Below are 144179 nucleotides of genomic sequence, written 5' to 3' on the forward strand. Positions count from 1 at the left end.
ACCCATGAATTAAGTGCACAATAAAAAAAGCTTAAGAAAAGACGCTTCTAGAAACTTTTCTACTTGAAACCTTTTCTTTGTTTGGGCGTAATATCTATGGATCACCTATTTCTCTTATATTAGCCAAGAGGCAGTGAATGGCAGTTCCTATTTCTTGGTAGTTTTACTTCAAAGCCCTCACAATTTCTGTTAAGAAGACTAAGTAGCCAGAACTTTATCCCATATCACAGTTATGTAACTTATTAAGAAAGAGAAAACAGAGGAGGAAGGTTTTCAGTGTGAAAGCAGGTTGATGGGCTAGCACATAGATCTATGGACTGCTGTTATTGAATTATTTTATTAATAACCTTCTGGATGAGAGAGTGAACAATGCAGTACAGCAAAACTGGTGGATGACAGTTATTTTAGGTTAGTCAAAAAAACTAGAGATGATTATGACAAAGTTCATGTGGTCCTAACAAAGCTAGCCAGTTGAGTCTTACAGTAACTCATTAAATGCAGGGTAAATGTTTGGAAAGAATAATCTCAGTTAAAAAGATCTGTACCAATTAAGGTGACCATCCAGAGGTCACTGTGTTCAATGTATGTAAAAGATTAAAAGCAAACAGTATTTTAGGATGGGATAGAGAGTGCTATTAAAAACATTATGATGCCATAATGTTAAACCAATAGTGAATACTGAGTTGTGTTTAGAGTACTGTGTTCACTTTGAGTTACTCCATTTCCAAAAGGCTATAGCAGAAATACCAACATATTCCAGAAAAGAAAAGTACATTGGAAACCATTTAATCTGTGGAGGCACCATGGGTGGGCAGAATTAACTATTGTCGCTAGGAGCTCTGGAGTTCTGAATTCTGTTTCTGACTCTGCCACTGAATGACTGTAACTTTGAGCTAGTCACATCATCTCTCTGTGCCTGTTTCACTTCCTATCATCTCTTTGTCTTTTCTATTCAGTTCAGTGGGGCATAATCTCTTACTAGTTGGAAGTTGAAACTAGACCGGTTTAGACAAGAAATAGGGCATATATGTGACATTGAATTAACTAGCTAAGGTCTGTGAAGGTTTCTCACCAAGAGAATTTATGGATGTTTTTCTAAATGATAGAAACTAGCTCAAGAAAGAAGTAATTCAAACAAAGCTTATGGCTTGTTATGTAGGAGGTCGGACTAGAAGATCACAAATCATCCTTTCTGGCCTTAAAATCTATGAACTAGGAAGGAATTCAAAGGGGGGAAAAGTTCAAGGGTGTTCATGGTTTCTAAAATAGACAATTATTAAACGTCTAGTAGCAAAGTATCCTGATGGAAAAGGAAGTTAAGAAGTATAGCAAGAGCCCACTCCACTATGTCTACAGTGACAGCTCCTTAATGACCTGAAAACCAAAAAGAAATTTTACAGGAAGTGGAAAAAAAAGACACGTTGTTTAGGATCAATATAAAAGAATAGCAAAAGCACAGAGGGACACAATCAGAAAGAATGAGGTACAAAATGGGTTAAAACTAGCAAATAATGCAAATACATATGAGTACAAGTAAACATAGGAAAGTATGGGGCTATTCCTTAACAGGGAAGACAAGCAAATAATAGGTGACAACAGAGGAGACCTAACTGTTCATATTTCTTTTGCTTCAGTCTTCACAAAAAAGGTTAATTGTGACAAAGTACTTAATACAGTTATTTTAATAAAGGGCATGGGACATAGGTCAGAATACAAAAGGAACAGATTAAAGACTATTTTGACGTTATATGTATTCAACTCAGTTGAGTCTGAAGGAACTTTACCTTAAAGTACAAAGAAATTTGTGGATGGCACGAAGCTGGGAGGAGGATCCATTGTTTTGGAGAAAAAAGGATTAGAGTTAAAAATAAAATGAATTTGAGAAACGGTCTGAAATCAATAAAATGAAATTAAAATAAGACAAGTGCAAAGCAGTACACTTAGGAAGGAAAAATCTAAAGCATAGGAAGAAAACAGAGAATAAATAGCTAAGCAGGAGAACTGCAAAAGAAATTTAGAGGGTCTAATGCTGCACAAATTCATGAGTTAATAATTAACTGCTGCTGTAGAAAAGGCATATGTCATCCTTGGATATATGTGAGACAGGATTTCTGTGCTTCGCTCAGCACTGGTTAGGTTTCCCCTGGAGACTTCTGTGTCTGGGTTTCAGCACCAGACTTTTAGAAAAATGTGGATGAATTGGAGAGATCCTAGAGGAGAGCAGCAAGAATGTTAAAAGGTTTAGAAAACATGGCCTGTGGGGAAAACTTGAAGGAACTGGGTTTATTTATGTCTAGAAAAGATATGATTCAATGGAGATATGGCAACAGCCTTCAAATAATGTAGGTCATCATAATGTAAAGGTCATCATAAATAGGACATTGGTCTTGTTCTTCATGTCTACCATGGGTGGGACAAGAAGTCATTGGTTTCATCTGTAGCAAAGAAGATCCTATTTATAAGAGTAGTGTATGCACTACAATGCAAGCACTAGCTAGGGAGGTCATAGAATGTTTTTTTTGGGGATTTTTAAGATTAGAAAAACATCTGGTTGGGATGATCTTTTATTCACCCCAAGAACTCTTGCTGGATTAGATGGGCTCCTGAGGCCCCTTCCAGCCCTTTATTCCTGTTTTTATGGATTTCTGTGTGTTTGCACAGTGCCTAGCCCAATGTAACCCTGATCTCAGTTGGAATCTGTAGGTACTACTGTAATATTAACCACCTTCCAAAAGCCTTTATTGTACTTTTCTGTATTGGAATGGGAACTATCAGCCTCTCCAATACACATTTGAGAAGATTTTCAAATGAATATTTTTCCAGAGAGACTAAAAATATTTGGACTATTTTTAGTTGGGAGGTGATTAATGAAAGGTGATAGGGTAAAGGAATATGAAACATTGAAAGGCACACAGAACATCAGTCACCTTTATTTACCCTTTCCTACAATGCAAGTTGAAGGGTTTAAGAAACCATACAATTAAGTGATGTTAGGATGAGGTTATTTTTACGCATCACGTAATTAGCCAGCAGAGTTCACTGCTGTAAGATACTGATGCAAAGAACTTAATAGGAAAAGGACTAAAAATCCTTTTCTCAGTATAATACAATTAAACCATTACATTCTATATTGTTTAGGAACTTTGTAATCTAAATACCAGTTGTCTGAGGCCAAGGACAAGTGGCACATATTATTGCACAGTTCTCCATTGCAGAAGTTTCATCTAAAGCATTTCATGGTAGATATAAACTGTGAAAGATGGGATAGTGAATTAATGTGATCTGGAATAATTTATACATTTATAGCCAAAATGGACCAGTATGACCATATAATCTGACCTCTAGGAAAACAGACCCAAGAAGTTCATAAAATAATTCCCATGTTGTGCTTAATAACTTGTGGCTGCCTAGAGTCTACCTTTAAATAAGACAAGCTGGCTTGGTCTAAAAACTTGTAAAAATGGCGGTTCTATTACATCCATTGTTGGGCTACTTCAATATTGGAATTTTAGATTCTCTTCCAACGTGTTCCATGCTAATTATTTGTTTTCTTTTCAAGCCATGCATCCTTCATTGCAGTTCAAACTGGGATCCAGCATTGAACACTCTTGCTGAATAATGACCCTTTTGTTGTGGAGTAGCTTTTCTGTTTTATACATTGTTTGGATTACACTCTGTCCTTGGATGCCCACACACAGCTCCTTCTGAAGTCAATGAGGCCCTGTACACACAGCCAGAGGGGCTGTATGTGTCAGTTCCTCAAGGATTATATCCAAAACAAATTCAGTGCCCTTTTGAAAGAGCTCTTTATAAGATAATGCAGCTTTACTGCCAAAGGGATTTTAATTTTATAGGAAGACAGTTCTCTTGTTTCACTGTAGAGCTTACTAATGGCATGTTCAGTATTGAGGAAAAACTGGAAATCTAAGTTTTACAAAGATGTGGCACACTGGATATCAGCACATTGAAGGCTGGTCTTTTGACAGAATGGCTGTCTCAGCTTCCTGGCAAACATCAGTTATGGCTAATATACAACTTATTATTTTCAGGCTGTTTGGGCTATGCCCTAACCACCAAAGGAAACCCTGAAGATGAAATTGCTTTCCCACACGTGCACAATTGTAACCCACTGGGGAGAATGTGTTAGAAGTCTCTATCTGTTTTTGTCCATAGAGGCTGTAAACTATTCTTGTCCCTGTTTACAGAGCTTTGGCTCAAGCTGTTGTAGTTCATGTTTCTTGCTCGGGAGGTTCTTGGTTCAGTCCCTGGTGTATCAGCAAAGAGGGTGAATTCTAACTTGTCATGCCAATGAGACAGCATAGGAATTATTACCTCCTTGCATGGTGGATCTAGGATTTTTGAAAAGGGAGGTTTGAATACTGTGGTGCATCATCACATATTACACAACACACATTTTCCTCCAGTTAAAGAGAAACTAGAATATTTAATAATATGGTAGGGGCTCAGTGCTATCTTTGGCTATGCCTCAACATGAGGATGATGTCTGCCCTGGAGGGTGGAGGGAGGAATATTGGTGACTTTTAAGATGGCTGAAAAGTCCAATCTATGCTCTGAAAGTTTTTCCACAGATATGACTGGTGGTACCACGGTGCGGGGAGGCACAGCTGTTGGCCAGGATGTTGTGCGGTTTGTTTCCTCCTCTGCCATTTCTCAGATTCCTGAGCAATAAGGTTCTATTCAAAACGGACTGTAGTTTGATGTGCGGTGCAGCGCCATTGAGACCTGTTACCAGTCAGCACTTCCCAGTTTGTAAGGTTGATGAGACCCATCTTAAGGTATACTTTCAGGGTGTCCTTGTAGTGCTTCCTCAGTCCTCCATGGGTCCTCTTACCATGACAGAGTTGAGAGAAGAGGACTTGCTTTGGGAGACGAGTGTCAGCCATCCACACACAGTGGCCTGCCCAGCGCAGTTGATGTTTCATGATCTTGGCCTCAATGCTGGCTACATTAGCTGCAGAGAGGATGTTGGCATTGGTGCAGTGGTCTTCCCATCTAATGCAAAGGATCTTTCTGAGACAATGCTAGTGGAACCATTCCAGCTGCTTAAGATGGCTTTCATATGTCACCCATGTCTCACACCTGTAGAAGAGTGTATGGATAATCATTGCATTGTAGACCAGGGTCTTAGTTTCCATCTGCAGATCTCAGTTGGCAGAGACATGGCAAAGCAGCTTTCCAAAGGATACGCTGACACAGTGAGTCCTATGTTTGATTTCTATATCAAGATTTTACTGACTGAGAGAGGTGACTGCCAAGGTATGGGAAATGCTTGGCATTTTCCAAGGATTCTCCACCAATGGTAATTTGTGGGAGGAGTGGGGTAGCTTGTGCTCGGGCAGGCTGATGGAACACCTTGGTCTTCCTAAAATGGTGGGCTTGCTGGCAGCAGCCCAGTTGGCCAGCTCGAAAGGGGCTCCGGATGATTGGTGGGGCATTCCCACCAATTAGGTAATAGCTGGGAAGAGGCTTGCCCTGCCCCTACCTGGGGGGAGGTGAAGAACACGGACCTGGGTGAGGACTACACCCCCCTCTCCATGATTGGTCCACTTGCAATCCAGGGGTGAAACCTTCAGAGGGGATAAAAGAGAAGGGTGCCCAGCACATGGGCAGCTGCATCCAGGGACAGTGAAGAGGGCAGGTTGGCCAGCAGGGCGGAGCTGTTGTCTTGAAGAGCCTGAAGAACCCCCTTTGCCGGACAGGAAGCAGCAGGTGGCTGTGTTCCCCAGCCCTGCTGTGAGGCAGTGCGGTGAACGGTAGACACTGGGTCTGGGAGTGGACCGAGACCCTGGGAGCTGCTCAAGGTGACTCAGTTCTCCAACCCCTGGCATGAGGCAAAGCAGTTGGTACATGGCTGGTGCATGGAGGGTCCAAGAGCAGACCAAGACCCTGGGAGCTGCATGAGGCAGCTTGGGTCTCCAATATCTGGCATGCAGCCAGCACTTGGTACATGAGGGGTCCAGGAATGGACTGAGAGCCTGGTGCTGCACAAGGTGGCTCGAGTCTCCAACCCCTGGCATAAAGTAGAACCACTGGTGCACAGAATGGTGCACAGGGCCCCAAGGGGGCCGGTGTCCAGGAGAGCCCAAGACAGCAGAGCCCCCCTCCCCCCCCCATCAAGGGAGGAGATGCTTTGCCTGAAGAGATGAGGACAGCCTCACTGGGCCTTGGAGTTCTGAGTTGCCAGGGAAGAGGGTTCCCACAGGAGAAGAGGGATCTCCTACAGTTAGTTGAGGGTTATCTAGCCTGGGATTGCAGAGGGCCTGAAGGACGCTAGGGATCTTTTCCCTCTTTTTATCTTTAGGCTCCTATTGCTGTAGGGTAACCTGGGTTATTCTTCTGGTGTCTGTTTGTGTACCCAATCCCCTGCTCTCATATTTTGTGAACCTGTGCCTTATATTTTGTTAATTTGTGCCTCATGCTGTGTAGATTAGTATTTTATTAGAGCATAAGATTGCATGATCTTTTAAGGAGGCTCCTGCCTTGACCTTCCTGATCCTAACCCATGTATATAGTATTTGCAGTAACTTGTATATGAACTGTCTATGACTCATGTTTTATTTGTAAATATGTTTATATGATAACTTTTATGTACATAGTTAAGTTTTATTGAGTGTCCTGGCCTGGCTCTATAGGGAAAGGAAGGAACTACATGCAATAGGCAGTTCAGCTCACCTTTCCTGATAACATTCCTTTCAACTGGAGAAGGAAGTACATAATTGGGTACTACCTGGGCTACACCAATATTAAGGGAGAGTCCCAGACTGTAGTTAGCACCTGAAAAAAGGTTAAGGGTAGACTGCAGATCGGTCTCAGTGTGCATGAGGATAACATAGTTGTCAGCGTACTGAAGGTTAGTGATGCCAGTCTTGGTAACTTTTGTTTTGCTTTGAAGGTACTGCACATTGAAAAGCTGACCATCCATTCAAAACTCAATCCCAATTCTGGAAGGAAGCTGGTCACGGATAAGAATTAAAATCACAACAAGCTACATGGAGAAAAGGGTTGGGGTGATGATGCAGCCCTGCTTGAAACCAGTACGGATGGTAAATGGGTCTGTCTCTGATTCACTGCAAAAGACTGTTGCAGTCATCCCTTCACGGAGTAGCTGATGCTGATGAACTTCAATGGACAACCAAACCTAGCCAGCACCTTCCATAAGGTTTCACGATTTGAGTTGAAGGCCTTGGTTAGGTCAATGAATGCCATAAACAGCTACTGTTTTTTTTCTCTACAGTTCTCCTAGATCCGTTGGGTAACAAAAATCATGTTGGTGGTACCCACGATGATCTAAAGCCACACTAGGATTCTGGAAGGACAGGCAAGGAGGAGGAGGCAATTCAGAAGGATGCGGGTAAGAATCTTCCGGCAATGGAGAGGAGGTCAATGCCTTGGTAGTTCCTGTACATTGACTTGTCCCCTTTCTTGAAGGTGATCACAATGTTGGCATTCTTTAAGTCAGGTGGAACTTCTTCATTAATCCATATTTTGATGAGACGTTGGTGAAATTTTTGTACTAGCACTGTTCCACTAGCTTTGAGGATCTCTGAGGGAATGCCCTCTGGTCCTGGCACCTTATTGTACTTGGTCTGAGTGATGGCACACCAGACTTCCTTGAAGGATGGGGGATGAGCAAGAGAGTCTGTTACTGGGTGTTGAGAGATGGACTCCATGGTGGCAGCTGAGACCTCAGAATCACAGTTGAACAGAATCTTGAAGTGCTCCTTCCAGTGTTGTTTGATGGATGCATTATCTGTGAGAAGGGTGGAGCTGTCCTGGGATCGCAGGAACATTGGCCTATTGGAACATGGCCCATGGATGACTTTTATTGTTTGAAAGAAGCTTGTCATGTCATGTTGATGAGTGAAACTCTGGATCTCTGTGTCCTTTGCTTGCCACCACTGGTTCTTGATGTCCTGTAGTTTCCTCTGAACTACAGCTTTAAGCTGGTGGTAAGGCTCTCATTTCGGCTGGTTGGAGGGCTTATTTTGCCAACTGCAGAATGTGTTTTTCTTCTGATGGATAAAAATGCTAGGATTTCCTCATTATTTTCATCAAACCAATCGTAATGATGGTAAGTGGAGTATCCAATTGGTTCAGCACATGCCTTGTGAATAGCATTCTTAAGTTCCTCCCAATGTGCCTGGATGTCCTTGATGGTGTCAGGTAGGTCAGAGAGCCTCTCAGTAAGGCATTCCTGAAGAGCCTCATATCTAGCTTGGTCTTGGAGTGCCTTGGTGTTAAATCTCTTCCGCATTCCTTTTGGTTGTTTATGGTGTTGTGGTGCAAGTTGCATGTCCACGACTGATCTGACTAAACAGTGGTCCATCCAACAGTTATCTGCACCTCTTAGCAGTGGCAATGCATAGGGGGTGCATGTGCACCCCCATGCACCCCCAGAGAGTGCCAATGTACACCTTGACTGGCTGTGCTCACTGCTTAGGTGATGGGCGGGGGGGCAGTGGCCCCCTGTCAGTGAGATCGACCGGGGTAGACCCCCCCCCCCCTCCGGCTGGCAGGATCAGCTATGGGGAGGATCTTCCCCCCCGATTGCTGATTGGTCACTGGGGGAGTACGTGCCCCCCTGGCTAAGGTGGCACCAGTTGCCCATGCATCTCAGGACTTGGGTGATATGGATTTTGGTGCAATCAGGGGGTGGGAAAAGTCAATTACAATGGTAACCTCCTCCTCAGCAAATGTGCAGAACATGACTTGCTCATCACGAATACTGTCTTCAGACAGAGTGACAGATATAAAATCACTTGGAAACATCCACGCTCCAGTCTTTTCCAGTTGTACTACTCCAGAGTTCTGAGTGCCATCCAGCTTTTGTGTTGAAGTCACCCATGAGGATGAGCTTGTCTTCCTTGGCAGTGGCAGTCAGGACTGTGTCAAGAGCGCAGTAGAACTGTTCCATGTTGACTTCTTTATTGTCAAGTGTGGTGGTGTACGGACCGGTGACTGTAGCATGCTGGTTGTTACTGAGCTTGAGGCAGAGAGTCATAAGGTGTTCATTAATGCCCACAGGGAGTTCTGAAAGCTGACTGACAATCTTGTTCTTCAGGGCAAAGCCAATCCTCTGAATGTGCCTCTCTTCAGGTGACTTTCCTTTCCAAAAAAAGGTGTAGGAATCTCTTTCTTCTTTCAGCTGCCCTTTATCTACCTAGTGGGTCTTGCTTAGGGCAGCAATATCGATGTCATATCTTGCAAGTACTCTAGCTACTATGGCAGTCCTTCTTTCAGGGCACTCACTGTTTAGGGAGTCCATGAAAGTGAGGTCATTCCATGTGGAATGAACTTCAATACTTTATTTTGTTGGTTTTGGCTGCTGGTAGAGTGATCCCACTGGATGTGGCAATCCAGCTAGGGGCGTTTGAAGCAGCATATGTTTAGGGCACCTTTTCTAGCCCCTTCCCTGATCAGAGTGAGCAGAGGGGATACTAAAGAGGACTGCTCAATTACGGCTGCAGCTGCTGAATTGTACTTGGTAAGTGCAAAACAATGATCACATGACCATTGCCTATGTGCAAATTTGTGGCTAGGGACTCTCAGAGATCACTGTTCCTGTCCCCACAGCCACACACCCATTGCTGCAGGACTTGGTTTGTAGGAGATGTTAACATCCCAAGCAAAGGCCTGCCTGTGACATCTTTTAATGTAGGGAAGCTGGTGCACAAGTGACAACCACATGAACTTGACATGGAGCTCTGACCCCAATGGCAAGGACACCCAAGACAACCAGAGATCTTTATCTTGCTGCAGCCTTCATCTGCCTTCACATCCTCATAGAACCAGAAGGTCCTCAGGTATGCCTTCTGCCATTGGGTTCTTCAGGAGATCGGACCATACTTAGTCTGGGACCTCACCTCAAACCTGTTTTCCAGGGCAGACCCTACCAGAAGTACAAGACTCCAGATGACATATCTCTGAGGGTCACTGAAACACACAAGCCTCTCCACCACCACAAGGTTATGGTCCAAGGAGAGGTAAGGGTACTATATTATTCAGTTTAAGATCAAAGCAAAAACTAATATAACTTTAATGGAATGTACACTGATATTCTAGTTAATATATAAAGTTTAAAAAACACAATAAACTAGGCAAAAAAATCAAAATATATTGTTTTATTAATACTGTCATCATTATTGTTAAATGCATCTCTTTCATTCAGATTTGTAAAATAAAACCTAGCTTTCTTAAGCATCTTGACAGTGAACTCTGATTCACTGCCAATCATGTCCACACCTGAGGTTACATTTACCTGAGTTTAGTATTACCTTTAGCTAGCACTAAAAATAGTTTGCAGGGCTGTGAAATAAATGAGAGATAACCAGGAATGGCTAATAGACAGCAAAATTGCAGAAGAAAGGATGACTTAATTAATGGAACCTCAAGACCATTCAAGAAGAGAAAAGGTCCTCAACACCCATGGAGTAAAGAGAGATTAGTAGGAATTGATTACATTATTACGTGCCATAAAGTCAGTTGACCTCCTCAATACTGCCTGAATAGAAATGCAGCTACCGACCCACATGGTTGGTTTTAAAGTTTTGGTGGAGCAGGAATCAAAGGAGGGTTGCGGATTGCAGCTGCACCACTGCATTCCCCTGCCTACTTTCCTCCAGAATTATAAGGGTGAGAGGTGCCAGGAGTTATAGAAGTGAGAGGATGGTGACATGCTGGCATTGACTAGCTAGGTAGACTGCTTTGAGAACATAACATGGCTCTTTGTACTCCTGGTGATATCCTTATCTCTTGGGTGAAGTGGGTGGGAATGCTGTAGCACCCTGAGGCCCCTTTCGTTTGGAGTATTTCCCTGGGCCTTTTCTGCAAGTTGGCCATCTCCTTTATAATGCTCAAGCAACATATAGGGGATGAAGCATAATAGATAAAGTGAGATCAAGACAGGCCAGCAAGCCAGGGAGAGGTGGAAATATCTTGGATTTACAACATCTGGGACCATGAATGGCACATGCCCCCGGAGGCTGGGAGGAAATGGCTGCTCTGGCAGCGGTGGAAGCACGGTGGCAGCAGCCTAGCAGCAGGGAACAGGAGCAGTTGCGGAGGGAGGGTGGTGAGTGCTGACCATGGATTGTCAACCACCCTCAGGTGCTGCTGGCAGCGTCAGCATTGGCCAGGGGTGATCATGGACTGCCCACAGACGCCGCCACCACCACTGCTGACATTTTGCAGGAGGTGCATTGCCATGAGCAGGGGGTGCACATGCACATGCACCCCATACACGTCACCCCTGGGAGGCTAACCAGTCTATGTCTTCTGAGCCAGACAGAATGCTATGTTAGCAATGTGGACTAGTCTCCTTCCAAGCATTTGGTGAGAACTATCTGGCAAATACAATGCAAGTGACAGTATTTGCAGTGATCACCGGGTTCAATAAACACAGGCATACATAAATAAGAACTGAACAAAAAATGTTAATTGTGGACTGGTAAACTATCCACTGCAGACCCTTTGTCCCTCTCTAACGTACTACAGTACTTCCTTACTGAGGAACCATCTCCCAATTTCCAAATTTTCTAAATTAGAGAGTATCTCTAAACTAAAACTTTTATCACTACAGTGGTTACCAGTGAGAACTAACATTCCCTGCACTACCAACCAGCATTGCCTTCCCAGTGTTAAATTTAATACTGTATGTCTCACAGTTAAAGCAGGAATAACTGCAACACCTATTACAGATATTACAGGATTATTAGTACTGCTTGCTGTATGAGTGTTGCCTCATCCTGACAGGCTACTTATGTGTGAGGGGTTCAGTGTGCAGCAACAGGGTCTACAGATATCAGGACTTGGATACAAGAGTATTTAAAGTTGTTTTTTTCCCCTCATATGTTTATACTTATAAACCTTTAGATGCCACTGAAATATAAACAGTAATAATGATCAGCTAGTCAACAGCAAGGAGAATGGCTCTCCTGTATTAATGGCTGAAAATGGTAGTTTCAGTAGACACAACTATGACTAATCTGTTCTGCTTCCTTAGGAATAGGGTCTCTTTATGGATGGTGGACCGGAGACCTAGAATCTTGCATCCTCACTGTTCTAGCATGCAAAACAACACATCATAAGCCTCAGAAGGTAATGCTGTATTCTCATATCTGATTATTTCCTTAATGGGCTTAATTTTGAACCTAATTTTGAACAAGTGGTCTCATATGTATGCATATAAGACCACTTGTGTGAAATGATGGCATAAAAGAACGAGTCTTCCCAAATTGAAGAGCCAGAGTTTAGGCCTGGATTGTGAGTTTGTTCTGAGTAATAGGCAGACAAGGTTCTTTGGGTAACTTTGCTTTTCCCTAAATCCCCCAACCCTTCATATCAGTCCAGAGTTATTCTGCAGTTATTTCTGTACCTTTAAAATAAAATCTGAAACTTTTCAATATAGTATTCAGAACAGCTGCTACATTTCACTCCAAGGTAGCTGCATTTCAGTGAGAATGAATGGTGTTACAGGTCATTCCACTCTTAAGCAACCTGGGATATTTTAAAATGAAAGGCCCTTAAATGTATGGTATATTTGCAGATGCTGAGTCAGGCAATCTGGTATGCCTCTGTGGTCCCAAACCATGCAGGGAGCTGAGGAGTTAAAACTGCTCCATCATATTGACTACTGCTCCTCTGCTTGATTGTGAAGAGCCTCATCATAGGTCAGAAGAGAGTGGATCAGGGTCAGGAGAGACAAATGTAGGAATAAGCCTCCAACATGGTGTCATGGCCTCCAGGCTGTGGAAATGATTCTGTATAATAAATCCCTGTTATCATCTTCCACTGACAGTCATCTCTTCATACACTGGAAACCCCTCTAACTATAAAGAGGTTGTCTGCCAGCAGGGACCGCCTGGAAAAGAGAGCCTGTTTGGGATATTTGACCTTTGTGCAATTTGCCTTGGATGTAACCTAGAAAGATGCCTACAGATCTCAGGTCTTTCATGGGCTTGGGTAGAATCACTCTTCCTACTACAGGAGCGAAAACTCTCTTCTCAACAGGGTCATTAGGAGGTAGCTGAATTACAGCCCTCAAAAAATTCCATACTTTCCTCTAGTTTTGTCTGTGGAGTGGATGTTGTATCTCTTTGATGGTAACTTTGGAGAAATTGAGTGGAGTCATTTATTCAACTGTAATTCCAAAAAATTTGATTTCCTTAAAGCCACATGGAATAAATAATATAAAAATAGCTTGAGAAAATGTACCTCAGACTTTGACCAAATACATTAAAGCCAACAAATATGCAGAAGGATGCATTCTAAACATCTTGCATGTCTAGACAAATGGAAAAGAACAAGAATGTATAGGACATAGGACAGATAAATAATGAGTGTAGTCAATATTGATGCATTAACTATAAATTGGGAAAAATAAAGCATGAGTTATATAGGAGCTCTCAAATGTTATAACAGCTGGTAAAAAAAAAAGAACAAAAACCCCAACACCTACCTCTCATCCCTTTATTACAGTGATTCTCAACCAGGATGATGAGGGAAGGGTGAGGAAATAAATGAGGTATGGGAAGATAAGCAGCAGATAAACCCGGGCTCAGGCCCCTCTGCAAATAGCTAAGTGCTATAATATATGCATTGGTTTTTGAAATTAGGAGCCACTCAATTCACAAAAGTTATGGAGAGGTGTCTTGGGTCTGTTGAGGGGTGCCTTGAGTCCAAAGAAGTAGAGAACCATTGCTCTAGCAAAAACAGTTCAAGTTAACATTTTATAGAGATTTCAAGAATATCAGGGATGTACTTGATAGCCATGTTGTTCTGAGACAAAGAAATACAAAAATCTAGAACTCTTGGTTCTGAAATGGTACCTTTTATTAGATCAACTAATAAATAAATAATTAGTTGGTGTAATAAAAGGTATCATTTCAGAACCAAGAGTTCTAGATTTTTGTATTTCATTTAAGAATATTAGAGCATTCCAGTAGAGGGCAATATTGCTTCATTAGATTTGGCTTCAAACAGTTTCATCAGCAGGAGGCAAATATACAAAGCAATGATCAAAGCTGCAAGAAAACAAATAAGGCCCCAACCCTGCAGACACACTTGTGCTGAAACTCATGCACAGCAGTAAGTGCATGCATCAGTGCTCACAGGATCTAGGCCCAAATAACTTAATGCAAAGTAAAGCCCAAACACATTTGCCTGAATAAAAGTACTTCAATGGAACTCAAAAGTTTAAATTAAAAATTTATGTGTGCCCTTTAAGTGCTTTTCTGGATGACAATCGATTTCCTGGGCTTTCATTTCTTGATTGTTGCTAAATGTATTCTGTTTGTTCAAACTTCCTGTTATTGATGAAAGGCCATTCTAGTTGCTTCACACTGCAGTGTGACTACAAACCAGTAGACATAACCAAGTTAATTTTCAAATGAGCAGTGCACTCTAAGAGTGTGGAGCTAAGTGCAGGCTGCAAGGGCTACCTGGGCACCTGGGTAAATATTTTGGTGGCTGGCTGGCTGAGCCTGAGTTAGCTTTGTTATGAGCTGCAGTCACACCCTTCAATGTCATGTAGACAGACCCTTCAGTTCACATAAGGCCTTACTTGAATTTTCTTCTTGGTGGACAAGAAGGTCATACAGGACTGTTTCATTTTTCAACAATGAATATATGTAGAATGGTTGATAAAACTAGTTTTGTGTCCAACTATGGAGCACATGACGATTTCTGGTTTCCTTTAGCAATTCAAGGGACTTCAATTTTCTCAATGAAGGCAACTCAGGATTTTTATTAAACTGGATATGATTAGTCCATGCTTTGCTCTCTTGCTTGCCATTCATCAGAACAGCAACTGAAAATAAGGAAACACCAGATTTCATTCTTTGGGACAATAGAGGCTAGCACAGCTCTGTATTTGTGGCCATTCATCTGTAAAGCCTGGTTTATAAGGCAGATGGTTTTTCCTTGTATATAATCCAATAAATGTTGTTTATGACAAAGGGATGCTTCCTCCTCCTCCTCTATGGATATTCAAGTTAGATTCTCAGCTCATCCACCTAGCCACCCATGGCTCATGGTGATCTTAAAATTTTCTGCAAATTGTAAGAAATTAAGAGAGTTGCACTGGTTTAAGGAGAGCACATGAGGACTCCTTTGAGTCTTAATTAAAACCTGACTTTTTATTTTAGCTTTCACTCAGGGAAAATTATATTTTTGGTGTCAATGTTGGAGGCTTCTTGTTCCATACTTTATTCCCATTAAATACTTATACCAGAATACTCCATCACTGCAGGCAGAGTCATTAGTCAAATCTGTTGTTGTTATCTTCTATTCTGTTCTAACGTTGCTAGCTGTATATATATAGCAATGTTATATATATATACGGTTATATATATAACCTGGGTGGTATGCAGAAAGGTACCTCCTCGCCAATCAAAAGGGTGTCATCCAGTACCTGTATGCTGTGGGGAGTGTGGCTGCCTAGCTGCAGGCCAGCTCACCTCCTTCCCCTATAGAGCCGAGCAGAGCAGAGACACGGGACATCCAGTGATATTTAATTATGTACAGGTTTAATGATACAAAATAATATAATACTTATAACCATAAACTTACATACATATATCTATAGGCATATGTACATACACATGTACATAGGTTATTTACAAATATAGGTTTACATAGGCAATAGCTCTTTTCAACCCTGAACTCAAGCATAGGCCTAATTTCCTATGGCTTTCAGGTTAGCCTGCAGCCCCTGCCCCTCATCAGGGCCCTCTAGGCTGCAGGGGACGGAGGTTAACCAAAAGACCAATGACAAGAAAAACAGGCAGCGATGGGTCAATAATTAAACATATGCAATAAGGTTACATCAAATAAAACATACATACCTATACATAATCAATACAACCCAATGGCAGGAATATCTGACAGTGATAGGACAATATATAACATACACAATAAGGTTATATCAAATAGCAGACATATACATAAAATAACTAATACAATAAATACAAATACAGGACAGCTGATAATCCTCTTCTAATGCAACAATAAAGATGCAGGGTAATAACAGAATCCCAGCAGCATTGAAAAAGAAACAGAACCGAACAGTGGCATAGCAGCTGTGCCCAAAGAAGAAGTAACAACCCAAGCAGGGACCCTGTCACCTAATAGAACACCATTACCCTCTCAAAGTTCCTCAGCTAGGCAGGGCCCTAAACCAGGGAACCCCCATAACAAATGGGAGCCCTGGATTCCTCTTTATGTCCCAGGGTGAATTGCCCCCTCCTGTCAGGGGCTTCCCCTCTGCCACCTGCAGTGGGGAGGGCCCCCTCTTCCCCTGTGGGAATCTCTTTCCCCGGTGACTCACAACTCCCATAGCTTTTGAAGGTTTGGGTTCATCTCCAGCAGTGTGTTGGGGGCAAGGCATTCCCTCCCCACTTCTGCGGGGTGGTTGACCCGTGCCACTCCCAGTGAGAAGGTCTGAGCTGCAGCTCTTCCAGCCTGTCCGCCCACTCTCCGCCCCATGCACTGCCCCGTGCACTGAAGGGGCACCTGCCTTGGGCAGGGGGGAAAAAGGCCGCACTGCCTCATACAGCCCCGGCGTTCCATCAGCTCTAGGGCCCTGTGCACCGCTCCATACACTGGTGGCCCAGCTTCTGCCTCATGCAGGATTGGGGACCTGCGCTGCCTTGTGCAGTCACCGGGTCCTGTTCAGCTCTATCAGCCCTGTGCACCACTTCATGCACCGAATGGGGACTTGGCTCCCACCTCATGCATGGTTGGGGACCCGCACTGCCTCATGCAGCTGCTACAGTCCCATCCACTCCCAGACTCTCTGTACACTGTTCTGTGCTTTGGCAGTCCAGCCCTGTGCACTGTTATGTGCATTGAGGGCTTCTGCCCCTGCCTCATGCAGGGTTGGGGACCTGCGCTGCCTCGTGCAGCTGCCGCTGGTCCAGTACATCCTGGACTCTCCATGAACCATTCTATGAACTGGTTCTCCAGCCCTGTCCATGCACCAAGGGCTTCTGCCCCTGTCTCATGCAGGGTTGGGGGCCCGCGCTACCTTGCTTAGCTGCCATGGTGTTGTCTGCTCCCAGACTTTCCATACACCATTCTGTGCACCAGCTCTTCAGTCCTGTGCACCTGTCTGTGCACTGAGGGCTTCTGCCCCTGACTCACGTGGGGTTGGGAACTCGCGCTGCCTCGTGCAGCTGCCGCTGGTCCTGTCTGCTCCTGGACCCTCCATGCACTGACCTGTGCACCATCATTGCAGATTTCTCTGAGGTGGGGCTGGGATGCAGGTGCTTGCTGCTTCTTATCCAGCAAAGACATTTCCTGGGAGCTTCTGGGGCAACTGCTCTGCTCCCTGGTCAGTTACACCAGCTCTTCGTCAGCCCTCTTTGTTGTTCCATGTCAAAGCTGCCCATGTGCTGGGCACATGGACTTTTATCCCTTCCAGAGGCTCTGCCCCCAGGTTCAAAACAGACCAATGGGACAGCCTGAGGGGTTAGTTCTCTTTCAGGTCCTCTTCTTTACCTCACCTCTGGGTCAGGGTGGGGCAAGCTTGCCTCCTGCCTTCTCCTGATTGGTGGAAATGCCCCACCAATTAGCCTGAGCCATTTCAAGCTCAAGTCAACAAGCTGGGCTACTGGTGAGCTCACTGGCCAGCCTGCCACATGTATGTGGTATGTATAAATCAACATCCATTGCAGTTTGGGAGGATAGGAGGATCCAGGAGTTGATGGATGCTACAGATGTTTCATGAAGGGCTTTGCCAAGGGCTGAACTTTGAAAAACAGTGAGATAGGCTAAAATACAGACTGTCAGGAGGTTTTCTGGTTCTTGTGGTAAGGCTTTGGTGTGAAGTTACCCAGATAACACCTTGTGGTTCGAGTGGTAAGGGAATGCTGTCAGCTAGGGCTTGGTTGCCCCTCCCAGGATGAGGGTGACTGTGCACACCAGCCAGGAAAGGAAGTGCCAGAATACTACAGATCCTTTAACCTAGAACACCTTGTCTTGCTCTAGGCCATTACAAAGAAATGTGGGAGCTTCCCTTTTCACTATGTATCTAGTCAACAAAGTACTTTGTTGTGGGGCGGGCAGGGACAGAGGCCTGCATCCCTTCCTCCCCTGGCTTGGGCCAGGGCTGCTCCCTGCCTCCCCCCGCCACTTTGGGCTGGGGCCTGGGCTGTTCCCCCTTCTCTCCCCTGTCACTTCAGGCCGGGGCTTGGGCCTGGACTGCTCCCTGTTTCCCCCCTGCTGCTTTGGGCTGGGGCCTGGGCCATGCCCCCCTCCTCCCACACTGCTTTGGGCCAGGGCCAGGGCCATTCTCCCCCTCCCCTCCAGTCCCTCAGTCCCCACTGCCATGGCAGCACTCCGCTGTCCATCCCTGTCTGTGTAGGGGCTGAGACAGCCAATCAGAGCGCAAATAAAGTGTTTTGGCCAGACAGAAAGACAGGCAGACAGACTTAGGCTTTTATAATATTAGAATGGCATGCATTTTTATATCCAGTTTTATTCAAGAAGCTCAAGTTGAACATGACACTTGAAGAAACAAGAGTAGATATGATGAATCACAAAAGAAATTCCTTCTTATCTGCTTTGTACTAGTTATAAGGGTTAATGAGTTGTGCCCTCCAGGCGCTCAAAGGGCACTTGTACACGTGACAAAAATTGGCCGCTTTTGCTGTTTAATCATGTTATGCTGTAAGTGTGTGTGGGGTTTTTATGATTGAAATGAGTTTGCTACATTGCAAACTAAACCACATCCTCAAGTAGTTTAGTTTGCAACGCAGCTATTCGTAACACTGCAGTCTTTGACAGCTCGCCTCCCTGCCACGGGAGAGGTGGGCTGAAGGCAGAAGTGGCAAGGGGCCTGATTCTTTCTTTCTTTTTTTTTTTTTTATGGAGCCTGCCTACGTCTCCTAAAGCTGAATTGGGGGGGGGGGGAGGGGCGTGGCTAGCTGCTGGCAGGCCAAGAGGCTTTTGAGCTGTGCAGGGCCCCAGTCCTTCCTTCTGCGGTGGCGGCACCCTTGGGTGGGCTGCTAGTGGGCAGGTGCTGTCCCAGCCCCTGAGTTGTGGGGGCCCTGGTCCTTCCCTCTGTGGTAGCAGTGCTCCCTGGGGCTGCCTGGGTGTAGTGCTAGCTGCACGGGTGCTGCCTCAGCTCAGAGGCAGTAGCTGCCAGATTCAACTCTTCCCTGAGCCCAGGCGGGGAGCAGCACCCAGTGGGCTTCCAGCACGTGGGTTTGGGGAAGAGTTGGATCAGGCAGGTGCTGCCTGTGAGCTGGGGCAGCACCCGTGCAGCACCCTGTCCGGGTGGCCCCAGGGTGGGACTGCTGCCATGGAAAGAAGAACTGGGCCCCCCTGCAGCTCTGGGGCTGCACAGTCCAGCGGCAGCTTGTGCAGGTAGGCTCTCAGGGGCCACTTGGCCTGCCGGCAGCTTGCCCCACCACTGTGGGAGATGAGGGTAGGCTTTGTGGAAAAAAATAAAGAAGGATTGGGACCCTGCTGTATCAGTGATGGAAGCCCCTAAATTAAAACAGTGGATTTTTAATCATCCTAATTAAAAACCCATTGTTTCAATTTAGAGGACTAAACCCCCATCACATGTACAAGTTGCCAAAGACTTATTGCAGTCTTTAAATACAGGCATCTTTGATTGGAATAGCAACAAAATGGGGATTACTCAAAAGTATTAATTTCTTTTAGGAAAAATGTGTAATATGCATCATTGGGCATTTGTACAGATGGTTGGGCTGCAGCGCCGGGCGCTTTTAAAAGCTCCTGGCACTGTGGCACATGCAGACAACTGGTGAAATGCGCATCAGCACTGAGAAAATGGCGGTGGCGCACTTTGAACTAAAACACATCAAAGGTGTTTTAGTTCAAAAGTGCACTGCCACCATTTTCTGCACACTGATGTGCATTTTGCCACTTATACAACTGTATGTGACACAGCGCAGTGTGCCATCAGCTTGCGTGCAGAACAGACTCAATTAATCAAGTCTGCTCCAATGCGTCGGATCTCCGGTGCGTCACAGTGCAAAAAGGTATGTGTACAAATGCCCATTGAGTCTGGCCTGTCAGAAAAATGCAGACATTTTCCTGGTTCATCAAAAGGAGCACACTTATTGTTTGTTTCAGTGGGAGCTTAGCTCAGAGATTGGATAGTCAGTAAAATAATTTTAATACATTAGGGCTTTGCCTGCAGGGAAAGCCTCATACAAATGATGGAAAATCAACCAAAAGTATGAGTTCAACACATGTACCATGAACTTTGTTCTAAGATCAGAGCCCTGGGATGAAAATAGGTTATGAACTTACTTTTTGAACTCAACATGAACTCTTATTAACAACAAGAATGGGGTGGGCTAAGCTTCTTCATACCTTGTGTTTGTCATGCCCAAACATATGCATGACGTGACAGGAGATTGACAGGATCTAGTTAGTTCAGGGCTAATTTAGAAGTTTCAGAAGTCTTGGCTTCTAGTATGTTTCATCAGTTATGCAATATAGAACAGAGCACTATTACATTATAAAGTTGAGAGTGGGTGCAAAGTCTTCCTTTATACTTAAACTCTTTATGAACTTAACTGATACGCAAATAACAAATAGCTGGTATAATATGAGCAGCAGGCAGAAAAGTAGAGCTGGCATAATATTATATAGTTAAGTAAATTATGTACTTATCCAATATGCACATACGTGGAAAACATTGTAAGATAAACTTGTGTGGATACTGCCATTTAGGACTACAGTGGCCTTAAACCTTAGTAGCTTAATCCATGTTACTTCTGAATGGGGGTCCTTCAGGCAGAAGGGTTACATCTGTGATCTTTAGTAGATATGTCTTAGCTTTCAAGACTGTCCCCACATAGATGTAACCTAGATGCAGACATTGTACTGGTTTGGTTGGTTACACAGTATGTTCTGCCTGGAGAGAGACACTGGATGTATCTACACGTGCAATTAAGGTGAAGAAATAAACTACAGAGCACTTTGGGTTGAAGTGAACTGCTCCCAGGCACAGTGTCTACACGTGCGCCCAGAACAACAGCAATTTGAGCCGAGACAGAGCAGGTCTGGGTTGGCTACATGCTCAGGGGATCAGCCCTAGGCTCTGGGTGGTGGCATCGAGCTGCAGAGGGGCTGGTTGGGGCATGAGGGTACATGAGGGTGCAGAACCTGCAGAGCTGTGTGGCTAGGTGGCAGCCCGGAGTCTGCCCCCCCCCTCGGTCACTGTCTATGCATTTCAGCACAGTTAAATACTCTGCTATGAGACAGTACTGTCCCCAACAGCACTATCCTACAGTGGAGTTAATTTGTTTATTGTACCCTAATACCGGTGTGTGTGTAGAGTGTGATGCTCTACTGCAGAGCCAATTAGTCAACTCCACAGTAAAGCACATGTGTATATGTGGTACATATGGTCAAATGTTTCAGATTTCACTGCCATGATTTTTCATGATTCTAAGAGACGTTTGTGGGGAAATATTGCCAGCTAATAATCCTCAATATGAAAGAACCTGTAACACAAAAGGACCTAATTATTGCCTAACCAACAGAGACTGCTTTTTATCTGAACAATTACATCTTCCACGTAAGGAAAAGTTTGCTAAGCCTTTGAACCACTTTTTTATAGATGCATCTATAGATGATTAATTTAGCTATTCTGGCCATGCCATTGTTTTAAAAGGCTCATTAGATGAGAAACCTAAGTGTTCCTAAGTGAGGGGCACTACAAGTCTCTCACTGGGGTTGCAGAGAGGCAGCAGCAAGGCGCCAAACTTCCATACGTAGATCCTGAGGTGGTGCAGAGTCATTTGGAAGAACTTTAAATCGCCAGGCCCGGATGGGCTCCATCCGAGGGTGCTGAAGGCACTGGCCGACATCATTGCAGAGCCACTGGCAGGAATATTCGAACGCTCGTGGCGTACGGGCCAAGTCCCGGAGGACTGGAAAAGGGCTAATGTGGTCCCCATTTTCAAAAAGGGGAGGAAGGAGGACCCAGGCAACTATAGGCCAGTCAGTCTCACCTCCATCCTTGGTAAAGTCTTTGAAAAAATTATCAAGGCTCACATTTGTGAGAGCCCGGCAGGGCAAATTATGCTGAGGGGAAACCAGCACGGGTTTGTGGCGGGCAGATTGTGCCTGACCAACCTAGTCTCTTTCTATGACCAGGTTACGAAACGCCTGGACACAGGAGGAGGGGTGGATGTCGTATACTTAGACTTCAGGAAGGCCTTCGATACGGTATCCCACCCCATACTGGTGAACAAGTTAAGAGGCTGTGATGTGGATGACTGCATAGTCCGGTGGGTGGCGAATTGGCTAGAGGGTCGCACCCAAAGAGTCGTGGTAGATGGGTCGGCCTCGACCTGGAAGGGTGTGGGCAGTGGGGTCCCGCAGGGCTCGGTCCTTGGACTGATACTCTTTAATGTCTTCATCAGCGACTTGGACGAGGGAGTCAAATGTACTCTGTCCAAGTTTGCAGATGACACAAAGCTATGGGGAGAAGTGGACACGCCGGAGGGCAGGGAACAGCTGCAAGCAGACCTGGATAGGTTGGACAAGTGGGCAGAAAACAACAGGATGCAGTTCAACAAGGAGAAATGCAAAGTGCTGCACCTAGGGAGGAAAAATGTCCAGCACACCTACAGCCTAGGGAATGACCTGCTTGGTGGCACAGAGGTGAAAAGGGATCTTGGAGTCCTAGTGGACTCCAAGATGAACATGAGCTGGCAGTGTGACAAAGCCATCAGAAAAGCCAATGGCACTTTATCGTGCATCAGCAGATGCATGACGAATAGGTCCAAGGAGGTGATACTTCCCCTCTATCGGGCGCTGGTCAGACCGCAGTTGGAGTACTGCGTGCAATTCTGGGCGCCACACTTCAAGAAGGATGCGGATAACCTGGAGAGGGTCCAGAGAAGGGCAACTCGTATGGTCAAGGGCCTGCAGACCAAGCCCTACGAGGAGAGACTAGAGAAACTGGACCTTTTCAGCCTCCGCAAGAGAAGGTTGAGAGGCGACCTTGTGGCTGCCTATAAGTTCATCACGGGGGCACAGAAGGGAATTGGTGAGGTTTTATTCACCAAGGCGCCCCCGGGGGTTACAAGAAACAATGGCCACAAGCTAGCAGAGAGCAGATTTAGACTGGACATTAGGAAGAACTTCTTCACAGTTCGAGTGGCCAAGGTCTGGAACGGGCTCCCAAGGGAGGTGGTGCTCTCCCCTACCCTGGGGGTCTTCAAGAGGAGGTTAGATGAGTATCTAGCTGGGGTCATCTAGACCCAGCACTCTTTCCTGCTTATGCAGGGGGTCGGACTCGATGATCTATTGAGGTCCCTTCCGACCCTAACATCTATGAATCTATGAACCCTCTGAAGAACATGTTTGTTTTACTATGTGGACTTTAAAAATAGTTTCTTGATAATCTGTTCTCTGGTACACCTGTCTAACCTCTCTAACTTTAAGGATGAAATCCATGGGTATAGGTGATGGCTGCCATGGGTGGGTCCAAGGAGTGGTGGTCTGGTGCACTTGCACCCGACTTTGATTCCTGGTCAACCCAAAATTTAAAACCAGCTGCCTGGTGGTAGCAGCAGCATTCTAGGTAGGTAGTGCTGAGGGATTCAATTGCCCAGGGATCTTCAGGAGCTCAGAGCTATTCCCCACTGGGGCAGCTCATCCCCAGCTTTTCTCGTTCCAGTCTTCCTTCTTCAGCTCCCCTGTCACATCTCTCTGCATGCCGGGCACGCTGCTCCTTTTATACACTTCAGGGGCTCTACCCCTGAAGTTTCTCCAGACTTGGTGGGCTGCAGTCTTGAACCAGATCTGGACTGCTCCTTGTCCCCTCTCTTCTGGGAAAGGGCGTGGCCTTGCTTACATTGGCTTGCTTCTGATTGGTGGATGGGCTCCACCAATTGGAATTGCAGAATCTCAAGCCCAGGACTCATCCAGAGCTCAAAAGGTAAGTCTGCTACACTAAACCTGAAAAATATAGTCCTAGGTCCCTATCAGTAAAGCTTCTAGTGTATTTTTAACTGGCCAAAAATATGTGTTGTTTTATATGTGATTCCTCACCTCAACATCTGCACCCCCTTTTCAAAATTGTAGATGGGCCCATACCTACTGCATGTGATTCCTGGTAAGTGGATGAAATTTCACATTATAGAACCGTGACAGGCTAGCTGGCAGTGACCTAGCCCAGGGGTTTTGAAAGGGTAAAAGATGATTGGAGGACTTGGGATTCCCTTTCCTCACCAATCTGGTAATGATTTGGCTCAGGGGTCTTGAAGGGGTAAAAGACGATTGGAGGATTTGGGATTCCCTTTCCTCACCAATCAGGCCCAGAGATTCACCCCTCATGTCCCCTGATTGACCCCTTGGGTCACCTGGAGGGGGATAAAAGGGGCAGCATGGCTGACTCAAGAAGAGACGAGCGAGGGACTATGAGGAAGGAGCTTTGAAGACCTGGCAAGAGCTGAGCCAGCGGGGCGGAAGCAGTTGCCCCAGAAGAGCCTGAAGGAGTAGGACCTGCAGGCAGCAGTGGGACCCTCAGTAGCACAGTGTGTGGCCGTCAAGAGAGGGCTGGGCTCCAAGATCCCCTACGAGAGGCTGTGGCCAGCAGGAGGATCTGAGCAGCGACTTGAGGGGTTCCCAGCTTGGCTTCCAGCTCCTCCAATCAGAGGCCAGGCAGCTTGATGTGAGGCCAGGGCTCCAGGAAGGTCAAGATCCCTAGCAGCTTGGAGCAGTACCAGTAGTGGTGGCTGTGTGGCAGTGTTCTTGCCTACCATGTGGGTGATCTGAGTAAGTCCCAGCTTTGGTGACTTGGGGTGAGTGAGCTAGCAAGGAGAAATTTCTCTTGCAGTAGACAGGAGCCATTGTGTTTTCCCCCCTTTCTCCCCCTCCAGTGACCCAGGCCTTATATTTCTTTGTCCACTGACATTTTGTATTTTGTGCCTTTTTATATTTCCCCAACCAGTATTGTTTGCTCTGTTGTTTGTGTTTTATATTTTGTTAACCCTGTCTTTTGCCAATGATTGTAAGTGTCTAACCTTTGTTGAATCCTGCCCCTTGGGGCACTGTGGTGTCTACTATACCCCCTGATTATGCCTGTTCTGTTCCCTCATTAAAAGGTATATGGTTAAGTCCCCAGTGCTGGTCTGGCTCTGCTCTGTAGGGGGAGGAGAATCCCTACACCTCCCGCAGCACTTGTGCACCTGCTCTGATCCCTTCAATTGGAGAGGAGGTACCTTTTGGAGTACAGCCCGGGTTACAGAACAGTATTTCATTTCGCCTGTTTTCTTTGTGGTTGGAATTCCATCTCTCTGAGTTTAGATTATAGATGAGTGTTTGCTACATCTGAATTGTGTGCTTATATGAGGCTCACTAATAGCATTTTATACAACTAGGTGAGTAAAAGCTGAACCCCAAACTACTAGCTCAAATTCACCTCACTTCACCATATTTAGGATAAAATAATTAGTATACAGTGATCATATTTAGGGTGTTTGAAATATTTTCTGTTTTGCTGGCATATCTTATCTCAGTATTATAGTTATTTTGAAGTACTGATATTTTTTTTGCCCCAGAAAATATCCAGGGAACCATGTTATACCAAGAGTTTTTAACACAAGAATGAGAGCCTTGCTCACGAAGGCCCTGTAGCACATGCTTAAGGTTAAGCAGAATTAGTGTCTAGATGATTTCATCCCATTAAAGGGAAATGGTTTTAATATATGGGGCATCATGAACGTGGAACAATGGAAAATATTTAATTGAAATATCCTTTAACATGTTTCTCCTGATAAGACTCCCAGTTGTCATTCCGTGTGTTTGACATTGTGCATTTGCTTTTTCTGGGAATATGTTTGTGTCAGATTTGCACTGGCGCTGTGCCACATCAAGTTATCAGTCCTCAGCAGAGATGGGCTAGCTCTTTGAGGCAAGCAATGTATTCCATAAATTTAGCCCTGTTTTTTGTCTATGAATTGTCCATGAACAGATTGATTTTTATTAATGTTTTTGTTTGTTGACTGAAGTTTTGGGCAGATTCATTTCACATGGTAGAGTGCTCACAAACTGTTTCCTGTGATTTGCTTCAGGTGTTGCCTGTTAGTAATTCACTCAGCATACTGTGTAATTGTCCATCTACCTCATGTAGTATTACTTCTGCCTTGCTTGGGGGAACAAACATTTTATAAACGGTATTAATATTTTTCTTATGGCTTGATAATAGAATCATATCAAAATAGGGCAGGGAGAGATCTAGTTTAACCCCTTGCTCAAAGCAGGCCCCACTCTACCCTTGCCCTGCCCTGCCCTGCCCCCTATCCTGCCATACTATCTGGCCTGTAGGGCACCCCATGGGTCCAGAAATTTGGCAGCAAGGGAGTGGAGCCATTACTCCCTTGCCACCAACTTTTCAGAGCTATGGGGAGCACCTGAATTGTGTGCAGTTCAGGGCTTCACATTTTAAAAAGAATATGGAGAAGTTAAAAGAGTATGGAGACAGGGTCAAGAGGCAGGCAACAAAGATGAGCATGGGCTTGGAAGGCGAGTCACATGAGGAGAGGCTGAAGGAGCTAGGCATGTTCAGCTAATGGAAAAGGCACTTAAGATGGGACATGATACCTGTCTTCAAATACTTGAAGGTTGCCATTAAGAAGAGGGAAACCACCTTTTCTCTCTTGCTGCAGAGATGAGGACACAGACCAATGGCTTGAAGTTGCAGCAATGTAAATTTAGATTGAATATCCAGAAAAACTTCTTTACTGTGAAAATAGTGAGGCAGTGGAATAGACTGCCTAGGGAAGTTGTAGACTCTCCACATCACTGGAGGTGTTCAAGAAGAGGTTGGACAGCCACTGTTGGAGATGATATAGACATAGCTATGCCTGTTTTCTACCATGAGTATTTCCCATGCTTCTGGGCTTTGCTGGTTGCTCCTGCCCCCAACTCCCTGCCTTTTTTCCTGCTATGCGTCAGCATGTTTTGAAGCATCTGTAGAGGAATTGGGTGCTGGTTACAGCTAAGGCTGGGGACTTCAAGTGGGGTGTGCTAATTCTTCTGCTAGGAGCAAAGCCAGTGTTTCTTGACTAGAAGGCCTTATCCCTTCACTCAGGATCAGACCAATCACCATATTTGGGGTCAGGAAGGAATTTTATCCCACAGTCAGATTGCTGTGGACTGTGGGGATTTTTGCCTTCCTCTGTTTTAGGAGCATATACTGACAACATTTTATAGAAGCAGGAAGCTATGATTCCCCTGCTTTACCTGTGGCAGGTTAGGGTGTTAGGTCTATGTTGTGTCAGGGTTGAGAATAGTCTTATATAGAGTTTAGATTAGAGTTATATGGGATGGTTTGGGTAGGAATAATCCTGCATCAGGCAGCAGGGATGGACTAGATGACTTCTGGAAGTCCCTTCCAGCCCTACTTTTCTATGATTCCTTGACTCTTCTCCTCCTCCTCCTCCTTGAAAAGAAAGATCCTTTATTTGCCATTTTCCAATCGGACTTCACCTGGCCTCCATTTGTTCTCAGAGATAAAAGCCAATGGCTTGCAGTTATCTCAGCCAATTCCTCAAGGCCTCTAGGATGAAGTTTTGCTGGTCCTGTAGACTAAAAAATATCCAGCTTCTTTAAGTAATTTCTAACCCATTCTTTTTCTGTTCTTGGCTGATTATTAATCCCTATATATACTGCCAGTTGCACTCAACATTTGGTAGCTGATTTTATTTGTGAAGACTGAAGTAAAACAGGCATTAAATATGTCAGCCTTTTTACATTATTTGTTATCAGATTGCCCTCCTTGTTCTGGAAGGCACTTGCACTTCCCTTCATCTTCCTCTTAACATTTAACACACTTGTAGAATGCTTTTATTGCCTTTTAACTCCCATGCTGGTTGCATCTCAGTTTGTGCCTTGGTGTTCCTAATTTTCTCCCTGAAGGACCGTGTACTAGTTCTATTCTCCTCCCTAGTAGTATGACCATTTTTCCACTTTTTGTAACATTCTGTTTCTGAATTTCAACTCATGAAAACATTTGATGTTCAGCCAGGCAGGTCTCCAGCTGAACTTCCTGTCCTTTGCATTCATATTACCTGTTCTTGTCCCCTAAATATAATCTCTTTAAGGCACAACCAGCTCTTCAAGGTTCTTTTTCTCCTTAGATTTTCCTCCCCTGGGATCCTGCCCATCAGTTCTCTGAATTTGTTAGTGCCCTTTTCTGAAATCCAGTGTGTTTATTGTGCTGCTGCTGAGGAAAAATTGTGCCTTTTTAAACCAAATCTTGAAGCTGGCCTAAACAACCACTTTTCCTCAGATTTCTCCCCGAAAGGTAAGGTGGATCTTGGCCTTGTCCATATCTGTCACTGGTTTAATTAAAAATCACTAAGAGGAAGTCCTGTGGTACATGAATGAAACAGTTCTTTAATAAACACAAAACAGTCACTACTTTGTTACTTTATATATATATATATATATATATATATATATATGAGGACACCAGTAATAATCAACGCTAAGTATAAATTCTATAAATTTTATAACCAGAACAAAGGGACAGCAATCACGAGAGATATTTATTGGATCATCGCTGTCATCGGCTCTGTCTGCCTCTTCAGGTCCAGTGCCAGGGCTTACCTTACCCTATTACCGGTCACTGGTCTTCTACAAGGGTATATGACAGAAAGATAGCCCATGAAAGTATCCCTTCCCAAGGTATGGGGGAATACTCACCAACTACTCAGTGAGGCTGCTACCAAAGCCTTTGTGCACCCAATGGGAAAAATGTCAGGGAGCCAACCTCTGACTGAGTATAGCAATGTGCTGAGGCGTGGTCTCCGACTGCTCCAGGGATCCTTGCTCCTCTCAGAGGACCCAGATTCTGCAGAAGATCTCACACAAACCCACTCACACAAACTATCACTCTCTCTCTATCTCCTTAATCACTGTCTCTCTATCAATCAGTGCTTACAGGCCCTCGGGCATTCCTATACAATCTCTCTCACAAGTGTACCCTCACCAACACACAGAACACCAGCCACACACACACACCAAGCCCCGCTCATGTGCCCAGTTTCAGTCAATCAAAGCCCTTTATAGGGGTAGTGCACCCGGCACACCAGGGCTCTGCACACGGCATGTGGGTGTGTGCACAGCACTCTATTCATCATATCTATGGGTGTCGTACGGAAAATTACCAAACTGAGGACCAGCATGACATCATTTGCCCTACTTACAGTTTCACCTGTGAATGACCTTACCAACTTGGACTGTCCTGGTCCCATAACCTAGCATAAGCCAGCCACAAGCATCATAATTGCTTTCAACACTGCTCTCCTTCCTTCTCCTCCCCGCCCTTAGGATCATGAACTCTGTCATTTCATGGTCACTGTCACCCAAGCTGCCTTCCTCCATCAGATCCTCAGCTTCATAAGCAGCAAATCATGAAGAGCTTCTCCACCAAAAAACAATCCCTGACACTCTTTAAAATCTTGCTGGATTGCATGTGCACTCCCAATATAAATCATGGTAATTAAAGTTCTTCATACCCCATCCTCCCTGGGCACCAGGTACCTTTGAATATACTCCAAGATACTTTGGTGGTTGCTTGGAAAAAACCTTGTCCACCACCTCCTACTGGTTTGATGGTCTACAGAAGACTCATCATGATATGGCCCTTGCTATTCTCCCCTCTGATGTTGACCCAGAAACTTTCTATCAGGTCTGTATTCCACTTTGAACCTCACTTCAGTACATGTGTATTACAAGTGTGTGTAGAAAATATTCACCCATGCTAATCAGTTGGTATAAATGTACGAGTAGAATGCTTGTTCAAGGAGGACATGCAGAGAAAAAAAGATATATAAAAAGACACATACACACACACACACATATATATTTTATATATATATATATATACACACATATATATACACACATATATATTTTATATATATATTTTTCTCTGCTTGTCGTCCTTGAACAAATTATATCCATCCATGGGAGCATTCTATTCCTGTACATTTATACCAAGGAAACTTCCCTTTGCACCTCCCCTCCAATGTTGACCCAGAAACTTTCTGTCACGTCTGTCTTCTACTTTGACCCTCACTTCAGTACAAGTGTATTACAAGTGTGTGTATGTATATGTGTCTATGTATATGTGTATTCCTACTCCACAGAAGTAAAATATTCACCCATGCTAATCAGTTGGTATAAATGTACATGAGTAAAATGCTTTCCTTTTAAGGAGGACTGGATCTCTCAGGGCCTCCTGGGAGTTTGTCTTCTCTGTGCTGGGGTACAACATGAAAAGTTTAACTGTTTCATCACTGGCCCAGTGTTCCTCTGGAGCCAGGTTTTCATGGCAGGCTCGTCCAGAGGAGTGAGTGTAGCAGGGCTAGGAGTAGAACCCCTGCTACAATGATGAACAGCCCGCAGATAAAAAATAATGGTAAACTCCCCAAATACCACCACAGAACTTGAAAACTCTACCTCTCTAACTTCTCTTTTGCCTTCCCCACTGCAGAGGGAGTGGGTGGTAGTTAGCTATACTCTTCCACATGGTTGAGTTGGTGGATAGTGTTTCTTTAAGTGGCTTCATTTTGGAGATCCTTATTGTATTTGTAGCAAGACATTTGTACATTGATGATTAAACATCATGGATCTCCAATTAGAATGCTAGATAATATCAATGGGCTCTGTGAGGACATGGCAACAGAACTGGAGAAAATGACCAAGCAATTTTCATTTCCATTACATAAGTGAAAACATAGCATGTAGAACTGAACAGGAAAATAACCAAATATCTTGATTCCCGTGTGTTTGTTTCCAAACTTCAGGCACCTGGCTAAATGTAAAACTAGCCCCACAACTGGATTAACAAAATCATATTTTTAAAAACTTCCTCCCTGTTTCACAATTCTACTCTTCCTCATGAAGCTGGATTGTAAGAAAGTAATTCAAAACTTTGGGGGTTAGAAGCTCAGTTAAACCCAGCAATTACTGGTCTCCACTCACAGAAAGAGGAAGGCATTTCTTCCAGATGAAAATTGCAATTAAGTGTAGTGTAACTCACAGTAATACAGAAAGCCTTGTGGTAAAAAAAGAGAGGGAAAATATTCAAGAATGTAGGAGCAGGAGTTGGGAATTTACAGATATGCTAGAAATGGGTTGTGCTTTCAAGCTCTACTTGTGGGATTGGTGCTGGCATGCTGTAATAAAGGAGGGGGACAGGAAACACATTAAGTTATAGAATGACATTCTGCAGTCATTATGATCATTTTGTTGGAGTGATATAGCACCTTTGTAGCATTCTTGTGGGGTGAGATATATTTGCCCAACATTTTAGGGATTGACTTGTAGGACAGTGAATGCCACATTAAAGGAGGTCTTCTTTATGCTGAGCTAATTAACCAGGCTGTAATGAAACCTGGAACCAGGGAAGATGTCATTAGAAATTTGAAACTTGGGTCAGTTCTTCCAAATTGTTCACTGGAAGACAAGCTTTATAATGAACCAAAGCACAGGTTATAGTGAACCTCTGCTGATTGAAAAGAGCCAATTATTTAGTAAAATAATTGCATCTCCTTCAATCTTGAAGTAAACCAGAAATTACAGTTTGAATATATAGGAAACATTACCCTAAAGATTGCTTATAAAAAAATGAGAAGACAAATGTGGACCCACCTTACTATCAGGCCTAGCTGGACTGCAGCCCCTGAGCCATACACTGTGTTACATGCCTCTTGTCCATCATTGTTCAGAGGGGAGACAGACTTCAGGTTCCATACACCTTTTTTCATTATGCGGCACCAAATAAATTAGATTTGCAGAGCTTTTAGTGCCATGGACCTGTAACAATGTGAGATCACATCCTAGCACTTCTCAGTACAGAGGGTGCATTCTACAAGCATATACTTTCTGATTCTCATCAGTGGTATTTCTCAAGTCAATGTGGACCTCTTTTGATGACCTATGGGTCAGTTAACATTACTTGTTTTCTCTTCCTCCTCAGAGATTAGAAATTGTCTCAGATCAACACCTGAACCCCAAAACTTACATCTTACCTTTGCATTTACTGTTAAATCTCTTTCTGTGCACGTGCCAGAAGTATAGAACATAGTATGCTGAACTTTGATTTACCTTATACAGTAGTTGTAACCCCATGAATATACTCCGTCCATTTCTTTCTGAATTTCCATTTCAAAATATGCCATTGATAATACAAATTCCAAGCTATTCTTTAAGGGTATTGATAAGCATGTGGACAAGGTGGATCCAATTGACAAAATATATTTGGATCTTCATAAAGCTTTAGACAAGGTCCCTCACCGAAGGCTCTTAAAGTGAGTTGCCATGAGATTAGAAGGAAGGTTCTTTTATGGACTGACAATTGGATAAAAGATAAGAAACAAAAAGATTGGGTTAAATGGTCACTTTCCAGGATGGAGGAAGGTCAATCATGGGGCCCATAGGGATCTGTGCTGGGACTGATTTTGCTTTCATCAATGAGCCGGAAAAGGGATATCTTCAGGTTTGCAAATTATACTAAATTATCTGGGTAGTCATATCCCAAACTGATGAAGAGCAGTAAAAAGATCTCATCAAGATGAGTGAGTAGGTAAAAATGTAGCTGATGAACTTCAATATTGACAGTGCACCTTGGGAAAAATAACCTCAATTACATGTATACAATGCAGGGTTCTCAATAGCTGTTACAACTCAGGAAAGAGACCTTGGAGTCATTGTGATTCTCTAAAAGCTTCAGCTCAATGTGCAGTGGCAGACAAAAAACCCAATGGGCATCATTTTGGGGATCATTAAGAAGGGAATTGAAAACAAAACAGAAAACATCATCATGCTGCTATACAGATCTATGGTGCACCCATAATTTGAAGACTGTTTGCAGTTCTGGTCTCTACATCTCAGTAAGGATGTAGGTGAATTAGACAAAGTTCAGAGAAGGGCTGCTTAGATAATCAGGGTTATAGAACAGCTGACACAAAGAGAGACTAAAAGGGCTGGGGCTCTTTAGTTTGGAAAAGATAAGGCCAATGGGGGATATAGAAGAATGGAGAATGTGAACAAAATGTATAGGGAACTGCTATTCACCAAATTGCAGAATACCAGAACTCTTCCATATGATGATTATCCCCCATTGATGAGTACTTTTAACCTGTCATAGAGCTGGTTTTTACTCTATTTCATGTATGCTTTATTGATACTACATGGTATTAATTCTTTAATTGCAATGTTGTGTGGTACCAACTTAAATGCCATACGAGAGAATAAATATATTTCATCCACATAGTTTCTTTTATCAAGCAAGCTTGTGATTTTTTCAAAGAATGAAATAAATTTTCATAAAACCTTGTTGACTGTTATTCATTACATTATTTCTTAAATTCTTTATTGAGCCCTATGTCAGCTTTTCTATTTCTTGTGGGGATCAATGTCATAACTTTCTTGACATCAACTTATAGAGACACAATGATCCTCTAAGCAAATTAATAATATTCTCTGTGGAAGATAGATAGGAAGGAAAGGAATGAAGCAAACAACAGTAGAGACCATGGTGTAAAATAAAAACAATATGACAATAGTATGTGGTATTTAAATATCATTTGATATTTTCATAGATTTCATAGACATTAGGGCTGGAAGGGACCTCGGAAGATCATCGAGTCCAGCCCCCCGCCCAAAGGGCAGGACGTCAGCTGGGGTCATAGGATCCCAGCAAGATAAGCATCCAGTTTCATCTTGAAGGTGTTCAATGAAGGCGCTTGAACAACCTCCGGCGGCAGGCTGTTCCAGACCTTGGGGGCTCAGACAGTAAAGAAATTCTTCCTTATGTCCAGCCTGAAACGATCTTGTAGTAGTTTGTGACCATTCGTCCTCGTCATCCCTTGGGGCGCTCTGGTGAACAAACGTTCCCCCAGATACTGGTGGTCACCCCTGATAAACTTGTAGGTGGCCATCAGATCACCCCTGAGCCTGCGCTTTTCCAGGCTCAAGAGCCCCAGGGCTCTCAGCCTGTCATCGTAGGGTCTGCTTCCCTGACCTCTGATCATGTGCGTGGCTCTTCTCTGGACTCTCTCAAGCTTCTCCACATCCTTTTTGAATTGTGGAGCCAAAAACTGGACGCAGTACTCCAGCTGCGGCCTCACTGAGGCCGAGTACAAGGGGAGAATGACGTCCTGGGATTTGCTTGAGAAGCATCTATGGATGCAAGCCAGCGTTTTGGTCGCTTTACTAGCCGCAGCATCGCATTGCAGGCTCATGTTCATCTTGTGGTCAATGATGACCCCCAAGTCTCTTTCTTCCATAGTGCTAACCAACATAGCACTGCCGAGCCTATAAGGATGCTGCGGGTTTTTTTCCCCAAGGTGGAGAACCTTGCATTTATCGGCGTTGAACACCATCAGATTTTCATCCGCCCACTTGCTGAGCCTGTCCAGGTCAGCCTGGATCATCCGCCTGTCTTCTGGTGTGGATGCTTTGCCCCAAAGTTTGGTGTCATCGGCGAACTTGGCCAGTCCGCTTCTGACTCCAGTGTCCACATCATTAATGAAGATGTTGAACAGTATGGGTCCAAGGACAGAGCCCTGGGGGACCCCACTGGTCACAGGACACCATGATGAGTGACTTCCATCAATTACTACCCTCTGGGTCCGGCCCCGGAGCCAATTTTCCAGCCAGTGGATCGTGGGGGACCCAAGGCGACAATTGGCCAGTTTCTCCAAGAGACGATCATGGGACACCAGATCGAAGGCTTTTTTGAAGTCAAGATATATGACATCAATCTCATCTCCCTTGTCCAGGTGATAGGTCACCTGGTCGTAGAAGGAAATGAGATTGGTCAAGCAAGACCTACCCGCAACAAACCCGTGCTGGCTATCCCTTAAGATGTTGGCGTCGGCCAGTCCATTAAGGATGGCCTCCTTAATAAACTTTTCTAAGATCTTCCCCGGGATAGAAGTCAGGGTGATGGGCCTATAGTTAGCCGGATCCACTTTCCTCCCTCTCTTGAAGATAGGCACCATGTTGGCCTTCTTCAAGTCTTCGGGCACTACACCAGAGCGCCAAGAGTTTTCAAAGATCCGCGCTAGAGGCTGGGCTATGATGCTCGCCAGCTTCTTGAGTACCCTGGGGTGAAGATTGTCAGGGCCGGCTGACTTGAAGGTATCCAGCTTCTCAAGATGTTCCTTCACAAAGTCAGCATTAATGGAGGGCAGGGGATCACCCTCACCCGGACTTCCCGGCCCTGTAGCAGGCACAGGCGTCCCATGGGGCTGATGAAAGACCGACGCAAAGTACCTATTTAATAGGTTTGCTTTTTCCTGGGCGTCAGTTGTCAGTTGCCCCATCTGGTTCAGCAGGGGTCCAACGTTGCCCCTGCTTTTCCTTCGGCTCCCCACATATCTGAAAAAGGACTTTTTATTGTCCTTGATGCTCAAAGCTAGCTGGAGTTCAGTTGCAGCCTTGGCTTTCCTGGTCTGCTCCCTACAGGACCGGACCAGTGCAGAATAATCCTCCTTGGAGGTGACTCCCATCCTCCATCCTTTGTAGGCCTTTCTTTTTAGCCTCAGGAGGTCTGCTAGGTCCCTGGAGAGCCAGGGGGGCTGCTGTGCCCTCTTGCTGCCTTTCCTCCAAGATGGAATAGACTTAGTTTGTGCATTGAGGATCGCTCCCTTGAGGAGCAACCACTCTTCTTGAACTCCCCTCTCCCTGTGGTCACAGTCCCTTAGGGCCTCACTGACAAGCCTCCTGAGCTTGTCAAAGTCGGCTTTCCTGAAGTCAAGGACTTGCGTGTTGCTGACTGACTTGCCAGCTTTTCGGCGGATGGTGAAGGTGATCAGCTCGTGGTCGCTGTCACCCAGCTTCCCATCGATCACTAGGTCGCCGACTAGGTCCTCCCCAGTAGCCAGCACCAGGTCGAGCAGCGCTTTGCCTCTCGTTGGCCCATAGACTTCTTGAGTCAGGTAGAGGTCATCCACGCACGAGAGGAAGCTCTGCAACCGCTCAGATTTTGCTGAGCGATCCTCCCACGAGATGTCTGGGTAATTGAAGTCACCCATGACAACCATGGTCCTGGAGCAAGCTGCCTCAGCCAGTTCCTGGGCAAACTCCTGGTCTAGCTCAGGACTTTGGGTGGGAGGTCTGTAATAGACTCCCACCTTTGTGTCCCCTCTGCCGTGTTCCCCACGGATTTTAACCCAGAGGGTCTCCAGTCGTCCACCCTGGTCGCCAATATCGGCTTGCAGGGATGCATAGCTTTCCTTAACATAGAGAGCTACACCCCCGCCCCTTTTCTCTACACGATCCCTCCTGTACAGGGTATAGCCATCTATCCCCGTGGTCCAGTCATGGGTGGAGTCCCACCAGGTCTCCATGATCCCTATGACATTGTAATTGTTTGCACTGAGCAGGAGGATGAGCTCCTCCTGCTTATTCCCCAAGCTCCTGGCATTTGTGTACAGGCAGGCAAGTGCCCCCTGGGGGGCTCCTTCCTTGCCCACAGATTTTACCAGGGCTGGGGCTGGGGTGGGCTCCCTTGAGTGCCATGATCCCCTGGCTTTGCAAGGATTGTTCAGCGGGCCAGCAGTGGCGGTAGTCCCCCCGTCCCCCAGCGGGCTTAGTTTAAAGCCCGGTGGAGCAGGTCAGCCAGTCTGGCTGAGAAGAGCCTCCTCCCTAGGGGAGAGAGGTGGAGACCATCTCTTCCCAGCATCTCGCTGCCTCTCTCGCCAAAGAGCGGGCTGTGGTCATGAAAGCCAAAGCCTTCCTGACGACACCAGCGCCGCAGTCTTTGGTTGACCACATAGATCCTCCTGTCCCTTCTCAGCCCATAGCCTGAGACTGGGAGGATCGACGAGAACACCACCTGTGCCTCCAGACCCTTAAGCCCTGCTCCCAAATCCCTGTAGCGCCTCATGACCTGGCTGGGAGTGCTCCGAGCTGTGTCATTGGTGCCCACATGAATAAAGAGCATGGGATAGTGGTCTGTGGGTTTGAGGAGCTTGGGGATCCTCTCCGCAATGTCCCGGATGCGGGCCCCTGGGAAGCAGCAGACTTGCCGGGCTAAGGGGTCAGGGTGGCAGATTGGCCCCTCCGCCCCCTCAGGAGGGAGTCTCCCACAACAAACACCTTACGTTTTGTCTTGGGGAGAGCAGGGGTGGGAGTTGCAGTTAGGCCCATGTTGCCTGTGGGGGCCGGCAACTCAGCAGGCTCTGCTGGGGCAGCAAGAGGTGCATACCTGTTGCTCAGTTCTGGCGGGGGAGGGGCCTTGGTGCGGCGGGCCTTAGGGCCCTTGACCACCTTGGTCCATGCCCCTGGCTGGACACAGCAGGAGGTCCCAGAGTCCTCCTCTGGCCTGGAGGGAGACTGTGATCTACCCTCTGCCTCCCAGGGGAGAAGGGCCTGGCAGTAGGAGTCTATCTCCTGCTCGCAGTCCCTGATGGCATGCAGTCTGTGGACTGTGGCCTGGAGCTCCTCCAGCTGGCATGCCAGAGACCCCAAAAGGGAGCAGGCCCCACAAGGGGAGGTCGCCATGCTCCCAGGCCCCAGAGCCTGAAAAAGGGACAGGCAGCCCCCGCAGCCGAGAGCCAGGGGCTCCGTCTGCATGGAGCCCGGAACCAGGGGCTCCGTCTGGGTGGCCGTTTCTGAGGTGCCGGGGGGGGGCCGCGGAGCCCGAGGGGACCCTCGGGGTGCGGCGCGTGCCCATCCGTGTCATGCCTCAGGTAGGCTGGCTACGGCTGGGACTGTCTACCCTGGGGGGTGCGCAGGCAGGGTCTGGCGCCCTCCCGCACGCCCTCCCACGCGAACTCCACGCTAACTCACGCGCCGGCAGAGAAGCGCGCCTGTTTGTGCAGCCTGTTCGCGCGGCTCCGGTCGCGTGGCTCCCTGGGGGGCTGGGCGAAGTAGGGGCCTGGGCGGGGCTTGACCCGGCCCGGCTCCACTCAGCTGCCGCCTCCCACACACACACTAAGGGGATTAGCCCCTTCTCTCCACGGGCCCCGCTTACCCCGGCTGCGCTGGGGGTCAGAGGGGGGCTCCGCGGCTGCTGGAAGGTTTCTGGGGGGCTTCGGGGGAGCGGGGGCGCAGCGAGCTTTCACCCACGCGTCTCTCGCCGCTCCCGCGTCTAACTGGGCTTTTTCCCAGTCGGCGGGCCCTTTTAAACTGCGCGCATGCGCAGTGGGCCTGCCGTCGAGGAAGCTGCTCTTAAGGCAAATAAGGGGGCCCTGCCCGGGATTTGGGGGACCCTGCCTTACTGGAGGGGGGCTGGTGAGTACCCCCCCTTCTCTCTCTCTCTCCCTGGGGGGCTGGGCCAAGTAGGGGCCTGGGCGGGGCTTGACCCGGCCCGGCTCCACTCAGCTGCCGCCTCCCACACACACACTAAGGGGGTTAGCCCCTTCTCTCCACGGGCCCTGCTTACCCCGGCTGCGCTGGGGGTCAGCGGGGGGCTCCGCAGCTGCTGGAGGGTTTCTGGGGGGCTTTGGGGGAGCGGGGGTTAATAGTTAAAAAATATGAATTTTTATGTATCCTTCAAGTGGTCCACAAGGAGAAACTATGAGGGTAGCAGTAGACAGGTTAGTCACAAACACTATTTGGTTAACTAAGTGGGGAAGAGAAATAACTTACTACCCTTGTACATACTTCCCAAAGGCCAGTAATGTTACAAATATTTTATGCATGCTATTAGAAAAAAGTGCCCAAAGATCAGATTATGTGTTATACCCAAGTTTTTCAAATGTGACTGGTGATTTGGGGTGCCCAACATGAGAAACATGAAGAGTGTGAATTTCAGAAAGCACTGAAATTCCAACCTCCACACCCCCCCAAAAAAAACAACATAAAAAATACCAACAACCAGCAAACCAAAACAAAACCCCTGGCAATTCTGGGAGTCTCAATGGGGCTCCCCAAAATGGAAGCAGCCAAAATCACTAACCTCCTTTGCAAAATCTTGGCCTAAAAATTCAATATGTAATAAAGTAACAGTATTACTCTCATCCACTGTCTCTCATCCACTGATCTCAAGGCACTTACCAAAGATTGCTATTATTATGTATTACATATAGGGAAACTGAGGAATAAAGATCTCATATGACTAGCATATGGAAGAATCTCATGGATCTCACATGGAAGAATTAGGAATGGAAACCAGTTTCCTGGCTGTTACTGCACTGCTCTAAGTACTGAGTGTGCTGCCTCTATCTGTGCTCCTTGCCATGTGTTTATAAAAAACTAGAACATATTCCGTAAAAAAGAAGTGAACAGTCTTTAGAAAAGTTCATTTATTATGCATCAGTATACATTCTGGCAATAAAACACTTTCCAAGGACTAGAACTGTATTACAGAGTGAACAAGAAAATTAAACTGCAACTGCCTCCAGTGGTGCTAGACAAATTAGTATATAATACTATGCCTATCCCACTGTATGTGTGGCAGCTGACACTCCATGTAGCTGAGAGAAACATTTCTGTGACTTCAGTGTCTGACAATTTCAGTGTTTCTTATCACAAATATGGCAGGTTCAAGTTAACCTATCATTTACCTATGTTTATGCGAGACCAAACAGTCATGCACTGAAAAAAGCACTACTGTTTGTGTCGTGTCTTGAGCACAGTTATATTTCAGGTGGGTTAGATTGAATTCCACTCAGATACTTCAGTTCCTAGATTAATCTGCCTTCCAAGAACATAGTTGGAATCAAGTCTGCAGTTCTTCCACATTTGAATGGTAGCAATGGAAGGGAGGGGAGGTATATGTGTGTATAAGGATTACAGAATCAGGCCTTTGATTAAGTTGATTGACATGTTCTGTATGAGTGCAGCTCATTTCTTTTTGTTAGGCTCACTGAAGATCCTAAACAAAATATCATTGCAACTTTTTCTTAATACTCAGCACACATGTGGAATGTGCCTAGGATACCACATTTACAGTACTTACATGGATAGGAAGTATCACACTGAAAGATGTAGCTCAGTTTGGACCACTTCTTTGTAATAATTTACTCTTAAAAATCATACAGATTCAAAATCAATTTTACAGTAAACTCACTAGCTAGTCAAACATACCACAGCTATTATTCATAGCAGCTGAGTTATCACTAGATTTTCAAATTTAATTCCTCAACTAAATTATACCCTGACTTTTCAGTCCCTTTGAAATCAATGAAAAGGATGCAGACATTTTGTTGTAAAATTAGGGTACCCCTCTCTGGCGAGGATGCAGAGTATATGTACAGGATGTAAACTAAAGCAAACTAATTCTGAAGTCCTAGAGACCAATGGTTTCTAGGATAGTGAGGAGTAATTAAGCATTAGTGCACTAGAATGACAAACTTGCTGTTATTTTACTTTTGCATTGAATTACATAGGTTAATTGTATGTTGATTCAGTTGGAGTTGTACATGTGCAGGTTAAAATATATTCATATTAGAAACTACATATATTAGTAATATAAAATGAAAATACAGAAGTAGCTTACATTAACAATTTTGTGGAGAAAAGCATGTAAAGACCTGTTTCCTTGCAGTTTTTTATAACATTACATGGCAGTAAACATCTGAGTGTCTTGTTACACAGGTAATGGCTTGGACTTTCAAAGATATATTTCAAGCACTGGTACATAAAAAATTAACTTTTTACAAATCCATCTACCCAATATATTTTCTTCAAAATAGTATAAAGCTTATCGCTATGAAAACAGAGATCTACACATATAAAAAAATCGAAAATAATGTGCCATACTTTAAAATTCTGGTAACTAGAGAAAAAGATTATATACATAAATATCTATCTATCTATCTATCTATCTAGATAGATAGATATATATAGTAAATCACAGTTTCCTGCACTGAACATTTATCAAATACATATGTATCAAACAATATTGGGTAGTGTGCTCTCATACGCTTTGTGGTCTCCATAAATCCCTATGAGTGATAATGGAAGACAAGTTTACATGGAGGATACTTGTTCAGTGACATCAGCTCTCACACCTGTACAAGAATTAACAAAGCCCCCACACCACAAACCTGCTACTTCCAGCACAGACATCTTTAATAACAAACCAATAATTATGCAGTTCTTCTATTTAAATACAGGCCCCTTGTAGTGTAAGTGATCAACAGAGATTGAGCCACGGCCTATCAGCACAGGTGTCTTCTCACATGGATCTGACTCTGAGATGTAGGCCAAAGCTGGCCTGTTCTCTTGCTTTATGAATGAGGTTTTAATAGCTGTATGAATGGTGACTATCTGGTAACAATACGTTGAATACTCAGCTTTGTTTAATGGCTGGTCATCTTTTTTTCAGAGAACATCGTGACCTTGCTCTCAAAGCATGGCCAAATGTAAGCCATGTCTGTGTACTTCAGTTGTAACAAGGCACTAGCTAATTTATTTTGGCCAGGACTTTGGTTCCCAGTATTCTAGCCACTGTGGTTATTGTATAATAATAATACAAAAAAAATCTGTCTGAGAACTATATACACAGTTACTCTTATTTTGCTTTTGAAAACAAAGTATCCACAACACACATTACTGTAACCTGGCTAGACACGTTAAGCACAGGTTTTTAATGCATAAATAACTCCCCCTTGTAAAAAGGACGATTTAGTATTCCACTGTGTTCTAGTGACATTCCTAGTAACAGTCTTTGGAATATTACAGTTGTTAGCTAGAAATAGCATTCCTATTAGGTGTCAGAAAGTGACTTTTGGAGTACAATATGCAAATATTTCCAGGCTAAAAAGTACTCTGACGTCTCCACAGGTTAATGATGTTTGGAACTCAGAGAGTTGTAAATCCAGTCCATGATGATTAGAGTCATACTTCCAATCATAAAAATTACTCCAACTATGAGGAAAATCAGGGCCTGCAATTGGAAAGAAATATCCCACATTAATGTGATGACGAGCGAATGTATTGTCGATCACTGAATAAAGCTAGTCCCTCATTATACAGTGCATGTAATATGGGCCTGAACCTGGGAATCTTTATTTGCATGAGTGATCCTGGGTAGCTCTCCCTGAATGAGCACAGTGGCAGCATGAGCTCTGTTCACTCCCTAAATGCCTCTAAGAGCATTTTGTAAACGTGCCTTTGCCAAACTGGGACCCTAAAAAATCCCTTTCTCATACTGACTGTCCTGACTGGCTTCATGAATATGAATGATAATGTGATGTGATGTGTGTTTTTTAGTTTTATTTTACCTTTAAAAACTGGCCGTGTGTGCCTTCTAGGATTAAGTGCTGAAAAGCAGCTAGCATACAGGTCAGTCCATCCCTTTTCAAAGCTGTATTTATGCACATGCTTAAATGTGGTTAGGTGCTTATGGTGAGGTGGTTGACTTCAACAGATTCTAATTACATGCTTTAGCCCTGAAATGACTCCTTAATTAACACATCTGAACAATTTTAGGACATTCCGGCTCCTTCTGTAAAAAAATTATGTTGTTTTCTATCTTTCAACGCATCTTGATGCAGGTTGCTAGGTTCTGAAAGTTACAGACCTAGAGAGAAATGCTATGGAATATTCAAAGTTTTGCTTTAATAACAATAATCTATAAATATGTGATTTTTAGAAGTAATACAGTAATGGCCAATTGATCCCTTTTATTCCCTCCATAAATATGAATGGAACCATTTGCATTTTAGTTAAACATTGTGAACAAAGATATGTATTTAGTTATATATTATCATAATCTCTTTTGATTCATTTCAATTTTCACTTTTCTTAATAGTATTTGTCAAAGGAACTGATAGATATCAGTGCTCATGACAGTAGGACACTGAGATCACTGGCTACAGCCCAGGATAATGTGGAAAAATACTGGGCAGTCCCAGCAGAGCACGGTTGTTTCCAACCCTACGGTGCCGTAGCAACAAGCTTGGCAACGTAGCTCATTGCTGCGGCGACATAACAGTGGTGTTACAGTTAATGCCCACTGACACTATGTTGTCATAGCGACGAGCTACAATGCCATAGCTCATCGCTACGGCAACATAGCGTCTCATGTAGACCCGCCCACTGCGTACCAATGATAGGTCTCCATTTAAGTCTTCTGTAGGTTTGCTAATCTGCCTCATTCACAAGCTCATTTATCTCAATTAATATGCACTGAACTGTCTTTGTTAACTTGTGCCTAAAATCTACACTCTAATTTACAGCTGACTTTCTATTGTGAAGAGCAAACTCCTTGTTCTGAAGTGTATGGTAGTGGTGCATTACATCCAAGTGTTAAACAGAGATTATGCTATGGTAAGTAAATGCCTTTCACTTGCATTTTAAAGTTAGCTTTGATCTAAGTAAACACTGTCATTTAGCTCATCACCACTTATGCCTGTCTGTTTCTGATGTTATCGTTTCTCAAATCCATGTTTACAAAAATAATGAAATTCTATTATGCCCCAGACAAACTGATACAACTGTAATATACATAGCATTAGTACAAACTACCTCCTTATGCCTATATTGATCACTTTTAGTGTACAGGGGCAGGACAGACCACCCACATACACCCATTACAATCCAGTCATGATTGTCTGTTTAACTACTGGCAGATTTTCTGCAAATGCTGTAATGACAAATCTTATATTCTTCTGATTGTATAATGGTCACCTGGACCCAAAATAAGATAATGCTTATGTTTATAATTGCCAATTCCACTCAAGTCCAATGTTCATATAGCCAAATACTGCTAATTCAAGAACTATGTTGAGGGTAATTTCACTGTAAAGTGGCTAAAATCTGTGCGAAAATTATGGTAACAAGCCTCACTTAGAAGTAGTATATGAGCCATTTGTTTATAACAATCCAAAGGTGAAATTATGGCCCCACTGATATCAGTAGTTTTGCTACTGAGTTTAGTAGGGCTATTATTTCTCCCTAAACATCTCTGAAAAGAAATTAATGCTCTGAACATAACTAGTATGAAACTTTTATTGCTTTCTTTTCTGACAGATCTTTGACCTCTCTTTTGGTCACCTCTGCCCTTTGATTAAAAGCTAATATTAGAATTCATATACATGCATATATACATATTGACAAAATATGGCAACATCTTACAGCCCTATCATGTGTAATTATCTTCTAGGAAGGCATTTGTAAAACTCACAAAAGTAATATGTGCAAGACTAAGCTCATAATGAGAGCACCCAAAACAACCATTACCACCCAAAAACACCATGCCAAAGAAAATTCAATGGCATTGTCTTCTATTTCCTCCCACATGACTCACCCCAATCTTTTGTGGTGACCTCATAGGTTCTTTTTTGACAAGTCGTAAATAGAAAGCAGCAGGAAGAATGAAAATCAACATTGTGGCAGCAGATGCACCTGAAGGAACCATAATTTATCAGTGAACAGTATGTAAATGAGCACAACATTATACAGAACAGAAATGATAACTGGAGGGTTTAGTTACAGGGTATTACCAAGGCTGGGCAAATATCTTTGTTAGTACATCTTTTTTTCAGCTACTTCTAAAAATCATAAAAAATGTCAAGCAGACCAGGGCAGTAAGTGCAACCTTTCTTAAAGAGTATCTGCATTCCCTTGACTCCTCAGCCTACACTGAGCACAGAGATGCTGCTCATTGGGTGCATCTACACATGCCCTTTACTGTGGAGGTGACTAATTAGGTCCGGACTAAAGCATCACAGTGTACATGTGTGCTGGTATTAGGGCACAGGAAACTAACTAACTCTGTTGTTGGAGACAGTACAATCCTATGGCAGACTAATAAACTGCACTGAAACGCATGTGTAGACAGTGACCAGGCAGAGGCCAGACTCCTGGCTTCTGTCTAGCCACATGGCTCCGCGTGTTTGGTACCCTTGTGCCCTAGCCATTCCCTGTGCTACTCGATGCCACCACCTGGACCCCGGGGCTGACCCTCCTGAACCTGCTGCCAGGTCAGGTCAGCTCCACCCCGGTTCAAAATATCGCTGTGCCGGGGACACATTTAGATGCTGTGCCCAGGAGCAGCTGACTCCAGCTTGAAGTGCTCCAGAGTTCATCGCACCACATTAGCAGCATGTGTAGATGCATCCAATGGCTACATTTTAGAACTGACTGAAAAAATGGGAAGGAGAATTGTGAATTTTAAACACAATCCTCCTGCTTCCCCACCCCCACCGCACTGTTTTTAAAATTCAGTCATGTTCATGTTGACCAGCTCTACAGGTGGCTGAAAAATGAGAAGAAAAAGAAGAGCAAAAATTCAAGAATAAGATTTTGTCTGTTTTTAAACAGAAAGGGAAGTGGTTTTTTGGGTTTTTTTTGCTTGTGAAATCTGAAAAAGATTGACGAGGTCAGTTGGTACTCAGTGCCCAATTTTGGCTGATGAACAAACAGTTTGGTGTTCTTTAGCTTTGTCTGTAAGTCATTTTCAGCTTTTACTCCCCTTTGCTGTTTCTGCTGCAAAATCAGGAATAAAAGCATTGAGGTTTCCCCAGTGTATAGAAAGCCAGAATTCCTCATAGGAAAAGAGTTTAGACATTTCTGCATTGGTAGAGATTAAAGTAATATGCTGAAAATACTTATGAAACCTACCGATGAATCCAAAGATGTCTTTAATGGTTGGCACAAAAATGACAAGTAGGTTGTTAAAAGCGAGAATTACAGCCGCAATCAGGAAATGCCTTATCCAGCTGAATGGCCTTTTGGGAAATAACAACGTAGAGATTGACGAACGGATCTGTTACAGGAAATTAAGAGGAAAAACAAAAGAAAATGCTTAATTTTGCTTCTGTTTTTTCCTGAAGATCTGTTCCAGTTCCTCTTGCAATGAAACATTTTGAGTCAAGAAATCTATTTTCATTTCCTTCCCTGAACACAATTCCTCTTCCCAACCTGCTGTCATGTTGAGAGCTGGGTTCACAGTTTAGTGCAGAAACTCAAATATTTATCATGTTGAGGAAAGAAAAGCAAATAGGATGTAAAAATCAGGGTGATAAAATCTGTGCAACTAAGATGAAGGTATCAGTAACCCCCACCCATCTGAAAAGTCTCCACCACAAAAAATAATTGGCAGACGAAAAATATATGCATGAAATGCTAGTGATTTGGACCTGACCCCCATCGCTCGCAGACTAACGAGTGTGAGTGCTTTGTCACTGGCTTTGACAAGAATAGGCTTAATCTACTTTATTTACATGTTAAGAATATGAGAACAAATCTGGCAATCATCCCCATTTATAACTGAATTCACAGCTATGCACAGAGGGGTCTCTTTGCCTAGCCAAGTTCATCACAGATTTGAACACCGTTTCTTTACTGTTGTAGTAGCAGATATAATCAGTAGGTAAAAGGTCAGTGACAACCCCATTTGGTAACAGCAGATCGTGTTACATAGGCAAAAAGAGATTCTAAGGTTGGAAGCAAAACAAGAAATATTCTTACACTTTAAAAATAGATCTGCAAAATCTTTCCTGCTTGGCAATTCACTAAGTGCATGGATTTTTGTCCAACTTGGGGCTTTTATATTAAGAAATAATAGGTTTTTCAAATTTACTTGAGTTGCTGGTAGGAAAAGAGAGGTGGATTAAAAATAAAATGGAATTAAACAGCACAGAGACATCTCCACAAGCCTTAAAAGATCTTAAAGGAACAATGCTTATTTACTGCAGCTGATATGAGAGCGCCAGGTAGCTCCTTTCTTGCCCCTCAATGAGTGCGTCCAGACAAGCCTGGCTGTGCAAGCATGTCTGCAGCACCACATACCGCACAGGTGTCCTCCGTGTTGCAAGGGCACACTGCCCGAGGATGTGCTGCTCCATTTTTTATTTTCTGTGGGTTTTTATTTGACCCTTGGATATCCCACAGAAAAAAACCATGGGTAAAGAAATGAGCAGCGCATGCTTGGGGAGCGCGCAGTGCTAAAAAGCGGAGCAAGGTCACCTACAGCTGCACTGTGGCTGCTGGCTGGGCTCCACCTGGCAGAAGTGCTGTGGCTGCAGCCCTGGGAGTTCCCCAGAACCCCAGGTAAGGCTGCTGGGGCCAATGTGGTGCTGGCCCCAGTCTCTCCCACCCCACCAGGGGTAACTTGTTGCGCGCCAAAGCGCACATGGAATGGACACGTAGCTGCGGCGCAAGGTGCACAGCTGTTACTTGTCCCCGGGGAACCAAGTGTCCACGCTTGCCTGGATGCATCCAGCTTGTTCAAGATTCTAGTGTAGTATCCTTGTCATGATGCTCCACTTGAAAATGGGCTCATTTGTTTATATTTAAATGACAATTAACACCATACAGTGCTAGAGTTTAAAAAAAAGCTGTAATATGCAATGCATATTTTTTAAAGATTACTTTATAAATAATTCCAGCAATAAGAGTAATGAATGTAATAGTTCTTAAAAAGAAAAGTACAGACAGAAACTTTTTGGCATACATTTGGCACTTAATTCTATGTTGTTTATACAAAAGAATGATTTCCTCAGCAATGTGGAGTTGGTTAGGTTGGTGGGTCATAGAAAGCCATGCTGTACACTAGGGGTAGGCTAACAGACAGTTCCTCTGACATTATCTAAATGGAGCCATTATTGCTGTGATGGTTTTTTTTGCTAAAACTTACGACACTTTGTTGTGTCTTTTTTGCTAAAACACACTGCCCTGTTAGAGTCATAGATTGTAAGGCTGGAAGGGACCTTAGAAGATCATCGGGTTCAGTCCCCTGCACTTTATTTGATATTTAAGACTAAATACATATAAAATAAAAAATATAAAATGCAAAACCTGACAAGTGTGGGTTTTTATGTAATAATTTTATTAATACTATTAATAAATCCTTTTTTCATATTTTTAGCTGCAAAGTGATTGGCCAGTTAAGGCTAATTGAACATGGGAACAACAATGATTTTATAAGTGAGCAGTAGGGATTAATCCAAGGTAGCTCAATAGGTTATTTTGTGTGCATTGTATAGGAGTTATACACTAACAATGTTCCTCAGGACGTCAGTTTTATATTTTTGCGAGTTACCTTGCGTCACTAGTTTTAAATACTCGTCAGGAAGTCTGTTAAATATACCTGTTCAGGGCTTGTCATTCAAAATATAACCATCACTTACAGGCATATCCCTTTAAGGCTATTACGCAGCAGTAAATCAAGGAGCCCAAGACTGGTGATCAGATCAGCCAGAAGCTGCAGCTGTAAGGGGTGGTTTGCTGGAGCTCTGTTAATAATGTGGTATTGAATTTGGTCCTCTGGGCATGCCCACTACTGCCTACACGACAATACAAAAAGTCATGCGAAGTCTCCTGTCCAAGACTGGCCATTTCCTCCCTTTCATGGGGAGTTCATGCAGGGCAGTGAAAACAGGAGGCACAGCCTTGTATATCAAAGAGTTCAAAGATCTACTTGTGCTGATCCTAGTTGATCCTGTAGGAGTCCAGGCAGCCCTGAAGATTGACCCTTCCTCTTTCTAGTAATTCCCTTGGAAACCAAGCTGTTACTCAGTTTATGCTATTGTAATGTGAGCTGTGCACTATCCCATTTATGTGTATTAAGTCCTATGTGGAGCTCTGCTTAAAGTCTTCTAGGCTAGGGACAGACATTACACATAAACTGGTTAAATGATCAGAAACTGGTTTAAACCAGTAACAGTACAGATGTTCTGTGCACATAAACCAGTTTGAAAATGGCTGAAACCAGTTTGAGATAAACCTGGTTGAATGTAGTATCAGACTTAACTGATTTGGGTCAAACCAGTTTATGCAATGTTTGTCCCAGACTCCTTGCTGGTTTAAGTTAAACCAGACTCCCCCAGCATCCCGGCATGCTCTTTGGGCTGAGCGGGGCTCTCTGCTCCACAGCAGAGCTGGCCTCTCCCCTCTGCTTCCTGGCTGGAGCTCGGCAGAGACTGCAGGCATCGGCCTGCCTTTCCCCTGCTCCCCCCCTCCCCTCTCCTCCCCTTGCCTCCCCACTTCCTGCTAAGCAGGGATTATTCCCCCATCCCCTCTGCCTTACACAGACACCTCTCAGCATTAGCTAGCAGACCACATGCTGGTTTTCATAGATTCATAGATGTTAGGGTCGGAAGGGACCTCAATAGATCATCGAGTCCGACCCCCTGCATAAGCAGGAAAGAGTGCTGGGTCTAGATGACCCCAGCTAGATGCTCATCTAACCTCCTCTTGAAGACCCCCAGGGTAGGGGAGAGCACCACCTCCCTTGGGAGCCCGTTCCAGACCTTGGCCGCTCGAACTGTGAAGAAGTTCTTCCTAATGTCCAATCTAAATCTGCTCTCTGCTAGCTTGTGGCCATTGTTTCTTGTAACCCCCGGGGGCGCCTTGGTGAATAAATACTCACCAATTCCCTTCTGTGCCCCCGTGATGAACTTAAAGGCAGCCACAAGGTCGCCTCTCAACCTTCTCTTGCGGAGGCTGAAAAGGTCCAGTTTCTCTAGTCTCTCCTCGTAGGGCTTGGTCTGCAGGCCCTTGACCATACGAGTTGCCCTTCTCTGGACCCTCTCCAGGTTATCCGCATCCTTCTTGAAGTGTGGCGCCCAGAATTGCACGCAGTACTCCAACTGCGGTCTGACCAGCGCCCGATAGAGGGGAAGTATCACCTCCTTGGACCTATTCGTCATGCATCTGCTGATGCACGATAAAGTGCCATTGGCTTTTCTGATGGCTTTGTCACACTGCTGGCTCATGTTCATCTTGGAGTCCACTAGGACTCCAAGATCCCTTTCCACCTCTGTGCCACCCAGCAGGTCATTCCCTAGGCTGTAGGTGTGCTGGACATTTTTCCTCCCTAGGTGCAGCACTTTGCATTTCTCCTTGTTGAACTGCATTCTGTTGTTTTCTGCCCACTTGTCCAACCTATCCAGGTCTGCTTGCAGCTGTTCCCTGCCCTCCGGAGTGTCCACTTCTCCCCATAGCTTTGTGTCATCTGCAAACTTGGACAGAGTACATTTGACTCCCTCGTCCAAGTCGCTGATGAAGACATTAAAGAGTATCGGTCCAAGGACCGAGCCCTGCGGGACCCCTCTGCCCACACCCTTCTAGGTCGAGACCAACCCATCCACCACGACTCTCTGGGTGCAGCCCTCTAGCCAATTCACCACCCACCGGACTGTGTAGTCATCCACGTCACAGCCTCTTAACTTGTTCACCAGTATGGGGTGGGATACCGTATCGAAGGCCTTCCTGAAGTCTAAGGCCTTCCTGAAGTCTAAAGGCCTTCCTGAAGTCTCATGGTCCATCCAGTTATGGTCCATGCTGTGGCAGACAGGACAAAGGCAGAATCAACAGGTAGCTAGTAATGTCCCTCTGTTGTTTTCTTAATGGGGCGATAAAAACTGAGTTAGGGGTGATAAACACTGTGTTATCGATTCCCTGCTGGGCTGGTCGGGGGGGGGGGGGCGCTCCCTAATCAGAGCATCCTGCTGGGACCTGGCCATGCCCCCCTCAGCTCAGCAGTGTGGAAGGAAAGGGAGGGCTGCTGTAGGGCCCCTGGCTTTTAGCCTGAGCCACTGCAGGCATGTGCCTGCATTTCTGGGATGTCTGTGTAGTTACAAACTGATTCAGCCTAGCCAGGTTAGACTAACCTGCAAAGATTGAATCAATTCAAGCCCAGGCTTTCTGAAAGTCTGTCCTTATCCCTAGTGCCTGAGAAATGCATACCAGGGTTTCTCCTTCACTCTCTCTCCCCTGGGCCTTGCCTCTTCTCCAGTTCTGAGACCCAACTATAATAGCTAAGAGTGATAATGCCAGTACAGATTCTCAAGAAAATAGAGGGGCATGCCACAGGGCTGTAGATTCCCCCTCATTCTACCATGTCCTGCACTCTTTCCTATTCTTTGTTTCTTTGTCATGGCCTCATGCCCTTTGGGCTGACTTTGAGGACTCACCCAACATGGACCTCATTTAAAGCTTTGCTGCACAGGCTCCAGGAGGAGTTCTGGACTCAGAAATAAAGCTCTACCACCTTCTACCAGGGTTTGAGGTTTATTTTACACTCTCTGATTATTTATTGATATTGTTCCTCTTTTATGTGATTCCTAATGTCTCCATGCACAATTAGTTCTTCTGGGAAGAGCTTTTCAATCATTGACACAGGGCTTGTCTACACCGCTTCCAGGTCAATCCCAGAAATGAGGCAATGTAGCCAGTACGCATGCCTGAGGCAGAGAGCCTAGGAATGGTGCTACGTGAATGCTTCCTCGAGCATTCACTTCAAGGAGGCCTTCAAGGAGGCCTCATTACCTCACTTGCAGAATTTGGCTTATGAGTAAAGGGGAGGTACATTTCCCTCTGATACTCCTGGGAATGGTCTGGTGTAGAGGGGACATGGACAAGAAAGTTCTTCCAATGTCTAGTGAACCCATGGGGCAGTAAAACAGCACTAGCCTGAAAGCTAGTATGTGCCAGAACTATGTGAAACAGTTGTTCAAGATCACTAGCCTTATCAGCCTCACTTTGCTAATCTGTCAAATACAGTATGTAGGGAGTGTGGCAATGTCTTAAATAGGAGTTCTTTAGGTGTCATTGCACTACTTTAATGTTATATTCTCTGAATTACCCAGAAGCAGATGACCTTGCCCCAAGGGTAAAATAAAGGAGAAAACAGAAAAAGTATACAAAAGAAGTCTTAGGGTTTAGTGCTTGTAAACATTAAAGAGGATTTAATCAGTGTAAATGTTATTTACTATACTGTAGTAAATAACATTTGTAACAATGTAAATACTATTTGATAAAAATATTAATTGTTAAATGTTATTTAATAACAATGTAAGTGCTGTTAAATATACTTTGCCTACGAGGGCTGCCCAGATTTCATGTCCAAAAGTTCTGGTTACTTACAGGAAAAAGGACTATGGGCACAGTCAACATTACAGCTACTAGCACAGCTACACGAACCATCAGAAGAAGGGTGTCAAAAGTGTACACTCTGGTATAGGTATGAAGTAATTCATCTTCAACTTCTCCTGCCAAAGGAAAATGAAAATTCATTAAAATCACCAGTCTCAAAACGAAGATTTTATAATTTAGTGAAACCAATGAAGCCATGACCTTCCCTCTGTAGTCAGTTGTGTGTTATTGATTAAACACAAAGAAACCAATTTCCCTCAGAGTGTGCAAAGGCAGCTTTCCCATGGTAGAAGTGATGATGGTAGTTATAGCACTTCATTTTTGGATGATACTTCTCATTCAGAGACCCCAACTTATTTTACACACATGGTAAGTAGTATATTACCTTCAATTTACTGATGGGAAAACTAAGGAACAGAGTCTGAATCTGAGGAGTGGAGGGGTAAAATAGCTTTCCTGAACCAGAACCTAAAGTGCAAAGCTGGGAGAAAAACTGCCAGCTTCCAGACTGGCAACCTATCCATTAAACTGAAGTGGGCACTTGCGCTTGAAAAGGGAGCCCATGAGCAGTACTGATGCTCAGTGCATGCATCTACATGTGCAATTAATGTGACTGAATATACTTTGGCTCAATTTGAGCCGGAGTAAATTAATCTCAACGTCACTTTCTACATGTGTGTTTAAGTGCAGTAATTTACTGCACTGCCGCATACCACTTGTACCTGATGGGACTATCCGGCAGCACAGTTAGTCGCACATGCGTAGACTGTGACACTTTACTGCTCAGCAATTAGTCTGCTATTCAGTAAAGTATCTCATGTAGATGCGCCCAGTACTAACTATTCTGTGCCACTGTGCCTCTGTGCTATCATGGGGGAATTAAAAAAGGTGAAAAAAAAGATGCAAAGTGACACTGAGTGTAGCAGCTGTAATATATATAGACCACTGTCTATACACCAGATGGTCTCTGTAGTCCCAGTAACATTCTATACTAGAACACTTTCATTAAGATGTTTTTGCAAAGTTGAAGCTCAACCAGTGGTAGCACTGGTGTAAGATGTAGAGCAAAAGCGCTATATACTTGTTGAGCATTAGTGTATTTCTAACACAGCTAGCTTTGTTTAATTTGGCCAAGTCCAAGTGTGACATCTAGGGCTATTTCTTTATTGAATGCTCAAAATCAAGAGACATACAACTCTTAATGTTAATCTCTGAAAGAAGAGGGAAATTTCTACAGAGAACATGCCATTAACTCACCGTAGAAGGTAAGGTAACCAAACAGACCAGCAAGCAGATACATGATGAGCATTCCAGTGATGGATAAGTTTGAAACATTCTGCATCTTCTTTCGTGATCGGCTGGGGTAGGAAAAGAATAATAGTGCAAATTGTTTGTAAAGTTTATTTAAATTTATACATGTAAAGGTTATTTATATTTATACATTGTCTACTAGAAAAAGTCTAAGCTATTAGTGAAGTATTCTGCTAATATTAGTTTGCTAGTTGGTGAATTCAAAGCAACTAAATTTAAATCAATGTTATAAAAAGTCATATGAGTTTTAAAACTTTTTGTTTCAAACCTCTGTATCACACTATATAGAACAGCTCAGGATCACTGGTATATATCAGGATTTTATTTCCATTTCTTATTTGACAGTGGTAACATATAACTAAATACATTTTATTATATTTACTTGTTATATAACATAAACTTTGAACAGTTTTCTTGATAAAGTGTAGGTCTTAAAACTTAAAAAATCATTGATCATAATTCTAGGCTTTAATCCAGCGGTTTCATCTGCATAAGCAAAGCCCTACACTGAGGGAGAACCTTGCTGCAGGGTCTGTGATCTACTAAAGAGCAGGTAAGAACAATTCCTCTCTAAGTGATCAATCAGTTAAAATTCTTATGAGAAAATCCTAAACTGGGACTGCAGGGAATTTGAGGCACAAATAGACCTACTTCCTCGGAGATCAACTATACTAAGTTAGGGAGCAATATAAAACACAGTTGCATTCTGGAAAATACTCTACCTGATTGGATTCTTGTGAATCACCAATTTTCCCCAAAGTAATGCTACAGCCAATCAATTTGTATAAGAACACTTTTGTTATTTGATACAAATCTTATTCTTGTTGCCACAACCTTCAGAGCAGACTCTTATGTCCATTTAGAATAAATTTCATTCCAGAAAGGTTTAAGAGTGAGCATTAACTGACCTAGCTGAAGGATTAGGGCCTGGCTCATTAGCATGTTTTTAGGTGTTACAATTCTAGCAGTATTTTAGATGTTATTTTTATGTTATTTATATTACCATAACAGAAGTGTTCTCAAAATTTCTTCTCTGAAATATTTCTGAAAGCCAGAATACAGATATTGTCTCTTAAGGTACATGTTGGCCTACATGAATCTTAGAACAATGCTTGTGATTTATGTTTCATCATCAATATGTGCTTATTATTCAATAATCAGAATCAATATTTGATTACTATGGAATGTGATGAATAGATGAATTGATATGTTGCTGATTAATGAGGGGCATCTATGAAGTGATCCTGACAATTTTTCTTGGGTTAATGATTGAAGGGTGAAACAATTAAAAACAACAACTTACTCTTTAAGTTCACTGTATATTGGTAACACTTCAGGGTGGCACACAAATGCAAATGCCAAGATGGGTATTGCATAGGCAGTCTGAAAAACAAAACATCCACTGTGTGTTTACCAAGAGCATTCCCTATTGTATCTCTTGTGTTCAGGTTGCAGTTAATGGCCATATAATTATTCCATGGAATCTAACTTACCCGTGAGTTAAACACAAAATATTGTGGTTTGCACATGTCATCACTTTCACTGTGGGCTTCATACTCCACTCCACTTTTGGGTAGAAGGTCTCCTGCCTCTTCAAGACCTGTAGTATGTCCACGTGTGTTGTCCATCATGAAATTCACTCCAGAATAAGCAGACTCATTTGGTAACATTACCAAGTGCATCGGAACTGTGTTATTGTTGTAGGTCCAGTTTCCAACAGCATTTTCCAGGGAAGGGATAGGACAAGGTATTTGGGATTTCTTGTAGATGACCTACAATCAGAATAGAATATATCCTCACAAGGGTCCAACTTTGAAGGGGTGATTATTATTTTCAGTTTTAACTGTTAAATTTGAAGGTGGCCAGGGTGTGATTAACTGATTATTGTCTCCGTTTTGGCTAAAAGCAGAGTACAACCCATTATTTCTGTTAATCTGACTTCATCCTCAGCCTTGACCTGGCTTTAGTCTCATTTCCCATTATCTTTTTTTGGATTGCAAACTGTTTGGATCAAGTAAGTACTATTACATGTACTGCCTAGTGTGACACACCCTCCAGGAAGTTGACTTTTAGGGGTTACAGTAATATAAATATTAAATGGTAATTATAAATACAGGAAAATATATAAAGTCACCCTATTATTTAAAATGCCATTTTTTCCAGATAGCTAGTGATATATGCCATACAGCTACCTACCACACTTAGAAAGAAAACCATGCAGGATAGTGAAAATCCACTTGTATAGCCAAGATAACCTTTGAAACGAGAAAAAAAAATGCAGTTAAACCACATGTAAATTCAGATCAGTTAGTGATGGAAGAAATTATATGACACGTTTTCAATAGGTAAATGGTTTTACCTAAGCTTTTTAGAAGAGAAAGTGGAAGAATTACTCCGACTGTCACAAATATAACGAGGTAGTTACCATTTAGGTACCATTCTCTGAAGAGGGAAAGGAAAAAACACAGTCATTTTTGCTCAGGTTAAATGGAATATTGCCATTTAAATTTAAAAAAAATGCAAAAAATATACCCAGAATTCTCTTCTAGCTGTAGAAATGTTCTGATTACTTCAGGAAGTTCATATTTAATAATAAAGAGGTAGCTTGACATTGCTGAAACAACAAACACATCAGCTAAGTATAGCAAAGTAGCACAGTTCAAATAAAATATTATTTCTATTCTTGTTTTTAAAAATAATAACGACAAAAATAATATACTGTTTTGATAACAGATTTCAGTTAAATGCACTATACTGTGTGACTATGCACATGACAGCAATTGCAGTTTAGCTTTTAGAAATGGGTCCTTATGGCTATGTACAGCTAAATTAATTACCATGTAAAAGGTGGTGGGGATTTAGCAGGTGTCACCTGCTGTATGTCAACTGTCTGTGTGCATTCTTTTACCCACAGTAATCCTCTTTCAGTGATGAGTAAACTACTACTTCAGGTTTATCTACCTCAAGTTATGGTCCCAGTTTCATATTTTGGCACTGAAATTACCAGCTGAGTGCCCTAAATGGAAACTGAATGAACAGTTGTAAACTTGATGTCCCCTCTTTATTGCTGTCGCAGAGCACTGAGGTGCCCTGCTCCTAGAGGGCAGAAACTGCCAGAGGAAAAGCTCTGGCAGTGCATAGGGAGCCGTAGCAGGGAATAGGAGCCCACCTGTGGGTTGCCAGGGCAACTGGAGGGAGCAAATGACCCACACCTGCCAGTGGTCAGCTGCCTGTAGGAAGCAGAGGCTGGCTCTTATAAAGCCCAGGGCTGAGGCCAGGCTGGCAGTTCCCTGCCAGCAGCCAGAGAGGCAGGAGCTCCTGGAGTAGGGATGCAAGAAGCAGCAAGACCCGCAGGTACTGCTTGAGCAGAGTTATAGATGGCAGTTCTAGTGTGTTTTGTGCAACGTGGTTTAGCCAGGTGGCTTTACATTAAGTTATAGCCAGAAGGCTCGAGTTTGTGTTGCTGTTTATTACACCGGTGGTTTGGGTGAGGCTATAAGGGGTTGGAGGAGGCCGCATCGGGGACTCACAACGGAGTGTGAGGACCCTGGTGCCAGTGAGGGCGCAGTATTCTTAAAGGGGCCTCACAGCAAAGTGTGAGGACCCTGGCGCCCAGGAAGGCACAGCTTACGGGGTGCTTGGACCCCAGCCCCAGAGAGGGGGCACGATTGAGAAGCCCAGTGCGGGCGTGACGAGCCCCAGGAAGGGGGCAACTTAGAGAAGCCCAAGTTGGGCACAACGAGCCCCCAGGAGGAGGGCAGCATTTTAAGAAGCCCAAGGTGGGCACGGCGAGCCCTGAAGAGGGGAGCATTTTATTAGAGAAGGCCCCAGGGAAGGGGGCCGCACACCAGAGAAGGCCCGGGAGACGGGCGTGAATATAGACAGAGACACAGACCAATGTCAATTCCATCTGCGAGGCTTGGGGCGTGGTATCAGGGGTGGTTGGAGCCACGCATAGCCTATAAGGCTAGGGTGCCCCAAAGCACCCATTTGCAGGAGGAGACCCACAAGGAGTCCGGGAAAACCACGGGGTCTGAGTCAACATAGAGACGTGTCCGAGAGGGCATAAGGCAGCCTCCCAACCTTATCTAACAGCAAAGATGTAGCGGGCGAGAAACAGAGGGTGCCCTTGGGCCAACTTGACATGGAGAGGGGGCCTTAAGGAGATCACAGCCCTCCTACAGGGCCCCGCCGTGACAACTGAAGATAATTGTTTTTGTCTGGAAAGTGTCTAACTTTCAGCCTTAGAAAATGATATCATTGTTTTTAAATAAACGGCCAGTTTGCATTGTTATCTTGCTGGCTTATGTGTTCTTAACCATTCCCTTTGCTTTGCTATTGCTCCGATGAACTGATGAGCGTCCTGTACATTCTGCCTATCTAATGGACTCTACATTTATATCCCATAATAACCATGTCAGCGTTGACCATGTCTTTCCTCAACTGAGTGTTCTTGATTTTTCATATGTTTACTCTCTGGTTCTGGAGAATCGATTATTCCTCTCCCATCAACAGAACAAATTCCTTTTAAGTTAAGCTCTGTCTGGTACTGGGGCTTCACTAAGGAAGGACAGACCATGGAGGGAGTTTTCTAAGGGTCAACACTAATCAGAAGAGAAGATCTTGTAATAGGCTTTCACAGTACAGGGATTTGCAAAGTGTATGCCTGGCTGTTAAGAAACTTGCTGTACAAAGAATTGCTCAAGCTGGGGTACATGTACCTTTGGGGGTATGCAGTGAAGTGAGTATTGTGGGGGAAGGGAAAGGGAAAGCAGAAGGAAAAGGGGAAATATAAACGAGAAAAGAAAGTAAAATGAATAAAATAAAGAATAACTTCACTAAGTCTTTTAAGGTGGTGGCAAGGTATAACATGGAATCGGAGAGCCACATGTCAGTGTCACAAATTTAAAAGGGATATGTGACCTAAAAGAGCTTGAGAACCACAGCTATACGGAAAGGGTCAAACCACTCTTGTTCTTCTGGCCTATAGGGATTGTCAGCCAGTATCTGGTATCCACATCTGTGGACAACAGCTTCAGGACGGAGCTCTTGGGACCTGATTCTGCAAAGTGTTGAGTACTCTTGATCAGGCCTGTGGGGGCTATTTGTGGCCTGCCGGCTCCTGCTTGGCTGCCACTCCCCACATTGCTCCTGCTGCTGCAGTGGTGGTCAGGGTTTCTGGGACAGGGAAACATGGCTGGTGTGGGCCAGAAACTTGCTGTCCATGCAGTGGAGGGGATTTGTGCAGTCTGCATGGTAGCTTTGGTGAGGCAGGGCAGGGATGGGGTTTGGGGACATACTCTTCATGTGGTGGGGTGACCGCACATGGTAGGGTCTCCAGGAGCCACCAGCATGTGTGGTCCCTGGAGCATGTAGGCCTCATAGTGTGCAGCCCAGGGCCCATGATCTGCAAGGTGTGCAGCCCCCATCTGCTCTGAAGTTGGGCAGCAAAAGAAGACTGTTACTTGAATCTGTGGGAGTTGAGTGTGTTCATCATTTCACGGGACCAAGCTCAAAATAAAACATGGTTTATATGGAAACAGTTTAGGTGGAAAATCAGCTACTGGGAGCATTGTGAAGAGCCTTGTATGAAGTCTAAGTAATGCAACTGCTTTTGCTACCAACATGATCATGGATCATATATTGGACCATGTGTAGTCCATAATGGCATCTACTCTAGAGACATGAGGGTGTGCTTACCAAGAAAGGTCAGTGTGTATTTTATTCTGAAGAAAAATATTGATTCAAACATTTCATTATGTGAACATTTTATTCTTACCTCCAATATTCTGCATTGTAATAGAAATAAAAGTACAAATTTTTCCAGGCCATCCAAATGCCTTTTCTCCTAGTTTTTCATATATTATTGAGCCTGGAAAAAACAAAAGGAAACATGATCCATTGCAAAAACATAGTTTATTAATCACTTTTAAGAGAGAAATATGTGCATGCAATGTGAGCTTTCATTTAGCAAACTGTTCCTCATACCTCCTTCTTTTGCTGTCTTCAATAAAAGATGAACTGAGTAGAGTGATAATATCGCTACACTGAGCAGCAGGACTCTGTAAGACAGAACACAAATTAGAATCCTGCAGCTAGCAAAAAAAATGCTAAATTGACTTAACATAATATATACTGTATGGCTCTCCATGAGTTTAACACATACATTGTCCCTAGGTTAATTTGAGTATGTGACTATTGGAGTCATGCAAAATGCAGATGTGAGTCTAGACCAGTGGTTCTTAACCTTCTTAGACTCAAGGCACCCCCCAGAAAGTGCCAATTTTTAGCTTTCACTCATTTTTTGACTATGGAAAAATAACAGAACAGTTCTTCTATTGTAGCCAACTCAGAAAGCCCACAATGGGTCAGAATCTTGATGATTCTATGGATTCCTACTTGAAATCCCTGAGTTTATCTTGTGAATTGTGTGTAGGTGTTTACACACTTAACATTGCTAATATTGTGTGGAGACCTGCAGCATCCTTAAAAGGACCTCATGGTACCCCTGAGTGTTGCCACACACTGGCTGAAAATTACTGGTATAGGCTATTATTTACACGTTCTGTGCTGAGTTAAATGTGCATGTTATAGGGATAGTACATCATCTAATATTTTGTCTAGAGAGTTAAATGCATTTGAGCTTTGGTTTTATGTCAGTTTTGCAAATACAGATGGCAGCCCCCAAGCAGAGCCCTGCTAAAACCATCTGGGCTACACACAGAGATTGCTGGATTCAGGATGTTACTCTCATGCACTTATTGGCAGATAATTTTAACCCCTCTCCTTATACTGAACGTTTGAATCAACTGATAAAAAATGTAACAACTTCAAACCTTTGGGCACCCAGTACTTTTGAAAATCAAGACACTTAGCTGCCTCATTATAGAGCCTAACTTCAAAAGCCTATTTATTTTTAGGAGATATTTCATAAAGCTAGTATAGAGCATGACATCATATGACATTGGAAATCTTGCTTTTTAGCAAGTGTATAGCAGCCACTCTCCTGTATGCTATCGTTTAGTGGTGTCCAAACAGATTTAATCCTGATTATCATCTTGCTTCTTTCAGATTCAATTACAATTTTACATTATTTCAGTGGTCACTATCTTTGTGAACTGCTGGCCCAAGAAACTAATACTTTAAGGCATCTTCCTCTGGGCAGTATACCCTCTTGTCATACCATTCTTCCTTCAGCCTGCTAGAGATTTTCGGAGATGTATTAGAATGCTGTTCTGAGGCTAGGAAACTACACGGCTGTTAACTAGCAGATTTCTGTTAAAATGAGATTGTTACCATATGTGTTTAATACAGATAACAAACCACTGATAGAAAGCTATTAAATTAGCTACACTGCAAGAAGAAAGCAGGATTATAAAGTGCCTGTGTACTGTCAGGTTCACTTGGGATCTGTATGAGGTTGGGAGCAAAGTTCCCAGTAAATTTTCTATTGCTGTTGAATTGCAAGGCCCGTGTCTCCTCAATACAGCTGCGAATCTCTTCCCCACAAGAGAAGAATACATTTGCTTAGTTATAGGAGCCTTCCTTTCCCTTTCTATGAAAAATCTCCCAGAAAGAGAGTATTAGGGCCATCTGAGAACACAGTAAAAAATAATCTGAATTAAGATTAGTTCATTTTTTTTTTTTTTTTTTTCCTCTTAACAAATGGAAGTTTTCAGTTCCATTAAAAGCTGAAGTCATGCTCTATAAAAACAGAAGAATGTATAGCAAACATATGCATGCCATCAAAGTAACCATATCCTCCACATAGTTCTCCACTTTTAAATAAGACTTTACCCCGTGAGAAGAAGAATGTTCTCATCCACAAAGTATGAAACTATGACAGGAAAGTAAATGAGCAGCTGGGTGGAGAAAGGGGTTTATGTCTGTCTTTAATATACAGAACACTATTGCTTTGCTTAAATGTTACCTCAGGCAAAGCCTGACTTTTTTTTTGATGGCTGCCAATAAATTTTAACATAACTGGGTTTACGTCACTGTGCATATATTAAATATGATTTTTTTTGTAGCCACAGTTATGAACATGCTGAACCTGAACAGTATGGATTTACAGTGTAATGGATTTTTTTTCTACCTTGGGGTCATATACAGTGGCTTTTTTGCCCAATAGTACTGAGATAGATAGATAGATAGTTTTCTGGATTCAAGTTTAAAGTTCTTAAAAAGCTTTTTGAAGTTTCTCAGTACTAAAGTATTCATTTTAATAAGCACTTTTTACTTTTGCAGGTTCATTTGCTATCTCTAAGGTATTTAACCTCCTATTTGAAGGTGCTGAACTGGTAGCATTTGCATCCAAAATTAATTTTGAGGAATGATTCTACAGGCAAAAACAGGAAATGCCATTAACAACTTCAGCCTCAGCACAACATTTCAAAACAAGCTTTCTGAGTTTTTGGTATGTAACTTAAAAAAATTAAGGGAACAGGCACAGAAAAAGCCCTGCAAACTGATTTGAAGGTGTACTTGTCTTCAGCAATGTAAAATAATGGCTAATGCAGCATGCTAGGCCTTTTACTAAACAAAGAGGACTGAAGCCAATAACTGGATTATAAAACTAAAGCCACTTATTGAAGTGGAACAGTTCTTCAGAGTGTTCCCCCTCAACCTTGATAGGGTTGAACATAGATTAAAAACTGCATGCAGACATTTGCTGCTGTCTATCAAAACATATCCTGTATAGATACTGTATGTCATCGACATGCCACTGCTGTCATCTGTAGTAGCATATGGCTACAAATAGATTTGAAGGAGTGGTTAACATTGAGTCTCAATAAATCTGTAGCTGCTTTTTTATTCAAAACTGGCTTGAGCTGAAAATGTATTTCAGGTCTATACAACCAGTGGGTTTTCTGCCTCCATTTCTATATAGTGATTATATGGTTATAATTAAGTGCATAATGTATTGCTTTTGTGGAACTGCCTGTACTGAACTAGTGAGGCTGCTGCTGCTGTTATTTTAAGGGAAGTTAGCTGTCTTTCCAGTCTGGCATTTACAGGACAGTATGAATTCACACAATACAGTCTAACTCAAAACATAGGTGAAATTAGAGTTTTATCAGCATTAGACAGATTTTTACAATACAACTTAAATGTTTCCAATGATGGAGACTTTGCAGATATCTTTAACCACAGAATGTGTTCTTAAACATTTTTATTCAACCCCAGAAGCCTTGGCTTTGGCATCCTAATTATCTTCTGCTCAACCTTTGAACCCCCTTTCATTGACTTACACAAACAGTATAATTCCAGTGTTGGCCATGGCATATGACAGCCCTAAGATGCCGCTGCCCATGATGGCATTGCTCAAGTTAAACGTGGACATTCCAAAGGACGTAGTTCCTGGATGCTGTTGGAAACAACAAAAGAAAATAGCAATTAATTTGTGCTTTAATGATGGCAATGTAAAACTGCTATTTTCTTAGTTGCTGTTTTTAACCCTCCAGTGTCATTTTGAGTGATGTAGATAGTCTTCCCATGTGCTTGATCCTGAGAATGTTTACTGTCAGATGAATTCCCCTTCACTTCAAGTACTAGTCATAAGAATAAATGGTTGCAGCAGCAGCACCATTGCTCTTTTTATGTCCAAAGCAAGTGGAAAATGATATCCATAATAATGAATGAGATAAAAACTGCAAGTAATGTTTATAATTACTCAATAAAAATAACATTTTCAATTAACTGGCTTTTTTTTTTTTTGGCTTATAACAGCCTTAAATATAAACTTTGAATGAAGATAAGTATCAAGACACAACAGCAGAAAAAAACAGTGCTTCATGCTGCTTTACTAGTTAAGGAACTCCACTGATTTCAGCAGAGTCCTGGAATTATTAAATATTTATATTACCCTGAGGCCCAGAGCCCTTTATCAAGATAGCAGTATGCTGGGGACTGTAAAAAGCCAGATGCAGAAACAGTCCACCTTAAAGATGTTTTAGTCTAAGACCCTGATCCTGCAAATGCTTAGACACATTCTTAACTCTGCGCATGGGAGAATTTCCTAATAGCTCAAGGGATGGCCCATGATGCATAAAGTTAAATGTGTATTTGCATGACTGAAGCCTCTGATTTGTGTAAAGATGATCACATCTGGCCCCACTGCTTTAAGCAAGATGCATTAAAGTTTGGTTGTACGCTGAAATGTGACTCTAAGAAAGGAATGGTTGGGGCCCAGGTTTGTTTGCTCAATTTACAAGATTTTTCTCTAACTATTAAAAGTTTGAACTTTGGATTTAAACAATCAAGCTGGATTATTTTCTTGTCTTCCATCAGAAGTAACAGAGTTCCCATGGACCAAACACTATCCTCGGTAAAACATGTGCAAACTCGCTGATGGCTGACAGTTACAACTTCTGGGACAATGGGATTGCAAAGGTGGAGTTGAGGACAAATATGGAGAATATGGACAAAGGAATCTTTAAGGTTGAGAGTCCAAAAACATCTTTACTTGTAAATAGAGCAGGTTTCATTAAGAAATCATTTGTGTGTGTTAAACATGGAACCTCATCATATCATTTTTACAATCAGAGTAGAGACACGCATAGTACTTCTAGTGACACATGATGCTATACTATGCATAAAAACATATATAACGCTGCTTTTGAAAACAGAAGTAAACTGAATAGACAGAATATGCTTTAGAATAACACTTTTCAATATATCTTTCAAAATAACTTTTGCAGAGACTCAGCTAGACTATTTTTATTTCCCAATATTCATGTTTCTATTACTTAAACTAATAATAAACTTACATATTCTTCTTTATAGTCTTCCAATTTCTTTTTTTCCAGATATCCATTTGTAAGGAACTTCTGACTTTCTGCATAATCATTAGCAAACTGACTGAATACAAAGAAATTGCAAAATGAGAAAACAGTGACTAACTTTTTAATGCACTAGATGCTAATTTCCAATAAAATTAGTGGAAAGTGTTCTGCTGAAATAAGATTTTTGTTAAGAAATCCTTACTCAATATTTATTTAGCATTTCTTCAAACAAAACACCCCTGGAATCTTTGGAAATTTTGCTTAAGGAAGCACATGACTTAAACTGAATATGGTGCTTAGCATTTTGCTTAAGAATGAATGTTATATTTAGTTTTAGGAATATTTAAGCTACAGAAAAGGCTGTGGACCTGAATGCATCTCTTACCTTCTCTGTTCTTTCCTGCTTTCCCAGAATCTTACACCTTGGCACTTTTTTACTTACATTCTTTCATGCCTTGTTCCATTAAATCACTTGTATCTGGATTGCCTCCAGAGACCCCATCCAGCAAGCAATACAGGTCAGTCGCATCATACGCGCATTTAACTTGCGCAAATTCAACTATACGTGGGGTGGGAGGGGGGGCAGGGCTTGAGTCTGCACACAGCGCTGCCACGTAACTGGAGGCCCGGCCACCACCACGCTGCCAGCGGTGACTGCCTCTGCCTCCAAAACCTGGAGTGGTGGTTGGGTGGCATGCAGCCATCCCCACCACCACCCTGTGTTGCGCCGCTGCCGCCGGCCACACAGCTCTAAGTACGGCTCCGTGGCGGCGGTGGGAGGTTTTGGAGGCAGAGGCAGCCACCGCTACTTGAATTGCTGGCATGGTAATACGCGATTTTCGCCTTACATGCTGACTTTAGAACGTAACCCCCACGTAAGATGCGACTGACCTGTACTCGTTTCATTTCAAATCCATCCTTCAAATGCACTTTTGTCAACTTTCAACCAAACCTCAATTGCTTTTATTTATCCAAAATTGTTTGGATCTAGACCTGAAGTTTGACTTGGGTCACATTCTGGGGTCAATTAGAAACTACGATTTTCTTTTAAGTGTTAAACTGAATTCTGGAGCCAGGCATATCACCTAAAAACAATGGATAACATATTTAACTGTGGTTCCCAAAGTTATATTCCTAACTCTATATTTAAGCACCTGAAAAATGGGTTGATTTTTTTCACTGCTGATCAGTACCCACCACTGCCACTGATTTTTCCATGGGAGTTTTGCTTCAGAAAAACTCTTTTCAGTATAAAAAAACTCGATTCTTAATTGAATGCTTAATGGGGTCATTACTTTGTCTTGAACTTAGTTTTAAACTAGTTGTTTTTGAACTAAAAGACATGTGAACACATAATTGTAAACAAACAATTCCAAGTGAAAAAAAGTTATGTTTAGGTAAAAATATGGCTGCAATTGCCCGTTTTTAGATATTCACATTAATAAGGTGAACTGAACTATTATGAAATTGAACAGCATGTGTTCAGAGCCATGAGGTATAGAATCAAAACTGGCAAATGTCCCTACAAACCCTGCCAACGCATCTCATCATTGGACTATCCCAGCTATTCTAGCCAGACTGTTCTATTCCAGTCATGCCAAAGAATACAGTGATGGGGTAATACTCATGAAACCATTTTACTGATTTAAATGTCACCTAATAAGTCTCTGATTACTTCATTTTAGTCTTCCTATAAGAACATTTAAATGCATACCTGCTAATAGTAGCCTTTTCTGAATCTCCTGTTTCAGTGTAGCTGTCTTCGATGCTTTCTCCACTATTGCTTTCATCATCAAGTTCGATGTTGACTTTCTGCAGTTCCATGCGATCCATTTGAGCTGTCAGCACTTTCCAGCGCACACTCAAGCTTCTTCAGGGTAAACAGTACTGCACCTTCTGCTTAAAGGTTCCCTCCAGAATGTGTTGACTTTCAGAACACTCTGTTCTGCAAACAAAACACAAAAGGACTCATTAGTGTTTTCCTCAAATTAGACAAATGAGTGTGAATGACTAGTTTGTGTTTGTTCTTTGTAATAACATTAAGAGAGGAAACTGCTGCAGACTGAGAAAATTCTGGATAAATACAAGCACAATGCTCCTTTATATTGCCACTTTCCTCTCTGCTTGTCTCAAAATGGTAGGAAATCAGCAACCAATGATATATAAAAAGCTTCCAGCCTCCTTTAGGTTAATAAGATAGGGATGTGTGTATGTGTAATATGGTCAAATAATTAGCATAGAAGGTTATTCTGCATAATTATTAAAAGGCCCCCCTTTATCTAAGATTAAATACAACAGTATTGCATTTTTCTAAGCATCACAGTGGATGTTGCAATGAAGTGGCTTTTCTGAAGAATAATTTTTGAAACATTTATTGCTACTTAATTATTGCTACACATCGAGAAAGTAACAGGAAATGTATTTTACCCCCGCCCATCTGACTTTAAAATGCATTTATCAAAACTTCTAGAAAGGTACTTTTTTTTTTTTTTTACACATCTACGCAGTTTAACATCAAACTATTGATATAGTGGACTCTCATCACAGGGGGTCTCTAACTTTTTAAGCCATCTAAATAATCATCTAAAAATGGACCAACATAAAGTATAGAATTAAGAGAGATCTTACTTATTTTTATGAGGATTTGCCTTTACTGATTTATCTGCATCTACATTTTCTTAGATAATCCTAAATTACAGAATAACTTTTATAGCTGTTTCTTATCCCCATGTTTAATAATAAAACACTAGTACTATGCATTCATAGGGTACTTTTGAATTGCTCAGAGATTTTTCCAGGGTATTCCCATTTCACAGATAAGGAAACAAAATGAAGAAATTACTGGGCCAGGTATCCAGGTTGACTGGGCCAGAGTCATAAAGCTTGCTACCAACACCTGAGTATAGAGCTGCATACTTTAGACTTTTTACATTGTACCTCCCAGTACAGCACAGTAACTGGGTCTAGTACATAGGTCCTGAGTTGAACTATTTACTAGAAAAGTAAATATTGTATTCTTAACACTCCAGTTAAATGCACAGAAATGCTGCATAATAAAAATTGCATTTAAAAATGCAATGCAGCAAATAGTTTCTATTTTTTCTTCATTCTAGCTCCAACACTGCAATTACTCATTACAAACTCTCCAGGTTTTGCATTCCAGAACGTTTATCTGATTGCTGAAACTTTATTACTCTATGTTGTCATAAACATGCCATGCCCAAACTAATGTAGAGTCTCCAATTTATTTATAGCAACACAACATAACAGTTCTCCTACAGACCATGCAAATGTAAACTTTAAACACCAGCATGGGAAGCTAGGACTCGCCTTCTGTCAAAAACTACAGTAAATGACTTGATGTTTTCCTGGAAATAGTCTTGATATAACAACTAAAAGCTAAGGAATATCATGCTGTTTTATATAATTTCCTACCCGAGTTAGCTGCTGTTTATTCCTTTCTGCCACTTCTCCAGCACTGAAACTGAGACTGATTAATGAATCTGGCATTAGGTCAGAGAGAGTCAGGCAGGCTTGAATTCCAAGGGCCAGATTCTGTTTTCTCATTGAAGAAATTAAATAACTGGGTCCTTTCTGACACAAGGGCATATTCATTCATAGCAGTATCTCTAAAACCAGATATCTTCCCCTCTGGGAACCAGATTGACACAGGTTCCAAATGTTCATTTTTAATCTGTAGCTAAAAATTAGATGAATCAGACTAAGTGATCCAAAACTTCCCACCAAAACCTCTATAATAAGGAATCATAGAAAATTAGCATTGGAAGGGACCTCAGGAGGTCTAGTCCAACCCCCTGCTCAAAGCAAGATCATCCCTAAGAGAATCTCCATTGTGCACAATAAAAATGCTTGTTTCAAAAATCTTCTTCCAACAAGTATCATTTCAATGCATGTATTTTCTTAGCTGAAGGGTGAGGAAACGGTGTGGCAAAAATGTTGCCATGAATTAATTTACTGATGGATTAAGCTGAGAAAAATTCTGTGTGGTACTGGACAGCCTGTGCTATATATGGAAAAGAAGGAAGAAAGTGACAGAAATATGTCTTAGGACATGAGTACCAACACAAAATCTGAGCCAGCCTGTGTGCATATAGTCTGACTGTATTATAATTGTGTCCATGAATGTTTGCAGGATCAGGCCTTTGGTGTAGAACAGTGATTCTCAACCAAGGTACCATGGCATGCTGGGGTACCTGAAGACCCTTCCAAGGGTGCTACAGGGTGCCATGCAATGTTAGCACTGATAAGTGTGCAAACACAATTCAGAAGATAAACCCTGAGATTTCAAAATGCAACTAAAAAGCACAACTTGCTTTCACAAATTCATTTACTTTCTTGAATGTTAGCCAAATAAATCAAGAGTTTTGATAAAAATTCTCAACACTTAGCCAAAGGCTCCAAAAGAACACAAGCACATCATTCCTAATTATCTGGTCAATTTTAGAAGCCTCCTGCTACTTTCTTACTTGCTTAGACTCTGATTTTCTGCCCAGAATGCAGACTGAATTTCTGCCTGATATAAAAACAAACATACCTATAAATGCAAACCCATAAAAGCCATTCTGAGCTGCTGTGGTCTTCCTGAGTTCTTTGCAACAGAAGAATTACTCTCTATTATTCTTCCATAGTCAAAAAATGAGTGAAAAACTAAGAGCTGGCATTTTCTAAGGAGTCCATTGAGAGGAGCCTAGAGTCTCAATAGGTTGAGAACTACTGGTGTAGAACCACAATTGGTTTTATGTTCAAGTCCTGCAAGCACTTGCTAATGAGTGCAGTGGTTGACCAGGTAGCTCCATTGACCTTCATCAGCATCTAGAGCAGGAGTGGGCAATTATTTAGAGCTATGGGCCAGAAAGAGAGTTTTGATGAGCTGCTGTGGGCTGGGTCAGCAATTCATCCCCAACAACTCGCCAAAACTCCCTATGGGGCTTGGTAGGTAGGGAGCAGCGTGCAGGGGCAGGACAGATATTTTGTGCTCCCTGCGTGTCCTGCCCCATGCAGGGGAAGAAGGGTTGTATGGGGTGTGTGGAAGGGGCGTGTGTGCATGTGTGTGGGGAGCGGGGGGACTGTCTATAGCCTTCTGGGGGTGATAGGAGGGAGGGAGTGGTGGGGGATGTATGGCGGTGTGTGGAGAAAGCATATGCATGTGTGGGAGGGGGCTGCCTGGGAGCAAGCCAGGGGTGAGGGGAGGGAGGGCAAGGCAGGGTGTGCGTGCAGCAGAGCTCTCCTGTTTGGTGGCTGCCCCCAGTGCTCTGCATGGCTGTATTGTGCTTGCATCCACACCTGCTGGCCCCAGCCCCCACAGCCCCAGCCTGGGACTTGGCCAGCATGCAGCTTCTGGTGCGGCTATTCCCAGCATAGCTGCAGCCAGCTGCCGGGAGGTGAAAGGAGCACAGCAGCACCCGGCCGGCTGCAGCCACACCAGGAACAGCCCCACTGGAACCTGTGCGTGCTGGCTGTGGATCAGACAGGTGGGAAGCCTCAGCTGGGTGGTTCCTGCCAGCTCATGGAGCTCTGGCTTCAGGCCACCTTCCACCCACTCTGCCCACCTGCAGATGGCTGCTCATCACACCAGGTGGGTGGAGGAGGTAGAAGGCAGCTGGGAGCTAGATCTGAGCTTCATGCGCTGAACAGGAGCTGCCCAGCTAAAGCTTCCACCCCATGTGCCTGCCTGGCATGGCATGGCATGGCAGGAGCAGGAGCAGCAGTAGCAGCTGCAGCTGGAGGCAAGGGGAGCAGAATAGCTGTCAGGCTCGGCCCCAGCCAATATACAGCTTCCAGTGGAGCTGTTTCCAGTGTGGCTGCAGCCAGCCTGGTGCAGCTGTGCTTTCCTCATCTTCAGTGGGCACTCCTCTTCCTTCTCCTGCCCCTGTTGCATTTCCCTGGGCAGGCAGGTGGAGAGAAAGCTTTGGCCTGGCAGCTCCCACGGGAGGTGAGGGGAGTAGAGCAACATCTGGCCAGATAGAGCAGCACTGGGTACAGCTCCACCAGAAGCTGCATGCTGGCCAGGGCCCAGACTGGCAGGAGCACAGCGTGGGCTGCCCTGCAGGAGTGGGTGGGGCTCGGCTTCATGTGGAGCACCATGGGGACAGCTGCAGGCCAGATCCAGTCAGTTGGTGGGCTGGATTTGGCCTGCATGCTATATTTTGCCCACCCCAGATTTAGAGAACAAAGCCCTTAACTTTTTGAAATCCATTTCTCCTTGGCCCGTCTTGCAAACCCAAATATGAGACACTCTGGGCTTGTGAGAAGTCTCAGGTTTGGGGAAAACACTAACCCCAAGTTACTGAGGACATAGAATCATATAGAAGTAGGGTTAGAAGGGACCTCCACCGGTCATCTAGTCCAACCCCCTGCCTGATCATCACTATTCAAACTATCCTACACAAATACACTGTGTAATGTGCATAAGTACTCACAGGACCAGGCTTCAGTGAGAAGGACTTCATCTCTGCACAGTTATGTGAGTGCTTAGTTGAAAATTGTAGAGGAAAATATTGGAAATGACATTCTGAGTTCTCCTTACTCTGAGCTTTTGTTATGCTTACTGAAATCTTGTACTTTATTTTACATTATACAATCTATTTTACAGAAACCATCCCAGAAGGAGATACTAGAAGTCAGTACTCCCCCATCCCAGGTAAGTGCAAGTCTATAGTCATGCTTCCTCTTGCACTTTCTCTAGCTCAGGGGTTGGCAACTTTTAACCACAACACCCTACAGCTTGAGACACAACAGTGCTATGGACCTCCATTCCCTCTGGCCCATCTCTGTACTCTCTCATCCCCATAACACAGACTCAGCCAAAATATATGCTGCTGACAGGCATGGTGAGTGAACATTTTGAGCAGCTGATTTAGCAGCAACAGTGACCAGAGGCTGCAGTGTGGAGGAGAGCAGCCCTTCAGCCAGAACAGGAATGCTGGAACAGTTGGAATCAATGCAACCACAGTAAAAAACAGAACATGGAACATGGGCCAAATCAGGAAGCTGATGGTTGCTGATTGGCCCTGCTCTAGCATAATACATCTTTAGTTCTTCGCTGCCCAATCATGGTTTCAGCTGTGTGATGGAATATTCCCCTCCATCTACCTCTAGACTAGTCTTTTGGAAAATTTAGGTTTGAATCCTCTCTTGATTTATAATGGAATTGATCCTGGAATTTCTACTTCCTGGGCAAGTATGCTAACCCTAGATTTTTTTAAACTAAAGAAAAGATCTCAATTTCCATCTCCTCTTTTAGACATGCTTTAAAAGAAAATGGTGGCTGCAGCTGCATTTTATGTGAAGCCCAATGCTGTTGGTTGAATATTAGATGTATTTGACAATCTCTGCTAGATTAAGCCCTTCAAGCAATTTAGGGAGAGGAATACTTAGTTCCTGCATGTGAGGCAGGCTTAGGCATGGGCTAGCTGCTGAGCTGCTTAGTCTTGTCAAGATCGGGGCAGTTCTAGTCAGGTGCAGAGGAACAACTCAAGATGCCTGAGAAATTTCATCAAATTGAAGAGTGAAAGCATCTTTGGAGCTTAGGTACTTCTGTTATTAGGTAGCAGGTGAGTGAGGATTTTGGGGATCACAATTTTGGATTAGGCAGGCTAAGACTTTCAAAGCTTCAAGGCTAATGCTTTCAAGACACGCAAATGCTTTCAAGGCTCCATTTTCAGAACTTCCATCTTTCTTTTTGCCCTTTTAGGATTTTGCTAATCTCTTTTCTTTTACAAAGTCCTATTAAAAGTGCAAACACAAATAGGGTAGGACTCTGAATTCTGTATACAGCTCCTTTCTCTTAATTATGATTGCTGCCATTTCATCCTTAGGCTTACATGTAAGATAAAGTCCATTAGATCATGAGTGACTGGTGCCTCCTGAATCTGGGGGGGCACCTGCAGAACCTGCCGACAGCCACGGCCCTGTCAGGGGTGCACCAGCCCTGCCGACGGCACCAGTGTTGGCTGTCGGGGGGGGGGGAGGGGCATCGGCCTCATCAGGGCACCCCTGTGCATCCCCTACCAGTTGCCTATGCATTAGATTAATTATTTCCTTTAAATTCAGCTACACCATGCCTTCCTTTATGCTTCCTCCAGTGGCATTTAATTGTAAGGAAAGGATTTTTTTTCTTTTTGTATACCAGCATTAACATGGAAACACTGGATGTAAAAAAGACTTCTTTCTGCTTCTGGAGACATTATGCATCCTAATGAAGTACCATTTTTCTCAAATTGTCTTGTTCATCTACTCTGCCTTAGAGCAGAATATACTTTTCTAAAATGTTTTCAGAAAATGTATTTAGTTAAATTCGATATGAGTTTTGGTTTATCAGACAAGCAAATAAAACAAGATAAAACTAACTTACATTTTATGCATTTTACAATGTATAAGGTGACTTGCCCCATCAATCTGCTTTAGCAGATTTTCTAATTTCTAAGTCTCCAGGGCAGTCAATTTAAAGAACTAACGTTTCTACTGCAGTTTGAAAGAAGAAGCCCTAATTGTGATATTTAGGGAAATCAACAACTAAAATGCACAACTTGCTTTCACAAATTCATTTACTTTCTTGAATGTTAGCCAAATAAATCAAGAGTTTTGATAAAAATTCTCAACAGTTAGCCAAAAGCTCCAAAAGAACACAAGCATATCATCCTAATTATCTGGTCAATTTTAGAAACTTCCTGCTGCTTTCTTACTTGCTTAGACTTTGATTTTCTGCCCAGAACACAGACTGAATTTCTGCCTGATATAAAAACAAACATACCTATGAATGCAAATTACAACTATAGCCAATCTTAACTGCCAGTCTTTCACATTTCGTTTACCTGTACTAATGAATGAAGAACACTTTCCCAAGGTTATTGTCCTAATTTTTCAGCTCAAACATATATTAAGTAGAAGAAGAATAAGATAAAACTAGTAAGTTTTGCAAAGATACATTTTTAAGTTTACCTCCAGGTCAAACAGGTAATCTTGCTTTCTTTCTAAGCAGAAAGTATCTTTTAGGAATTGCACCTGTAACAGAAAGTGTGCTCATATGAGACTTTCTGGAGCTGGAGAATGATTTAAAGACAAATGGGAGTGTATCAGATGAACCAATCAACAGCAACTACACCCCAACACCTCCCTTTGACAAACTTGCGTCAGATCTTAAAAAAAAAAAGAAAAAAAAAAAAAAGAAAAAAAACCCGAAAAAAACAGGTAAATCAGTTTACTGGTGAAAAGTGAGGGCAAACTTCAGAGTCACCAGAGCTATTTTTTTTCTAAGCTTAGCACTATTACAAAACACACAAGTGCAGACAGTTTTGCCTAGACCTGTGTCATTCAGTCAGGATGATTTTTGCTAATTTTGATTTTCAAGAGATAAAGAATTTGAAAACTTTGTTTATTATCATCCTCACACTTATGGTAACACAAAAGCACTAATCATGAACTTGCAGCCTGAAGGTCTTATTTCTGCCATTGACTTTAGCTGCAGCAATCTCTACCCAGACAGGATGGTGACATTGGCATGTGCTATTAGACATACTGGATGGCCTGTCTGTGACTTAAATTTCCCTGTCTAAAAAAATGATGGCATATACTGTAATTACTTACTGCAAGGGGCTGTTGAAAAGATTCAGTCTACTATTTCTAATGAACTATATATGGCATGTGGTAAATATTACTCAATTGAAATGTATCCTTATGAAGAAGTTTATATTTTTGATACCGCAGTTATGCACCTTGGCTAAGTACAGGCAGTCAAAAAGCCCAAGGCTGAATCGATTCAGTGTGTAGATTGAACCAATAAGCAAGTGAACAGAAATTCACTTTTAAAACAGGAAAGGCAGCCAGACCCCTGCAGTGGCCCATACCAGCAGCTGGGTGGCGAAAGAGCATGTCTCCCAGTCCACCAGCCACTGATAAGAGAAGGGAAGGAAACTGCAAGGGCCCTGGAAGGTTTTTCCTCCCTCCCTGCTTGAGGGGAGAGGGTAAGTATGGCAAGCACTTGGCTCAGCCCAGCCGGCTGAGTATGTGAAGGGGGTGTTTAAATTTCCACCCTGGCCTGCACAGACCCCAGCTGGGATCTGCCTGGCATGGGGTGGGAGGTTGGCATAGGCAACTGGTATGGGGAGTATGGGGGAGGGGGCGGCACACTCCCTCTGAGATTGGTCCCTGACTCAGTGCTGCTAAGGACAGGGCAGATTTTTTGCCGTGCAGGCCAGCGGCATGTTGTGGGGCGGCTCGCGGTTCTAAGCCGTGGTGCAGAAATATAGGAGTGGATATGGGGCTTTTGGCCTGTCCCTGGGACCACCTACAAATTGTGCACCACATGAGACTCGGGAGGCACCAGTCACGCCTGGAGGTTGGGGGGGACGGGGATAAGCCCTCAGACGCTTCCCCCCCATCTCCGCTTGGGCAGGGAGGGGGACAAAAGCCTCTGAGGGATTCCTTCCTCCCTTTCTCCCCACTAGGCCGACCCCGGCTGGGGTCTGGTGCTAGGGTTCCCCCCCAAACCCCCAACCTTCTCTGCCAGCCAGAGCAGTGATATTGCTCTGCCCAGGGGGCAGAAGGGTGGGGCAGACACTACTCTGCTGGAGCAGATGGCACAGCACAGCCAGGGCTGCAAAGCACCCTGGGATGCTGGGGGACTGAGTTAACTTGAACTGGGAGGAGATCTAGGACAGAAGTTCCATAAACCAGCTTGACCTAAATCAGTTAAGTTTGATACTACATCCAACAAAGTTTATCTTAAACTGGTTTTGGCCATTTTGAAAGCAATTTATGTGCACTGAACTTCTGTTTTGTTACAGGTTTCAACTAGTTTCTGATCACTTAATCCAGTTTATGTGTAACTTCTGTCCCTAGCCCTTCAGAGTTGAGTCCCTTTTTGTCAATTAAATACTTCTTTAAAAAACTTGTGGTGATCAACACATGGACTGCATGATTGAGATGAGTGCAAGCAAAGTAATTAAAATATTATATTAACATTTTATGTATTATTTCAATATTATTTCACTTTACCATGAATAAAATTGTCTGGCAATGGATGTAAATCCACTCACTCATATTTAGAGCTGGGTAGGAATTTTTTTCAGCAAAATACTTTTTTTGCCAAAAAGTAATGATTCATCAAAGCTAAACCATTGTTGGAACCATTATTAATTCCAATGTAAATTTCATCAGGTGTCTCAGGTGCAGGATGACACTTCCAATCACAATCTACCCAACCCAGAAAAACCTAGTGGTTGAGGCACTGCACCTAAACAGGCAATGCATGGACTTGAACTGGGTTTCTAACAGCCTGTGTTGGCTTTGCCACTTAACTACTGTACTCTGAAAGGGTGCTTGTGTGTGGATGTGAGCCTTTTTGTGGCACTTTATGAAAAAAATTCAAAATACCTGAACCTGAGTCTTGTCATAGTGTTGAATTAAATATTTTACAAAATTGAATTCTTATTTTTTTTCAGTGCCATTTATAGTTGATCACATTTTCAGGGGTGAGATCTGAGTCATACAAATAAAAAACACATTGAACACCTGTCTGAAACAGATGGGTGTTTTAAAATTTAAATAGGCCCCATTCACTGATTTGCTGCAAAATATTATACCTACTATTGCTAGAAGTAAGGCCTAAGGTTATGGTAACTGAAAGGAAAAAAGCAACCCCTATTTTTCAGTTTGCTTGCTTAGTACGCTTGACAGATCTCTGGGCACAGTCAGTTTCATCATTTGCCCTCGTGTTTGTGTGGCTGTCTCAGTGAGCAACAGGGGAGAGAAAAACATTTTTTAAACAAATGGAAATGTGATTGAAAACCATAAAAAAAACGGCAGGGGGATTAAGGCAGAGATGTAGTAACAAATTAGCAGCAGCTGTAAAAATTTTTCATATTTGGAACCTGATTTGAACAACAGAAACAAACAAAAATATGAAGATTAGCTTTCATTTACCTTTCAAATACCAAGAATGTGAGTTTACCGTTTAGCAATGTGCTGCAATCTCCTATTTGTAGCCAAATTAGAAGGACTTAGAAGAATGACTCTTGGCCATGGTAGGGTTGGCCTGCCTGATTAAAAAGCCTATTTCCATTTCATAGAGCTACTGAAACAAACAAAGTAAACAGCAAACAGCAAAGTGCCCCAGGGGAAAAACAGGAGCAATGGTCATAAACTCCTAGAAGAAGGTTTCAGACTGGATATAAGGAAAAACTTCTTCATGGTTCACGTGTCCAGACTCTGGAATAGAGTCCCAGTGGCGGTGGTGCAGGTGCCTACCCTGGTGATCTTCAAAAGTAGACTGGATGCACACCTTGCTGGAGTTATTCAATCCCAGCAGTCTTTCCTGCCCAGAGCAGGGGAACTGGGCACGATGATCTCATGAGGCCCCTTCTAACCCTAAACTTCTGTGAATCTTTAACAGCTTCTGGGTACTTAAATAACACTCCAAATCCAGGAGCTAACGTGCTAATTCAGGAAAAACCAGTCTGCCAGATAGTCCTGATACTTGCATTCCAAATGACTTTAACAGTTCTTACCTGGTGGGAGGGACAGGAGTAGATCCACAAACAAGGGAAGGGTAGGACTGGGAATCCCAACTTTTTTTGCAGGCATGTCACAAATTAGCCCCACACCCTCACCAAGTGTCACTCTGATCCCCTACCCCTGCTTGAAAAGCTGCTCTGGATTTTGTGCCCCTGCCCAGTTTCCTGCTTTTTCTTCTGCCTGATCTTATCTGCTCCTATGCTACCTGTCCCTTCCCTGATCTGCCACATACAGAAGCTACCTGTGCCAGTTTGCCCACCCCTTGGCTAAGAGATGGCTGTGGGAGACCTATTCATGCTTATCCAGAGTATCAAATCATTTCCACCGAGATTACAAGAAAAACTACAGACCTTGATCCCCCCACTACCTAACCCAGGGACTTTTTACATGCTCCCTAAAATCCACAAACAAGGGAACCCTGGCAGACCTATCATATCCAACCATGGGACCCTAACTGAAGAAATATCAGGTTTTGTTGAATCCATCCTAAAACCGCTTGTCACCCACAGAGCAAGTTTTGTCCAAGACACCACAGACTTGCTATGGAAACTTAAAAACATAGACCACCTTCCCAGCAACACACTCCTAGCCACCATGGACGTTACCAGCCTATACACCAACATCCCACACCAGGATGGCATCCATGCCTGCCTTGCATATCTACAGGAACAAGATTACAACCCAGAATACAGACCCAAAGATATCACTGACCTTATACACTTCACCCTCACACACAACAATTTCACTTTTAATAATCAACACTTCCTCCAGACGATGGGAACAGCTATGGGCACTAAAATGGCCCCACAGTATGCCAACCTTTTTATGAGCCACCTGGAAGAAGACTTCCTCAAGAACTGCACCATCAAACCCTTGCTGTACTTACGATATATCGATGACATCTTCATCATTTGGAGTGAGAACCAGGAATCTCTAATTGAGTTCCACCAGAAATTCAACAGTCACCATCCCTCCATCCGACTTTCTTTAGAATACTCCAGCACCAACATCCCCTTTTTAGACACGATGATCAGTATCCAGAAGGGTAAAATACAGACCACAGTATACAAGAAACCCACAGACCAACACACATATCTGCACAAAACCAGCAATCACCCGAAACACACCAAAAAAGCTGTGATATACAGCCAAGCCATCAGATACCACCGCATCTGTACTGAAGAGAACACCCGGGATTGCCACCTCACCAATCTTAAAAAGGCTTTCACCCAGCAAGGACACTCCTCCAGAGAGGTAGATCACACATTTGAAAGAGCCACCTGGATACCACGTGAAGAACTGCTGCAGTACAGAAGAAAAACACCCACAAATCGCACACCGCTGGTTATGACCTATCACCCATCCCTTGAACCTATACGGAAAATCCTCAAAAAATTGCAACCCATATTAGAAAAAGACCCTGTTCTTAAAAAAATCTTCCCAGAGCCACCCATCCTAGCCTTCAGACAAGCACCGAACCTCGCCAACCTCATCACAAGAAGCAAACTTCCTCAGCCCCAGAACACACCAAAAGGATCCAGACCGTGCCATGACAAGAAATGCAAAACCTGCCCCCACATCTCCACCATCTCCACTATTACTACACCCCACAACAGAGCCATCAGCATCCCAGGATCTTACAGCTGCACCTCCAGGAATGTAGTATACCTCATCCAATGCACCAAATGCCCTGATGGAAGATATGTAGGAGAGACCAGACAACAACTGCGCACCAGAATGAACGCACACCGGAAATCCATGAAAGACAGAAACACCCAATTACCGGTGGGGGCACATTTCTCACAGGAGGGCCACTCTCTCTCCAATCTCTCAGTCCTGATCCTCAAGGGAAATTTACACAACACATCCCAGAGACGAGCCTATGAGCTCCATTTCATCAACCTGCTGGATACTAGAGATCAGGGACTAAACACAGACATTGGACTTTTGATACATTACAATCTGCCTGGCAACTGACTCCCCAGCCCAGCCGAGCCCCTGGCTTCTTTACTTTTCATTCCATCCAGGATGAGCACGCAGCAACTGCTGCAGCGTCCTTAGCCTGACGAAGGGTTTTTGAACCCGAAAGCTTGCTTAAGAACTATTCTCCAACCATTTGGGTTGGTCTAATAAAAGATATCAAATTCACCCAAGGAACCTTGTCTGCCTATATCCTTAGACCAACACGGCTACAACCTAAACCCCTTCTACAGTTCCAGGTATTTGTTCAAATAAGGTCTGTTTTACAATTAGTTTAACATACATTATATTAGCTAGTGTCAGTTGCTAGGTAGAATTTGACACTGCCTTGGGAGTGTGTATAACTTTGATGAGGTGAATATTGTGCATTTTCTCATCAGACTTAAGCAGTATTTGAAACAGAGAACAGAAGGCAAAATGCCTCCCATACATTCACGGGCTACCCAATGCAAAGAATGACACTTAGCTGCCCCTCACACTAAAACATAGCAGGTGGTTTAAGACAGAAAATGGTTGATCAAAATTTGCTTTGATTACTGAAGTACTGATAATGTTGGTAGACTGTTGTAGTTTGAACTACAGTGATCCTAAAGAGGCTGGAGATGCTTTTGTCTAAGTGGCAAGCCACATTTTTACTCTGTTTTCTGTGAATATTTTAGTTCTTTATTGCTAAATGTTTGCTTATTTTAACATTTTCATTTTTACTGTTTTTCACAAGATAGGCCACTCTTACCTGTAGGCTTTTTATTTTTCCCTTTTTAAATTTGATTACAGTGAGCCCATTTGGGTCCAGCTGTTGCCCTTTTTGCTCACAGAAGACCTCCTTGCTACAAAAGCATTACTTGTGTAAGACAATGGAATCTGACTCAGACTGATGATGACACATCAATTACTTTAAGAAAAGTACCATTTTGATAAATGCTCAGCTCCAAATTCTATGGCTCTTCCTCTGTCACTGAAGCCAGAGGAGTTTTTTTTTGGAGTAAAGACTACAGAACTGGCTTTCCATTTCTATCTAGTGTCCAAGCTAGAAAGAAGAGTGAAGCATACTCTAATAACTGTTCACTGGTGCTGAAGAAGGTGATCAGATCACTATCAATCACATGGGTATCACTGAACATCCTGGATCCAAAGCACTAGAGCCATACTCACACATTGGACTTAAACCAAACTTGAAAAAGGATTAGAATACATTTCCCGTAGATATTGTTTCAGTTCTAGACACATCTCATTCCACATTTAATGCTAAGCAATGCATAAGGGGGCCAAATCTTTTATTCCTTATTTCATGGAGTTTAATATCAGAAGAAACATGATTTCTTGCTGGGATCTTTTATTTTGATCTTCTGTATGGTCTAAGACCTTAGTTTTCTCTCTCATTACTTTATATTGAAGCATATAACCATAGGCACTGAATCCAGGGGTGCTCCAGGGCTCAAGCACCCACTGAAAAAAACTAGTGAATGCTCAGCACCCATGAGCCATTTTGGGTCACCTGGGTTGAAGTAATGTGCTGCCTCTTCTGGCCATGCGTGGGGCTCAATGTGGGAATGCAAAAGAAAAAGCACCCACTGGCAAAAACCAAAGTTGGTGCCTATGCCCGTGACACTTGTTAAGACAAAGCATTTCAGTTTTCAGGACATTAAAGTATTTTGAGTCAGAAAGCCTGTAACATCATGAAGAAAATGCAACAACATTTTCACGTTAAAAAATAGTAGATCCTTTCTACTTTGACCTTCATTATACCCTGCAACTGTGAAAAGCCATAGAAGAAAAGCATTAAAAAACAAAAATGATACCAAAAAAGAGAGAGAGAGAGAAAAAAAAAAACCTTATTAACTGAGGAATGCCTACCACCGGTGATCTAAACTTTGGGGCTAGGGACGAAAGTTACACATAAACTCATTTAAGTGATCAGAAACTGGTTTAAACCTGTAACAGAACAGATATTCAGTGCACATAAACCAGTTTGAGAATGGCTCAAACTGGTTTAAGATAAACCTGGTTGAATGTAGTATCAGACTTAACTGATTTGGGTCAAACTGGTTTATGGAAATTCTGTCCCAGACCCCTTCCTGTTTAAGTTAAACCAGAGTTTCTCAGCATCCTAGCATGCTTTTCAGCCCTGGGTTGGGCTGTGCTTCTACTCCAGACAGCAGCGCTGGCCCCCACTGCGCTCTAGCCAGAGCAGGGGCATTGGCATGGGTGGACGCAGGCCTGGGAGCAGGGAGGGGGTTTATGTTCCCGATGTGGGGACCGCAGCCAGGGTCTGCCTGGCCAGAGTATAGCAGCCCCTGTCAGGTTTCCTCCCCCCCTCCCTTGCTGGTCAAGCTGGGCAGGGGTAGCTAGCCCCGCCTTCCACAGCCTGAAGCAAACAGGGATTTAATCTCTCCCTCCGTCCCCTATCCCACTGGCAGCTGGGGTCTTTCTGGCCAGGGCAGAGAGCCCGTTTCAGGCATTCTCTCACTCCCCACTCGAGCGGCAGGAGCGGGAGTGTGGCCAGAGCCAGCTGGCATGGCCCTGCCATCCACTTGCCTCACCCATGGCTGGGGCTGTGGAGCTGAGCGAGACTGGCCTGTGGATGCTGCTGAGGGTAGACACAGAAGGGCCAGTCCAGGCTGGGCCATGGGGCCAGGCCCCTCTCAGTGGGCTACAGAATGGGTTGGGGCAGTGTGGGCTGCATGGCCAGATTACTCCCAGGTCCCCGTGTCCAGACCAGATGGGGCTGTCATGGAGTTGCAGCCAAAGGGGAAGGGCCCAGCAGGGCTGGCCTGGCCAGGGCCATGGGGGCAGGGCTCTTCCCAGTTGGCTGTGGCTCTGTGACAGCTGGACTTGGCAGCATGGGTGGTGGCTGGCCAGGCAGTGGGATGTCCGGGTTGGCTTGGGGGCAGCAGTAGGCCCTGAGCCCAGCAGCCGTGTGCTGCATCTGGCACCACACTCCCCTTTCTGCACAGCACTCGGCGATTGCAGCCATACCACAAGCTGCACATTGGCCAGGGCTGGTGGGGTTGTTCTCCCTCCCTTGCCTCCCACTGGGCTCAAGCTTCCTGTCTGTGTACCCAGAGCGGTGCAGCAGGGGCAGGGGTGGCAGCAGCAGCAGCTGGAGGTGACAGAGGCAGAACAGCCCCGCCAGCCCCAGCCAGTGTGTAGCTTTTGGTACAACTGCAGCTGCTGGATGCTGCACAGGACAGCGGGTGCAGCGACAGCTGCTAGGCTCCAGGCCTGCTGGCACCTCTAAGCCAGCCTGGGCAGCCCTCTGCCCTGCCGGCTGCCACCCGTGCCACCGAGCCCAGCTGTCATAGAGCCGCAGCTGGCTGGGAAAGGCCCTGCCCCTGAGGCCTGGCCTGGGCTGGCTGCAGCTCCATGACAGCCCCACCCAGCCTGGGTGTGGGGAGTCAGGTGCAATCTGTTCTTGCGGCTCCCCTGGCCCAAGCCCGAGCTGCAGCCCAATGGGAAGTGGCCAACCCCTGCGGCCCAGCCTGGGTTGGCCCCCTTGTGTCTGCCCTCAACAGTGTTCACAGGCTAGCCCAGCTCAGCCCCACAGCCCCAGTTGCAACTGCGGCCCCGGGTCGATGGAATGGCCATGCCGGCCGGCTCTGGTGAGGCCCCCTGCCACATGAGCAGGGGGGAAAGCCGGGCAGACCCCAGCTGGGGTCCTCACGCCTGTGCACGAGAGGGAAGACAGGAGTTTAATCCCCCCCACTCTCCTTTGCCTGAGGTGCTGTCTAGGGGATAAGCCTGGTAAGGGCTGCTTTCCTCCTCCAGACCCACCTTAGATGGGGTCCTTACAGGTCAGCTTCCCTCCAGCCTTGTGGCTATGGAGGAAAGAAAGGGAGGACTGTTTTAGAGCCCCCCGGCTTCTAGCCTGAGCCACTGCAGGCACGTGACTTCATTTCTGGAATCAAAAGTGAATGTCTAGTCATTTGCAAATCAGTTCAATCTATGCACATTAGACTAACCTGCAAAGATTGAATCAATTCAGGCTTGGGCTTTTTGAAAGTCTGTCCCTAGCCCGGATGATTTATCCTTACTTAAGAAATCTGCTTTTCATATATAGGAACAATTTCAGACCTATGCCTGTATGGTTACAATTCTCATATATACGTATCTCACATATATACATATGAGAATTATAACCATACAGGCAGTTCTAAAATTGTTCCTATATATGAAAAGCAGATTTCTGAATTCTTAAATTTTTTTGTTTGCCAACAGAGCTTTGACAGTTTGCTTGCCATTTTAAGTGAGGCTACAGATGACAAAATACTTTGCTCATGAAGCTACAATCTCCCTCCATTATAATGAATGATGGTGCCCCAAGTTCTAAAGATTTATTATTGCCTGATTCTCCAGGCAGAACTTAAAAGGATTTAGAATATATTTTCATAAATACAAAATATACAGGTGAAATATAAAGTACAACTAGATACAAAACATGTTTTTGCTTATTGTTTGAATGCTGTCAGAAATGGACATAAACAAGTTCTCTAGAGTTTTACCCCAGGCCTTTTTGTTGTTCCACACCCTGAAATAATAAAGGCTAGGTCAGAGAAGCCAATTTTTGATATCAACTATTAAAAAGATTTTTTTTGACAATACTCTCAAGAACTTCCTGTGCCATTAGGATTATTATTGGCTACAACCCTGGGTCTGAGAAACATGCAGATCCACCTGTGGATTCTCACCGCAAGCTTGTAGCTATTATTTGTATTCTAAAAGTGTCCACATGTGTTTGATGCTTAACAAATAAGAAAGAATGTGCTGTCCCCGCTCTCTACTAAAAAGGAGAAAACAAACATAGCCACAGGGTAGGGGAACAGTGATCCAGTTGAGTAGGCAACTGGTGACTGATCATATCCAAATAATGCAATGAATTAGTGGCTTAATGTATATATATAAAATAGGATTATTGGGATATGATATATAGGTGACTAGACCTGTGCCATACTTGTACATATAATAGGTCCTTTGACTCTCTAACTACTTTGAGTTTCTGATCACTGTTTTATTCATTACATCACATAACAAGAGAACCCACCTTGAAGAGACTTAATTTCATGTTAGTATAATATGTACGCCCCCAAAGCTAACATGAAGTAGTGATTTCTGTGTTGAAAGGAAAAGACTATTCCATAAACACCTTTCTGTGTAGGTTTTCTTGATGGTGAGTAGTACAGAAACCCAGAGACCCTACAGTGCCATCCATAGGTGTTGTTTCTGAACGCCAAGGTGCTACTTCTTTGCAGCAAAGGATGGTGTCCCCTTTTCATGTAACATGCACCCTTGTCCATGTGGAGCCTGCTCTGCTGACTGCTAGAAAGGGGATGAAACCAACCTTCTGTATTTTCTTGCCTGCCCTCATTCACTATGATTTTTCAAAGGCCGTTACTTGGAGCAATGCTTATGCTTGCTGAATGCCAAGATTGCAATACTGCCTGTCCCATGTTCTGTATCCCACATCATTTTTTAGGCTGGCTACAATTTAGTCCTGCTTAGCCATTCTTTTAGACGAGGAAGAGTCTACATTGGCATGTTCAAATAAACCAGATGAGATCTAAATGAGTCAGTGAAAACCATCAGAATTTCTTGTCATTAGCAAACTGTACCACAGAGTAATTCTTCTGTTTATACTGATTTAGCAATCTGAAAATGTATCTCAACACACACATTATTGAGTAACATTAGCATTGTCATTATTTAAGCTATGATAATAAATTTGGTTCTTTAAAAACCCACCCTGAAATGCCTCGCAATGGTGACAGTTTACTTCGTTTCCATGTTTACTAATATTAACAAGCAGAAAGAAATAGTAATGGAGCTTGATTCTCATTAACATAATGACCCATTTCTAATATTCTGGCACTAGAAAAGGACATTATTGTGCATGAAAATCAAGCCCATGATCCTTACAATCTAGAAGGATGGTTCAGAAGTCTAGAACACAGGTTCAATTGCTTGTTCTGCCATCCATACTACTCAGTTAGGTCCAGATCAACAAGATAATTTATGTGACTAAAGCAGTACTTAGGCAGCATTTGGGCACTTAAGTCCAAGACCACAACTCTCAAAACCTCTGTCTGAGCCCTAGATGCCTCAGATTTCACCAGGAAAATTCCCAAAAGGTGCCTAATGTTCAGCTTGCACTCCATTGGGGAAGGGTTATGCAACTCAGTGCCTTTCTCATGCCCAATGTGTTGAGGATCCTTAAACTTAAGCCTTTCCTTACCGTAGTCATCTTAGGATCCCAACCCTATGGACAATGCTAAAACACACCAAAGGAACTGGGCAGCATGTAAAAAACATTTTCATTCAATAGCATGATTGGAAAAGAAGGGAGTTGTACACCTGTGTTATATAATAGTATGAAGTGGTCAGTACACTTGTCCTGGAAGTGGAATTCTTGGGCTCAACATCTTCCTCAGCCTTGTGGGATTCAAATATACATCTTTTGCTTCTTTGGAGCGCTGTAACTGCTAAGTGAGATTCCAGTCATTCCTCACCATCCTCTTGCTCTAGAGATGGGGAGCAAGACTATTTAGTCAAGTGATGGGGTCATGCAAGGATCTAAGATAGATTGGTTGTTAATTAATTTACAAGTTAATTAACAACTTTAAAAAAAACAAGCAATACAGAAAATGTAGCTTAAAGTACTGGTGCTTAACTTACAACCTGCAGGCCGGATGTCATTTGGCCTATGGAACTCCTCATGGGTCTGGATGATTGGCAGTGGAAGAGTAGTGGCAGGATCAACTGCTGTGGCCACAAGAGCCAAGCCAATTGACACTGTCACTACATGCTTGCTGCTGAAGTTCCAGACCTTTGGGAAGTCCCATGGGGCCAGATGACATAGCTCTGTGCACCAGCACAATCTAGTGTGCAGGGCTGGTTTGCTGCTGGATTTGGTGTGCAGAATCAGGCTGTCTGCAGCTGGATCCAATGTGCAGCACTGGATGGGGCCAGGCCCATGTGCTGGATCACGCCCAGGGACCAGCCCTATGCCATTTGTCTGGCCCATAGGACTGGGTAAGTTGAGTAGGATTGGTCTAAAGTAAAATATTCTGTTTTGTTTCTTATTTAAGTTTTTAAAATTTCAGCTTGGGAAATGTTATTCTTCCCCCCATCAATTTCATGTATTTATATGTTATGGTGTTCCCTATCCCCCATGGTGGCTTTACATAATGCTTTATCAGCTTTCAGAGAAATAACAGACAACCAGATGACTTACAACAATGATTCATATTATTGTTATTCCTCATTATTATTGTTGCCATGTGAGATGATGGTGGATGTGCATTTTTCCCCTTTAAAAAGAAAAATCTGGCTTACGTTGTAAGTCTTTAAATTGTGTTTATTATACTAATGAAATCATGTTTATTACACTTGTGTTTTTATAGCCCTTTGGTTAACTTGTAAAAAACATGTTTTTGCTCTCAACTAATTATGAACATGCAGGTTTGCCAGACCTGATCAAACTACTGATTCTCCAACTTCAATAACTTATCCTGACAGTGGCCAATATTTGATGTTTCAGCATATATCTACATTGCTCTTAACCTCAAATACCTCATCTAATTCTAGGAGGTCCTACATGAGAAGAATGTTCCTTTCTGATTTATAAACCTGAAATATGAGCTTTTATTTTACTATGTTCCTCCATTTTATTTTACTATGTTCTTTCTGCAGTGCAGTCCAATCTTTGGAGTGGGAATTGTCACTTATTATGCTTCTATAGTAATTAGGGCAATGATATCTCAGCCATATTTCCCTATGGGCTATACTGCAATAAAAATGTAATAGTAACATGTAACTAATAATAATAGTAGTATTTTATATTGTTACAAAAACACTGAATTTATATAGAATGGCTGATCTGTACTGGATTTCTGATTCCCACTGAAACTACAACTTGAGTGCAGACAAGGTTCCTTGGGTGAATTTGATATCAACACGGCTACAACCTAAACCCCTGCAACTTGAGTGCATGCATTTTCCCCAGGTTTTTTTTCAATTAATAAAAAAAAATTCACAGAAATACCATATGTACTTGTATCCAAAATGAGATTTTCTTCCCCATTTAACACAGGAGGGAAAAAAAGCCTCATCTTGTATCTGAGTCCCAGAGCTGGGATCAAGGGGGCTGGAGGCAGTTCCTGAGGTGGAGAAGCAGAGGAGACCATGTGCTGCAAGGGGGAAGGAGAGCAGGAGAGACTGCGCAGCACAGGGTAGGAAGCATGGTGGGGTGGGGGGGAGAGAACAGGGGACACTATGTGGTGCAGAGTGCAGTGAGCAGGAGGAAGACCGAGGGCCGCGGGAGATTGTGTAGTCAGGGGAGCTGCTATTGCTCCAGTTATGGCTCTGTCTCTGACCTGACCAGGGGCTATAGCAGGAGCTGGAGTTGTCACAGGATAAGTGGTGCCAGGGGGGCAAGTTGCCAGGGGCACAGGCATGTTGGGGGTGGGGAGGTGGCAGGAAGAACAGGCACAGAAGAAGACAGAAATTGGGAGGAGGCAAATAGCAGGGAGAGAGGCAGCAGAGAGGCAGGTAGTGGGGAAGGGGCAAAGGGTGGGAGTCAGGCTATTTGCCCCTGCTATTGCTTTCCCTGCTGCATGCACCCCTGCTGCTGCTTTCTTTGTTGCAGTGGTGGTGGGGGTGGGGTACACATTTAAGATAACGCTTTCATAATTAGATTCTATACATGGAAAAGTGTAACAAACTTAGAATTTTCCATGTATTGAATCTAAGTATTCAGGAGACATCTTAAATTCAAAGTCATTTTGGATTTGGGTAAATACGATAATTGGACTGAAAATCCAGTCTGTTCTTCATACTGCTGCTTCCTATGTTATCTCAAAACCAGTAATCAAGGATGATAGAATTGTAAAGTATTTGGAACACGATGGGATTTTTGCCTTAGACATGCCAACAGCTGACTCTGGTCTAAAAAAGAGTACAAGTTTACTGTCTTGTTATGTGATTAATTTACTGCTGACACTGTTATAGATGCAAATAGATTATACAGAAGATCCTGTACTTGTAATTCATTAATTATGGTTACTATATTAGGTTAAATGAAATAACTGGATTCAAATGTTCTTAAATAGGATTAAATCTGTTGGGTTGGCTTCTTCAATCTGTCTGCTTGGTTAGATCTCTTGATCCCATGCCACCAGACCCTGTATACTTTTTAACTGCTGAGGATCAACTTTAAATTATGGGATCTTACGAGGGCCCCTCAATAACCTGACACCTGTATTAGACAAGGCACAGGATGGTGACAGTTCCTTGCTTTGCTTTCTCTGTCTTTGCACTACTGGAAGATTCATGTGTGCAAGGGGAATTTTTTTTGCCATTTGTTCCTAGCCAGTTTGCATCCACCCTGTACTAACTGGGCAATGCAAGGAGGGTTTAGTTGATGAGAAGATTCACCTGACTATATCTGGATTAAACAGACAGGATCAAAGACATTTTTCAATGCATCCATCCCTGATATAGAGGGAAAAACCCTACCACAAATGTTTAAACTGGTTTATGCCTAGCTTAAGTGCACAACCTATACCCCTTAATATGTAAACTGTTTTATCTCATACACAATAATATAAAATGATGTACTAATCATTCTGAATGAAATATGATCTAGTCAAGATGTTATTTTAAATGGAAACAGTTGTCTTTTGTGAATATGAATATCACTCTCATACAGGTTTTAAAGTTTTAGAAAATTATATTAAGAATGTTTCTTAATGACTATTATAAAAGCATCACTTAAAACAATTAAATCAATTAGTTCAATAAAATTTTTCAACTTAACAACAATATTTTGGCACAATGACTGATTAAGTTGACTGCTTTTCTAATTAATGAAAGATTGGTTCCTTCCAGCAATTACACTCTGATTAGTCCACAGCAAGCAAATTTTCCATTACTGAGCCCCCACTGCTATCAAAAGTTTTTTATTGTTTGTTTTTTATTCCCTCCTTAATCCTAAAAGCAAAACAAAACAATGTCTCCTAGTCTCCAAAACTCCTGAGAGAAAGCTGATTTTGGAATTTCAGTAATGCTCTTACTTCCCGGACACATGCAAATCTACTCTGATCCAAGAAGCAATATTTTAGCCAGCAGGAAATCTTCTCAATCAGACATATATATTTTGGCATTTCCAGCTGTATTATTTTGCTCTGCAATGCTTCCTCTAATCTTCTGTAATCGTAGTATCATAGAATCATAGGTCACGTCCGCACATGATATGGACATTGGTTCCCTGGGGACAACTAGCTGTGGTGCATCTTGTGCCGTTGCTAGTTGTCCTTGGGGAACGCTTGTGCCACACGTGCTCTGACTCACAGCAAGTTACCCTGAGGGCAGTAGGGGAGGCTTGGGCCAGCACTGGGCTGGCCCCAGCAGCCTTACCTGGGTCCTGGGGCTGTAGCAGTGATGATTCTGCCACACGGAGCCTGGCTGGCAGCTGCAGTGCAGCTCTGGGCAGCCCAGCTCTGCTTTTGAGCAGTGCGTGCTGCCCGTGAGTGCACTGCTCCATTTTTTTTCTCTGTGGGTTTTTTGACCACTGGATATTCAGGGGTCAACAAAACCCTCTGTGCTGCTCCCTTTGCCGTGCAGAGAACAACTGAACGTGCAGTATGTGGCACCGCAGCCACATACCTCATGGCCACGCTTGTCTGGACGCAGCCATAGAGAAGGGTTGAAAGGGACCTACAGAGGTGATCTAGTCCAACCCTCTGCCTGAGGCAGGATCACCCCTATCCAAACCATTTTATACAAATCCATTATCTAAACTCTTAGTAATTTTAGTAGAGGACACAGATTAGTGGGCCCTTGTAGCTAGTATGTACTGTATTCAGTTCTCAGGTTGTGATGGGTGATCACTGATATACTCTTAGTTTAGGCTATCACCTTGGTTAAGGCACTGAATGGAATTTCTTCTGTCATCATCCAATGTCTTGCTCAGTTCTTGCTCTTTGTCTTAACTTCAAGAGTTACACTACTGAGTGTATGTTGATCAGTAGCTCTGTTAGGATGAAAACACAGGGTGATTACTGCCAAGTGGTATTCATTATGATAACGTCTTCAGTGTTTTTGTTTCACTTGGCCTTGGGAAGACATCACACTAGGGTTCTGTTTTAGAGTGGATGTTCTTCTTACAAGGGGAATTTCCTGTTAGACCACATACTTCCTTTTCTATAGGTTCCACTATCCAGAGTAAAGGCATGAGAAAAAAATAATCATTTGGCACAAAATGCTCCTTAACAGCACATAGAATTTTGTTATTTTCCAATTAGTAGGCTTTCTTCAAGGTGAGATACTATTGGGCTGTACGTAATCATACCACCCTACACAAACAGAACCATTAGACATCAGAAGCCAAGAACACATGGAAAATTATAAACTGTACTGTATGAAAGACCTTTCTGGATTGGAAAAATACAAAAAGGCTATGAAAATATTCATAAACATAAAAAAGAAATCTTCATCCAAATGTTTAAAACTTTTAATCTTTCTGAAGTGGGTTATTGAAAACAACAACAACAACAAAACAGCCATTTTCCACACTGGTAAAAATGTCACTGAATGGAAAAACCAACAAGCAATGATTTCTAAGGTACCATATATTTAAAAATTAAATCCCATTTTTAAAAATTATTTCTGAGACAACTGGCAGAAGATTTTAAAGAAGGCACCAGGCATACTGCAGCAAAAGTTAAGATCCCAATCTTTAATCCTTACTCATGCTTCTGAATAACCAACTACAGATGGAATAGGACTTCATATGTGAAGTCATGTGTGGCTCTAGCCCATTAGCTTAACATGTCTGTTTATGGTTTAACTGGGTCATCGTTAATTTAAATGCCTATTTTCTTATACCCATATTCCAGTTTATTCAATATAACATCAACTTAATTGCCTATTCAGTTCAATCCTTCCAATCATTCTGCAAAGTACAATTTGGAGTAAGATCTGAAACCAAGATTTGGAGTAGTTAATGAACTTCCACTTTTTCTGCATGCTGTGCTTGCACACTGTTATTGTTTATTATATTATTGGGTAATTTTGTGAAAATATTGGTTAGCAATATTGTAAACCTGAAAAACACAATTCACAGGTTATGGCCATGACCCTTGAAAAAACCTGAGAAAATAACCTTATTATGAGATCTACCTTGCAATAGATGTTTGTTTAACTGGAAATCTATAAGAGCAGCTGCCCCTTGCAATGGTACATATTTGCTTCTGAATCCTTCCTCTAAGGCACTATTTAAACATGTTGATGCACTGAACTGAAAATTTTTTCCTTCCATTCCTTCAGGGTTGACAAAACAAGACTCAGGAAATAAATGTATTACTGCAAGGAGCATTACATGGTAAGTGAGATAAATGTTACTTTCTGTATTATTACTTAATAAGAATGTGGGGAACATGTAAGTTCTTGTAGAGATCCATGGTTTGATTATATGATTCAGTCAGATTTCTGTTATCAATTATATTTGTGTTTATGTGGACTCACCTCGTCCATGTTGGGTTTAATAGTAATAAATCTGTCACTACAGTTTCACTAAAGTGATGTCAAATTTACTTCAAATGGCATTGGTGCCCTATGCTGTGCACATGTTGCCCTCCCTTTGATCAGAAGTAGCATAGTCACACCCACTCCAGCTTGGGCTAACTAGTTCTGTCATTTAACAGTGCAAGTTAGCCCACCCCTGTCTACACTGCTTCTGCCTGTGGGGTACTACGGCATGCACAAGGGCTCCAGTACTGGGCACAGTAAGTCTGCAATAAAGATATGGCCTAATATGGCAAAAGGAAGAAATGGTTGTAGAAAGACCATTGATTCAAGCCAGGTCTAGATCTGAAAATGTGTTTCCTGTTTCTAAACCCATGGGGTCCAAGATCAGGTGATCCTGCAAATAAGTTTCGAAGATGGCCTGGGTTTTTACATGATAGCTATCTGGACTAACTATTGATTCATTTCACCTAAATTATTGAATAGCAACTGGCAATAGTGATAGTAATAGTATGGCAATAGTGATTTTTAGTCACTACTGTACTGGGCTAGGTTCAGTGTTATGATTTATGCCTCTTGAGTCAGTGGCACTTTATGTGCCCTCTCTGGGATCTGTTTTAGCCATTCTCCTGGCAACCTCTGGAGGGGAATCCCTTTAGTCTATCAACCATGCTCCTTAATTGGCTGATGTGTTTCCTCATGTAAGCACCACAAGGCAGTCCCTCTTTCTCAGGGCTGAAGTCACACCTACTGCAACAATTTCAGTTCCAAAAGCAAGAAACCAGGCATGACAAAAAGCAATAGACAAAAGGGGTTGTATTAATGGAGTACAGCTCACATGAATTTTCACAGGTACTATTCAATTTTTGGTTAATTCTTTTTGCCTGGTCCCTTGCTTGTATAACATACATGTAAGCCACGTGGACTCCATTGAGGTTGTCTGAGTAAGGAAAGGAGGTCTGCCCTAATTGAATAATGTTAATAAATACTCCAATAACAAAAAGGTCTACTCAGCTGAAATGATGTTTTCCAAGAAGAAATTCATAAAGTGAATCTAGTACTTCAGAGAAAAGGAGGCTGTGTTATTCTACTGAAAATGAAGTTGAAATGGAAGGCAAGTCTTGTTCCATTATTTGCTTTGTATCTCTGTCTGCACAGAGACACTAAGGCAGTAAACTGCCAAGTAAAACCCTGGGCCCAATTTTTAAGTTCTTATTCAGTATAAACTGCTGTTATCAGTAGGAGTTCTGCCTTACACAGGTGCACTGATTCTACCCTTTATCTTTTAGTAAAAAAATCATGGTTCTGTGGCTGCTAGCAGTTTTCTTCCTCCCTACTGTTTCATTAATCAGAACTTCACACATGAATTTGTTTAAAAGCACCAGTGTGAAATACTATCTCACAAATGAACTTGTGGTGGGGCTGGGAAAAGTAATTTCCTGATGCTCGCTGAACCTCTGGACACATATTTTCGGAGGAATTTACCTTGTCTTGTTAACTTATTAAATTACTCTTCTCCTGCTCTGCAATTCCTTTGACATTCATTTCTGAAATAAGAAATTTTCATTTCTAAAGAAAAAAAAGGAAAAAAGATGAAACTAAAAAGAGAAATCAGAAAGCCTGAAGCATGGCAAAGCTCATGTTATTTAGCAGTTACCTAAGGTTCAGGATTTGCTTGTTTTTTCATCAATATTTTGAAAAATACAGACCATCTCCCATACTTGTAAAAAGCATATACTTAAAACCAAGATTACCAGTAAACATATGCCTTAGAGAGTTTCACAAGAAAGTGAATCTATTCATGCTGTGCTAAAGTAGTCACTATGTTCGTCCATTGTGGGATGTAGCATGCATTTTAAATCAGTGCTCCCAAGCCAGTTGAAAGGTAGAGGAGACATGCTCTATTGTTTCAAGATCCCATCGAGATATTTCTGATCTAATCCTACTGGACTCCAAGATGAACATGAGTCGTCAGTGTGACAAAGTCATCAGAAAAGCTAACTGCACTTTATCATGCATCAGCAGATGCATGACAAACAGAACCAAGGAGGTGATACTTCCCCTCTATCAGGCACTGGTCAGACCGCAGTTGGAATACTGCGTCCAGTTTAGGGCACCACACTTCAAGAGGGATGTGGATAACCTGGAGAGGGTCCAGGGAAGGGCCACTTGTATGTTTAAGGGCTTGCAGGCCAAGCCCTACGAGGAGAGACTAGGGCACCTGGACCTCTTCAGCCTCCGCAAGAGGAAGTTGAGAGGTGACCTTGTGGCTGCCTATAAATTCATCATGGGGGTGCAGAAGGGAATTGTTGAGGCTCTACTCACCAAGGCATCCCTGGGGGTCACAAGAAATAATGGCCATAAGCTAGCAGAGAGCAGATTTAGACTGGACATTAGGAAGAACTTCTTCACAATTAGAGTGGCCAAAATCTGGAATGGGCTCCCAAGGGAGGTAGTACTCTCCCCTACCCTGGGGGTCTTCAAGAGGAGGTTAGATAGGCATCTGACTGGGGTTATGTGAACCCAGCACTCTTTCCTGCCTATGCAGGGGGTCAGACTCAATGATCTATTGAGGTCCCTTCTGGCCCTAACATCTATGAATCAGGACTCCCCACTACAAAACTCAACCATGATGCATGATGTATTTTCTAGTCCCGATATATAAAAACTGTGCAATGATATTTTTTTACTTAGCAGTGGTGGTGTGACCATTAGTTAGTGCCTGCACTGTCTTTACGTAAATTGCTGTGTAAATGCTGTTGCTATGAAATATTTTTCTTTAAACAAATCAGTTCTAATTACTTCCTGGCTTTCCCCAAACTCCACCCCCTTTACTTTGGATGCGATTTTAGCATCCGATATCTTAGAAGCAGCTAGATGCTAATGTTTCTTAAGATTTGAAAGGTGACATTTCAGACATGGAATGGCAACTGAGGTTGTGGTCCCCTTTTCAGTAGGATGGTCTGCAAGCAAGTGGTCTGTTGCAATAGCTAAACCTTTGGAGAGTGGCTGTGATCTGTAGGACCTTTTCTCATGTGCAGGCCTATCATAGTAATCCACATCTTTGTCACCTCAGAGCTAGATGCTGGAATGCCCTCCACATGGGGATGCCCTGATGGAAAGCAGGGAAGCCTCAGCTGTTGCTGTATGTAACTGGTCATCCTCTGCAAGTGGGTGAAGGGTTGTCTCAGCATGTTGCCTTGCTACGTCATTCTCCATGCTGGTTGTTTGCCTGCTTGTCAGTGGCTATGACCTTTAGAGCCTGTTATGTTTTAAGATCCACTTACCTGAAGGATTATCTGTGTCCTGTCTCAGGGATTAAGATGGTTGTCCTCATTGATGCTACTCTGTGGAACTACCAACAGTGTTTTCAGCTGAAGACCCTTGCAGATGAATGTCAGTTCTTTTGCCAGTTTTCCCAAATCCCATCGTTTCCCCAAATTTGGCAAGCTTTACAGCAGAGTGATAGGCATGTTTATTTACATCCACTGTTAATTAACCATTCTGGAAAATCTGCTGATTAGGGGTAAAATCCTGGCACCCCTGAAGTCAGTGTCAGAAATCCCACTGATTTCAACGAGGCCAGCATTTTGTATCATTAAACTGATTTTCATGGAGGGAGACATTTTTTATATTAGTGTTCATACCTGTCATAGTACTTATATTCTGTGACCACAGTGCCACAGGAATACTTGTAGTAACAAAACAGTTTTTTTAGGACTGTTGTTCTAGAAGAACTTTACGGCGCATTGACTATTCAAATACAAATAACCCCCAAACTAACCCTTGATGAAAACATGAATATGGGGACTTATTAGAAAAATTACTAATTACCAACCCTTCACTGTGATAGCTCTTTTGGACAGTGTACATTCTACTGTATAAATCATTCTCCAAGGACCGGTGGTACAATAGACTACAATTCATTATCATCTTTGTTTAGAGCAATTTACTATTTAGATGGTATTTCCTATTATTTCTATAAGGCTGCAAATGCTGTCCCTGAATAATCACAGAAGTATTGTAAAGCTGTTTGAAAAAACCTATAGTCTTAAAACATAAAGTTGCAGTACACATTTTATCTAATATGGTATGTTGTTTCTGCTTTTTCTGTAGCCCATTGATACATCTTGCAAAGTTAGATATGCTGACATCAAATGGGGTTGAAGAGGCTGACCAAAGTAATCAATATTATACTGTGCCGATATTGTAACATGCTGACCCCAACACGACAACGGCAGGCTACCCCAGACACATTTGGAGTTCACTAAAATTCCACTTAAATAGAGGGCTTCAATCTGCTGCATGTTCAAATCTAAATGCTATGTATGACGTACAATGTAAATCAGGGCGAAATCTGACATTTTATTTTATCTTTTTCTTCCTGATGCCAGGAGTAATTACACAGAAAACAGCTCCCCTCCCCACCACCATCTTTACCAGTTAATATGGGCATATAGAGTGATTTATTTGATTGTCTCTCCCTCCCCCTTCTTTCTGGCTTCTGGGAAGAAGGTGTTTGCTTAGCTTCACACGTTTGTGCAGGAGGAACAGCGTGGTGATCGGTGCTCCACTCTCTCTGAATATCCATCAGGCCCTAGCCTAGGAATAGTTCCAGTCAAATATATGCTGTACCAACTCTTGTGAAAGCCCCAGTGCTAAAATAAGGTATCCTCAGACCTTACAGATAGAGGCAACTGGAAAATTATGGATATTTTCTCTAGAAATATTTTACTGTTTGTCAAAAACTAAAAACCTAAGACCTTAAATGTAGTAAAAATGTATCTTTTTAGTTTTTGTGGAAGTTATGAAATTTTGATTTTCTAGCAAAATTCACCTTTTGAAGTGATCAGACATTTCCTAAAAATTGTTTTTAGTCAGAAAGCCAATTTTATGCTCAGGCAAAATGTTTTAAAGGAATGGTCAGTCCTACTTACAAGCTAATATGTGAGAGTGATGAAAGAAACATACTAAACATAAGAAAATTATTTACACTTTTCTGAAGCTAAGGATTAGAAAAATAGATATTTCAAAAAAAGAAATGTCTTCAATTACTCTTATTAATGCCCTGCTTTATTACATGTTATCCTGCTCAAGTATTCATAAACAATATACTTTTAGGTTTATGAGTTAAATTTCTGGTGCCATTTAGTTAAACTGAGTAACTAAACATGGGCGTGATTCTTATTACAAAGAGGTCCCTTTAAAACATGTTGACAGTATAAAGGGGATGTAAACTGAATATAAACATAATTTATGCCTGGCTGAAGGGAAATTAAAATTGAAACCTAAATAGTGAAAAACATAAAAAATATTTTACTAAATGGAAAATGCTATCTATCATCAAGGCGATGTTCTGCCCATTTCAGTAAAGCAAACAGGCAAGCAGACTCATTTTTGAGTCACAAAATCTCAAGAAATGATTGCAACTATGACCATCACGCCTTTTTGGTAACCACAAAATCCCTTTCATGAATTCCTCTTCATATGGTACACATCCATATTTTTATATATATAAATCATATGTATGCAAAAAAGTTAAAAAATGTCTTGGTTTGGTTTTGAACTGTCATCTTGTCTTTCAACTTAAACCTTCTAGGTCAAGTTTCAGAATTAAAACAAGTATTTGTGATAGAAATGCTGACATAACCTTGCTTAGAGCAGTGCTAACAGCGATTGTTACAAAGTCTATTTACTCTGGTACAGTATTAAATAAGATATGTGAACTCACCATAGCAACCCCTGCATCACATAGCAGATATGCTGCTTCTAAGATACGGTGAATCTTTCTGAAGAAATACACATGAATGCTAGATAAACATCTATCAATTTCAAATTGTGTTTTAAAAATATTTTGCTATACAGATTAACAAAACAAAATGCAAGTTGTTTCTATTTAATTTATCAATTTGTTCCAGACCTTTGACTGATGGTGCCTCATCTTCATTGCCTGCAACATGTAAACTTGGATATCTCCTTAACATCCTTTGGGGCAAAAATTATTGCAAAAAATTATTAGGTTCTTTGTAATGCTCTTGTCCCCTTTATTTTTTCTCTCTAGTCTTCATGGGAGCCCAAGTGATCCTCCTAAAGGCCTCTTTACTTCTGAAACACTTTGATTCTACCAAGACTCTGACAAACCAGCCATTTTATGGACTTTCATAAGGAAAAATTATTTCAAAGGAACTACTCATGTGAGTAAAGTTAAGCATGAGAGTAAGTTTTTGCAGAGGACCGTGCTTTTAATTCTGTGGCTATTTGCTTTTTATTTTCCCCACTTACCTCTTCTAATTTTTATATTGCATTGTACCTTGCATGGTACTGTAGGCTCCTTTTAATTGTCTTGACTTGGTTTTCTATTTTTCACCCCCCAAAATATTGTGTACAGTGCCTTTTAACTACAGTTTTTTCTTCTTTTTTGTTACAGGGAGTTTCAATCACTCTGAAGCAGTCTTCAGCATTAATTTAATTTTCTTACATTTTATGAGGCCAGGTTTTCAACATACTGCAGACACCATATTATATCTTTAAAAAGACTTTTACTAATCAAGTACCAACAACTTCAACTGGACCAAATTCTTGACAGATTTCCCATTTACAGACATCAATGTAAAATCACTTGTGCTCACTATTTTTCTGCCACGCTTAAAGCTCGTTCTGCTCTTTATCATGTTCAAGATGTGACTGTTTTAGGTATGGGTTCCCATGCCTCACCCAAATAATATCCCTGATACCAACCCATCCTTACACCTTCCACCCCAGTAGGTCCATGGGAGAATAGGGTGCCTAAATCTGTTTTGATACAATCATAGTATCAGGGCAAGGCATTTCAATCTCTATTTCCTGATCTCTCCTGGTTATAGGAAAAAAATCACTCTGTCACACAGCCACGTAAGACTGCCAAGAAAATGCTCTATTGAGCCAGCTTGCATTGATCATTTGAAGAATTATTTGACTTGTCACTGACAACTGCATTTTGCCATTACTGCTGTACTTAACAGTGACAAAAGATGATATTGGGCAGTCTTTCTCAAACACGAGCACTAGCTTTATCTGGGTACATAACATGGGATATGATCAGTGGCATAAAACTGACTGTCTAGCACCTGTATATTAAGCATAATCCTTAATTGCCAATATTTTCTTTCTATAAATTCCTTCTACAAAATAACCACAAAACAACTGGACCTTACCATGTACCGTATGCATCAGCCAAAAAAATGTATCCTTGCTAAAGCCCTAAACCATTACTGGCTTAATCATCAATTTCTATTATTTGTTAAGCTCCAACAGTAGCTCAGTGCTCCATGGGGAAGATCAACACTCCTCTATAATAATCCTGCACCTCATTATAGCAGTGGTTCTCAATCTTTCTAAACTCAAGACACTTGTTGTTAGACTCAAGACACCCCTCCCTTGGAAAATGCCAGCTTTTAGCTTTCACCATAAATGCCACATGCCTCCTGAGGCTGGGGGGGCACAGCGACCGCCTGCAGGTGGCAATGGCGGTGGTGGTGGCAGGCGGGGGGTGGCGAGTGCCGACTGGCGATCAATGACCACCCACTGATGCTGCCAGCAGCGATCGGCAACCATCTGCAGGTGCCGCTGGCGGTGTGGTGGGAGGGAGGGGTGGTGAGTGGTGACTGCCCACAGGCGCCGTTGGCAGTGGCCAATCTCAGGGGGTGCACATGCACCCACGTGCACCCCCTACATGTCACCAATGGCTTTGACAAGTTTTTTTTATTACAGAAAAACAACAGAGGAAGTCTTATGTTGCAAAGAATTCAGAAAGACCACAATGGGTCAGAATGTCTTTGACACCATGGATTCCCCTTTGAAATCTCTGGGTGTATCTTGTGAATCCTGTATAGGTGTTTGCACACCTAACAGTACTAATATTGCATGCACTCTCAACAGGACATGCAAGGGCATGCATCCAAGGGCACCATCATACTCTGGTTGAGAATCACTATGCTAGTGCTTTTCCTCCACACCTGCCATGCAAGGTTGTGATTTGAGAAGAATATTAAACATGCATATACTATTTACAAAGGGACTTAGGTCTGGTGATGTTCAGTGCCACCACACCCTAAATTTTAAGTATCGAGCCAGGGAATGGAATTGACAGGCCTGAGTTATGTGACTGAGTTCCCCATATGGTACGTGGGGAGACTTACAAACTACAGAATGGAATTAACGACAGGCCAATAAGGAACACTGAAGACAGGAGTGTATTTGAAATCCTGCCTACATCTAGACATTAGGCACCTATTATTAGCATGGGACAGCTCCTAATCCCCTTTTACTTTTGATTTAATCTCTACTGATAACACTTGTGGACTGATATTTATGGTTATACATTTCTTCCTGTTTTCTTTGCTTTAAAAATACAGTATAGGAGAGTGAATACATATTTTGAAACTAGTTTCAAAGTAAAAACCTAAGTACAGTTACTTCCTACAGCACAAAACACAACAAAGGAGGCATTCTAGTTTTGGGCCATTTGTCAGACATTTTTAAACTGGATATCACTGAGAGGTTTAAAGATTGGTAGCCAAGACTTGGAGGTCTTGTTGTAAGTGGCTGGGTTGACTAGGCCCCTATTATGAAGATGCCCCTTATTATCAAGATGGTGGTAGTACCAGTACCATCTGCCATTTTTAAAAATAGCACTGGTTACTGTATTTACCCAGGAAATGGGAGACCAAAGTTCAATGCCTCCCTCAGCCTTAGGGCAGGTGCTGGCATCCTTTTCAAACCACAGATCTCATCCAGGAGGGGGGAAGGGAAGGGGTAGGGGGTGGAGAGATGCCTTCCCTGTGCCCATGCCAAAGCCAGACAGCTGCGGGGTGTGCCTGCACTGCTGCCACTTCTCACAGCCTCCCGCTTCTCAGCTGGGGCACAGATGCAGCTTCCAGCAAGTGAGGAGCTGTGCCAGGGCAGCTGAACTTGCATCCACACTGCTGCTGCTTTATGCCATAGCTGGGAGGCAGGGAGGGGAAATGGGGAGAGAGAAGGAGCAGCAGTGTGGACCTGATGCAGCTTCCAGCTGTTCAGCCCTGGCGCGCTCCCCTCAGGCTGGAAGCTGCAACTGCGCCCCAACGGGGGGATGGGATGGGGAGCGGGCATTGGGAGAAACAACAGTAGCCTGGGAGCAGCTCTCAGCTGTCTGGCCCCAGTGCCCACACTGCAGCCATGGGGAGCTTAGGGGAAGAAGAGAAGAAGCAGCAGCAGTAAGGGTGAAGATGAGTTGCCTGGTCCCAGCGCAGCTCTTTGCTGCTTAGCCCTGGTGGCTGCACAGGGATAGGCAAGACCCTGGAGCCCTGCAATGGCTCTGTGGGCCATATGTTGTTGAGGAGGATCCTTGCATTAGGGGATTCAAACCCACATCTCCCTCTTCCTAGGAAAGTGCCCTAAGCATGAGGCAATAGGCTAGGCTTGGATGGGGACACTCTTCTCCTGCTGCTGAAGCTGAGCTACTGGACAGCCAAGAGAGCAAGATTTCCAGGAAGAAAAATGAAATTGAGAGAGTGTGCCAGAGTGAGTGCATGAATATATTTCCTGTCATTCTTTTAATGAACTTTATATTCTTGTCTGCCCCATATTCCAGTTTACCTGTTAAAATGGCCCCTCTCAATCTTCATTAGCCAACAGGTGGGAGCTTGGGAGTCCCTCCAGCTGAGGAGAGTACACTTAAGTCTGGTCTCCCACTTTGAGGGTGAGAGCTCTAACTACTACGCAGTTATATAAACTGTGGGCATCCCTACAGCTGGACTTTGCCCCTCTGGAATTGTAGCCACAGAAATGTTGAGTTTGTAGATCACAAAAGGGCTTAAGTGGGAGACGTGCTGAGATGCTCAGTCCTGCCAAAAGGACAGCTGTTCCAGGTGTTCACAATAGTAGATTTCTAGGCACCCAGGGAATTTTCTGGGGAAAATTTGGATGCCTACAATCTTTCAGATCCTTAAGGGGTTAGTTTTCTAGACTGTACTCTTGGGCTTACATGCCTAAATTCTACCTGAGTTGAACTGAATGTTTTAGTCCTTTGGGGGAATCTAAGCACCAAGGAAGCCAGTGAATTAGCCATGCTCACACACCAACTCCATGACAAACACCTGTCAAACAGGTCCTTTGCCCTCAAGAGATAAGTAACTCCTAAGCAGATGGGCTGACCACGACCAAGATATTATTTTTAGCCATTCAGTCAACAATAGCAGCTCAACAGTAGATCACAGAATCACAGGAAAGTAGGGCTAAAAGGGACCTCATGCGGTCATCTAGTTCAGCCCCCTGCTCAAGGCAGGATGATCCCTAACTAAACCATTCTCACCAAGCATCTGTCTAAACTGTTCTTGAAAATTTCCAGGGATGGAGATTCCACAACTTCTCTAGGTAGCTTGTGCCAGTGCTTAACCTCCCTCATAGTCAGAAAGTTCTGCCTAATTTCCAACCTAAATTTTCTCTGCTGCAGTTTGGGACCATTGTTCATAGTCCTGTCCCCACCACAGATAAAAGTCTATTTCTATCCCGTTTACAATTGCCTTTCACATACTTGGAGACTATTACCAAATCCTCCCTCAGCCTTCTTTTCTCTAGACTAAATAACCCCAGTCTTTCACCCTTTCCTCTTAAATCAAGCTTCCCAAGCCTCTAATCGTATTTGTCACTTTGCTGGATTTTTTTTCCAATCTGTCCACATGTTGCTTCAAGTGTAGAGTCTCAAAACTGGAATCTCTCTATATATATTACTAGAGGAGGATGCCATCTGTGTTAGGACCATGATATGACATGACAGGCATTCAATATTAAACCAGCCCAGAATCATTATGTTCAAAGAGGTTACAGTAATCCCGAACCATAAACCTGTGCAGTCCCAGTACCAGGTCTGGGTGGTAAGTATGAGAAAATCAGAACCTACCACAGCTATTCTCAGCATAACTATAATTTCGGATGCCCAAAGTATGGTACAATAAATTGTAGTAAGAACGTAACCCCTTAATATTTAGAAACAAAACAAGGAGTGACAATAAATACAAAATGGAATGAGTAAATGCCATGTTTTCCAGTTCAAGAAGTATAAAAACAAAAATATTCATCTGAGAAGAAATATTTGTGTAACATCAATTTACAAAAAATAAAAAAATTAATAATAATAGACATAAAAAGGAAAATCTATTTTTTCTAAAATGTTTGCTTGTTTCAGACTGATCCATTTTATTTCAATAATCAGACAATGACCTATAAATAATATATTAAATAAATATATTTTTCATGCACGAATGAAAAAAAGTCCTGAGATACATTACAAAAACTGCTGAACTACTAAAATGTCAACTGAAAATGCTTTTGTTCTTGCCTGGGAAAAATGTAAAATCAAGAAACTATTGTATACTAGCTACAAAGATGCTTAGAAACAACATAAAATCCCATAGAAATTAATAAATAAACCAAACCAAGGTCACTGGGCTTCCAGTTAATATACCCAGGTTTACAGCTCTGCAATATTAATTAAAACACAGATCCTTATTAACAGTTTATAGCCTGCAATTTTTAGTATTCCTCAAAAGACTGTAAATGAGGAATGCACCTTGTTGAAAAAGGATGGTCTTTATTAAGCTGACAGATAAAATTGGCTCATATCAAGTAACTTATTCCTTGAGGATTCTGCCTCTGTCAATACTTGGTGGGGTAAAGAAAGACACAGCAGTAATAAAAAAGTGTCACTGGATAGTCTGTCCTTACAAACTCAGTTATTATTTGACAATATGTGTTAAATGAGATAGTTTTGGCTCAAGATGACACTGTCATCAAGCAGCTGAAATGTTCATCTTTGTACATACATTATTCTCTTTTAATTATTGCTGCAGAAAGGAGATAGAGTTTTCCCTTCAAAACACATAGCCAAATTATGACAGTTCATTCTTAATATTCACCAAGGTTTCAAGCAACATGCATCAGGGCTGAACTTGCAGTCACTACAGTGAGAAGAATAATGCCAAGGAATATATTTTTGATTCTTTATGAACAATTAAATCTTATTTTCACTTTATTGATGTTGTCCTTTTTTATAAGAAATTTGTTATTTACTCTGCAGTTAACTTGGAAGGAGTACAAGAAGAAATACTGATCAAGGAAGTATATCCGTTTTTAATGGAAGTGCTTCTTTTTTCAAAGTTTGTTCTAGTGTAGAACATCTGGGTAAGAAAATATTCTATGGTAATAAGTTTTTACTCAAGGTCTCAGTCCTGCAAAGATTTATAAACATGCTTAACATTTGAACCAAAAATCCATCCACGCCTACTGACTGGGCAAGCATTATGAAGATATGCTGATTTCTGTAGCTATGTCCAACAGCTTTTGATGCCCCAGCCCCAAACTAAGTAGGATTTTATTATGAGTCAACTGGGAGCAACCTTCCGCACAAACCCAGAACATGGCGCAAACTCTGGCATTCACATCTGCCCCTGCATCCCAAGCTTTGAACTCCAAAGGACTTTTGTTTTAGGTTTTGACAGGCATAGATATAAGCTATGTCCATGAGAAACATGAATAATATTAATACACCTGTCCAAAGTAAAATAAAATAGCCATAAGAGTTATTCAACACAACAATTCACTTAAGACCCTAAGTAAGCCTCACTTTTACAAGGAGTAATACCTTAACTTGTAAGTCTTCTCATAGCCTTGAGTTAACTATTGGTTCAATAAACTACTTATGCTATCCAATACTAGGTACATGAAATATAGTTCAAACTGGTTTTAAAACCAGTGCATACAGGTTTTGAGGATTTGTCAAAATATAAAGTCCTTAAACATGATTTTGGTGAGTTTATAGATCGAACACGATGTTGGTCATGACTGCAGCTCTAAGCCTTTTGGAGGGACCAGATATAAATCTAAAAAATAAAATAAATGAAAATGTAATCCAGTCAATAAAGACCAGACCAAATAATGTTCAGCACTGTGACAACTAATTCTGATTAAACTCTAGTTCTAACATAGTTTTTGCCCTAGCAATTTGGGGAAAGGAGCATGCATATCTTTCTACATGGTTATTCATATTATAGAGGCTAGTCTTAGCTGGGGCCACTGGGACCTATTATGTACAAATACAGGCAACCCCCACTTAGCGTTCTTAATTGGTTCCCGAAAAACTGATCATTAAGAGGAATAGCGTTAAGTGAAACTAATTACCTCCCTGCTGCCAGCTGTACGATGCCCATGGGCGTTATAATGAAACTCACTGAGTGCTAAGTGGAATCGGGTATCAATGTAAAATGAGCGTTATAGCAAAATAGTGCTAAGCGAAATAGCGTTAAGCGGGGGTTGCCTGTAATGATAATAACTAGAGGTGCACTGATACATCGGTTTGATATCGGATCCGTACTGATATGAAGAAAATTGTCTATACTGGATATCAGCCCTGTGGGGCCGATAATTTGGCCTATAAATGCCTGTGCTGTGCACAGCCACACTGCAGCACGGAGCAGAGCCAGCAGCATGGAGAGCTGCCTCCAGCTGGTAAGTTGAAAGGGGAGGGAGGAGGGAAGGGATATGGAGGGGTAGATCAACGCCCGCCCTGGTGAGGGAGGAGGCAGGGTGGAGGCAGCTCCTGCCACGTTTTGCACCCTGGGAGGGTGGGGGTTGGGGGGGGCTTGTATCCCCAAATCTGCGTGGGGTGGGCAGGGCTGCAGCTGCAGGGTGGAGCCAGAGCCAGCGCTGCACGGGGCTCTTGTCACCAGGACTGGGCTCAGAGCGGGCCCTGGCAGTGCTGGGAAGATGTTGCAGCCACCCCAGATTTTGCTGCAGTACCACTCCCAGCCTCATGCCACCACCTGGTGCCTGGCGCAGCCCCAGCTGAACACCCACCTCCACCCAAGCATCGGGAAAAGCCACAGCTGCGCCGAAATTCGGGGTGGTTGCAGCCTCCTCCCAGCGCCGCCTGAGCCCGCTCTGAGCCCAGCCCCCAGTAAGAGCTGTGTAGCACCAGCTCCACCCCACAGCTGCAGCCCACACTGCACAGCACAGATCTGGGGGCACCCCCCTCCCCCGCTGGGGTACAAGCAGCGGTGGGAGCTGCACCCACCCCATGAGCTGCGCCTCTGTCCTGTACCTCCTCTTACCTCCCCCAGGCAGTACCTGCCTCCTCCCTCACTGTGGGGGGGCTTGATCTGAACCTCATGCCCCTTCCCTCCCCGCTCCCCTTCCACCACACCAGACTGACCAGCTGGAGGCAGCTGTATCGGATATTGGATCAGTATTGGCTGATATGCCTCCTTAAATATCAGCTATCGGTATCAGTCCCCAAAATCTCTATCAGTGCACCCCTAATAATAATGGCTTAGACTGGGGTGCTCAACCTCTGGCCTGGAGCCATCGCATCTGACCTGTGGGGCTCTCTACAGGCCAGGAAATTTGGCTGGGTGATGTCTCCTCCCCCACCTGCGGTGCTGGGCTCAGGCTGGGCTGCCCCCCTCCATGTGGCCAGATAGTGCCTGCCGTGCCAGTCGCAGGCACTGGATTGGAGCTACCATCTGCCCTGCAGTCAGGCCAGGCACTGAGCATCTGGCCCACTTGGGAAAAAGGTTGAGCACCACTAGCTTAGAGAAAAATAATAACGCACACGTAAACTGTGATTGTAATAATGGGAACCTTAACTTCTACTTGCTTTTACATTGTGTCCTTCCCCTCAGTAGTATATTAATGAAGGTTTCTTTATTTTTCCTGTTTGCCTATTTACAGTCACCCCAATCACTGGTGTGTTTAGCATGTTATAAAGTCTCCCTGACCTGGCTGGCACTATAAAGCTCTTTCGTTCATTGTAAACGGCCACCTGCATCCTACTGTTTTTGGTTTCCCTTCGCCTCTGGAAGCCCTTTTAAAACCCCCAAACCCATTCAGAGAGCTGCTGTCCACACCGGGTAGAACGTGCAGGCAGCTGAGCTGAATATGGGTGACCAAAGCACAGATTCAATCGCTAGGTCCCAGGAATAGTAAAATAGCAAAGGAGCTTCCATCAGCTCCTCCCATGAGCCACCAGGTAGGAGCTGTTTCATGCTCTGACGCTGATACCTTTTTCCCCACAGGGGATGTTGCAAACGACAAAACGCAGCCCCTGACTATTTTATCATCATGCTCCCAGGAGCCCTTCACGCCACTTCCAAGCTTACTGCCACCCCTCACTGTCCTGCAACGTTGCTTTTTCCATTTAAAATAACGGGTCCTGAGAACGCAGCGAGGGGAAAGAGATTTACACCATAACCTCTCCTGGGCGTAAGCTCCCATTCTCCCTCTGGCCTGCCCCAGCTTGGCCCTCAATGGGGCAAGAGACAGGACAGGCGTCTGGGCACGAAGCCCTCCTGCATCGCAGCCCCAGCCTAGTGCTGGCCCCTGCCCTCCCAGGGGACTGTGAGGTGTTAGCCGGCCTAAACAGCCCCCACTGCACTGTGGCAGGGGAGCCTCAGGTCAGAGAGGGCTGAAGCACCCGCGTCCCGCACGCGGGCAGGGCAGGGCAGGGCAGGGGGCGGGTCTACACCCGCCGGGCCCGCCCTCCCGCGCGGAGAGACAATGGAGCGTTCCACCCCCCTACGCGGCTGCAACACAAGGGGGGGGGGGGGCTGGCGCGCACGCGCAGAGCTAGGGCGGGGGTGTAAGGCCGGAGCACCTGGGTGGGCTGCGCTGGGATGTATCTTGCTCCATCCTTTGCCTGCGGCGCGAGGAGGCACCTGGCAGCCCCGCAGCCTCCCTGCGGGCTGGGGGAGCCCCGTGCAGCCTGCGCCCGTGAGTCACAGCAGTACCCGACCAGCCGCCGCCCTCCACCACAGTCCCGCAACGCCCCCGGCCGCCCTCCCACGCTGAGCAGCAGCGCTGTCCCGCGCCCCGGAGATCCCTTCAGCCCCCCCGGGCTCAGTTCCCAGGGCCAGCCTTCGCCCTGCAGCTCCTGCAGGGGCCAGTCCAGGCTGCGCTGCCCGGCCGCGGTGCCCAGGCTGGAAGCGGGGCTGTGGGCGGGGGAAGGCAGGCGCGTTGGCCGGCTGCCGCGCAGGCTGGGCGCACACGCGGCCGCGGGGCGTGCAGGCGGAGCACACGGAGACCTGTGGCTCGCTGGGCGCAGCGGCTCTGCTGCTCTTCGGTAAACCCCTTGGTCTTAAAAAAAGCAATCGCATTGAAAGAGCTCGAATTAATTACCCACCTCGGCTTTGGCAAATTCTTTTGGGGGGATGAAGCACGTGTGCATTGACAAGGTCCCTTCGAGGAGTGTTACAAAGTGTGCCTTGCGACCCCAGCTCGCTATTCTTTTCTTTTTCTTTCTTTTTTTTTTTTTTTTCCTTCTGCTTTCTAAAGAGTGGAAATTTCCATCATGTGATAGGGGGCAGCATCCCCAGCCTCTCATTTCTTCCTCCCCCTCCCTTTTCCTAAACGGCCACCAATGGTAGCGAGCCAGCAACCTGAGATGTAAACAGAAAAAAGCATCCCCGCCTCCCCAGGTGGACATGTCCAGCTGTTCTGAGCCTGGAAGAGACCAGAGGCAAACATGTCCAGGAAGAGAAGTAGCTATTTCCTACACACCACAGAAGTGACTCAGTTCCAAGTGACTTCATGCTGTGTTGCAGTTTTAATGCAGGGTTTAAAAGGCATCGGTGTTAACATTCTTTGTTCCTCCTTTTTCTTGTACCTCCTGGTCTTTGTACATAGTCACTCTTTCCAGAAGGCATATCTGATGCTGTGATATTCTAGAAGCTGGACAAATTTATGTCTAACACTTCATAAATGCCTGTCACCAGAAATGGGAATGAAAATGTGCCAAAGAGAGTTAAAAAGGATTTTTATTTTTTAGTCGACAGTAGTGAGGCACAGCCCACTCATGTCTCTTTTAATTAAACTTATTAGGCCTCTAAAATGATACTTTATGAACTTTATCAATTTTTGACCCTGCCATGGTAAGACCACAGCTGGAGTACTGTGTCCAATATTGGGCCCCCCACTTCAGGAAGGATGTGGAGAAGCTTGAGAGAGTCCAGAGGAGAGCCAAAGCCTGGAGGAGAGGCTGAGGGACTTGGGGCTCTTCAGTCTGGAGAAGAGAAGGCTTGGGCGGGGGTCTTGGTGGCAGCCTATAATTACATAAGAGGGGGTACATCAGGACCTGTGAGAAGAGCTATTCACCAGAGCTCCCCAAGGGATAACAAGGTCTAAAGGCCATAAACTCCAGGAAGGCTGATTTTAGATTAGGCATAAGGAAAAAGTTCTTTACGATGTGTGTGTCCAGGGTCTGAAACAAACTCCCCCCCAGACTTGGTGCAAGCACCTACTCTGGACTCTTTCAAAAACAGGTGGATACATTTTTTGCTGGGGTTACTTGATCCCAGCTGACTTCCCGCATATGGAAGGGGGTGGGGCTGGACCCGATGAGCTCATGAGGTCCCTTCCAGCTCCCAATGTCTATGAAATCTATGTTCAGTCAGGATGCTATCAAACAGTCTCTTCTGAGAAAAAAACTTACTTGCCAAATAAGCAAGTCAGAATGCTGGTTGCTTAAATTTATGTTGCTAAAGTTCCTGTGACAGCATAACTTGATAGGTGGCCTATTAACCATGCAGGGGTATAATTTGTTTAAGCTATCAGGGCAACATACTTATCTCCCTATTCTTTCTCAGTGTGATGAGATCCCATTAATGACATATATACTCAATGTGTACATTTTATTAATGCAACATGATAAAACGCCATCAAAATGCCATTTTGATGAGCTGTTCATGCCTCAGGTAGTTCTGCCCCTGCACTATTTGGATGGCCGCCTACTTGCCTTTGCTTTCTTTCCCGTTTCTTGTTAGCTGGAGTCACTTTAGGCTGATAAGGTTCATTGAGTGTCCACCTTCCTCCCCATGGGAGGATGTCAGGGGCTTACCAATGCATGACGAAGACCTTTCCATTCCTGGTAAGAGTGTTCATGTTCCTAAACTCAAAATACTTGTAAAACTCTAAATTACTTGTCACAGACTTTGCTTTTCCTGCTGTTTAAACACTGGAACTAGTCAGTTTTGTTTTTGTTTTTAGTTCATTTTACTTTGTCCTACACAGGGGCAAAGCTCTTGTAAGTGAACAACTGAGGGGAACATTTAAATCCAAATTCCATGCCACCTTCATGGAAGCAGAAGTAGTAGGCATCTGTCTCACCACCAGTTTCACCTTTTTTGGATGTAAAGTCATACAAGTATCTTTTTTCAGTGTTAGCGATCTTAAAATTAACCTCTCCACATCTTCTCCAGAAGTTAAACTTGGATAAAGAGCCACTAAGATCTCCCAGAACAACTCAGTATCTGTTTTTATAAATAGTAATTGAATGGTTCCGTTCCTCACAAATCACATCCCTTTGCCTTAGTATCCTCACTTCACAACAATATATTTCCTCTTTCCTTTTCCTCCACCTGCATTACTTCTGATGGAAACAAACTATTCTATAGCTCATGATGTAACATTACATGTTATTGTTTTATAGATTGATGCATTTTTTCTCAAGAAATCATTTCCTATTTTCTGTCTGAAAAAGTTCACATTAAGTTGTGAACACATTAAGATGAATGATCTTTCAGGCACTATGGAGTTCAAAGTAGTATCAGAAACCTTTTGCCATTACCTTGATATCTGCAAGACATTTTTGATATCTGGAGTACATGTCCGATTTTTCTTTATTTTCTTCTATACGCTAACAAAAATCATAATTATTTTTGTATTTTAATATTTCTTTTGATTACAAATTATTTGAAAGAGTGATCTCTCTCTCTCTCATACAGTAGGTACTTCTAAGGTACCTTATCAGGATGGTATCTGAACACGGCTACTGCACAAAATAAATGAGCATCCATATCAGATATAGTATATTATCATTTAATACTTGTCTTGAAGTAAGACTGAGGGACCCACAAAGTTGGGCATAGGTACAATATGTTGTACACCCACTGAAAATGACAGTTCATGGCACAGAGAGCTTATTGACATAGGTTGGTGATTCTCAACCAGGATGCTTTGGCACCATGCCCTGGGATCCTTTCAAGGATGCTGCAGGGTGCCACACACTGTTAGTACTCAGGGGTCATTGAGCACTCATACTGGGGGGGGGGGCGTAGAGGAGGCAGGAAGGGTATCCAGAGGGTAGATGCGGGGTGGGGAGCACCATTCTACTTACTCCATTTGTCCCCCAGTTGTACTGCTTGGGGCAGAGACAGTGAAGGGTTTCTTTCCCCTGCTGCTGCAAAGGCTGGTGGGGAGGTAGAAGAGAACATCATTCCCATCTCTCCACTTACCCTTTCCATCCCCTAGGCTGCCTACACATGATCAGGGCCCTGCTTTGTAAAATGCCATGAGTTAGGTTCCCTGACCCACGAAACATTTGCCTGTTGGATTGGGTGGTGTGGGGCTGGAACCAGCCTGCACCTACCCTGGCCAGCAGGCCGGGTGCTCCAAGGAGGCTCCTGAACAGCGCCTCCCCCCCAGCTCTGGGGATGTCAGCAGGGAAAGGAGGTGGAGGGGGAGTGGCAGCACAGAGCTGAATGGGGGGAGCTGAGGGGGGGAGGCAGGGTGTAACAGAGGCCCCTCGCCTCACGGTCCCCTCCAGCTACCTTGGCTGGGGTATTGGGAGGAACCAGGCCAGGCCTGTGAGGCGAGGGGGCTCCATTTCACACTGCTCCCCACCCTCCCACTGGTCATTCAAAAGCAGCCAGCAGTTCCACGCTTTCAGGAGGCCTGGACATGGGGTGGGGAAAGGAAGCCCCCTCTCACCTCATGGGCCCAGCCTGGTTCCTCCCAATACCCCATCCAGGGTTGCCCAGGGTAGGGTGAGGGGGCATGAGGCAAGGGGACCCATTCCACCCTGTCCCCCCAGCTCTGGCCATTCAAAAGCTGCTGGCAGCTCTGTGCTGCCGCTCCCCCTCCCCTTCCATCCCCCACTGACAGCTCTGCGCCCACATGAAAAATTAACCCTGGAGAGAACAAGTTCTCTAAGATGCTCTCCTTTAGAGCACCATAATCTTTTATTTGACCAGGATTAATTTTTCATGCCATCAGGCATTTTAAAAGCACTCTGTAGCTGTGCATATGTGTTAAGTCATAGTTGTAGAGTGCGTTCAGGGGCCCGATCATGCAAAAAATATCACTTGTGTAAGCACTCCTAGATACACTGTTACTTGCGGTGCTGGCTGCCTGGCTTCTATAGCCAGGCAGAAGCAGTGCAGAGTTCACCTCTGCCTCCCCTGTCCCCTGCTGCTTTAAAGGCTGGGGTGGGGAGAGGAGTGCCATTCACCTCACTCTCTACTCCCTCGATGCACTGCTTGGTGCAGAACTGTGCTGCCCAGCATCTATGGCTGGTAGGGGTAGCGTTTTAATATCTGCTTTCCCTTTTAAAGTGCTGCAGCAAAGAGTCTTGGCAAGAGGGATCCTGGTGCCTGCTCATAGCTGGCATCCAGGGTGCCCCCCCTTACCCTGTCTTAGTTACACTACTGTTTGACTGGTAAGAGTACAAACATGATTCACAAGATAAAGCCCACGATTTCAAATAGGAATCTATATAGTGTTAAAAACATTCTGGCCTGTTGTGGTCTTTCTGAGTTCTCTGCAACAGAAGAGCTGCTCCAGTATTTTTCTGTACTCAAAAAATGAGTGAAAATTAAGAGTGAAAACATTTACAAAGTGTGCCTTGAGTCTAACACAATTGAGGACCACTAACATAGTTAGTTTCTAAATTATGAACCACTGTAAAATTAATTAATTAAAATTAAAATTTGGTTCTTTAGAGATTTTCTTATCTGTTATCTACTAAACTCAAAAGAAAAGATACGTGCCAGGACCTTCAAGTTCACTTCAGGTACTAGGTGTATTTTAAGTAATTTTTTTCTTTTATTATTATCATTTTTTCACCAGTACGTTGATCTTTACATAGATTATCAGAACAAATGATTACAATACATTTCAGTAGTTTGATAAACATCATGGTACAATGCAGTTACATTCATAACCCCATGACAAATGTTTTTTGTTTTTTTTACTAAAGCAAACCACAATACCATTTGCAATGCCAAACAAATAACATAAAACATGTTCCTCATCCATCTAGCGCAGAGTTTCTCAACTGGGGTACTGCAGCACACCACAGTATCACAGGATCCTTTTAATGATGCTATAGGATCCCTATGCAATGAGGTAACTGCTCACTCCTCCTTCCTGCCCCAGCATCCTGCAGATGAGTGGCAGTAGCAGCTGCTTTTCTGGGGACTCTCACTGCTGTTCCCTGACCCCTGGCAGCCTCTGTACTGGCTATCCCTACACTCTAAGCAGTGTGTTCTGCTGGAGGCATGCAGGGGCTGTGGGGCATGCTTTTCTGCCCAGCTTTGTCCCCTTGCTCCTCTCATGCTCCCAAGGCAAGTTCCTGAGCCATTCAGAACTGATTGTCACTGACGTAAATGGGCAAATGCCCTTAGCCTGTCCACTTCCTTCTTCTGGGCCTTGTGTGTCCTGTTCCCTACCTCCCAGCCCCACTGACCCTCTCAATACATGCCCTTCTCATATGCTGAGTAAGCAACCTGACACCTTGTTGCTGCCAGCCACACTCCATGGAGTCTGTCTGTTAGGGCTCTGAGGCTGGAGTTCAATGGGGATTGTCTTGGAGTAACTATGGGCAAAAATTAACCATCCTGTTCTTGGTTCCCAGTGGTGACCTGCAGTGATATGTGGGGAGTCCACATGCCACGCTGGGAGAAAACATGTATGGAGCCAAGCAGAGTTGGGGGAATGCTTCCTACCAATGACCTGAAGGGGTGAATATTATACTTATGGTATAATATAACAACATAGCACATTAATTAATTATATAATAATAGTGTTTATATAATAATATTCATACTATATTTATATTAGGTTTTGAAATAGGGTGCTACTAAATTCTGAAGAGTTATGAAAGGATGCCCTGAGTGTAAAAATGTTGAGAATCACTGACTTGGTGATTTTATATGTTTTCCTGGGGCTAAATATTTATTTTCTTTAAGTGACTTTGTTGTTAATCTTTTTTTTCAGTTTACAAATAAAAACAGATTTTCTGCCTGACAGCCCTGAAAACTTGTCCTGGGATCTGCCTGGTTCACTTACTCAAGAGTTGAGTTGGCTCTGTAGGGCTAACAGAAATAAAAAGCAATACTATTTTTCACTAGTAAATAGATAAAATAAACTCTTTGCTGTGGAGGAAGGTACCATTGTTATAGTCAGTTTTGGAGGAGATCTGTATTTCAAAACAAATTTGCATATTGTTGTTACAGGGGAGTTTCTAAGATAATGAGATTTAGCAGCAGGGTATGTACATATTCTTTTCATTGACCACGTCTCCACTGTGTGAATGTTCACATAGCACTGAGTAAGTTTACATACCTCCTATTCCAGCATTCTGTGGGTTTAGTGTGAAACCTGAGATGTATTCCTTGGAAGGTAGTCTTTCCAGTATTGTTCCAAAGCTTGTTCAGGTATGAAGATCTATCATCCAGTACTTTATGTAACATTTTTCCAGAAAATGTGCTGTGTAGAATTACTCTACTTATATATTGTAATGAGAAGTTATTGCTCTTTATTGTTAAGAAAGAAGTACAAAGAATCAAAACTGTGGACATGAACACTTTAGTGCTGATTCTGTAGTCAGGTCTGTGAGGTGCAGCATTTGAACCATACAAGTGATTAAAAGGAGTAGCTCATATTTCAGACAGTGGAGAGGAGGAGTGCAGAAGGGCTGGAAGAGTGATTGTAGGATTGCTGTTGATGGACTTCAAGGGGGTGGCCTGTAGTATGTGGGGTCCCTCTAACTACACAGCTGAGGAAGGTGGCAGAAGTGAGCAGGGATAGATATGTGCTCATGTTCTGAACTTTGGGAAAGTTTCCAAGAGTTGGTGGAAGTGCCACTAGGTTGCAAATTTTGAGTTTTATGGCACAGCTAATCTGCAAGTCTGGGCTTGAGAGGGGACTCAAGTATGTGCCTGCCTGTTAGTATATGCATACCCTAGAGCCAGTTACTGAAAGGAGGTGTATGATTTTGCCCAGCATGCAGGATCCACATAGTGAAGAGAAATCTGTCAAGTGCAGAGAGGACATAGATGTGTAAGAGCCATCTAGCAAACATAAATAATGTACAGCAATTTTTAGGACTTTCAGTTACTTCTGCTACCAGCCAGGAATAGTGGTTCATTGGGGTGTACTTCTGAGCTGCCTTTATGTGAAAGAGAAAGTAGATGGAGCCCTGGATGTCCACAACCGACAGAAATTGATCCAACGTTTGCATCCTCTCTGAGCATGGTGACTTGACCTATGGTAGTCACAGCACTATTGGCAGTGTCCACTTTTGTCATTTACTTCAGTCTTTTCTATCACTCACTCATTAAAAAGCAAACCTATTAAGATGGAGTTAGGTGTTCTCCCCAAAAAAGGCTTCTGCTCCCCAAACCCTTGCAGGTTCTGGGCTATAAAATCCTAACCTTGACCATTGGAAAAGCAGGAAATCCTCAGTTAAGGGGCGGCTATGGCATTACAAAAATTATTTTCATTATAAAAACAAACCAGAGACTTGTGAAAATCAGAAAATGCACATTTTATGTAACACATCCAACATTAAATATCCAGCAACCTCAATTCAGTCTCTTTTGGGTTGCCACTGTATTACTATGCTTGGTTTTCCCACATGAGCCCTACCTGTGTCTGACTGAGTATCTTGGAGCGCTTGCAGCTTTGTGATTTGAGGAATGGAGAAACATTTTCTTCTATGTAGTGAGTTTAAATTTAGAGAAAGTGAGTGAGGACTGTACAGAAAATCCTAGAGCAATTCTCACTTCCTAGTATAATATACACTCCAGGAGAAAAAAGGGATTGAGTCATGGATTGCGTATTCTTCCACTCACCAACCCCTCTGCTGCCACTTTTTCTTTGTAATTTGATAATATTATCAGGACACTCCAGGAAAGGCAATATTATGATGACATCCTGTTCAGTATAGTAGGCCTCCTGTTTGTGATGTTGCTGCAGGAAACAAGCGAGAAGACAGGTCAGCATGTTCAGAGTGTTTCATGTGGAACAGGCCAAAGATACAAAGTTTGTTGTGAAGGGCTCATGTACGGATCTTGGCTCTCTAGGGTACTAGTCTTGCCTTTCTACCAAAGGGCAGAGTTAAGGTTGATTTCACCTAGGCATCGGTATACTGGAGAAATCCTAGTTTGTTGTAGGAAGTGAAGGGGAGCTTTGTGGCTTTCAGTATGTGGGAAAAGTGGATGTTCTTGTGGACCCTTTTAGACTAAATATGTGTGACATGGTTGGCTTTGAAAAGAACTGGCTTTGATTAGCCAGGTACTCCTTTCTAGTCCCAAGTTTATTTGGCCCAATAAACATATTTAGACATTCAGACATACACACACACACTGTGTGAAAGAGAAGTAAAAATAATTGCAAAGAAGAGAACATGAAGTATTAAAACAATCTTTTAGCAATCTAGCAGGTTTTGTATATAGTAACTTTGAAAGGCGGTGGGGAGATTTTAAAATATATTTAGTTTAGGATGATGCAGTGCCCTTTTGTGACATTTTTACTGTTGTTACTACTTAAATAGATATTCAGTGAATATTCTTTGTCCAAAACTAAGGTTGAGACTTCATTTTAATAATCACAGTGGGTTGAATTTATACTTATCACTGCCTGAGGGGTAAACAGTTTCTTTTAGTTAGCAGCTGCACTTTATGGAAAATGTATCCATGGCACAGAACTCTCAAGCTTCCACTCCCTGTCTGCCCTCCCTTCCAAAAAAATAAAAACAGCTAATTTATTATTAGCAGTAAAACTAAATGTACAAAAGTAGACATTCAGAGTTAAGGCATCAGCTTTTTATCCTTAACTCAGCATGCTCTATTTGTCTATTGCAGCATCTGATTGTAGGTTATGTAAGACCTGTTGCAAGAGCTTGCAATATCTGATGAATAAAGGGCAAAGTTTTATGTTTAACCCTAAAATATCATTGTTGTGGATTTAAACGTAGCCCCCTACTGCTTAAAGCAGTCTAATTCAATTTGAGAACCTTGAGGCCCTAACCCATTGTGCCAGGCACTGTACAAACATCCTAAAAAAGATATTCCCTGCAGCAAGGAGCTTATCATTGAAGCAGCAGTTAAAATAAAACACAACCAACCATCCAAAATGTCTTTGTAGAGATAAGACATTACACAATGGCTCATCAGATGCAGCCATTGCATAATAATAGCTGTCAAAGTAAACAAATCATTTTCAGGATACAGTTTTTTAATAACTGAATTATTAATACTCAGACAAGAAAGATCTTTGTTTCTATATCATGCAAAGCTATAGACAGGCTGGCAATCAGAGGGCTTAATCCCATTTATTTTATCTAGGTACATAGTCTCATGGTACCACTGTAAGAGTAAAGTGAGCATGATTTTGTCCAGCATTATTTATTAGTAGACTAAATAATAAATTACACCATTTCTCATTTTGCAGGGATGTTAAGAGGACAGATTAACAGGGACTCTTGAATATCTATTATCCAGGATTGGCTAACATTAAGAACATAAAGGGAAAGAAAATGAAAATAAGAGGTAACTGTTTACTATGCAAATACTTAGAAAAGAAGGTTAGAAGTGAAATGTTCATTAATAATACCTAACAGCATTTGGTATAAAAAAATAAAGCTGCATTAGTACTCCTGAATTTAATTAGGCTATTATTTTTTACGGTTGTATTTACAGGCTGTATTCAGAGAAGTTCTGAATTCTGCATATTAGTTGATTGGTTTGAATGCACAAGTTGTCCATGCACCCATCATAATATTAAGGTATTTTCTGAGGAAAACTTTTGGAAGTAGTAAGTACAATCTAAACAAAGATAATCAGAGATAACGTTATATAGACACCTTTCAATATTTTCTTACTTCTGGCCTCCTAATTGTGGATGCAGCTGTAAGACACCATTAATTGATCAGATTGCATAATATTTCCTAGGTTTTTAAGAGAAAGGGGAAAAATCATTAGAAAAAGTTTTATATTTCAGGAACCTTACTTTTTTCAGGAAAGCCTATACTGTTTTATGGGGGTGTAGGTTGTAGCCATGTTGATCTAAGGATATAGGCAGATAAGGTTCCTTTGGTGAATCTGATATCTTTTATTAGACCAACCCAAATAGTTGGAGAATAGTTATTAAGCAAACTTTTGGGTTCAAAAACCCTTTGTCAGGCTAAGGAAGTTTCAGCAACTGGTATGTGCTCTTCCTGAAACTTCCTTAGCTTGATGAAGGGTTTTTGAACCCAAAAGCTTGCTTAATAACTATTCTCCAACTATTTGGGTTGGTCTACTAAAAGATATCAGATTCACCCAAGGAACCTTGTCTGCCTATGTACTGTTTTATTTTATTTCACGTTGTAACCATCAGTTAGGGACAAAGCATGGAAGTCATCAGTCTGAAACAGAAAAGTTTCATAAAGTTACAAGCTCTAAGGTAATAAACCAGCATGATGTACGTAACATTTGTAGTGTTCCATTCTTGAACATGGAAAATCAACTGCAGTCTCATAGCTTCCTTTATGTCTTTTCTCCTGTATACCTCCTCCTTTTTTGCCTTTGTTTTTCTATTAAGACAATGAATGTAGGATTTAAATAGAATGATAGATGAGAGCAAGTCAATAAAGAATGAACAAACAAATGAATGAACAAATATATGAATGAATGAATAAATGAATGAAGATGTCAATAGAATGAAGGAGGGAAGAGGTGTAGAGGAGAATGGAATGGATGTAGGAGAGACTGCACTCATATATTTTAAACACTTTCCCAGGCAAATATTTCTTTCAGTTACAGGACAAAAACAAAGGCAACCTTTAGTATGTGTGTGTTAGTTATATAATCTAAAAATGTGATGGCTATTAGATGTATGAAACCAGAAAGATAAATCTATCATATGCTGCCTGTCAACTAACATGTAATTTGATTAAAATTCTTATGTCAGTGTTTACTTAAATACAAAGATCAAATAATGAACCTTTAATAGTGGGTGAGCAATTCTCTGTCAGAACAATTCCAAGCTTAGACACAGTGGTTCTGTTTAACCAACAATGCAGTTGATTTTGGCATTCATTCAACATTCTTTATACAAAGTTCTAATGAGAAGCATCTGAAGCACACCATTGTTTGTAAAGATGTTAAATACAACCCATAGATGAGGGGACGTAACTCCCATTTTTCTTTGGAACCACACAAAATGGCCGGAACTCATCTTTATAGTCAGAATTTGTTTTTTGATCTTTAAACTATAAGAAATAACAAGCCAACCAAAACAAAATCAAACAGACACACAACAAATGTATAGTCTTATGAGAAAGAAAAGAGGCAACACTGAATGACTTTTCCTTCCAGGAATGTTTTCTTAAGTATTTAGAAATGCCATTTCTGAAATACATCTCTAGATCAGACAGATTAAATGATATTGTATACTAGCAGAAGGACCTGCTCTTCACTCGGGTCATTATTTTTGCATTTGTAGTGCTTGTTTCTTTTTAAAGAATGTAGTACAACATAAAAAATATTGGTTATTTTTAAAGAACATAGTACAACATATTTAATATTTAAGGTGGAGAGACATTTCAAATGGCATTCAAATGAATGATCTTTATTGTAGAACTTCTTTGTAAATGTTTGTGGTATTTCCTGTTCGTGCCAGTATATCTGGTGCCAACAGGAAACACTGTAAGTTTGATGCACTGCTCTATATACAACCTTCTTCAGTTACCAACTTTGGAGCAAGCCACATAGAATTGTCCAGGTGAAAAGCATTGTTCCCTTAAATATTCACTGGAAGCCCCAAAAAGGGTCAAATGAAAAATAACCCACCTATAATTTTCTTCAGGTGGTATTTAGTGATTTTGGAAGGTTTAGAGTAGATAGGATCAGGCATTCTTGAGTTATAAGTGAACACACGTACAAACATATAGTTCATTTTATAGATATAGATAACAATATTCCATGAAGTGTAATAAATGCAAGATTCCTTGTAATGGATATCCTTAGTGTAGAATAACATAAGGAATGTATACTTGTTATTTAGTGAATTAACACAACAAGAGAATGCTTACCTCAATCTTGAGGCAAATAATTAAAATAATGATTTTAATTAGCATATTACTTAAATTATTATAACTAAAATACTTATTGCAATGGGAAACCAATATACTTCTATGCACAGAAAAAGCTACTTCCCCAAACGGAAAATCTCCCATTTCATCTCATATGAAACCCTATTTCTAACATCTCAAATAAAAATACTTATATAGCCCTGAGGTATAAGGAGAGTCTGTTGGTGTTTGTGTGCTCTCCTGAGTAGAATAGAAGACAATATGCAAAATGCAGGTCTGTGAAAATGCAAATGTGTGGCAGTGAGGATCCCCCTCCCACCTGTCTCACACCTATTGTTGCATTCCTTCAGATCCTCACTGCCACGCATTTGCATTTTCACAGACCTGCATTTTGCATATTGGCTTCTGTTCTACCCAGGAGAATATAGAAACACCAACAGACTCTCCTTTTACCTGAAGAAGGGTGTTTGTGCCCGAAAGCTTGCAAAGAACAATTTTCCCAACTATTTAGTTGGTCTAATAAAAGATACCATATTTACCCAAAGAACTTTATCTGACTATGTCCTCAGACCAGCACGGCTACAACCAACACCCCTTACATAGCCCTGAGTCTTTCAAGGAACAGTCTTTCTGAAAGAGCTGGACTTTGCATTGTGTCCTAAAGGTCAATACATTTAGGTTAGCCTGGTGAGTAGACCCCCCCTCATATACTACAGAAGGGCTAGCTAGGATGTCTGTATTAATATCATCTGTTGGAAAGAGATGGTCACATACAGGCAAATCCATGGACACATACGGATGGATGTGTAAGAAACCAATTCCTTAAACTCTGTCTAGAAACCAAGAGTCATCTTATATAATATATAGCCAGTGTAGATTCCAGTGCACGAGTCAAGTCCAAAAATGTTTTTTGCACATTAAGCATTATCTCAGCAGGTCTTGCTGATTGAATGTCAAGTGAAATACAACTATCCACATAAATGCATCAGGTGCCACAAAAGACAATTTCTGGATAATCCTTGATGCCCTAACTTGGTGAAAAACCCAGTGTTATAAGTATATAATAATGTTGCATGTTTAATAGGGATTTATAAAGAAATAAATGGGTGTGGTAACCTGGAACCTGATCTTGCAAAGCCTGATTCACAGGTAACCTCATGTAAGTCCTGTGTCCGTGATATGTCCTGGGGAGTGCTCCTGCCCATAACCTGCATACCTGCTCCCACTCCTAGGTTATGTCCCCATGAGCGCATGTGTGCAGTTAGCGGCACTGCAGACCTGTCTGTGATGCCACAAACTGCATGTGCTGCACATGCAGGCTTTTGCTTCACTGCTAATTTGCAGCATGGTGGACTTTTTTGACACCAGGAGAGTCTGGTGTCAAAAAACCTGTGCCAGAAAAAAGCAGGCAGCAGCATGTGCCACCCAAAACTGAAGCCTGGCTGGCCAGAGCCATGCTCTGGCTGCCAGACAGGATCTGCGCACCTGGATCACTGCTGCTGGAGCCCTGGAAAGCTCCCAGGACCTCAGGTAAGGCTGCTGTGGCCAGTCCAGGTGCTTGCCCCAGTCTCTCCTACCCTTCCTGGGGCAACTTGCTGCATGCCAGAGTTTGTGCGCAGAGGCATTCCGCAGGGACAAATAACAGTGGCAGAAATATGTGCGGCTGCTACTTATTCCTGGGGAACACATGTTCCCACTCATGGGGATGTGTCCCTATGCACCAAAGAGAGACATCTCCTGCAGCTTCTTTTAAGGATGCTGAAGACATTTGTTTGTCCAGTAGTTCTCAAGAATATCTTTGACCAAAATATTTGAAAGCTACTTGTAGTGAGTGCAAGAGCTTACATTTGTAACCGAAATATCAGATTTCATAAAAGTACATTTTTGTTAAAATGTGCACAAAAGTTAAGTCTCGTTTTTCAAACTCTTTTGTTAGTAGATTTCTAATATCAGATAAAAAACTGAATACATGTAATGTTCTTGAGCACCTGACTCATATCTTATTCTTTCTCTTCCCTGAGCATAGTGACACATGCAATTAATACACCTGAATTTACTGTGTAGTAAAATCAGGCTCATTAAACTGCTCCTGGGTGCATATCTGCACGTGTCCCCAGGTCGGAAGCAAACTGAGCCTGACAGGAGCAACCGTGTCTAGGGCTGCTCCCGCCTTGCCCTGCCGTGCCCCCCTGCAGCAGCCAGGGGGAGCTCCAGGCTCCCTGGTGTGCCAGCCCCAGGCTGGCAGGGGGCACAGAGGGTCAGGTCTGGGCTCTGGGGGGTGGAGGGCAGCTGTCATGGCAGCTCCCAGCTGTTTGGGGGCAGCTCCCAACCATGCAGAGCTGCCGCTGAACAGCTGGGAGCTTCCAGGACAGCACCCTGCCACTCCCTGGAGCTCAAGGCTTAGCCAGGCAGCAGTTATTGCCCCCTGCTGTCTGGCTGATGGGAGCAATTTGCTCCTGGTCAGCATCTACATGTGTACTTTGGCACATTATTTTAAAGCAACATTTTCTTGTATCTGTTGGCACTTGCAAACGGCACTTTAAATTAATCTACTGCGCAGTGATTTCTGTGCACATGGTGATAGTGACACTTTACTGCACATTAAGTTACTCTAATGTGCAGTAAAGCGTGTATGTAGATGTGCCCCCTGATTGTGGACTACTTCTACACAAAACTAATTTTATTTCATTATAAACCTTATTTCTTGAACAAATGGATGTTAGTTATGAGTTAAAAATTTGTTGCTTGTGACCTTTTCTATGATTGAAGCTTTAGTTATATAAAATTCCTTTGCAAACAAGAAACAGCTAAGTGAAAAAAACAAACATTATGGTAGTTGTTGTTATTATACTACAAATAATACCAGGCAATATAAATCAGTTGTTAGTTTAATGGATATTTCACCACTTTTTTAATACTACTCAATGGAAGCATCTACATATGCAATTAATTTGAAGCAATAAACTCCATCACAGTTTGAGCCAGAGTAAACTGCTCCTGGATGCAGCATCTACACATGTGCCCAGGACAGCAGCAATCTGAGCTGGGGTGGAGCAGGCCCCTGGCTGGGGCGGAAGTGAAGAAGTGTCAAAGTTAGGGGGTGGAGAGATGTAGGACCTTCTTACCTGATTTGGGAATTTAAAAAAATCCCCAACTCCTGCTTCCATAGCATTGTTTGCTCTCCTAGTGGTGGTGGGAAAGCTGGAAGCAGCACAGATTGTGGTTCCCATATCCTCCCATTAAAGTCCTGGATCTGCCTGTGAAAACTACTAACATTTGAGACTATATTTTATGGTACTGATAAATGAGGAGAACAATCCTATGAACCGTGCCTAGTAACAAAGAGGCCATTGATATTGAATGCTTGCAGGAGTGTGTGGAAAGAACAAATCCACACAGAAGCCTTAATTTAGTACACTGTCTTTTATTTTAAATCAAGAAAACCTTAATTTTTAAATGTGTATTTGCTGAGAAAACCTTTAAATATATGAATGCATCAAAAAGATGTTAAATATGTAAAAACATTGTGGGCCCAATTAATTAGGGGTCTCAGGGGTATTGTGAATGGTTATATGCATCATAAGGGGAAGATGTAAGAATGAAAAGCTTGTAATTTGAATGTTATAGGAAATTAAACTAGTGTGTCTAAAAGTCACTTATTCCAATGTTTTATTAAATAGGAGTCTAATTTACATGCATTTAGGCACCTAAACAGTAGCCTTAATTTCCAAAGTGCTGGGTATCCAATAGATCCTATTGAGGTCAGTAGTTGACCATCCCTCTCAAAAATCAGGCCATTTATTGACTGCCTTAAATAATTGACTTGGGAATCTAGTTTTAGGCTCCTGCTTTTTAAAATTTTGGCCCCGTGTATTTTTAGAAGAAAATAGTGTGTAGAAATGCCTTTGGCTACACAGAGGCTGAGTAGCAGTCAGTCAGAGTACATCTACATGTGCACTTTTATTAGCTTATTTTAACATGAATTAAAGTGTCACTAAAAACACTGAGCATTTATACACATACTTTTCTGTCCTGCACTATGCCAGAGATCTGCTGGTTCAGAGCAGACTCAGTTAATTGAGCCTGCTCTGCATGTGAGCTGAGGCAAACTGTGCTGCACTGAGTGCAGCTGTATAAGCGGTGAAATGTGTATTAGTGTGCAGAAAATGGCAGCGGTGCGATTTTGAACTAAAGCACCTCCAATTTGTTTTAGTTCAAAAGTGTGCCTGCATGTGTAAAAATGCCCATGCTATTTAGCTAATACACATTAAAATAGGCTAATGTGCATTAAAGATCACTTAAAAACTGTGCTCTTTAGTTAATGCACATTAAGACAGGCTAATACACATTTTCCTAATACTTTACAAAAGAGGGCACTTTTAGATATGCTCTGGGGCTGGGGTGGGGAGGGGCAGCACTTTAAATAGAGCAGCTTCAAGAACCGCTCTTATTAAAGAGCTGCTGTGTCTCATGTATCAGTGTCCCTGTGCTTAAAAATGGCAGTGGGGGTGCTTGAACTAAATCTTGTTCAATAAGCTTTAGTTCAAGCACTACCACCACCATTTTTAAGTTCAGGGACACTGATATACAAGACACAGGAGGCTGCTGGAGCTTGGCAATTGCCACGCTCCAGCAGACTTGATTGAGTATGCTCCAATGCATTGGCATTCCAGAGCATCAGAGCAGCCTCCACACTTGTGTGTAGGTACCTGGAGGTACTAGATTTAATGTGAATTAACTAAAGCATGTTAATGCATTCATGGTAGGGCTGTGTGAAATGGGCTGTATTCAATTTGGATTCAGATTCGGCCCAAATCAGGGACAGTGATTTGATTAATTGATTCAGATCACTGTCACTGATTTGATTCGGCCGAATCCGAATCTGAAGGTTCGATGCTGATTCAGAGAATCGGCGATTCAGCTGACACAGCTTTAAATGTTTTTTCTACATACCTTGAGGTACCACACGCAGCTTGTGAATGCTGTGATAGTGGGGTGGATGGAGTGTCCCACAGGAGCGTGAGGGGGGAGGGGGCCCACATGCTTGGTGGCAAACCTGGAAGTGGACCCGGAAGTACTTCTGATCTACTTCTGGGACCTCTGGGTAACACTCTGGGGGCCTCCCTGTGCCCCCTCCCCGCTCACTGATCAGCTGTGGGGCGTCCCCGGGTGCCTCCTCAACCCAGGAGGCACCAGTTGCTGAGCCGAGGGGGCGGGGGTACCCCCACGTGCTCCCCAGTGGACCTGGAAGTGCTTCTGGTCCTCTTCCAGGTCTGCTGCTGAGCACGCTGGGGAGCCCCCAACTCTCCTGTGGGATGCCCCATCTGCCCCAGCATCTCAGCATTCACAAGGCACCTGGTACCTTGAGGTATGTAGAAAAAACATTTAAAGCTGTGTCTATGTCCAAATCATTGAATCTTTCTGAATCTCTCTGAATCAATTCAGAGGGTTCTGATTTGATTTAGAGAGATTAAAGGGTCTCCTAATTTGATTTAGATTTGGAGATTTGGCTGCTGAATCGGGCCGAATTTTTGCTGAATCGAATCAGGTACTGAAGCTATGCACAGTCCTAATGCACAGATGCACCCTTGCATTTTAGATACTTACAATAATTTAAATCTGGTGAATATGATGTTTTAATTATTATGAACTGTTAAGTGCTAAATATGAACTTAATAAATAAATGCGATTTAAATTAGCAGTTAATAGTAATTTAGTTATTTGATTGTACTTATTTAATTATACAATATATATTGAATTAAATATTGATCAAGAAACAAAATAAGGCTAATCCCTCCTTCCAAAGCTGACAGCTTTCAAGACTACATCTGGTTAGTAAACTCAAAGAGAAAATGAGAAAAACATTCTATTTGGTGAAATTTCATTTTCATTAAAATTTTCTTGTCGCCTCCATTCATGCAAGATTCTTCTTCTTATTTTTCTGGCTCCTTCTTGTGGCATTTATTCACTTCTCTCAAAAAGCACCCTAAGACTATGATATAAAAGGAAAAGCATCCATTTTTAAAGTTTCTTGCTCTGTGTGTTTTTGAATTGTGTTTGCTCTTTTAAAGTCTCTATTTTTTTTTCTGAAAGCAACTTGCTCTGTTGGAGAAACTGTCTTTGATTATTCTTCTCATTTCTTTAGCAAGTAAATTTGCTAACTTTGGTAGCCTGAACAAATTTTTAACGTTTCTTATCTTATTTGCATCTATTTTTAGAACATCTCTTTAACTTGACAGAGGAGATAGTTATTCGCTTGTATTCAGCCCTCAGGCTTGAGGGGCTTATGGAGATGTTTTTGTTCATTTCCAAGATATATTTTTTTCAAATTTTAGGTTGTATAAGTCATGTTAAGAATGACTTCCATACATGCAGTGAAATAAGTGTGAGGATAATATTAGTCTATTCTTTGTGCTTCTAATTTAAAATAGTGATATGGTAGTATATAATAACACCTCCAATCTTGAAATATTATACCGATGTATGGATATTGTGCTTGATGGAAAGGATCCAATCCTTCTAAAATGGATTAATGTAAAATATAGGTGCTATTGCCTTGACATCTTTTCAGTCTGGAGAAAATTTAGGGTTCCTGAGACTTTCAGGTGAGGCTTTTCAGAATGGGAGTTTTGGAGTATGTCTAAATGCTGCTAAAGTCTCACTTTAGACTGCTAAATTCTTTCATGTTTTTCCTCTTGGTAGAGAATGGGGAAGAACAGGGTATGCCATGAGTAAAACAATACAATTATTTTTAGTCTGTAGATGTACCTATTAATGTACATTCTTCAAGGTACAAGTGATCAGACAGATTGCATTACCTTGTGACTAGTTTTTCATCATTCATTAGAAGTTGGATGCCAGAGGGATTGATGCTCCTATGGAAATCTAGCCTGTATTCTTAGCTGCATGAGTTAGTTTAACTGAGTTTTACAGACAGCAGTAGTATATAGAAAATCTTTTTGTTTCCTGAGGAAGCAGAACAGAAAGCTGAGTTCAGGTCAGTCCAACTCTGAAGTCCTTTCTATGTCCTGGGAAGAAACCATACCCAGACTGCTCTGCCTTGTCATAGTTAGTCTCATCTGGCTCGTTTAAGCCACACAAATTGTGACAACCCCTGAGTTAGAGCAGAGACATATGGTGATCTAAGTGATTTAGTGAAGTTATTATGAACAAAGAACACGAGGAGAAAAGCTTAAGAATCCAGGTCAAGCAGCATTTTGTTAAGTTTCAGCACATCGCACTGATGCTTTGTAGATAGTGTCAGAAGTTTTTGTTGCATCGCATAGTGACAGGTAACATGACGTCTCCTGAATCTAAAATGACAGTCTGTATTGCAACATAGAGATTATTGAGACACAGGTTTCATTAACAGCAATATGAAATAATATTTAGTGAGCTAAATCTGAAAAGTATATTTTAAATCCAGTTCCATATACAGTGGTCTATAGCAGAGGCCAGAAATCTTTTACAGGTTACAGGCCAGAACAACCCAGCTGTGGTGCAGTGCAGGTTGTATGGCTTTGGTGATGTGTCAGCAGCAGGAGGGTTTCCCTGCACCTGAGATGGGGCCAGGTAGCTGGGAACTGTGTGAGTGCCTGCACTGCTGCCACTTCTCCCAGCCCCAAGGTCTTTGGCTGCAGTGTAGATGCAGGTTCCAACCAGTGGGGAGCAGTGCTGGGACCTGGTATCTACAAACTGTGTCCATGCTGCCATTGCTTCTCTTCTCTCCCCTCTTGAGCTGTGGTATAGGCACAGCTGCTGCAGCTGGGGGAGGGGTGGAAAGCAGTGGCAGTGCACGTACAGTTTGTAGATACGCAGTCCTGGTGCAGCTCCCCACTGGCTGGAACCAGCATCTACTCTGCAGCCAGTGAGTACAGGGCTGGGAAAAGCAGCAGCATCATGGGTGCAGCACCCATGTGCTTGGTCCCAGTGCAGGTGTAGGATAAAACCCACCATTGATGTGCCAGTGAAACAATCTGGCTGGTGTTGGACTGGGAGGGCAGGGAGAGGTTGCAGCAATGCAGGCACAGCTGGAAACTGCCTGGTTGCTGATTTCTGGTTTATAGTCAGTACCTGGAGAAACCTCTGCATATTCATATATTTTGCACTTTTAAACCAATATCTTTTAGTTAAAAATTACAATGAAGACACATGTATCTCTGCTTCTATCCTTCAACATATATGATTACTATTCTTACCAATATTTTATTTTTTCACAAGACTTTCCAGGAGCTCATTCATTTTTAGTTTTATTACCTCAGGTAAATAATAGCAAGCACTCATTCTTGCAAACAAAATATTTTCTCATTTTTGCCAGCAACGCTCTTTTTTTTTTTTTGAAAAGCAAAAATAAGCTGTTCCTTGGGTCCCTATCTGGAGAAAGGCTGTCACAAGTGGCTGGCAGAGGCAGCATGACTTGGCCCCTCCAGAGGGTCCTGGGAATGGTTGAGTGCAGGGCAATGCCCCCCTACCCCTTGAACAGCTCTGGGGTACAAGGGATGGGGAGACATTTTCCCACAGCTGGTACCAACATGGGGAGCCCCAGGGAGGATTTGAGATGTGGCACTTCTGCCTCCTGCTCCATGCACGGACCTGGTTCTGTGCACAAACCCAGAGACAGTCACCGTGGCTTGAGTCCTACTTGGTGCTCCTCAGGTTAGTTTGAGCCACAAGGAAAACTTCCCTGTTCCTTGTACAGAACCAGGATCACCAAAGGTCTTTGCATGGGGCAGAAGGCAGATACACTACTGCTAGAATTGTCCCAGGTCCCTGAGATGGTTTGAGGGTGACCTAAAGCTGTGCATGTGGTGGGAGGCAGATATGTCATGGCTGGAACCATTCTGGAGCCGTGGGAGAATTCTCCCCCCCCCCCTCCAGCCTGGTCCTGCTAATCAGCTGCCCCCTGCACAGACCCAGGGTGACCCAGGTCTGTTCAGTGGGGGAGGGGCATTGGCACTGCTGCCTGAATGCTCTGAGGACTCTCCCGAAGTGTTCGAGAAATTACAGCAGTGTCCCCACAGGACATCCTGACAGATCACTGCTGGGTGGGCACCCAGGGAGCTGTTGCTCTTCTTTCCTTCCTACCTCTCCTTTGGAGGGGAGGAGGAAGAGTAGAGGACTGATGGATAGTGGGATTATTAAGGACCCAAGGGACACATACAGACATTCAAGCTGGCTTGAGAGAAAAGAGAGATTCCTGGTGGGAAGTGCTCTTATTTTTTTGTGGCAGATTCAATTCTTCTCTGTGAAAACCCCCTTGAATTGCTGTACACTGCGTTAGCTTTTTGTGCCCAGACAAAGGTTTCTCCTGGCACAAGTATAACATCTGTCCATAGCCTAAGTGTGAAATTACACATTACACTTAGATCATACTAAGGGCACTTAAAATGCAAGCGTCCACATGTTAAAACTCATTAATTCATGCAAAGCATCCTCTGACAATCTCAAAGTTATACCACTTAAGGCAAGGGTTAACTCTAAGCCTTACTGCTCATGTTAGGTTAACTTCAGTCTGCTCCACAGAGATAAAATATGCAATTTGCAGTCCTCCAACATCCCAGAATGCTCCACTCCCAACCCTTTTCTTCCTCTTCCCTGCACACACCCAGAGCAGGGTAAGGCTCAGGTATCCTGGCTCCTAACCACACCTCTGTTCACTAGGCCTGTACAAATAGACTGCTATTCGATTCGGCTTCAGATCCACCCAATTTGGATGCCAGTGATCCGATTTGGAGCTCCGGATCGGTTTCCCACTTTGATTTGGCTGAATTGGCTTCAAAGCTTCAGAGCCGCTTTGGAGATTTGGCCATAGGGTATAATGGGGAATCAATGAAATATATATAACTTTGTTGTCTTGTGCCTTATTTGGATGAAACTTGCAAGGGTGGTAGTTTCTGCTGTGAGCATGAAGCCTTTCAAGTTTCAAAGAGCTAGGTGCAGGGGTTTGGGGGAAACTGCACCCCAAATTCTTGAAAGCAAAACTCATGTCATATGTATGTGTTACACCACAGTGAGGTAAAAACTACAGGGATGGTAGCCCTTGGTGAGTCCACAAAGACCTCCAAGTTTCAAGGAGATAGGTGCATAGGTTTGAGGGAAACTGTACCTCAAGCTGCTGACAGGCAAAACTCGTGACATCTATGTGTTAAGGTGCAGCGGGGTGAAAACTGCAGTCCTGCTAGCCCCTGCTGAGGCCACAAAGCCTGCCAGCTGTCAAGGATATAGGTGCGGGGAGGTTCTGGGTCCCTGCACCTCTAGCTGCTGACTGGCAAAACTTGTGACATGGGTGCTTGTGCAACTGACTGTCTCTGTCTTGGGGCAGTTGATTGTCTGTATTGAGTCTTTCCTCTCCTTAGTCTGTGGTTTTGTAGGTGTTAATCCTTGCTCATTACCTTGTTACATTAGCTAGCTACTGTGTATTGAGCTAGTCCCTGAGTGAATCATGATTGATTGGTAACTGGTAACACAGTAGCCTAGCAGCCAGGCCTGCAGTAGTTCACCTCACCATGCCTCAAAACAGACACAGTTGCACAAGCACCCATGTCACAAGTTTTGCCTGTCATCAGCTAGAGGTGCAGAGCCCCAGAACCCCTGAACCTATCTATCTCCTTTACAGCTGGCAGGCTTCATGGCCACAGCAGGGGCTACCATCCCTGCAGCTTTCACCCTGCTGCACCTTAACACACACAGTGCACTCATGTCATGAGTTTTGCTTGTCTGCAGCTTGAGGTGTAGTTTTCCCCAAACCCCTGCACCTATCTCCTTGAAACTTGGCAGGCTTCGTGGCCTCCATGTGGGCTACCATCCCTGTAGTTTTGACCCCACTGTGGCTTAACACATACACGTGACATGAGTTTTGCTTTCATGACTTTGGGGTACAGTTTTTCCCAAATCCATGCACCTTGAAACTTTGCACGGGTCATGCTCTCAGCAGGGGCTACCATCCCTACAAGTTTCATCCAAATCAGCCAAAATACAATAAAGTTATAGATATTCCATTGATTCCCCAGTATACTCTATGGCCGAATCACTGAATCGGCTCTGAATCTTTTCCGAATCGATTCAGAAAGCCTAAAGCTTCCAGCGATTTGATTCAGATTCATAGATTCAGCCTCTGAGTCATCAGAATCATCTCCAAATCAGAATCAACAGCCCTACTGTTCACCCACCCTGTACTGGCAGGTTGGAGCTGTGCAGGCAAGAAATGATATTAATCCTCAATGTGCACTGGTCACAGCACATTCTTACTTTAACACTACTTAACATTCCTCAGATTTGGTATGGTCTAAATGTAACATGTAACTTCACCCTAAGTGTCATTTGCTGTAGTAGAGGATATCAATAATAGATTTGGCATTGTTGCTAAATTTTAATAGATAAAGAATACAGATGCAAAATAATTTTTGATGAGGTGGAAATGTTGGGGGAAGGGAGAATCTCTTTGTAAAGTGGGCATAATCCCATTGAAGAGAGAGAAAGAAGAAAACTAAATACATTGGAGAACATGTGTTTACTATATGAGGTCATTGTTTTTCCTTACTCTCTAAAGATGAGCATGCTAGTTAAAAAAGAGCTTTATCAGAGAATCAGAGATTTACCATGCTTAAAGTTCATATCCTCATAAAAATATTTGTGCTGACCTACAAAACTACTTTACACGTTTCATGCTGAAGTCATTCTTTGGATAATAATTTACATTTTTCTAGAGAAAAAGAGACATCCTTTACAACAAGGATGGCTTCACATCTGACAGATGTAAAATGGCACATTTCCAATTCAGAAATATATTTCCTCAACATTTAACAGAACATACATTTTGGTGTAGGTTTAGAGGCAAGGAAAACATCTGAAATTTAATTTTCCATAGAAAAACTTTTGAATTCAATCTCGTTGTTTCAAAACAAACCTTTTTTTTTTGAGGCACAAACATTCCTGACAGTCAAATGTTACTGTGATTTATATGTGACCATTATGCAAAGGTTATTCACATGCCATGCATAGGAATCAGTGGTGCTTGGCTAAACTAACTTGGCATTGGCAAGGGTGGTTTGGCAGAGGGAACAGATGTGTACTTCACTAATGAATCAGCATGAGCAGTATAGTTTGAGGAGAAACAAACTACAAAATGCCAACTCAGTAGGAATACTTCCTAGAATACATCAAAGCTGTTCCTTTTACATGGCACAGCTGAATTCTTTCCAAGAGTTCTCTCTTCTTAGTGCTTTTAAATAGGTCTGAAGAAACAAACAAAATACAATGTAGGTTCAGAAACACTGATAATGAAACTCACTAGCTATGCAAAGCATTAGCACAGCAGGATATGGAGTCTTTGCACAGGCTTTAGCTATATACAAAATATAGGTTTTCCCCCATTATTTCTAGGACACCAGGCATGCCAAGTTTCCTGTTTTTATCTGCCTGAGCTAATATTTACATGAGCCCAATTTTGCTTTATACTGACTTCCCTCCAAAAATATGCTAAAGACTTTTATAGATTATAGGCCTGATATAGATCTCACTTGCAGCACTGCAGATCAGAAGTGGGATCAGGAGTAGTTCTGTATACGTGGTTGTGAGAGAAAAGAATCAAGCTCAGTGAGGCTAATGGGAATCATTTGTTTACTGAGTCAGAGGGTCTTACAACATTTGCAAACATATAATAAAAGTGTGTGTGTATGTGTATGGAGGGTGGAGGGCACATATTTGTGTGGGTGTGGGTATGTTTAAGGGAATATGGTTGCAGATGAAACACCCAATAAACAATTTATTCATAATGATAATGAGGCAGAAGTTGGAGCGTTTCAAATGATGACATAAAACGCACAGCTTAGCAACTGGCTGTGATGGTTAGAGGCTATGAGCACAATTCTGCCCATGTGAATGAATGAAATCACTAAAAATAAAAGCATAATCTGCCACCAAAAGTGTAATCTTTTTCCCAAGGAAATTCAGAGGTTTAATCCAGGTCAGGCAGTTTTTCATAAATCATATCTATTTTCCTGTTTCTCCAAATATAGTAAAATGTACCTATCTAGTAATTTAGCCCCATTATCAGTGTATTTAAGCTCTGAGATTGTATCTCTCTTTGCCATTACGAATACTGTTGTAATCAAAATGAGATTTTCCAGGATTTACAAGAGCTGAGAGTTCAGTTTTTGGTAGACAATCCCTTCAATTATCAAGACTTGACATGGTGTGTTTAAAGATGGGATGTTACACCTCAGGTACTTCAATAAAGATTGAGGAGTAGAATAGCAAATAGAAGACTAGAGAAGAACATGCAGGCTGTTTTGCTGCATTTGAAAACATCTTTGATAATCATCTGTTAAAAATAAAAGTGATAATTTGGTGTAATTTTTCCCACAGGAAAAGTCTCCAGTCTCAGAGCTTAAATACACTGATGATGGGGCTACATTACTAGATAGGTACATTTTATAAACTAAAAATATTAGAAATTTGATTTAATTCCACTCATGGATAATGGTCTTCAGTTTTTTTATAACTGAAGTGTAACATAGTGACAGTGCTGTAGTTGGGAGCAGTAAGTGGGAGTTCCATGACCAGTACACATTGCTGGCATTTGGGAAAAGTGAAGGGCTGGCGAGAAGCTCTGGTGAATGACAGGTTATAGGAATCCATGGGCTTCTAAGGCTGAAGGTAGCCTAATGGTCTCTGAGATCAGCTTTCAAAAGCCTTAATTGGCTTGAAATTGTATTCCTTGGAGGAAATACCATTAGTATATGAAAGAAGTGTCATTTAATATTACGTAGCATTAAAGTGGCCACTTTTTGTGCAGGTAGACTGACCAGAAATCCGGGTTTAAAAGGTTGTTCTGGTCTGGACGGCTTGATCTAGTGTCCCAACTGGTTTTGCTTAAATACATCTCAGTAAATCCTGGTATGCCAGTAAATTCAAGGACTACTCTTCTTTTTCCATCATTAATTTTTCTGCGGGTGCCTCCAGCAGTTGCCTTCAGTTTCCCTCTGCTCCTTAGCTGGTTGTTCAGCTCAGGGCGGAGGCTGTGTCTGCCTCCAGCACAGCTGACAGGGAAAAAGGGCTGAAACAGAATGACTGCAAAAGCAGAAGGCAGCTTGTACCCAGTATGAGCCAGATCTTTAGCCTTGTGGACTGGCATTGGCAGGGAGGGGTGAGAGAAGAAGGAAGTAAGTGTGGAAACTACATGAAAACATGGAATACATTGGATGGACGGACTGAGGGGATGAGGGGATGAGAGAAAGTGTCCTACAGTGGTATTCAGAAGGGAAGAAGGTGAGAGACCTATAGGGGAGGATTATATCTGTCCAAAAAAGGGTTAAATAATAGAAAATGGAGAAATATAACAGAGACTATTCCTGGAAGGACTGGAGCAATACAAGTAGTTGGACAAAGATATGGGTGACCAATGAGGTGAAAAGAATTAAAGAACGAGAAAAGAAGTTGAGTCTATGGAGAATAAATAATAATTAGGGTGGTAGCAAGAGATAATAATAATGGTAGCAAGAGATGATACATTTTGAACATATGGGAATAGAGAAAAGAATAGTGTGAGAGTGGGGGGTTGTAATACACAGGACTTGGTGATAGATGGTCCATGTTCTGTTCCTGACTGAACCAAATTTTCTGCCTGATGTTAGGCAAGTTTAAGATTCCTTTGTGTCAGTTTCTGCATCTAACGTGCTTTCTTGCTAGGATGTTGTGTCTGGAAGTTAGCAAATTTCAAAATTCAGATTTTTAATAGTACTGTAGCTCAAATACAAGTTGTAAGACAGCGTAGGAATTCCTGGGTGAAGTTCTATGGCTTGGATATGAAGGGTGTCAACAAGAGATGACTAAAATGATCCTTTTGGTCTTTAAATTTATGACTGTAGCTGCCAGTCACATGTAGACCCACATGGTCTCTGTGTTGCCATAGTGCATCGCTACAGTGACATAGTGCAATGTGCAAATGTGCCATATATGTCTCAATTGGGCACCTAAATCTATTGTAAATTTTTATTTAATCCCTCTTGGCCTCCATAAAACAGGAGAAATAATACCGTCATTTCACGCTGATTTGTGACAATAAATTAATTCATGTACACAAAGCATTCAAATATTATAGTAATGAACACCAGAGAGAAGCTATAGAAAAGAAGAACTTAATTGTTTTATCTTCATGATAGGGATTGGATAGTGTGCAATAAATAAGGCATAAGCATTAAACAAAATAGAGAAAACCTGATACTGAATAGTTGCTCATTCCTGGGCAGCAATGTGGTGTTACAAAAGTAATATTCAGTTTTGTAAATATTCAGTAAAGAGTAATGTGGCAAAATCTTCACTCTTTAATAATGCTAATCTATAAAATGACAGAATGAGTTCAATTCTGCCCTCTTAATAGGGCTGCTTAGGTAAAAAGCAATAGAATGTGTTCCATTTAAGTATTTTAGACAAAGATATTACTGGAACAATACAGTCCTCAAACCCTTTTTTATTAATTCCCAGATGATGTAAGCTGTCATAATCATGTCACCAACTCTTTTGATAGATCATTATCTTTACTTTTTATAGATCTTTACTTTATGTAAAGTAACAATAAGAAGCCTAGTATGAGTATATGATGTAAAATGAATGAATGTCACATTCCTTTCAGGGTTGCACTTTAAAAATGATAGCAAAAGTGAAATTGTGTCATTCTGTAATGTACTAATACAATGTAGTGCTGTACACAATGAACTTGTGAATATTTTATCTGTTTTATGACGTATATTGCTAATGAGAATTGGATATGTATTAGATAAGGAAGTTGAAGGCATCATGTGATATGTGGAATCAATCATAAAAATGCAAAATACAAAGGAGTTATTGAATTGTCAGAAAAGCTCATGTACTAAATTCATAGAAAGCTGTGAGTAACAGAGCTGAAAGAACCATCCACTTCCTGTTTAAATAGTGGCCCGTTACCTTTTGGGTCTTGTTTGTAGAACTGATTGAAAAATTTCAACTAGCTTCACTCATTTACATGCAAGTTACAAACTGTACATTTACTGTTACAAGTTACAAACTGTACAAACTGCACATGTTTTTTGGAAGACTCCCTTTAGTTAGTTTTATTTGGAATATCTTTTTTGTAGATACTATACTAGAATATAGACAAATACATTTATAATGGCACTATCAAACAATAAACTACTATTCAAATACATTTTACATTCAGTAAGTTAAAGCTTTCTTTTGTTAGGTTGCTCTAATCTAGTATTTCAAAATGCTGCAGCCTATACCATGGTAGGGATGGATTACTTCTATGTAATGACTAGCTTTTACTGAAGCAGTAACACAGTCTTTTAAAAAATGATTAAAAAGTGAGGTACGTGTCAAAGGAATAGTTCTTTTATATTTGCAAATTTTGTGTTTTCTATGTTGAAGCAAGAATAGGGTTGCTGACAGGGAAGGGAAGTGTGGAAAGGGAGCAGTGGTACAGTTGCAGCCCCCTTTTTGCTGTGTAGCACAATGAACTCTTTCCCCACATAGGCTAGCAGAGGCAGGCTGGGAGCAGGCGCAGCAAAGGGGAATGCCGTGTTATCTTGGGTGGAGCCCAGCACCCTCACACAACCACTTGCTGCAGCTGGAGCCCCCAGGAGCAGATGCAGGCAGGGGGGACTTGCCTGCTGCCACTTCTGTCAGTCCCCAGGTGACCTGGGTACAAGGGAATGTGGGGAGTAACTGCAGGGAATGCCGAGTTTTGCTAGGGACAGTGGTGGTAGCAGGTTGTCCCCCTTCCTGTGCCTTGTCCCTGCCCATTTACCCCAGGTTTTCCTTGCTGGACTAGGGGCTCCAGCTGTGCCTTGCTACCATCTCCTCTATAGTCAATTATGCGATGGTCATGTTTTTAAAATGTTTAAAATTCTGTATCCACCTATGGGGTTGCCATACCTGGAGTCCTAGTACAGTCTTGCTGTTCATCAGTCTGACTTTGAAACTTGGGAGAGAACATTAGAATTGAGCTAATCTCTCTCATTTCATTTCTGCAGTAGGCAGAGGTCAGACATTCATGATGATTTTTTTGGATCACTCATCAGCATTTGATAATTGATAATCAGGTTTCTGTCAACTCACATATGGATCCTGGATGGGGTAGACAGTATTGCTTAAGGGGTTAATTTTACTTTCCCTCTGGGAGCAATCCCAAGCAGAAGTTTTGAACAGGCACACTTCTTGTGTGGTGTTTAATAGAGCGCTACCTTAGGGCTTCTGTTCAAAATGAATGTCAAGCCATTGAAGGAGATGAAATGATTCAGGCTGCAAGGGCATCAGTATGCAGAAGACCCACAGCTCTATTTCTGTTTCATTAAATCCAGATGATGCTGTTTATTTGCTTTTCCAGTGTCTGACTGAGATAGTTTTGAATAAGAGTGAGCTGGCTGAAGCCTGGTCCAGATTAGTTGGAGGTGATGCTGGTGCATGCAGGATATACCATCAATTATATGGCTTTATATCTATATCTACCTTATTTGGTTTAAAGATGTTTGCATACTGAATTGCTGCTTTGATTCCTAGCTACCATTCATGTCCTAAGCCTTATTTTTTAATTTGTATGTATTTGAGATTCAGAGCTCAGCCTAGTGCGCTCCCTTTGTTAACTCTGGATTATTTACAATCAGCTATTGTTGGAAGCTTGGCCAGCAAAATTTGAGAACAAATCTTCCTTCCTGCTTGATCCATCAGAGTCCACTGACGTTTAGAACATACTGTAAGTCCAATCCTAACTCTCAAGCTTTTTTCTCAGAAGGCCTGTGATGTGTGTGCTAAAATGATGCACAGGGCACTGGAAGCCTGGGTGGGCATGGGCAAACTAGCAGCTTGTCCAGGTGGCCCTGTGCCCCATGCACCACCCCAGTCACCTTCTCCAGCTGCCAGCACTCAGCTACCTTACCGTGCTGCCCCAGGGGGCGGCCCCTAGGCGGCCCCCAGGCATTCTGCTGGCTGCAGGACTGCTGAAGGCAAAATTGGTGAGGGGCCTAATCCTTTTTTTCTGCAGAGCCTGCTCACTTCTCTTGTGGTCAGAGGGTCAGCTGACTAATGGCTGCAATGTTTCAAGTTGCAACATTGCAAACTGAACTATATCAGGATGTAGTTTAGTTTGCAATGAGGCAAACTCATTTAAAACTCCCCAAACTTGCCTACCTGTAATGTGTGACACCATTAACCGACACAAAGGGAAATTTTTGTCAAGTATACATTGTGACATCATTGCATATACAAGCACCCCTCCTTACAGTGTTGAAGCTATCCTTAAGTCTTAGAAGGCAGCAGGTTGTCAGATGTCTCAGCTGTGGCTCTCAGAGGTGACCTAGATCATTTAAATGGAAATAGCTCTCAGAAATGATTTAAAAGTGTATTTATTTTTTGAGTTTTTTCACAAAATTTTAAATGTACATAATATGGAGACACAGAAATGTGTATGACTAACTTTCCTGTGAACCTTTCAAGTTCTGGGTTAGTGGTGACATCTACTGCTAACTGTTGTTATGCACATCAGGCATGATACAGGGAATAGCTGCTTATTTACTTATATTTCACTCCATGTTTCATAGATTGTGAGGTCGGAAGGGACCTTGGAAGATCATCGGGTCCAGCCCCCTGCACCAAGCAGGAAAGATAACTGGGGGTCAGGTGACTCCAGCAAGGTGACTGTCTATTCTCCTCTTGAAGATTTCCAGGGTAGGTGATTGCACCACATCTAGAGGGAGCTTATTCAACAGTCTTGGCACCCTGACTGTGAAGAAGTTTCTCCTCATGTTAAGCATGAATAGGTCTTCCAGGAGTTTTTGGCCATTACTCCTAGTTTTCCCCTTGGGTGCCCTGGTGAACAGTTGCTCACCGAGCCCTTGATGTACTCCCCTAGTGTAGCAGTAAACTGCTACCAGTCCCATCTCAGCCTTTTCTTCAGGCTGAAGAGTCCCAGATCCCTCAGCATTTCCTCATATGGCTTGCCATGTAAGAGACTGATCATACTGGTGGCTCTTCTTTAGACTCTCAAGCTTGTCCATGTCCTTGTTAACGTGTGGTGCCTAGAACTGGATGCTGTATTCCAGGTGCGGTCTCACCAGTTCTGGCTCCTACCCTGGGGACGACGGGGTGAAAAGCAACCTGTTCAAATTTGCTGATGATACCAAAATTTGGGGTGAGATGGGCACGCTAGCAGGGAGGGAAAGACTGCAGAAAGACCTGGATAGGTTGCAGGGGTGGGCTAGCAAAAACAGGATGCGTTTCAATACTGACAAGTGCAGGGTGCTGCACTTGGGCAGTAGTAACCAGCAGCACACTTATAAGATGGGAAACTCCCTTCTTGAGAGCATGGAGGCAGAAAGGGATCTTGGAGCCATCATTGACTCCAAGATGAACATGGGCCGACAATGTGAGGTCACGGTCAGCAGGGCTAACCGGACCTTATTGTGCATCCACAGGTGCATCTCAAGTAGGGCCAAGGAGGTGGTCCTCCCCCTCTATGTGACACTGGTCAGGCCACAGCTGGAGTACTGTGTCCAGTTCTGGGCACCCCACTTCAAGAGGGATGTGGACAACATTAAGAAGGTCCAGAGGAGGGCCACCTGCATGATCCGGGGACAGCAGGGCAGACCCTACAATGAGAGGCTACAGGACCTGAACCTGTTCAGCCTTCACAAGAGAAGGCTAAGGGGGGACCTTGTGACCATCTATAAACTCACTAGGGGGGACCAGAAGGTTTGGGGGAGACCTTGTTTCCCCTAGCGCCCCCCGGGATAACAAGGAATAATGGCCACAAGTTGTTGGAAAGTAGGTTTAGATTAGACATCCATAAGAACTACTTCACAGTTAGGGCGGCTAGGATCTGGAACCAACTTCCAAGGGAAGTGGTGCTGGCTCCTACCCTGGGGGTCTTTAAGAAGAGGCTTGATGCCTACCTGGCTGGGGTCATTTGAGCCCAGTTTTCCTCCTGCCCAGGCAGGGGGTCGGACTTGAAGATCTACAAGGTCCCTTCCGACCCTACTTCTATGATTCTATGAGTTCTGAGAAGAGCAGAAGAATCACCTCCTTGGTTTTGCTGGAGATGCATTGATTGATGCATGCCAGAGTATTATTTGCCTTACTGGCTACAGCATTGCACTGCCAGCTCACATTCATACTGTAGTCTATTATTACCCCCGGGTCCCTTTCATTCGTGGTGCTAGTCAGTTTGGTGCCGCCAAGCCTGTAGGTTTGTTGGGGGTTGCTTGTCCTGAGGTGGAGCACTTTACATTTCTTGACGTTGAACTTCATCAGATTCTGATCCATCCAGCTTGCTAGCCTGTCTAGGCCTGCCTGTATCTGTAGCCTATCTTCAAGCATGACCATGCTTCCTCATAACTTGGTGTCATCTGCAAGCTTGGCCAGTGAACTCTTTACCCCCACATCCAAATCATTAATAAAGATGTTGAAAAGTACTGGACCAAGCACCAACCCCTGGGGGACACTGCTGTTCACTTCTTGCCAGTATGGCACCAGATCCATTCACTGCTGTTACTTATGTGTTTAAGTGAGTCTAGTGCTTACAAAACAGTGACAGCTTTAGAGAGCTGAGGTATCCATGTACAGAGCAGGTCAGATTTCAGTGACGTAAACATGGCCTTTTAGCTCTTGGCCTCTTCTGAGTTACAAGCCAGAATGTCAGTCTCTGTTAAATATACGGGTGGTTCTTGTGATGTAGACTCTGAGGAATCAGGTTGAGACTCTGCATTAATTTCACATGAGTTTCTGAACAGTTGTTATATGCTGTTGGGTCACTAGTGGGGTTGAATAGTAACTGATAATTTAGAGATAAGAACCCTGGTTCAGATTAATAGTACCTTGAATCTTCCAGTCTTTCCTGGCTTCCCTATTTTGAGTCCCTCCAAACCAAAATATTTTGGTTGATATCCATAGGATTTTTTTTCTTGACATAGTTTTCTTGACTTAGCTTAGAGAGGATATGAATCTGGGGGAGAATGGGGAGAGGCAATGAAATTCCTGCCTTTTTCTGCTGGGATGGGCATATGCATGATTTTAGGTTTTGAATCCCAAATGAAAATAAGCTCTTCACTTAAACTGAATGGCCACATATATTGGTCATGTAACAATAAGGATTACAAATCGCCTTTTTGTGAATATAAATCTTCCCATTTGCACTTAGGGCACTTTCATGTGAAAAAAAATTGGCCTTTTTGTCGTTTAATTGTGTCACACTGTACATGTGTGGGGATTTTTTACAATTTAAATGAGTTTACTACATTGCAGAATAAACCCAATCCACATGTAGTTTAGTTTGCAATGTAGCTATTTGTAACATTGCAGCCTTTGACAGCTCACCCCCCCCGCTGTGGGTGAGGTGGACTAAAGGCAGAAGTGGTGAAGGGCCCAATCCTTTTTTTTGGTGAAGCCTGCCCATGTCTCCGGGGGGGGGAGGCAAGCAGCCCCTAAGCTATGGAGGGCCCCGGTCCTTCCTTCCTTCCATCGTGGTGGCACACCCTGGGGCTGCCCAGGCAGGCTGCTAGCAGGTGGGTGCTGCCCCAGCTATGGTGTCAGGGAACAGTGGGATCAGGCTGTGCGCTGCCTGCAAGCTGGGGCAGCACCCGCCCACTAGCTGCCCGCCTGGGTGGCCCTGGGGGTGCCACCAATGTGGAGGGAAGGTATGGGGCTCCCTGCAGGTCACCCCCCCAGCTGCAAGAGATGTGGGCAGGCTCTGTGGGGTTGGGGGGCAGAGGGGGGGAAAGAAAGAATCAGGCCCTTTGCCATTTTTTTTCCAGCAGAGCCTGCCTGTGTGAGTTGTCACTGGGCCATGCAGGCGGGTCTGATCCTTCCCTCCACAGTGGTGGTGTCCCCCTGGGCTGCCCAGGCAGGGTGCTTGCTGCATGGGTTCTCATTTTCAAGCTTTTCTCTACATCTGCAAAGTTTAGAAACTTGCTGTTGTAGAAAAAAAAGTTAAGATTCACTTGCATCTACTGTATGACCTGGAGCTTCAAGAAAAGCATCAAATATCATTAAACTTGCATTTAATATATGAAAATTGAAAACACTATGCTCCTCTCTGTGGTAACATTTCCAGTGATGTCAGTAGTAGAGGAGCAGGCCGTTGGAGTCTATGGATAAGTCTATACATCTTCTGCAGTGCTTGGAGGTGGGTATGGGAGGGAAGGTAGCTCCTAAGTATACCATGGCCACCTGCTCCTGTTTGCATGTATTAAACGTGGTGAGGCTGCTCCAGGAGACATCCTCAGTTGCTGCTCTTGAAACCTGTCTCTGGCATGCTTGACAGCAAAGTCAGGGGATGCCCCCAAAGCAGTTTCACTGCTGCATTTCTAGGGTTGGTATGCATGAGCGACAGCAGGTGGCCAGGGCATAGTCAAGAACATCCCTTTTTGAGAGCACCACAGAACCAGGGTGGACAAGCTCTATGACTTTGACCCTGCAAACAGTCCTCACAAAGTGGGTGGGGCATACACAGAAACAAAAATCTGGGCTAGTAGGTCTGATTGCAAAAGCATGGCATATCATCCCATTGAAATTTAAGTTATAAATGTAGGGTAAAAACTGATTAATCCTATTAAAAAAAGCTGTCAACTTTAAAATACTTTGCATCATAATAGATACATTTGCACTGCACTGCATTTCTCAGTCTAGAGTAAATACTTATGCCTAATATAAATAACTTTTAATATATTAATTCTATGAAAAAGGTAGCCCTGCTTCCCTCAAATTTGCTGCCTGTATGTAAAAATAATATTGTTTGTAGATCTTAAGACCCATTAGAAATGCCTTTGATACTGGAAATTAGAAACATGCAAATAATGTCCACACCATCTAAAAATATTTGCTTCCAAGTACCGCACGTTGTGTCCTGGGATTATGATCCCAGTGAATATTACTAATCTAGAAACATTCATTAATTTGATTTCAAGTTACTTTAGATTGGTTAAAAATCTTTTTATGGGCCACAGTTACAATGTAGATATTATTGAGTCTGTCAAACTGTGGGAGATTTTGGTTGCATTGCAGAGCCAAGTGCTCATGTACCCAAACGGGAATTTTGCATGTAGTTGTAGAGTACCTAGGCAAGAAGTCTTTATCTGTTCTTCTACAAATGTACGTGTCTGTAGTTTCAGATTGGTTTAGCTATGCATTTAGGGAAAAAAAAAAACTTGTTCAGAGACACAGAGCTGACTGATGGAATCATTTCCCTTCAACTGCACCAGAGTGGAAGTGAAGAATAGTGGAAAGGAGCTAGCAGCTGCAGTCTCCTTTCAGGCCCTGTACCTCTGTCATACATCCAACATGCCCACTCTGCTCCATGTTCTGGGTCAGAATGTTCCTCCCTGAAGTAGGCTAAGTGTAAAGAATTCTCTGGCAAGAGGGCACCTATCCTTTCGTTGAACTGTCATGCAGTAGTAATGTAGGTATGCCTGCTATATTTTGGTTTTATGCAGTCATGCAGAGGTGAATAGGACTTGCCTCTTCAGTTTTAATGGGACTTCATATCTTATTTTGAACCGAGAGGGCTAGCAGGAACAAGAGGGCAGTTATAAACCCTGTTGAAGGTCAGTGACATTTTGCATTTCAATCCTAGAGAGTGCACATTTTCAAAAGGGAAAGGTAGGACACATTCCCCCCTCCCCCCACGCCCCAGCAGTGGCACAGCTGGATCAGAGCCAAGCGGAAGGGGGTGGGAGATGTGGGCTACCTGCTGTGGGTTTGAGGATCCCCAACCTGAAGCCTTTCCCCCAGGAACTCCACGTCAGCCATGTGCCCTTGGCCTGCCTGGCAGCAACAGGGGGCACATCTCCATACCACTGCCACCCCTGCTCTTGCTGCTGTTGGGTGGGCAGAGGGTGCCTTGGCATGGTGGCACAGCCAGCACGGGGCAAAGTGGTGAGCCCCAAGCCTGCAGTAGGTAGCCTATATCCACTCCTGCCCTGCACAGAAATCTTGGGGGACATGTCCCCTGCCCCCTGGATGAGTCACACCCCAGCCCCATGCATTGCCCTGGCTGGACAGCACTCCCAGCCCCTGCCCCACTCCCTCCCTCACTATGGGGGATCTTGATCTGCTCCCCCTCCAGGCTGTCAGGGTGTGTTCCTGGCCATGTACATGTAGCGCCCCATGTCCTGCTCCTGACAGCCCCTTGTAGGCTGGAATGCTGCCCGGCTGCAAGGGGAAACCCACCATTTGCTATTCATCCCTACACATTTCTGCGAATCTGGGACAAACGCTGTCCCAGAATTCTGCAGCCCAGGACTGGGACTTGAGGTTCCCATTGCAAGACTGTCCCACCCAATTAGGGATGGGTAGTCACCCTAGAGCTGGGTCAGAGCAGCCCTGGGCTGGGCCCCTGGGCTGCTCTGACCTGGCTTAATGTGCTGCAGTCTGTTGGTGACATGTAGGGGGTGCATGTACACCCCCTGAGAGCACCGGTGCACCCCCTGACTGGCTGTGCTCCCCCTGTGAGCACTAGCTGGGGAGAGGTGACCCCCCCCTCCAGTCAGCGAGATTGGCCATGGGGGGGCGGGGCTTCTCCTGGTCAGCGAGATTGGCTGTGGGGGGACCCCCCCAGTTGCTGACTGGGTGCTGGAGGGGGCATGTGCTCCCCCACACCCCTGACTGAGGTGGTACCAGTTGCTCATGCTGCAGTCCCAGGCACAGGTGTTAATGCTGGGCCCAAGAGCAATAAACTCTGGTGCAATAAGTGCTGGAGTTTATTGCTTCAAATTAATTTAATGTGTAGTGGTGCCCCTTCGGTCTTAAATTGAATAATACAGCCCTAGGTCCCTAGAGTATTAGTAAAGCTTATAGTTTATTTTAAATTGGAGAAACATATGTTACTTTATTTGTGATGATGCACCACACCATCTGCAACCCTCTTTTCAAAATTCTAGTTTCATCCATGGCCCTGTCTGTGTCCAAGTGATAAACTTACTGTGCCACGTAGCAGTGCCCTCAAGCACACTGCATTGCTCTTCACTGGCTGCCTCCTAAACAACAAATGTGGAGCTTAGGGCATGCTGTTTACGACAGGTGGAGAGTGGCGGGGAATTCATTGGCACTGTCACTTAATACTGCTAACTGACCCACCC

The 144179-nt window shown here is 43.2% G+C and overlaps 2 protein-coding genes across 8 annotated transcripts; one reads left to right on the plus strand and one right to left on the minus strand.

The window, feature by feature from the left end:
* Positions 1 to 3150: 3150 nt before the first annotated feature.
* LOC109284452 (uncharacterized) lies at positions 3151 to 78642 on the plus strand. 2 transcript variants are annotated; one of them, XR_009461590.1, is made up of 8 exons: positions 3151 to 7372; positions 9680 to 9824; positions 9903 to 10004; positions 12023 to 12117; positions 43170 to 43260; positions 53590 to 53677; positions 61372 to 61540; positions 63415 to 63866. XR_009461590.1 is itself a non-coding variant. In XM_059726040.1 (8 exons), the coding sequence occupies exon 8, from the start codon at positions 77037 to 77039 to the stop codon at positions 78417 to 78419; it is 1383 nt and encodes a 460-aa protein (XP_059582023.1). In that variant the 5' UTR covers positions 3158 to 7372; positions 9680 to 9824; positions 9903 to 10004; positions 12023 to 12117; positions 43170 to 43260; positions 53590 to 53677; positions 70522 to 70569; positions 76952 to 77036; the 3' UTR covers positions 78420 to 78642. The 2 variants fall into 2 exon arrangements, 1 of the variants encoding a protein (XP_059582023.1); XM_059726040.1 differs by lacking the exons at positions 61372 to 61540; positions 63415 to 63866 and adding exons at positions 70522 to 70569; positions 76952 to 78642 and having other exon boundaries at positions 3158 to 7372.
* SLC38A4 (solute carrier family 38 member 4) lies at positions 39273 to 107266 on the minus strand. Of its 6 annotated transcripts, XM_019492858.2 has the most exons (19): positions 107128 to 107266; positions 92424 to 92507; positions 89331 to 89445; positions 84768 to 84934; positions 65623 to 65853; positions 63894 to 63984; positions 62376 to 62491; positions 59113 to 59186; positions 58904 to 58996; positions 55657 to 55738; positions 55484 to 55566; positions 55321 to 55379; positions 54618 to 54896; positions 54428 to 54507; positions 53071 to 53171; positions 51805 to 51929; positions 45556 to 45700; positions 44240 to 44337; positions 39273 to 41875 (listed from the first exon to the last, which is right to left on the minus strand). In XM_019492858.2, the coding sequence occupies exons 5-19, from the start codon at positions 65739 to 65741 to the stop codon at positions 41774 to 41776; spliced, it is 1647 nt and encodes a 548-aa protein (XP_019348403.1). In that variant the 5' UTR covers positions 65742 to 65853; positions 84768 to 84934; positions 89331 to 89445; positions 92424 to 92507; positions 107128 to 107266; the 3' UTR covers positions 39273 to 41773. The 6 variants fall into 6 exon arrangements, with proteins under 6 accessions (XP_019348403.1, XP_059582022.1, XP_019348407.1 ...); XM_059726039.1 differs by lacking the exon at positions 92424 to 92507; XM_019492862.2 differs by lacking the exon at positions 84768 to 84934.
* Between the last annotated feature and the right edge of the window lie 36913 nt (positions 107267 to 144179).

Source organism: Alligator mississippiensis, chromosome 4 (genome assembly GCF_030867095.1).
Source record: "Alligator mississippiensis isolate rAllMis1 chromosome 4, rAllMis1, whole genome shotgun sequence".
Lineage (NCBI taxonomy): Eukaryota > Metazoa > Chordata > Crocodylia > Alligatoridae > Alligator > Alligator mississippiensis.

Excerpts from the sequence above, each read along its gene's own strand:
- LOC109284452 (XM_059726040.1), top strand. The coding sequence starts at position 77,037 with ATGGACGTTACCAGCCTATACACCAACATCCCACACCAGGATGGCATC.
- SLC38A4 (XM_019492851.2), bottom strand. The coding sequence starts at position 65,741 with ATGGATCGCATGGAACTGCAGAAAGTCAACATCGAACTTGATGATGAA. Across the intron at positions 53,172-54,427 it reads ATATACAGTGAACTTAAAGA|CCGATCACGAAAGAAGATGC; the intron begins GTAAGTTGTTGT and ends TTCCTACCCCAG. Across the intron at positions 45,701-51,804 it reads TGCCCATAGTCCTTTTTCCT|ATCCGTTCGTCAATCTCTAC; the intron begins GTAAGTAACCAG and ends TTCCTGTAACAG.